At 36.8% G+C, this 144179-nt stretch overlaps 3 protein-coding genes, 1 long non-coding RNA gene and 1 pseudogene across 4 annotated transcripts; 2 read left to right on the top strand and 3 right to left on the bottom strand.

Moving 5' to 3' along the window:
- Positions 1–5266: 5266 nt before the first annotated feature.
- On the top strand, positions 5267–6589 carry LOC113598563 (mediator of RNA polymerase II transcription subunit 7-like; annotated as a pseudogene).
- Positions 6590–45125: 38536 nt separating this feature from the next.
- Positions 45126–65494, bottom strand: LOC106973987 (cysteine-rich secretory protein 2). The gene is made up of 10 exons (XM_015071151.3): positions 65342–65494; positions 64385–64485; positions 63268–63304; positions 61540–61610; positions 55665–55781; positions 54630–54717; positions 50758–50903; positions 50008–50105; positions 47574–47662; positions 45126–45643 (listed from the first exon to the last, which is right to left on the bottom strand). The coding sequence occupies exons 4-10, from the start codon at positions 61606–61608 to the stop codon at positions 45516–45518; spliced, it is 735 nt and encodes a 244-aa protein (XP_014926637.1). The 5' UTR covers positions 61609–61610; positions 63268–63304; positions 64385–64485; positions 65342–65494; the 3' UTR covers positions 45126–45515.
- Positions 65470–128011, top strand: LOC106981615 (uncharacterized). The gene is made up of 3 exons (XR_008298569.1): positions 65470–65692; positions 123970–124102; positions 127325–128011. It is a non-coding gene; the product is annotated as an uncharacterized LOC106981615 (long non-coding RNA).
- LOC106973988 (cysteine-rich secretory protein 2-like) lies at positions 72888–122495 on the bottom strand. The gene is made up of 9 exons (XM_015071152.3): positions 122302–122495; positions 99352–99388; positions 89957–90027; positions 84817–84933; positions 83943–84030; positions 78747–78892; positions 78224–78321; positions 76221–76309; positions 72888–74403 (listed from the first exon to the last, which is right to left on the bottom strand). Exons 2-9 carry the CDS (start codon positions 99377–99379, stop codon positions 74276–74278), a joined length of 765 nt encoding a protein of 254 aa, XP_014926638.1. The 5' UTR covers positions 99380–99388; positions 122302–122495; the 3' UTR covers positions 72888–74275.
- A 4325-nt stretch (positions 128012–132336) lies between the features above and the next one.
- PGK2 (phosphoglycerate kinase 2) lies at positions 132337–133996 on the bottom strand. Its single transcript, XM_015079755.3, has one exon. The coding sequence runs from the start codon at positions 133864–133866 to the stop codon at positions 132613–132615; it is 1254 nt and encodes a 417-aa protein (XP_014935241.3). The 5' UTR covers positions 133867–133996; the 3' UTR covers positions 132337–132612.
- Between the last annotated feature and the right edge of the window lie 10183 nt (positions 133997–144179).

Genomic DNA, 144179 nt, shown 5'->3' with positions numbered 1-144179 from the left:
TGCATTGTCATACTAGCATCCTTCCCCACCCGTACCTCCCCAGATCTACCAGAAAAAAATCAAATCCGGTGGGGTACGTTTTTAGTGAGCACACAACTTGTGAAGGTGTGTAAACCAGCACTTTGTTGGTATCTCTTATTTTAGACAAGCAGTGTTTTAATTGCTCATTCCAATTCTCTAACTACCACTCTGTGGAGGATAGCTCTCTGTCTATTGTTGGATTTCATGGACTGTAAAGTGTGGTCTTTGGTCTAAGGAAATGACAGTTGGCCATTACAACTGGTGTGATATCTTTTGTTTGGTTCTTTTATAGTACTCTGAGCATGTGTCTCCGTCCACTGGGTCAGCAAAGCCCAACGCTGAGCCAGTATCTATTCCTGTCAAAATCCATTTGTAGCCCTCAAGGCTACCAGTAGCAGTCTGATTCACCACAGCTATGATCAGGGCCTTCCCACAAGGGAATCTGCCACATAGCCATCTGCAGTCTCTGCCTCTCTTGTTAGCAGACAGAACAGTTCTTATTGCCATGTGGTGTCTCAGGGAAGCAAGAGGACTCTAATTAGATTTAGCCCATCTCTGTACTACTGCCATACCCTCATATCCACTTATTTCAAGGACCCACATTGCTGCCTCAGGGGAGCATGTTGGATATCTGCTGTCAATTCCAGTCACTTTCCAATCCTAGAAAGTAGTTCTTCTAATGGGCATCCACATGTCCTGCTTTAACACACTCCACTAATTTCCATAGAGCCATGCTCCGTAAGGTCATCCCTTTAATAGGCCAGGTTTCCATTGCCCCTCTGCCCAGCCATATGGCCATCTCACTGACCACTGTCCATGAGTCAGTAAAAACCAAAACATATGATCTTTTCCCAGTGTTCAGTTCTTCTATCACCACTAGGAAAACAGCACACCAAGCTGACCTTTCTTACCTTCTTCAATCAGAGTGGTGGATTTACAAACAAGATGTTCATTCACTTGGGAACTGCCAGCCACAAACAAAGAAGCTCTTTGTCACTCAGTCCAGAGCTCTTATAGATATTGCCTAAGCAACAAAAGAATCCAGAAGTTCCTCTCACACAATTCCAGAGTCCATCCTGGAGAAAAGAAGCTTCCTGCCCACGAGTATCTCTCTTGCATTCTCCTCACAGCAAGATTATGTATAAACGATTTCCATATTATTATGGAACTTTTCTGGGTACTGCCATCCCCATTAGAGCGTTTCTCCAACATCATCCTAGACATGGCTATTTCAGATTTCAAAATTGCTTTCGTTTTCAGTCATTGGGGTAGCTTCCATTAATGCCTGATAGCAAGGTAGTAAATGCCACTCAAGTGGAAATTCTCTAATTCAAAGCCCCAGTGGCCATCCCTGGAAGGTGCTCATGGGCATTTGTTCTAAATTAATGTCGAGGCTCCATATAAAGCTATCACACAGAGAATTTGTATCTACCCTTGTTCCAGGTATTATTCCACACTGTGTGGGGCTTGGGTAATCTTACTCATTTTCATTTAGCATGTCCAATAAACATCATTTGAAGGGCTAATTTACATGTCTTCTGTTTTATAATACTAGATGGTTGAAATATTCTCCAGTCAGATACAGTCTCCATCTCCATAATATAATAAGATAGAAGATATACAACCACTTCACATAAAGCCAGTTCAAACACGTCAATTCTTCTGCAAACATTTACCTTAATTCCATCAAACCTTACATTCCTAAATGTGTCTTCCTTTAGGACTTCAACAAGTTTTGGTTTTACAATACTAGGTCAGGGAATTGTTCCCCAGTATGACAGAATATCCATTCCCTTAATACATGCAAGCAAAGGAGACACAACTTGCTTATATAAAACTTGCTTAAACATTCTTATTTTCCTAATCTTATCAACCAATCAGTCTAATTATAGTTCTAGTCAGGGCTTCCCCAATGGGCTTTGAGACCACAGTTCCTGGGACTTCTGTGGTCAAGGAGTCCTGGAAACTTATTTTCTCCACCCCCCCCCCCCCCCCCCCCCGACCATTTTACCTATTCTTGTGCAAATAGTTTGAGTCCCCAGGGAGGGGTTGAGTCTGGTGACTCTGGCCTTTTTTATCAGTCCTTTCCTTAATTAGTCTGCCTAATCACTGCCCCAAGCGATTGATTACTCCTCAAATTTCTCATAGTAATTTCTACCTTCAAATTTTTAAGATTTCTTCAACCAAGGATATATACATCCAACTTATATTTGGCCCTATAATGTTGGGAGACCAGCAAGCAGTCCCTTTGGCAGCAAGTATTAAAAACTTTGTTTTAGGGGCGCCCGGGTACTCAGTCGGTTAAGGGTCCAACTTCAGCTCAGGTCACGATCTCACGGTCCCTGAGTTGGAGCCCTGAGTTGGAGCCCTGCGTCGGGCTCTGGGCTGACACCTCAGAGCCTGGAGCCTGCTTCCGATTCTGTGTCTCCCTCTCTCTCTGCCCCTCCCCTGTTCATGCTCTGTCTCTCTCTGTCTCAAAAATAAATAAACGTTAAAAAAAAATTAAAAAAAACTTTGTTTTAAACTCATCAAAGTCTGTTTTATTTATCCCTGATGGAAGGAAGAAATAAAATGCAAATAAATGTAAAATGTAGAGGAAACATAGTACCAAAACTGTTAGTGTAAGTGAATATTGTTGGCTTCTTTATAGAGGATATTAGGTTATATTGTAAAGTGGTTTCATGTTTTATCCCTTGTAATACAAAACCCCTAAATGTCAGATATTAGAGGGAAAGATTTATACACAGCTGAAATGATACAGAGAGTACTGGTTAAAAAACAAAACAAAACACTACATATAAATAGCTCCCTTTTTATAATGTTGTCCAGGGTTGACTGTTGCTTTTAAGGCTGATCTGGGCAATGCTGCGTGGAGTCAGTTTTCATCTTAGTAGATGATGAGAGCATCATGTATGTAGAGGCCACAGGCGAGCAGCCCCCAAGGGCACCACTTGGCATATTGATTATTCTGAATTAAAAGATACTGAAGAAACAGCCAGTACAAGAAGAAAGAACACTCTGACAGCCCCTTTGTCTCCAGAAAGCAGAAGATAAATCTCCATGTCAAAGGAACTATTCCAGTACCAGAGATAAAGAGACATCCTTATCACGTAGATAGAGAATTCAGAGTTGAGAAGCTTGTATTGATAAACCATGTACTTGTACTAATTTACTACTGCAGCTCAAATGCTATTTAGATTTTTTGTCAATCCAAGCTCCCAACATAAGTTACCTTTGCTCTGTCAATTTCTCACAGATTTATTGTTTCTTGGTCTAAAATATATCAAAACTGCATGCCTTGGCCATTTCTTTAGGTCTCAATTCCATTATTAGGCCTCTGTGTACATATAATCAAATTTTGTTCTTTATTGCTGTTAATCTGTCTCATGTCAATTCTCAGACTAGCTAGAAGAACGCTGAGGGAATAAGAATAATTTTCTTCCCCAACCTGTGACTATTATATTAATTATGAAGTCCAAACCCTATTTATTTAAGTATGAAAAAACTGAGGAGTTACGTGACATACCTATATTCCTTATTCTTTTTAAAAATGTTTATTTATTTATTTTGAGAGAGAGTGGGAGAGGGGCAGAGAGAGAAGGAGAGAGAGAGAAAATCCCAATCCCATGATCTGAGAGTCCCAGTCCCCATGACCTGAGCTGAAATCAAGAGTCAGATGCTTAACCTACTAAGCCACCCCGGCACCCCACTATGTTCCATATTGCTAAGATAATTTGGTTCTATACAAAGCTGGGAGACTCCTGACCTCCATTTTCTTTTGAGGTTCCTTCTAGAAAAGATTATAAACTCCTAACTCCCTAACATGAGATACAAAGAAGTTTAAAACATGACTGCTTCCCAGGGTTGAATTTACCTCAGTCTGGATGCCAAATTGTACATCTGGAGTTGAGACTTGCAATCTTTAAACAATTTGTTTATTTTTACACTTGTGTAATGCTTTGACAAGAATGTTGCAGGGAGAGAATTCACATTATAGAAAGGAAAGGGAAATCGAGTGCAAAAAGCCTAGAAGAAAATGAAAAAAAAATTGTGACAGTAGGAATTTGCCCTATTGTTTCTATAGTCTTTATATTTTTTTGTAAATTGTCCTTTGGTTAATTGCCTGAAGTTAAAAAGCAATAAAATAGGGGCACCTGGGTGGCTCAGTGGGTTAGGCGACTGCCTTCAGCTCAGGCCATGATCTCACAGTTTGTGAGTTTGAGCCCCGTGTCGGGCTCTGTGCTGACAGCTCAGAGCCTGGAGCCTACTTCAGATTCTGTGTCTTGCCCTCTCTCTACCCCTCCCCTGCTCATGCTCTGTGTCTCTCTGTCTTTCAATAATAAATAAAGGTTAAAAATTAAAAAAAAAAGCAATACAATAAATGTTAAACAAGAAGATATCTAGGTGAGTTGACAATAATTCCAAGCTTTGCCTTGGGCTGACAGAAGAGAAAAATGAGAGATATGGAATTGCATAGAGGTCGAGATAAAGATAGATAGTTGGAGGAATAAAGGAGAGGTGGAGGACTAGGATGAGTGAGAGCTGACACTTTTGCCTCTCCTATTGGCATTAACCCAACAATTGCATGCCATTCGTTTTTCTATGTATACCCATGGTGCCCCCTGACCCTAAGACTATAAACCTCCTACCTGGTGGTGCCCCATTCCCCGTGATCATAAATTGCTACTCCTTACTTTCATCTGAAACTTCCAGTTCTGCAGGTAAACTAAAAACCAATAAGAGATGATGCCTGGTCATAGCAACAAGATTTATTAAGCTACTTTCATGTAGACAGAAATCTCTTTAAAATAAAAAATAATAATAATTACTAATGCAGAATTAGCAATTATTGTTTTAAGTTTAAAGAGACTTCTTTAAAGAGACTTCTATAATCAGCAATTATTACTGATCAAATTAATTCATGAATGAATTGATGACTATGGTGGTCCGTATGTGCCTGACATCATTCAAAAGAGTGCTTATAAACCACGTGGGCCCTGCTCCCAGGCAGTGCTTGGCACAGAGTAAGGAAGCCATAACTATTGGAGGAGTGACTAAATTTAGTGACAAAAGCTTGAGACTCTATTGTCACAATCCTGTCATTAAGTAACAAAGAAAAGGAAAAATATATGAGGAAAAGAACTAAAGAGAAAAAGGGGAAAGGCCAAAAAGAAGGCAAATATACACTTACAGGATCCTCGAGGTTGGGATACTGTTAAGCTAAGATTCTCTTTTGCCCCTAGCAAAGTGTCCTCATTGAGGCAACTGGGCTTTTAGAGAGAGGTCCACTCTGCTGGTTTCAAGGACTTGTCAATGGGCTATCAGCAGTAAGGGAATTAATTTTTCATTTGCCTAAGTTTCCCACATCACCCTGGCAAGCAACTAAACCCCTTTTCTTTGTTCTTGGGTAGCCAGGAGTGTCCGAGGAATATCACACATATTCCATGGCAGGGTTGGGATGGGGGATACTCCCTCATCAACTGCCATATAAAGAATGAATCAGGAGGTGGAGGACAAGGATGAAAGCAGAGACCAGGTAGAGGTTTATTTCAGTAACAGGCTATGAGATGATAATGGCTTCTTGTAGGTTTATAGCAGTGGAAATGGAAGAAAATGGATTAAACTGAGAATGATTTTGCAGGGAAAGCCAACATGATTTACTGATAGACTAGAGGTGGAATGTGAGTAAAAGAAAGGAATTTTTAAAAAGCACCAGTGGAATGTGAGTAAAAGAAAGGAATTTTTAAAAAGCACCAGTCGCTTCTTTTTGGAGGAGGAGGCCAGGGTCAGATGTTGGCAGGGAGTCCAAGGCCCCTACCAGTGTAAACAGAGAGCTGGGGTTTAGGCTGTTCCACAATGGGTGAACCAGAGCCAGTGAGTGCCCCTCCACTCCCTCTGAGGCAGTACATCAAGGAGTGTACAGATGAAAATATTCAGGAAGGCCTAAGCGTCAGGCCTATACTTACAATAAAAAAATAGTTGGAAGATGTTAAGCAACCAGTTCCAATGTGATGATCTTATCATCTGCCCTGCAGAAAGTTAGGACAATAAACAGCTTCATCCTATACAGTTTGGTCACAAGAATAAGCTGAGAAAACTCAATATGTCTATCCTTATTAATTTCTTAGACTTCATAGACTTTATGTATGTATGTATGTATGTATGTATGTATGTATGTATGTAATTTATAAGTAGGCTTCATGCCCAGCACAGAGCCCAACATGAGGCTTGGAAATCAGGACCAATCCTGAGATCAAGACCTGAGCTGAGATCAAGAGAAGGACACTTAACTAAGTCATCCAGGTGCCCCAGACCTCTTAGATATTTTGATATGGAGTCCTGGGAATATAAAATGAGAAGAGAAAGCTAGAAGATCTTAAACTGCTTTTTGTACTAATGCATAGGACTCCATCAAGAGAGACCTTGAGAATTACAAGGAAGGTGAAGAAATGCTAATGCCTTGAAATAGTTAAGATGTTTCAAAAGCATCTACAATGAGTCATTGAGATGACACAGTTGGTTGGCTTCTTTGCCTGATGATTTGTCCCATTCAGAAGCAGATATGTGAGATATAGAGAGAAGCAAGAGATGTTGATGATAGCAACATTTGAAGTGGTCAGAATGAACTACAGAGAGAAAATGTATTTTGTCTGGAGAGACCAAATGATAAAGATGCTGCTTTGCGTACATAATTGATGCAATGAATGAAAGACAGTGAAGGATGTTTCTTTTTCTTCTTGCTTTTCTTTTTCTCTTTCAGTAAATAGCATCATATATCAGTTAATTTGCTTTTGGACAGCCTTAAAAGAGTTATCACCAGAAGTCATGTAAATGGCTTGAGTCTCCAACTTTTTGAATCACGAGATGTCACAGGCAGTAATTTCATTTTATGGCAAGCATAAGCAAATGAGTGCACCTGCATTAGTGCAATCACCTTAAAAACCACAGTATTTGCTGCTATTGTATGGAACATTTCTGTTTTTGGAGTTGAAGTATAACATTGAAGATATTCTCAGTAACAGCAAGATTCCATCCTTGAAAAGTAGATTTGTCATTTGCTTTAAGAATGAGAGATAAATAAAGGATATCACGCTATATAAATGTGAAATAATAATAATAATAATAAAGCAATATCTGTCTACTTTTCAGTCTGAGGCAGAGCACCCAAGGAAGGAACAGACTGGGATGAGGTAGAGTAGCACAATGGAGAGCAAAGGATGATGGACTTTATTTAGAGCTGAGAGGCAAGAAATTGATAACAGGCACACACCTTATTCGGGATGTCTACCCTGTTTACACCATGTTGGATAACAATCCATCCCTCTTCAAAAGTCAATGCTTTCTGTTTCTTATTGTCGCTTGGAATGCTACATAGGTTTTTGTTGGTCTGCTTAATGCCAGTTTCACAACAGTGGAATACTGACATAATGTTGTCATCACAGGTCTAGAACGTGCCGGTCTTCAACAAATATTAATTAAACCAATGATTATTACAGTTGAACTTTTCACATTTTATTGTCTTAAAATACTTCTTTTGTGAATTTTCTATTGCTATCTTTGAGTATTTGTCCAGCTTTTATTACTTGTTTGAATGATTTATATATGCAAGGTATCTAACCTTTTTAGTATTTGCAGAGAAAATATTTTTTCTTAGTTTCACATACTTTTTATTTTTTGTTTTTCCTTTTGTGTTCTTGTTTGTTTTGTTTTTTTTAGTAATTATACCGTGAGCTTTCACATGGTCAAATATAACATTCCTCTCTTTTGTGACTTCTTCCATTACCTTTATGCTTATAAACATCTTCCCGACTAAAAAAATTTTTTTTAAGTTTATTTGTTTATTTTGAGAGAGAAAGCAAGTAGGGTAGGGGCAGAGATAGAGGTAGAGATAGAGGTAGAGAGAGAATTCCAAGCATGCTCTGCACTGTCAGCACAGAGCCCGATGCAGGGTTCAAACTCATGAAATCATGACCTGAGCTGAAATCAAGAGTTAGATGCTTAACTGACTGAGCCATCCAAGCACCCTAACATCTTCCCCATTTTAATGGCACATATTCATCATGTGTACATTTATTGTTTTTTAATTATGACATTTAAATTCTTTCTCTAGAATGTATTTTAGTGTGTAATATGAAAAGTATGTGACAAGCCTTGTTAAAATTATATTTGTTTCTAATAAATTGAATCATAAATTCAATTAACATTTTGTTAGGTATTTATTCACCAGAAATACTATTGATTGGTTGATTGATTGATTGTGTAATTGACATCATTGTTTGTTTCAGGTGTACAATGTAGTGATTTGATAATTGTATGCTGCAAAATGATTACCACAATAAGTTTGTCACCGTACATAGTGACACATTTTTTTTTCTTGTGGTAAGAACTTTCAAGGTCCACTGTCTTAGCTGATTTCAAATAAGCAATACAGTATTATTAGCTATAGTAACTATGCTGTGCATTATATCCTCATGACTTATTCCTTTTACAACTAAAAAATTGCACCTTTCACCCCTTTCACCAGTTAGTTGTGTCCTCCCCTAGCCCTGCCTTAGGCAACCGCCAACCTGTGGTTCATTAAAAAAAAAAATATTTTAGATTCTACATATAAATAAGATAACATGGTATTTGTAATTTTTGTCTGACTTATTTCACTTGGTGTAATACCCTCAAAGTCCATTCATGTTGTTGCAAATGGTGAGATTTCCTTCTTATTAATGGCTAAATACTATTCCATTGTGTATATTTACCATATTTTCTTTATCCATTCATTCATCAATGGACATTTAGGTTGTTTAAATACCTTGGCTATTGCAAATAATGCTATAATAAACATAAGGATGCATATATCTTTTCATTAGTGTTTTCATTTTCTTTGGATAAACACCCAGAGGTGGTATATCTATTTTTAATTTTTGAGGAACCTCCATACTGTTTGCCATAATGGCTGCACCGATTTACATTCTCAACAACAGTGCATGAGGGTTGCCTTTTTTTTCACATCCTTGAAAACACTTGTTATTTGTTTTCTTTTTGGTGATAGATTCTAATAGATGTGAGGTTCTATCTCATTGTGATTTTGATTTGAATTCCCCTGATGATTAATGATGTTGGGTGTCTTCTCATGTACTTATTGGCTACCTCAGAAATATTAAGTGACAGCTATCTACTAGATAAACACAGAGATAATGAAAAATATATGCCTTTTTTAAGTTACAGGTTAGTAGGTGAAATAGTAATGAGATATATAGGTAACAGTAATATATTTGCTAATTTATTTGCTAATAAAGAATATTAAATCTTATCAAATGTCTTTTAGAATTACACCTGTATTTTTCTTTTGACCTATTATATGATTTTGTTTTTAAAATAATAAGCCATCTTTATTTTCCTCTTGGTATCAATGCCTCCTTTTTCACTGTTGTTACTGTTTAACACATTCCTTGCTTTAATTTGGTGGTATTTTATTTAAGATTTAATATTCATAAGTGAGTTCACTTTTGTGGAGGGAGTTTTGTGTGAGTAAAAGAGACAGAAAATAAACAATATAAATGGCATAGAGATTAAAATAATGTTCTTGGAAACTAAAATCATCACGTGGTTTAACAAACTGCATCATAATGTTGCATTTGCATGTGTACACATAACAGTGATTTGGCACAAACTGATGGGAGATATCATTCTAGGAAGACAGTCAGGGACCAGATCACAGATATTTATATCGTTTTAAGGAGTTTTTTGAGAGAGAGAGAGAGAGAGAGAGACAGAAAGAGACGGAGACACAGAATCCGAAGCAGGCTGCAGGCTCTGAGCTGTCAGCACAGAGCCCAATGCGGGGCTCGAACTCATGAATGAGAGCCAAACTCATGACCTGAGCCAAAGTCAGATACTTTACTGACTGAGCCTCCCAGGCATCCTTTAAGGAGGTTTTAATGGCTTTATCAGAGAAATAATATAATAAGTTGTATGTCTTGGAAAAATCACTTTAGCAAAATTATGGGGACAAATAAGAAAGGTTGTGGTTATTTAATATTTTCATAGTTTAGATTAGAAAATATGAATGCTTGAACTATTTGTCATTGGGGATGGAACTAAGGGCATGGAAAAAGACAATAAGGACATTCAACGGAACATAGGCATAACCGAATATGGAAGGTGAGTGGCAATGAGAGAGAGGTCACCAGGGTAAACATAAGATTTTCATTTGCTTACTGCTAACCACTGAGCTAAGCAATACAGATGAAGAGGAGTATTGATAAGGGGAGAAATTGGGCTTGAATCAGAGATGCTTATGCAACATCTAGATGGAACTGTCCAGTAAGCATTATAAACTTGCATTTCAGGGAGGGATACAAACTTGGAGTCGTAAAGCAATTAGTTGAGGTTATGCAGATGGTAAAGGCAGCCCTGGGACAATATATATTTTGAGAAGAGATGCAAAAATAGAATGGTAGGGAAATGTATATATAGGATAAAACTGAAGTAGAGAATTGAGATAAACAAGGAAAAGCAAGAGAGATTGGTGGCCTGAAGGGCAAAGGGTGTAACAAAGGTTTAAGAAGAAAGGAAGTGATCAGTAATCTTACAGATACCAGACCTTCATGAATATGAAGGCAATAAATGTCTTGAATTAAGGACATTGGATGTCAATTATAAATTATTTTGTACTGTAGACATTTCTTAATTTCATTCACTTACCAATATTTAATCAATAGAAAAATCACAATAAGCCTGATTCAAAGCTGTCATGTTGGTTTGGCAAAATGTAGCTTAATAACCTTTAATGATAAAATGCCACATTTCCTGTGGATTCTTTTTTGATCCTCACATTCATTCTATTACAAAAATTTCCTTTTGCTGGATAATAGATGTAAGATCAAGCATATTTTGGCTTTCTAGGAACCAAGAGCTACCTTCACTGGCTATAAGCAAATGAGTGGGAGTGTCATGGTCAAATCTGGGATGGAAAGGAGATTGAGGTTGAAGTCCTTTAGTGACTTCCAAGAAACGCACAAAAATCACCCCCACAGGAAAGGAAAGAGGTTACCTTTCTTGTGATTCTGCCTGATGACTTAAAGTCAAATGCTACATGCAGCCCTGTCATTCTAAATTTGATTTACTGAAGACTGCCACAGATTAAAAAAAAAAAAAAATCTGCATCTTATGATGGAAGTAAAGTGTCTTGAAAAATGACACCGCTTTCTTACTTGCACAAAGGTTTCATAGGGGACATCAGTCACTTTAGTCTTACTTCAATCTGTGACCTAGAAACACAAGGATTATGTATAGATCTCATTCAAATTTAGACATCTCAAGAAGGAATGTCAAAGCTGAAGAATGAAAGTTTGCTATGGTTTTCTTTGCCATTGCAGGCCCTTTATTTGTAAAGCTTGAATATCTTTCAGTTTTATGGCATCCAACCACAATCATTTTCACTATTGTAGTGAAGGCTGACACAAAGCTGGGTCCAATATTTTTCAGTATAATAAGAAAGAAGGCCATTAGATAAAGAAAAGATGTTTTGTTCTTTTTGGTTTCACCAAACAATATTTCACATGAATTTTCTGTTTTCACACATGAATAATTTTTAGTGGCTCTAATATTCCATTCTCTAGATTCGAAGTTTATGCAAATACTGTATTAAAGAAAAAAATATGTGACAGAGGTTGAATGTGGTCCACAAGCCTAAAATACTTACTATCTTGACCTTTACAAAAAGTTTTTCAGCTCCTGCTGTAGATGGACCATAATGGTCTTTAACCAGTTTATTCTGTTTTTTATTATTTAAATTTTTTAATGTTTATTCAGAGAGAGAGACAGACAGAGACAGAGACAGAGTGTGAGAGGAGGAGAGGCAGAGAGAGAGGGAGACACAGAATCCTAAGCAGGCTCTGAGCCATCTGCATAGAGCCCAATGTGGGGCTTGAACCCACGGGCTGTGAGATGATGACTTGAGCTGAAGTTGGAAGCTTAACCCACTGAGCCACCCAGGTGCCCTAACCAGTTCATTCTACATAGATTTAAGCATGTAGGTTGTTTTCAAAAAAATTTTAAGCCATTTTACACAATACTGCAATTATACCATTTTGTACAAACATTTCACACACATAAATGAATATATCTATTGAAAAATTTCTCCAAAGTGAAGTTGTATTTATGCAACTGTGTGCATTTAAAAAATCACCAAACTACTCTCCTCAAATTTGCATTAATTTATGTTCTGTTAAGAGGGATTTTTTTTTTCATTGACTTTGGATGCTATTAAACTTTAAATCCTCATGAATATAACACATGAAAAATGATAACTTTTCATTCTCTATATCTGCAAGTAAGTGTAAAGCTGGGCCTCTTTACATATTAGTGATTATATTTATTTTGTTATTACCCGATGAAGGCAATTTCTTTTTGAATTTTCTTGATTATGTTGTTCTGCATCAAGTCTAGGCATACTGTAGAAATTATCCCTTTGGTGGTCACATAATTTTATTAGGCATCCCTTGTCTTTTTTTCACATCATTTTTTCATTACTGAGTTATGTGATTAATGTTTGTGTTATTGAATGTATCATTCCATTCCTTTGTATTTCTGGGTTTTATTACATAATTGGAGGATTTTCTCTGTATCAATATTATTAAAATATTCTTTCATGTTTTCTTTCAATAAATTTATGATTTCAATTTAGTTTAATTCTTTTGACCATCTGGAATTTGATTACATTGGGGTGGGATGAGGTAGGAATTTATATATATTTTCTTTTCAAATGAGTAGTCAGTATTTGCATTGACTGAATAATCATGACATGTATATATGCATGCGTGTGCATATATATATGTTTGTATAAAGATTCTGATTAAAAGAAAAAAGGCTGAGGGAAAAGGATTTTACTATATAATAATTTTCAAAAGTTTATATTGAAGAAAAAAAAGATACATTTCTTTCCTGCCTAAAACTACTAGAGAAAGAGGGAGTTACTCCTTAATTGGATGCAGTTAGAAGTTCAATGAGGAGTATTATCTTTTCTTCATTTCTATGTGACCCTTGTGGGGGCCTGGGTAGGCTGCCCTAAAATATGCCACAATGGCATATTGATTATTTTTAATTAAAGTTACTTAAGAAACGGCCAGTGCAAGAAGCCCTCAAATTCCTCATTATCTTCCCAAAAGACAGAAAATACATCTCTCATGTGAAGGGTACGTTCTTTGTACCAGGAGATAAAGAGACATCTCCAGACATAGGGAATTCAGGACCAATAGTGTTGCATACACAAACCTCATTACTTTTGCTAACTTACTACTCCAGCCCAGATTCTGTTTAGAATTTCTTACCAATGGAAGCTCTCAGACATAAGTTTTCTTCTTTTCTGTTAATTCTTCACAGATGTATGTTTCTTTGTCTAAAATGTATAACAGCTGCATGACTTGGTCATTTCTGTAGGACTCAATTTTATCAGGCCTCTGTGTGGGTGTAATTAAATTTTTTTTCTCCTGTTAATGTGTCTTTCACATTAATTTAATTCTTAGACCAGCTAAAAGAATCTTGAAGGGTAAAGAAAAAATTTTCCTCTCCAACACTCTTGATTTAAATCTTTCTTCCCTCTATATACAAGTGATATTGCCAAGCTTACTTGTTGATATGCCAGCTTCTGAGATCTTCACAATACTAATATTGCTAATCTTGCTAATAGAGGCAGGTTTTTGTAGTATTTAAGATCATGGGCTCTGGAGTTAGTTAAACCTAGCTTGTGAAAATTACTGGCCTGTTTCCTCATGTTTAAAATGGATTCATAGTGGGGCGCCTGGGTGGCTCAGTCGGTTGAGCGTCTTTTGGCTCAGGTCATGATCTCACAGTTTGTGGGTTCGAGCCCTGCATTGGGCTCTGTGCTGACGGCTCAGAGCCTGGAGCCTGCTTCGGATTCTGTGTCTCCCTCTCTCTCTGCCCCTCCCCTGCTCACGCTTTGTCTCACTCTGTTTCTCAAAAATAAATAAATGTAAAAACAAATTCAAAAAAAATAAATAAAAATAAAATGGGTTCATAGCAATACCTGCTTATAGGGCTGTTTTTTTGTTTAAATTAGTAATTTGTAAAAAGACTTTGCCATAGTGCCTCCACATAATAAGTGCTTAATAAGTGTTAATAATTACTATTACTATAACTTTTGTTACTCTTATTATACTTATTATTGTTCTCCCTAATTCCATCCTTGGAAATTCTAATCTAATTGTCCTGAGATGAGGTCAATTATCAGTAGTTTCAAAAAGGTCCCAGGTGATTTCAATGTGCAGCCAAGATTGAAGAACAAAATAACTTTTTGATTCAAACCAGCAGCCATCTAGTTAGTCTGGATAACTCACTCATATCATTGTCCTAGGTTATAAGCAGCCAGGGGATTACAAATTGTCCTGCCTATACAAAACTTCTGGTCCATATTTTAGTGTCCTATTTTTACATGTGAATTCACAGAGTCACCGGGGATTGGATGAAATTTTCTAATACCATTTGAGGTCAAAGTGTACATTGGTTGATGAATGGATAAAGGAGATGTGATATGTATATACAATAGACTACTATTCAGCTGTAAAAAAAATGAAATCTTGCCATTTGCAATATGTATGGCACTAGAGAGTATAATGTTAAGTGAAATAAATGAAGTGGAGGGGTGCCTGGGGGGCTTAGTCAGTTGCGCATCTGACTCTTGCTATCAGCTCAAGACAAGATCTCATAGTTCATAAGGTCAAATTGACAGTGCGGAACCTACTTGGGATTCTCTCTCCCTCTCTCTGCTCCTCCCCTGTGCTCTCTCTCTCTCTTTCTATCTCAAAATAAATAAACTTTTTTTTTAAAACAACAGTAAGTCAGCCAAAGACAAATAACATGATTTCATTCATATGTGGGATTTAAGAAACAAAACAAACAAGCAAAGGGATAAAATAAGGGAGAGAGACAAAGCAAGAAACAGGCTCTTAATTATAGAGAACAATCTGATGGTTGCTAGAGGGGAGGGGATGGGGGATGGGTTAAATATGTGATGGGGATTAAGGAGTATACTTATCATAATCACAGAGTGAGGTATGGAAGTGTTGAATGACTATATTGTACACCTGCAATTAATATACCACTGTATGCTAATTAATTGGAATTAAAATAAAATTTAAATTTAAAAATTTGTATGGAAAAGAAACTCAGAGGTAATAAGGGCAAAATAAAGATCAGAAAAAAAATAAAACTCTTATTATTATCCTTTGAGAGATGAGAGAAGATATAATGAAACAAGAACAGGCTACTAAATCTCCATCCACAGATGAATGGATAAACACACACACACACACACACACACACACACACACACACACACAGGGGTGCCTGGATGGTTCAGTCGGCTAAGCGCCCGACTTCAGCTCAGGTGATGATCCCATAGTTAGTGAGTTTAAGCCCTGTGTTGGGCTCTGTGCTGACAGCTCAGAGCCTAGAGTCTGCTTTAGATTCTTTGTCTCCCTCTCTCACTGCCCTTCCCCCACTCATGGTCTCTCTCTCTCTCTCTCTCTCTCTCTCTCTGTGTCTGTCTGTCTCTCTCTCAAAAATAAATAAACATTAAAACACACACACACACACACACACACACACACACACACACACTCAATGGAATATTATTCAGTCTTAAAAAAGGAAATTCTGACAACATGGGCAAACTTCAAGGGTATTACTCACAGTGAAATAAGCCAGATACAGAAAGATAAATATCACATGATCTCCCTGATATGTGATTTGTAAAATAGTCAAACTCACAGAAGCACAGTAGAATGGTGGTTGTGAGAGGCTGAAGGGAAGGGAAAATGAGTAGATGTTGGCCAAGGGGTACAAAGTTTCAGTTATGCAAGATGAATAGCATAATATATCTAATATACAGCATTGTGAATACAGTTAACAATACTATATTGTATACCTGAAATTTACTAAGAGAGTAGCTCTTTTATTTTTTTAAGTTTATTTCTTTATTTTGAGAGAGATAAAGACAACATAAGCAAGGGAGGAGTAGAGAAAGAGGGTGAGAGAGATAATCCCAAGCAGGCTCTGCACTGTCAGTGGGGAGTCTGATGTGGGGGCTTGAACTCATGAAACCTAAGCAGAAACAAAGTCAGATGCTTAAGGAACTGAGTTACCCAGGCACCTCTAAGAGAGTAGATCTTAAGTGTTCTCACCGCCCCCCCCACCACATACAAATAGTAACTATGTGAGATGAATATGTTAATTAGAATGATTATTGCAATTATTTTACAGTGTATAGAATATCAAAACATCAATTTGTACAACTTTTATTTTTTTAATGTTATGTATTTTTGAGAGTTGGCGGGGGGAGGGGGAGGAGGGTGGGGGTTGAGGGGCAGAGAGAGAGGCACACACACAAAATCTCAAGGAGCCTCCAGGCTCTGACCTGTCAGCACAGATCCCAACACGGACTAGAACCCATGAACCATGACATCATGACCTGAGCTGAAGTCAGATGCTTAACCCAATTTGTACACCCTTTATATATATAATTTTCATGTCTCAATTTTACCTTAGTAAGGTTGGTGGGAAAAACAAGATATTAAGAATATTGAGAGAACAAAAAAGATTTTAGAAATTAAAAAAAAATAAATGAGAGTAGAATCTTCAAACACTCAATAGGCGCTTTAGAAGATAAAGTTGAAGAAAGCAGGAAGTGAAACAACATTGGCAACAAAGGAAATGCAAATAAAAGAAAAAGTAAAGCAAATAAGATAAACAATCAAGGGGCCCAATGTCTGAATATTTTTAAAAGCAAAGAACAGAAAATTGAGAGAAAATTTTCAAAAAATTAATTTTTAAAACTTCCCAGAATTAAAGGGTTGAATTTAAGATTAAGAAACTCCATCGAATGGCTGCTCAGTGATTGAAAACAAAACAAAACAAAACAAAACAAAACAACCAAAAAAACATACACCAGTGCCATCATCATGAAATGTGAAAAAAACTACTAATAACTACTTTTATGAAAAGTTAAACTTTTAACATTTTTGAAAGAAAATAGGTGAGTATCTTATAAAATCAGTGGAAAAAGCATTTATGTAACACAAAAGGAAAAAAGCAAAAAAAAAATCAACACATTGGAATGTATCAAAATTTAAATTATTTGTATCAAAATACATCATTTAAACATTGAAAAAGTAAGCCACAAACAAGGAGAAGGTATTTTCAAAGCACATAACTTACTATAGAGAATATATAAGGAACTCCTATAATAAGAAAAATCATGCCCTCCCCCCATTACCATAAATAGAAAATTACAGTAGGCAGTATACTAAGGAGAAATTGCCAAATGGCCAAGGAACATATGGAAATATTTGCAACCTTACTAATAATTAAAGGAATAAAAATTTAAACCATAACAGAGTATCATTTGTAAATTTTTAAAAATGCAATTAACCCCAGTGTTTTAAGGATATAGAGAAACTGGAAATCCTATTCTCTGTTGCTGGGAATGTGGTAAACTGGTTCTGCTAGTTGGAAGAGTAATTAGGCAATTTCCAGTAAAGTTGAAAATGCAAATTATCTTTCACCCAGCAATTATAGTCCCAGAGAATGCTGGTGCATGTTTACAAGGACATGTGTGAAAATATTTACTATAGCTATGCTTGAAATGGTGAAAAATTGGAGACAATCTAAGAGCCACAAATAACAAAGTGAATACATAGTGTTAGGGAATCAATTATCCACAGTTACTGAATTTACTATTTTTATTGCCTGATTTCCTTTATTCAGATTTATCAAAGTCAGTTGATGAAAGAGTGTGTACTCAATTGAAGAGTTTTTCAAAACTTGTGAGATCATCTAAAAGAAGACAACGAAATTTTTACAGTCACTTTGTTTTTCAGTGGAGTCATTTGTACCACTTTTAAAGGTGAAACATTACCATTAAAGGCTGTTTTATTTTATTTCTGAAGGGCATTTTCAAGAAGCCATGCAGCTTTCTCCATATCTTCTGTACCATGTCCATGTTTTCTGATGAAATGGGCACAATTTGCATACTTACCCGCATGCATGCAGGGATTGGCTAAAATGAAATAAAAGGCAAATAAAATGCTGCTCCTTGAATTAAAATATTAGTTATCCAAAACTATGTTGTCTTAGGGAAAGCCCATTTATTTTTTTACATATTCTGTTATTCAAAGCTCACTACCTACGTAAGAAGTAATAGTCTTTTTTGTTTTAGAATTTTTTAAATGTTTTATTTCTTTTGAGTGAGAGTGCACGTGCAAGCAGAGACAAAAGGCAGAGAGAGAGAGAGACAGAATCCCAAACAGGCTCCATATAGCACAGAGCCCAACACAGGGCTCATTCCCATGAACCATGACATCATGACCTGAGCTGAAACTAAGTCAGACATTTAATCAACTAAGCCACCCAGGAGCCCCAAGGTGATAGTCCTAAACCACTTAATAGGCATACTGACAGAGCAGATACAGAGTTCACACAACCCACACATCTTTATGAAATAAAATAAATCCCCCTATGCTGTTCCAGTAAGGTTCACAGTAACAGAAATAAGCTTGGTTCCCAATATATCTCAGGTGCTACTTATTTAGCCCAGTATGTATATGTGTGTGTGTGTGTGTGTGGTCAGAGGGGATTGTACACAGGGGGAAACATAGCAAACAGGGTACCCAAATCTAGCTCACACTCCATTCAACAAACCATACAAAGGAATAGTATCTTATGCTAGCAGACACTCTGGTGTGTATATTTATGTGTGAATGTAGTGTCTAAGGATTAATAGAAGGTAGCTGGAACTTACAACATATGTGCTTAAAATAGCCCAAAGTTTCTTTTCAAAGTTCTTTTCAGGTGCCTGCTTCCCATGAAATGCAGCTATGAGGGAAGAATCAAGTGATGTAGTTGGTAGAGTGTGTGTGTGTGTGTGTGTGTGTGTGTGTGTGTGTGTGTGTGTGTGTGATGGGAGAGGTGGCCACATTGGGGAGAACACCACCCAGTTTCTCTTTCATACATTCCTTGGCTTCCCTGACCCTATCTGAGACTGTATAGTCCGTATCTATACATTTGCCTTTCCCCTCCCTGAGAAAAAGGAGCTAATAGAAAAGTAGTACTTAAAGGAAAACTTCATCTCTACTTTGGCTTAACTTTGCTCCGCCCAACTACCTCAATGCCTACCTTATTTTAGTCACCACCAGTCTCAAATGACAACTGAACTTACCATTTCATTTTTAGTTCTGTTATCACTGCCAAGGTCAAAATGCCTGAAGTAGGAAAAAGGACTCAGAAGCAGAAGCGGGAAATACATATATCAGGGCAGATTCTGAGGCTGTCATCCTCTGTGAGGTAGACATAACCACATAAAGATGCAGGATGGATATTAATTATTGCAAAGCCCATTATCACAATGATGGGGGAAGTCTTCACATGGCTTGCCTCTTTTATGTGGAGTCTTCATGACTTTCCCAATGTTTCCACTGGCAATGGAATATTCCAGGGACAGAATCAGTGACAACACTAAGGAATACAGGTTGTGCCATGTGAATGGAATATACAAGAGTCACGGAAGCTCAGAAAAAGGAGAGAGAGATTTCTGAAGATTGGAACCACAAAGACAATTTCAAGGTAGATTGGTAGGATTTAAATATACATAGAAAAAGGAGATGGTGTTCCACTGTCTTTACAGTTCACCAAAGGTATGCAAGCAGAAGACAAGTTTGTAGTAAGGTTCCTAAGAATTTTGGGGACTGGCATCTCACAGAGTATTTCTTAATTTTTATTGAATAAATTTGCTTTCATTGAGAATCTATTATGTCCTATGAAGTAGGCTAGGTACTTAACATAGCCTATCATATTTACTCTTTACAAAATCCCTGCAAGAAATGTATTGCTACTGCCTCTTTATAGATAAGGAAAAAGGAGCTCTGGGTTAAGTCATTGGTGAACTGAAGGCCACAAAACTACTTAGTAACAGAGCCAATGTTTGCACTTGTTCCTCATGGACCACTGAGCCCATTCTCCATAGGAAAAGTAAAACTTTAACGTGTAATAATTCATATCACTGATGAGCAACTCTAACTGTAAAGAAGCTAGTTTAAAACATTGTTTTTCAGGGTGCCTGGGTAGCTCAGTTGGTTAAGCATCAGATTTTGGCTCAGGTCACGATATCGCAGTTCTTGGGCTCAAACCCTGTGTCAGCTCTGTGCTGACAGCTTGGAGCCTGGAGCCTGCTTCAGATTCTGTGTCTTCCTCTTTGTCTGCCCCTCCCCTGCTCGTTCTCTGTCTCTGTCTCTCAAAAATAAATAAACAGTAAAAAACTTAAAACGTTTTTCGCAAAAAGCAGAACCAGACATATAAATACAGGGAACAAACTGATAGTTGCCAGAGGGAAATGTGGTGGGGGAGGGGGGTGGGAGGGATGCGAAAACTGAGGGAAGAGGCGTGGGAGATACAAGCTTCCACTTATGGAATGAGTAAGTCATGGAAATAAAGGGCACGACATAGGGAGTATAGTCAATGATATTATAATAGCCTTGAACAGTGACAGATGCTGTTTGTGGTGAGCACAGCATAATGTACAGAGAAGTAGACTCACCATGTTGTACACCTGCAAATAATGCGACCCTGGGTATCAACAACATTCAAATCAAAAGAAATTATAGAATTTTATTCTACATGGATTAAAAACAATCACTTGTTTCTAAAAACTTCTTTTGGTCATAATAATCTTTAATGTAATCTTTAATGTTACTGAAAAAAGCAAGTAACGGGTCTGCAAGGCTATCCAGCAAGGTAGTAACAGCGAATACTTCTACAGAGTGATGGATTATCATCTCATTACACTTTTATTTCAGATAATTCTCTCCTGTTATTATTATGTTACTAAAGAGTTGCAAAGTGGCACTTTTATAATAATCTCTGTTTTATTTTGAAAACCAGTTCTTTTTTTAAAAATATAATTTACTGTCAAATTGGCTAACATAAAGTGTGCTCTTGGTTTTTGGGGGTAGATTCCCACGGTTCATTGCTTACAGACAACACCTGGTGCTCATCCCAACAAGTGCCCTTCTCAGTGTCCATCACTCATTTTCCCCTCTCCCTCACTCCCCCATCCACCCTCAGTTTGTTCTCTTGAACACCTTTTTTTTTCCCCATTAAATTTTTAAAAATTATTTTTCATGACCATTAACAATTAAAGTTGGCTATCATTGTCCTGTTAGGGTTCCTGTCTGAAAAGTTGGGTAGCCAACCACCTTCAATCAATTTACGTACAATGTAGTTTTGTAGTTTTTAATATTATTACCCTAGCAGCTTTGTTCTGAATGCATTCCAATTTATCTATAACTCCTATTAAAAAGTGTTATGCCAAATATAAACACACTATTCTTTTTTTAAAAAAACTTTTTATTCATTTATTTTGAGAGAGAGAGAGGGAAGGGGAGGAACAGAGAGAGAGGGAAAGAGAGAGACTCTCAAGCAGACTTCTTCTGCACCAGCAGTGTGGAGCCCAACACGGGTCTCAAACTCATGAACCGTGAGATCATGACCTGAGCTGAAACCAAGAGTGGGTTTCAACCAACTGACTGAGCCACCCAGGTGCCCCTAAACACACTATTCCATGCATGATCTATCTTTTGAGTTATTTGGCAGACAAATTGGACTAAAGCAATGCTGAGAAAATTTTAAAAATCCTAATAATTTATACTCCCATCTATTAGTAGTAAAGTTGAGAATAAAATTAAAGGTTACTAAAGGTTTTCCTTTTAGTAAAAGGAATAGCTCTTTTTATTAAATAATTCAGCAAATGTTTTACCTGAGATAAGCAGATGGGAAAAATAATATGTTTTATGTCCAAAAGGGAATGAACATATTTTGATCTTTGGCACAGCAGTATATATGTGTGTGTGTGTGTGTGTGTGTGTGTGTGTGTATACATATGTATACGTATACATATGTGTATATATATACATATATATACATGCATATATATATATATATATATATATATATGGAGAGAGAGAGAGAGAGAGAGAGAGAACACCAAGTGCTTCTTTTTCCTGTTTGGTTACTCTGAGTTGTGCAAGGTGGTAGTAATGTATTTGGAAAAAAAAAAAAAACAAACAACCTAAAAGATCTTATCATTGGCTTCAGTACTACAGTACCATTATTAAATTCTAAAGAGGAACTTTGTTAATAATTACTGTTTTCTTATAACTAGGTTTAACAGTGTTTGTAATAATGGGTTAGGAATGGTTATGCTTTACTGCAATGGTCTCGCTCGATAGCGTAACACTATTTAGCTAAGGGAGAGATTTATGTATTTTTTTTTTCTTAATAGCATTCCATGGAATCACAAACTGATCACTCAGCTTTTAGTAAATTGCCTTTATGTAGTCTAAGATTTATATAATACATGTTATAAAATCCCACATTATGTTCCATTATTAATTTGATCATACCTTCTAATATGAGATTTAATGAACATAGAAAATTAATTTTTACTTTATTTTTATTACCAGAATGCCACCATATTGAAACAAAATGTTCCAATAATTTTCTAGAAATGTATTATCATAACTTAGTGAAGGAAAAGATCTCCCATATAAATCAAAAGGGAAAAGATGAGCTTTATGTAAAAATTTATGTAATACATTTTTTTCTGAAAACTGTTAATTTCTCATGCTTTCATTAAAAAATAATTTGCCTCCAATATTGTATTGAGCTAGATTAGGAAGGCAGCCACATTTTAGGGGGTGGTCTCTGGAGGCAGTCACCCTTGTTCATACCCCTTTACCACTCACTAGCTGAGAAAACTTGAGCAAGTGATATATCCTCTTTGTGCCTCCATTTCCTCATCTGAAAAATGGAATAATATTAATAATCATGAGATGTTGAGGTTATTATTAAATAAGTTCATTATTAAGTAAGTTCATTCATTAAAAAAATCCAGTGCTTGCAATATTGTAGGCACCTAGTGATTATTATTCCATTTCACTAATTTTTAAACAATTTGTTAGCAACACTAGACTAAGCAAGATACTATGAAGAATATAGAGAAGAATATGTGGGAGTGATGGCAGTAGGGCAGTGTAAGACATTCTCTTTTTATCTCCTGTATTTTTCTAAATTTTAAAAATTTAATTAATTAATTATTTTTAAAAATGTTTACTTATTTTTGAGGGAGAGGGAGACAGAGAATCCAAAGCAGGCTCCACGCTGTTAGCACAAGCCGATCTCCATCCCACAAATCTTGAGATAATGACCTGAGCCACCCAGGCCCCCCTTTTTATCTTCCTTTTAAAAAAACGGAGAAGGGGCGCCTGGGTGGCCCAGTCGGTTAAGCATCCGACTTCGGCTCAGGTCATGATCTCGCGGTTGGTGAGTTTGAGACCCGCTTCCGGCTCTGTGCTGACCGCTCAGAGCCTGGAGCCTGTTTCAGATTCTGTGTCTCCCTCTCTCTGACCCTCCCCCGTTTATGCTCTGTCTCTCTCTGTCTCAAAAATAAATAAACGTTAAAAAATTAAAAAAAAAAAATAATAAATAAATAAATAAACAAACGGAGAAGGCATCCATACCTGAACACAAGCGACTTTGTGGTATTTTAGAACCTAGTAATGACTCCAAGAGTCCACTGAGGAATTTCACCAGCAAAACTGCCTGGATCCGTCCTGCTGCTGGGCTTTATGCCGGGACAGGTATTCAGGCCCAAGAGAGAACCTGCAGAAATCCAGCATTCCTCCTCTAGGAGACTCCAGCACACGACTGGAGGGTGGAGGGGGGGGGAATAGGAATTTGGCCCCTCAAGGAAACACTGTGTGGGGGACGATTTATCCAGCAAAGTCTATCTCTTCTGCAGGGGAAAAACAAAGTGGTGCCCGATAGTCCACTACCCCAGATAAACAGGATGTGGCTGGAGAAACCGATTTCTCCCCACCAACACTTGGAGTAGGGAGTTGGGAGCTCCAGCCCCGGTCGGGGGTGGGTTGTGGGGTTGGGGTGGAGGGCATAGGGAGGATAGTCAGGAAGACACTGATAAGAATTTCAAATGGTGTTAAAGGGATTGTGTTTAGCAGAACCATGAATGTCTTGGAGTGACACCCTGGAGATATCCCTAGCAGATCCACGTGCACCCTCAATGCTCTGAGTTCTACACCTATTATCTAGTCCCCATTCGTTGCTGAGTCCTTGTGCTTGCTCCTGAGTGAGCTTGGGAGAAGGAGCCCAGTAAAGTGAGCCCAAAGAGAAAACAGGCCATAGTTGGTGGACAAAGGTCAAACGGCCAACTTGAGCTATAGCGCCCCCTTCTGGGAACAAAAGAGAGGTTTCTAAAAGCCCCTGGGTGAATTCTAAGAACCAGGGTAGACTTATAAAAGATTAGGTTGGAAATTCTCACACAAGAAGAAATAAGAGTGAAGCAAACACATTTTCACAGAGGACAAACAAACACACAAACCTTTCAGATCAGAGCAACACCATGGAAATAACACTTCATCTGCTAAAGGCAAGGGTCAGATAAGGAGACGTCTGCTCTGAGCCCCCTGTCTTAGACCTCACTGGGACAAACCCAGACACATAAGAGAATGTTCCGCAGGACTTTAGAAGTGACCTTCATAAACAGCACCCTCTTGATCTACTACACTTACCATCGGTAGATTTTATTCAAACTTATTCCAAAGCTGAAACTAAAAGAAATAGGGAATCCTACTTTGAAAGCTGAGCAGCTCCAGGAAAACTAACAACCACCCACAGGAAACTCCAGCAGGCTACCTGTACAAAACATAGGGAGCCCATTCTTGCAAGGGCTTCCTTCAGTGAGAAAATATACCTAAGGATAACTTGAATCTCAGATGGCCCAAATGGGGTTCTTTTGACATGTCTGAATTAATTTTCTTGAACACACAATTAAAGAAAGTTGGCTGTTAAGGCTAAGCAACCAGAAACTAGGAATTCTTTTGGTTCAGTCAGTAGAGCCCCCAACTTTTGAGAATAATACAGGTAGGCACTCTGGGCTTCATCTGTTTTTTTTTTTTTTGGTATCTTTGGACAAAACTGACCACGTTTTAACTGGAAAATGGATAATAACTAATGGATCCCTAAATTAGAATGCTATCTTGCAATTAGTTTTGTTTAATAAAAGAAATATTTTGGAAATTGGGTCTTTAATATCTTTGTACAAATATCTTTGTAGTGAAACGAAGACTAGGTCTTGTTTATATCTTGTTCGTGTTTATGTGTCCATATGTGTTATAAATGTGTTATAAACCTCTTGCATAAATTATCTTCCCACTGGAATTAATGAACTGATTTGTTAGCACATAAATATTTCCAACATAGCATTTGTTGAAGGCCTTTTATAAAGTGCACACTTTATTACTCACTCATGTTACTTCAGTAGCATGCTAACCTTTCATTCTGCTTTCATTTCTTGTCTTCCTTTTTTCCATGTTGATGGAATTTTATAAGTATTTTTCTCTCAGTGTCTCTTAATTTCTTGTTGGCTCAGATCTTCAGGTATGATCAGACTAGGGTGAAATAATAATAGCTTCCTGAATTGGGGTGACTTAATTATCAGATTGAAATGATCTTTCAATTGTCAGATATTCTACTTGTCTTTCAAGTTACGGTTTCTATTCAATAACCTGGGGCATTTCTATCAAGGCATGTAAAAGAAGATACATGTAAGAAATTCCAGGAATATCATGTGTTAACCTGCATAAATGGCTCAGGTGAATTTGAGGATTTACCTGGTCTTTTACAAATGTTCTTGCAAATAATGCCATTTATAATTTTCCTTAGTTATAAGATAAATCATTGCAGTTTATCCTAATATTTATTATTTTCTTACCAAGTTAGAGAAATACTTTTGATAATCTATAGGTATGAAATTATTGATTATTAATTCCCTCTGAGGGATTTGCTACCCCAGAACAAGAGGAAGTGAGATTCCAGTTTGCTTTGTGCAGCTGTGAAGTATGAGCAGTGCCAATTTGAATGTTTTTGTGGCAAGTTTCCCTACCTCCTCTTTCCCCCAGGCAAAGATGGTCTTCCACCTGTGAACTGAGAATCCCATGTCATTCTACACTGGCTTCAGATAATCTATGTGTGCAATTCCTTGTGGTATGAATTGCCCCCATCTCATTAAAAACAAGCACTCAAAGAAATAATGAAAGTGTCATTGCTGCTGTGTCCTTAGTTACTATCACTAATAAAATGGGGCAGAAATAATGGGATATCCTTTATTTCCTTTTGTGCCAGTATCGGTTGAAAAGAGCCTCCTTTGTTAAGGCACCATTTAAGTCATGGACACTGATGGTGCCCAGAGTCTCTTCACCAGCTGGTGCACACGTCTCCCAGCTGTCCTGAATGTTGGTTTATGTCTGCATGGTTAATGGCTCAGCAGCCCTCTTTTCAACACAGCCCTTGCCCTTGCCCTAGGATGTTATGCACTTTCTAACATTTAGGGGAACTTAAGAGCCAGATACCTCTATAAAAAGGCCAGTTCCCTTGTTTCAAGATGGGATTAATTTTGACATGCAATGTATGCCTAGAGTGTGCTTGTAGTATGGTCAGAATGAAGTTAGTCTCCAGTAAAAGCCGATTTCTTGCTTATCTCTCCCCTATCCTGTTTTCCTTACTCTCCTCCTGAGAGCATTCCCCAACAAATCACCTGAATCAGAATTCCTCCCTTTGGCTTCCCTTCTAGGAAACCTGACTCATGATACTTGTTTTCTCCCTCTAGGTTAACATTACCCATTTGATGGATTTTTTAAAAAGCTATAGTCTCATTGAATGTTAGAACTCATTCTAAAATTTAAAAGAGAGAGAGAAAGAGAAATTTGACAATTAAAAAAATTCCCTTTGAGACCATGAAATTCAGATGTAAGCAATTTATGCAGTGAGTATCTGATTTATTAATATCACTATACATATGAATTTATCAGCTAAGAAAGTTAATACAAGCTGCTTTAGAGTTATCTCAGTTACCTCTTTGGGCAAAACAGTGTAAGGATTAGGAAACCAAATTAGATCAGATTGCATCAGTGTACAAAAGAAATTTGTAATAAGAAGAAAACTTTTGCTTTTAAAAATAAACACAAATCAGGTATTTTGCATTGTTTATTCTAGCTACGTCTTGTCATAATCAGACATGGAGTAGAGAAAAATATTGCCTGCCCTAATGGTTTCCTTCTCATTTGAGAAGCGTCTAATGGAAAAAAAAAATAACTAAAGGAGTTGAAACAAAGACACTGGAATCAAATTCCAATTCCAACTTAAAAGGTACACAAAGTCAGGCATGGTACTAAAAATGTCTAATTTCTACTTTTCTGATTACCAAAATTGCTTCCCAATTTGATTGTGAGGCTAAAATAAGAAAATACATAAGAAAGTGTCCAATACAGAGTAGTTTTCCAGTGGTTTTGCTCCCCTTTTGAGAAGTCTGGTCAAGCATTTAGAGACTATAATGCATTGCCTTATTTATTCAGGTATAAAAGGTAATAAATGCCCACTGTTTGTGTTTTTTAGCTAAGTTTAATAAAAATAGGTATTGCTGTGGTAGGATTTGCGGTGACAACATGGGAAAGGCATCTACTTATATAATGATTATACAAATTAATCTGGGCTGCTGCTTCTTGTCCTCTGCTTCCTCTTCTTCTTTTTCCTCCTCTTTTCTTTGCCTCTTCTGCTTCTATCTTTTTGTCTTCTTCCTTTTCATTCATAGTCCAGAATGTCCTAGATGACATGCATAGGAAAGATTAAGGCAAACAGATTTCATTTGTTCTGCAAAATAAACTAACAGCAATATTCATGTTTTCTTAGTGACTTGGGAATATTTTGTGTTTATGCAGTAAAGAGACAGAAGAAAATAAGTTCAGAAAGTAGTTTGTATTCATGACTTTTTAAATTTAAAAATTAATGAAAGAGAACAAACTGAGGGCTGATGGAGGAAGGTGGGTGGGAGATGAGCTAGATGGGTGATGGGAATTGAGGAGGGCACTTGTGATGAGCACTGGGTGTTGTATGTAAATGATGAATCACTGAATTCTACTCCTGAAACCAATATCGCTCTGTATGTTAACTAAAATTTAAATAAATATAAAAGGTAGAGGACTTGATATTCTAGAGACACATTACCAAGTGAAATCAATACACTTAATCAAATTACCTACTTACTAGGATTATAACTCAATCTATTCATCAGGCATTTTAAAGAAAAATAATTCATATAGAACATTTAATAAGATATGGGTAATGAAATAAAAGTATATTTTCATGTTCCAGGTTATGAATTTTTTAATGGGCAGTCTTTAGTTTTTAGTAGAAATGAGTGTTATAAGAGTTATTCTACAGGTGTAATATTTATATTCAGAAACAATTGAACAATTTTAGTTTGATAACCATCTATATATACTTATGTCCAAAATATTTCATGCTAAAAATTTAATTCTGTTCATATATTTTATTTGATTGAACTCAAGAAAATACATTTTCTTTTATGTGTGCTTAATGCAAGCATCAGCAAACACTTTGGTGTAGGTATCCCCATCCAGTTTTGTGTTGTATTGTTATGACTAAGATTTATGAAGGACATCAGTTTGGTGAACGATTTTTGATGACCTTCTAACATCATGTTTGCCTTCCTTCTTCCCATCAGTACTCATCTGGTTCCTGACAAGGGAGGGGGCTACATAGAGCTTCAACTAAACTCATTCAGAACACTACTCAAGCCACTTTATTCCACAGTGATTGAAAGAAGCATATGACCTAAGCTAGCTCAATTCATATGAACCTCAGGATAAATGTTTACATGCCAGTGTAAAGATATTACTTACTTTTCCCTCATTTGGATGTGTTATCTGGATATGTAGTTGGAATATCTATGATTATGGTTGCCACTGTTATAATCACACTCTTCAGTTCTTTGTTGAGCTGCCTCTAATCAAAATTTTTCCCCTAGGACTCCATGAAAACTGCCTTTTTAAAGGGCATCAATGACTCAATTGTTGGTCCTCTTCTCTTGTTTGATGTATTGGCAGTTTATCTCTCATCCTTCAACCATTCTATTTTTCATGTGGCTTCTAGTGAGGTGCAATTAATTCATACCTCAGAGGCCACTCTTCATTTTTTTTTCTCTCAGAACTGTTAATGTTTTAGTATCCTAGGGCTATCTTCAGACATTTTCTCTTTCCTATTTACACTCCCTCCATGATCTCATCAAATCTAATGTCTTTAAATATATATTTTTATATGCTGAGGATTCCCACTTTTATACCCCACTCTGGAGCTCTTCCCTGAACTCCTTATTCAAATTCCCAACTACCTACTCAACATCTCTACTTGGTTACCTAAAGGCATGCACAACTTATCCAAAATTGGACTCCTGATCTTTCCACTGAAATATGATCATCCTGAATCTTCTCCCTCCCGTGAAATAACAATTCCCTAATTCTTATTGTTCAGTTCCAAACCTCATACTCTTGATTTTTCTCTCTCTCTCTTACTCCCACATCAGATCCATCAGCAAATTTTGATAACCTTCCATTCAAAGTATATCCAGAATCATATACTTCCTCATCATTGCCCAGAACCCATCTTCATCTCTTGTCCTTAATATTTACTACAGCTTCCTAACTGTCCACATCTAGTCCAACCTCACGGCAGTAGAAAAATTTTGTTAAAACATTGATCGAACTATGCCATTCTTCTGTTGAAAAACCCTTTGGCAGCTTCTCCAGAATCTCTCTTCCAGCATCTCCCATCTCACTCTGAAAATAAGCAAGGAGGCTTACCAATAGGCCAGGAGGCCCTACATGATTTGCTTCCCACTATTTACTCCTCTGATCCCATTTTCCAGTAGTTTCCACCTTGCTCCCTCAACTCCGAGCCTATTACCATGAATCCTAATATATATTTTTCTAATTTATACTCATAATTACCTGTCTCCCTCTTCTAGAACGTAAGGGTAAGGAGTTTTGTATGTTTTTATAAATTTTGAGCACAGGTAACATTGCCTGGCATATAGTAAATACTAAATAAGTATTTGTTGAGTGAATGAAATGATGAGGAGTCCAAAGCAAAGTAAATAAAAAAAAACAGAAAATTTCTTATAATTCTTGGTTTGCTTATTATGTATAGCTTCAGTAGGAAACACCTTTCCTTTGATCAACCAATGCATCTCCCCCTGCCCCCCCATTATTTGAAATTTCTAGGTTTTAAATGGAATAGAGGCTGACATACTCATTATAATTTGGCAATTGTAACTGATAATCAGATGTTGTTTAAAATGTGATGTGATTCTTAAAAATAATTTAGAAGAATGGATGGGCCATATGTTCATGGACAGCCTACTTTGCTAATGCCAAGCCATTCTTTATAAGAGCTGTGACTATATGTAATTAGTAATTAGTTGATATTGCCCCATTGCTCCTTGGTCCCCATGGCCTCCTGACTATCATTCCTGGGAAGTTTGAGGTAGCAGAGAGAACACCCAGTCCCATGCCTGCCACATGCTGTTACATTCCACTAGTGAAATTTCTTTTTGTCCCTTGACTAGACAGAGAAGCCCCAGCTTCTCACTCACCAACCTACATGGTTGTCTGCCATCAGTCCTGTGCCCTGTCTGCAGTGGTAAGAAGCTGCATCTCATTACCCCTCCTTGAGTTACAGACGTTCTTATTCCTTGAAATTTGGCTTAAGGAAACTGGGAGGTGACAATTAAATCTCACTTCTTTATTCATTCCCTGTTGCTGTGTAAAAAGCCATTCACTGAGGAGACAAGTATCTTGCTTTTAGTTCCATGTTTAAAACTACAGATTGTGGGGCGCCTGGGTGGCGCAGTCGGTTAAGCGTCCGACTTCAGCCAGGTCACGATCTCGCGGTCCATGAGTTTGAGCCCCGCGTCAGGCTCTGGGCTGATGGCTCAGAGCCTGGAGCCTGTTTCCGATTCTGTGTCTCCCTCTCTCTCTGCCCCTCCCCCGTTCATGCTCTGTCTCTCTCTGTCCCAAAAATAAATAAACGTTGAAAAAAAATAAAAAAAAAACTACAGATTGATTTTTAATAGGATTGCAACATAACCTGCAGATAAAGCTAAAACAGGGAGGGGAACAGAATTGAGAGGACTGCAGAGAAATGAATCTGGTGACTTAAGGACATTGAAAACTTTGGCTCCAGCAGTGTGCCCACATTTGGTTTTTATTTTTAGTCATACAATTGAGAAAATGCCCTGTACAGTTTATGTCATTTTGGATTGAGTTTTCTTATTTTTCAATAAAAGAATACTAATACATCTATGCAGTTAATTAGGGATATGCATAAAAGTAAATATTTTGAAATCATACACTCTAATGAATAAGAATTGAAATTTATAGACTATCAGGTACATATATTGGATTTAGCAGGTATGCAGTAAATGCAAGTTATGTTCCATATATTGGTGATATTGATGCCTTAAAGAGGAAAATCAAACATCACATCCTTCCTATCATAGATGAGCTGGAATAGCCTTGGGATACTACAGCAAGAGGGAACTCTACTTATTCTTACCATGGAATCTTCTAGGGACTTGCAAATAGTTACATTATCCTACTATGGGAAATGAACATGGTTGGGAATAGAGTTTATAGCCAATTTAGAAGGTCATAACCTTTCAACCAAATGCTCTAATTTATAGGAAAGAGAATCTGTTGGAAGATTTTTAAGCAGAAGTTAAAACCATAAGTATGCTCTAGGAAGTATGGTTTGGTAGCAGTGTATATGGTGAATTGGATTTGATAAGTTAGCACACTAAAAATTAATAGCCCAGGGAATGGGGTTTAATGATATTTAAGGATAGTATCATATTCCCAGAACCTCAATTTTTTATCTTGTTGTTTCAAGAGTTTATAAGTCATCATTTTCAGGGACTTTTCCTCTAAGTCATCTTTTACTGAAGGCTCGTATTCAGAATTATACATTAGAAAATAATGCTCCTCATGTAGTCTGAGCAGAATGATAATGATACCCAATGTTTGTATAACGTTTTTTTTACTGTCATGAAATGTTCAGAAATGTTATGTTGTGATATCACAAGACTGAGGTAATTGGGCAAAAAATTATTGACACTTAGAAAAACTGCAGCTCAGAGAGTTAAGTAATTGTATGATGTGTGAGTTCAGACAATGGGAGCAGGTGCGGGTCATGATTCTCTAGAGATTCTTAGCTTCTCATTTCTCCACATGGCTTCATAGTAGGAAGAATGGGTTAATACCTTCAGTATTCCACCAAAGAAGATTTAAATTAATTTAGTTTCTCAGCTACCTCCTGCTTACCCTGATTCAGTGACCCAAGAGTATACCAGAATCAAAGTCTTTTTGCTTTCTATTATTTTCTTCTTTCCTTTCCCTTCCTTCCTTCTTTTTTCCCCTTCCTTTCCCTTCCTTCCTTCCTTTCTTTTTTCTCCATTCCCTTCTCTTCCTCTTTCTTTCTTTGTTGTAGAGTGAGTTGGCTTCACCTCATTGCTCACTTTCTTCTTGACTTTCAGCTTATTCTTTATCCTTGCAAGCTGTAGTTCAACCTGAATTTGGCAAGTCAGCACCTTGACTCATAACTCCAAGTTGCCAACAAAAAAGTTGAATCAAATGACCTACAGTAATGGAGTTCTTTATATTTAGAAAATAATATAAAATCTACCTGCATTATTTTAAGGTGATGAAGGAGATCTATACTTTCCATGATGTCAGGATTTCCCAATGCAACTAATCAGCACATGTGAAATGGTAAATCCTCAATATAAATATAAATATAATTTATCTATATCTATATCTATATCTATATTTGAATGAAAGACTAGCACTTGCTTGCCAGACATATAACAATGGTGCTGGATACCCAGTAGGTACTACATTATAACTTGATATATATCAATGCCTATGGTTGCTTTTTACTTTCAGTGTTCTTATTCCATCAAATATACTGTAGTATGTTTCTTTACACGAAACATTTAGATACTTTTACTTTTTCCTCCAATTGTACGTGCACCAAACAACCAATATATCAACTTACAATTTTAAATAATAAACATGGTATTAAAGAGAGTGGAAGAACTTCAGAATCAACTAAACTTTCATGATTCCTTTAAATAAGTTTCTTCCTTGTATTTATTATGTCTCAAAGGGAAGTTGGCTCTTATTCCTTCCTCTTCACAGAAATAGAAGTGATGTTCCATGTTTACCAAAGAGGTGGAGATGTCAACTACTCTTTCCTTTATTTTTGATAAAGGTAGTGTTCTTTTGCATAGAACAGGAAATGCATTAAGGATTTCTTTGGCAATACCTTCTTCTTGAAATATCTACATCAGTCTCACAAAATACAGTTCACAATTTCCGGGTGAAGTTGATGCTCCTGGTTGCGGGAATGACTAATTAAGGGCCACTGCCTTACAGTGACCTACCCTGTTTAATTATATAGTCTTTCCTTATTAAGTTGCAATTTAATAAATTATAATTACATTCCAATCTTATCTTAAGAGAGTAAATCTAGGTTACCCTCACTGGAGTTTTGGGACTTCCCAAACATTTCAACTGAAATTGTTTTAATTTGGTTTAACTAAGTTCACTTGGTTTAACTAAGAAATAAAATTATATTCATAAATTTCTCAGAGATTGGTCATTTCTGACCCAATGCACAGCCTAATTGCCTGATTGCACAGAAGTTACTGGAAACATTGATTAGTAGCACCCAGTCAAGGTCAGAATCTTGTGCTAAACAAGTAGAGAGAACTAGACTTTGATATTTTCCCTCTAATTAGCATTTTCAACCATTTCCAAATATCCATAATAGTATTTGCAAAGAGTCCCCATGCTTTAATAAGAATTTAATGAAATTCTACTGAACATTTAGATGAACAGTAAGCACACACACATAGTTTTATAAAATGAGATCAATCTTGATTTATATGAATAAACTATCAAAAAGAGAAACATTGAGTTTTGTAAAACATTTTTTAGAGGCAAGTTTGTTTATTACTCTACTTTATATGTGAAACCATGGTTCAAGATGCTAAAATATAAAAGAAAAAAAATTTAAATAATAAGAATTTCCAGCAGGTTAGTCTCAAGCTTTCAAGTTTTTTTTGTCTGTCCCTTGCACTTGTCATGTCAGTCACCTTATATTGTTCTTCTTCAGCGTTTTTCAAGGCTAACTTATAGTGATACTATGATTACTTGGAAAAACTTTTCAATATCCCCCAAGCATTAGATGATTTGTTACTCTCTCCTCACAGATTAAATTGTTCTTTTCTTTCCTTCAGATAATTGCATACTGAGCTATAGAGTTTAAAGATTCATCCCTTGATAGAAGAAATAAAAATAAAATAGGAATTAGTAATCTGTCTTTGTGGCATTCATTTACACTATACTCTGTATTACGTTCTTTAATCCTTTCTAATTCTTCTGTTTTTGACACTTTTGGTGGACCTTTACGTCTTATTTTCACAAGCTTCACCATATTCTGGGATTTCGCATATTACTTCACTCACTCCCTAGGAATCTAATGTTGCATCATGACTTTATTTTTTTAATTCTATTAGTTTTAATTTGAAATATAAATATTTTCTAGTTTTTGAAACACATATTTTCTTTTCTTAATTTAAATTCAACTTAGTTAAAGTGGTGTTGTCTTGGCTTCAGGAGTAGAACTCAGTGATTCATCTCTTCATACAACACCCAGTGCTCATTCCAACAAGTGTCCTCCTTAATGCCCATCACCCATTGAGCCCATCCCCCCACCCAGCTCCATCTGTCAAACCTGTTTGTTCTCTGTATTTAAGAGTCTGTTATGGTTTGCCTCCGTCTCTGTTTTTATTTTATTTTTCCTTCCCTCCCCCATGTTCATCTGTTGAGTTTCTCAAATTCCACATATGAAGTGAAATCATAGGGTATCTGTCTTCTCTGACTGACTTATTTTGCTTTGTATAATACCCTCTAGTTCCATCCATGGTGCTGCAAACAGCAATATTTCATTCTTTTTGATTGCTGAATGGTATTCCATTGTGTGTGTGTGTGTGTGTGTGTGTGTGTGTGTGTGTGTGTGTAACACATTTTCTTTATCCATTCATCAGTTGATGGACTTTGCATCATGACTTTAAGTATCATCTATGCTGTGATGATTCCCAAATTTTTATTTCCATTCTAGACTGAATCCCAGATTCATGTAATCGATTGTCACTTGATACCTCCACCTGTAATTTGCCTCAAACTCAACACCTGATTTTCTACCCAAACCTCCTGTGCCTCCTTGTCATATCACAACAGTCTCTCCTTTCCTTTCCTTTCCTTTCCTATCCTTTCCTTTCCTTTCCTTTCCTTTCCTTTCCTTTCCTTTCTTCTCCTCTCCTCCCCTCCCCTCCCCTCTCCTTCTTTTCTGAAACTGTTTATTTTTAAATTTTTTAAATATTTATTTATTTTTGAAAGAGAGAGAGAGAGTGGACACAAGCACATGTGAACTGGGGAGGGGCAGAGAGAGAGGGGGACAGAAGATCCTAAGCAGGCTCTGTGTTGACAGCAGAGCCTGATGGGGGCTCAAACTCACAAATGGTGAGATCAGGACCTAAGCCAAAGTCTGGCGCTTAACTGACTAAGCCACTCAGGCACCCCATCTGTGTCTGTTTAAATTAAGGCACAACTTATATACAATATGGTGCACAGAATATTAAGGATATATAACCAATTTAACTTTTTCATGTGTATTTAGCTATGTAAGCAGCACTCCAGGGTACTCCCTCATGCCCTCATCTATCAGTATGCTTCCAGGTCTAGTCTATCTCTTGTCACCTTTTTCATAATTACAGAATAGGTACTTAAATGAATAGAAATGCAAGTCAGTAGGATTGAGTCACTATGTAATTTTATGAAGTTATAGAAGGTATTCTGTGCCTGAATATTATGTAACTACAAGTCTTAAATGTCACATTGTCAAAAAAAAACCATGTTTATGCGTATAGAACAAGCAGTCTAAGAACTTTATATAAAGAAAAATTTTCTTTTCAAGTAAATACATTTTAACACCCAGTGTAAATTAATTTTAGTAGATCAGGAAACAGCATTGTGCAATACTTAAAAGCATTAGGCTTTCATCAGGCTATTATATTCAGGTGGAGTTCACCTTGGCTGGCTGTTTATATCTGGAAAAGGTACTTAACCATCCTATCCCTGTTTACTTTTCTGTGAAATGTAGACAAAGGACTTTTGTGAGGATAAAATGCAAAAATGCATATAAAAATTCAGCATAGCACTTGGAATGTAGTATATTTTCTAATTAACTTTGGTACTCTAAGGGGAAACAAAAGAAATATAGAACTTATTAAGCATTACTGCTATCTCTCTCTCTCTTTTTTTAAATGTTTATTTTTGGGTCGCCTGGGTGGCTCAGTCAGTTAAGCGTCCGACTTCGGCTCAGGTCATGATCTCACGGTCTATGAGTTCGAGCCCTGCGTCGGGCTCTGTGCTGACAGCTCAGAGCCTGGAGCCCGTTTCAGATTCTGTGTCTCCCTCTCTCTCTCTGCCCCTCCCCTGTTCATGCTCTGTCTCTCTCTGTCTCAAAAATAAACAAACATTAAAAAATTTTTTTTTAAATAAAAAAAATAAATGTTTATTTTTGAGAGAGAGAGAGAGAGAGAGAGAGAGAGAGAGAGAGAGAGAAAACTAGTGGGGGAGGGGCAGAGAGAGAGAGAGGGAGAGAGAGAATCTCAAGCTGACAGCACACAGCCTAACACAGGGCTCAGTCCCATGAACCGTGAGATTATGATCTGACCCAAAATCAAGAGCCAGGTACTTAACCGACTGAGCCACTTGTATCACCAGTATGCCCCCATCACCAGTATGTTTTACGTGTGTGTGTGTGTGTGTGTGTGTGTGTGTGTTTTATTTACATCCAAGTTAGTTAGCATATAGTGCAATAATGATTTCAGTGATTCATCCCCTATGTATAACACCCAGTGCTCATCCCAACAAGTATCTTCTTCAATGCCCCTTGCCCATTTTGCCCATCCTCCCGCCCACAACCCTTCCAGCAATCCTTAGTTTGTTCTCTATATTTAAGAGTCTCTTATATGTTGTCCTATTCTTGTCTTTATATTAATTTTGCTTCCCTTCCCTAATGTTCATTTGTTTTGTATCTTAAATTCCACAGAGTGAAGTCATATGATATTTGTCTTTCTCTAATTTTGCTTAGCATAATACTCTCTAGTTCCATCCACGTAGTTGCAAATGGCAAGATTTCCTTCTTTTTGATTGCCTAGTGATACTCCATTGTATATATATACCATATCTTCTTTATCCATTCATCAGTTGATGGACATTTGGGTTCTTTCCATACTTTGGTTATCGTCGACAGTACTGCTATAAACATTGGGGTGCATGTGTCCTTTTGAAACAACACACCTGCATCATTTGGGTAAATACCTAGTAGTGCAATTACTGGGTCATAGGTAGTTCTATTTTTAATTTTTTGAGGAACCTCCATACTGTTTTCCAGACTGGCTGCACCATTTTTCATTCCCACCAACAGTGCACAAGAGTTTCCCTTTCTTCACATCCTCACCAACATCTGTTGTTGCCTGAGTTGTTAATGTTAGCCATTCTGACAGGTGTGAGGTGGTATCTCATTGTAGTTTTGATTTGTGTTTCCCTGATGATGAGTGACATTGAACATCTTTTCATGTGTCGGTTGGCCATCCGGATGTATTCTTTGGAGAAGTGTCTATTCATGTCTTTTGCCCATTTCTTCACTGGATTATTTGTTTTTTGGGTGTTGAGTTTGGTAAGTTCTTTATAGATTTTGGATATTAACCCTTTATCTCATATGTCGTTTGCAAATATCTTCTCCCATTCTGTCAGTTGCCTTTTAGTTTTGCTGATTGTTTCCTTTGCTGTGCATAAACTTTTTTTTTTTTTTAATGAGGTCCAAGTAGTTCATTTTTGCTTTTGTTTCCCTTGCCTCCAGAGACGTGTTGAGTAAGAAGTTGCTGCAGCCAAGATCAGAGGCCTGCTTTCTCCTCGAGGATTTTGATGGCTTCCTGTCTTACATTTAGGTCTTTCATACATTTTGAGTTTATTTTTGTGTATGGTGTAAGAAAGTGCTCCACGTTCATTCTTCTGTACATCGCTGTCCAGTTTTCCCAACACCATTTGTTAAAGAGACTGTCTTTATTCCATTGGATATTCTTTCCTGCTTTGTCAAAGATTACTTGGCCATACATTTGTGGGTCCATTTCAGGGTTTTCTATTCTTGATGATTACAGCTTTATAATACATCTTGAAGTCTGAGATTGTGATGCCTCCAGCTTTGGTTTTCTTTTTCAGGTTTGCTTTGGCTATTTGGGGTCTTTCTAGTTCCATACAAATTTTAGGATTCTTTGTTCTAACTCTGTGAAGAATGCTGGTGTTATCTCTATAGGGATTGTATTAAATATGTGCATTGCTTTGATTAGTATCAACATTTTAACAATACATCTTCTTCCAATCCATAAACATGGAATCTTTTTCCATTTTTTTGTGTCTTCTTCAATTTCTTTCATAAGCAGTCTATAGTTTTCAGTGTATAGATTTCTCAATTCTGTTAGGTTTATTCCTAGGTATTTTATGGTTTTTGGTGCAATTGTAACTGGGATCGATTCCTTGATTTTTCTTTCTGTTGCTTCACTGTTGGTGTATAGAAATGCAATCAATTTCTGTGCATTGATTTTATATTCTGCTAAGTTGCTGAATTCCTGGGTCAGTTCTAGCAGTTTTTTTTTTTTTGGTGGAATATTTTGGGTTTTCCATATAGAGTATCATGTTGTATGCGAGGAGTGAAAGTTTGACTTCCTCCTTCCCAATTTGGATGTCTTTTATTCCTTTGTGTTGTCTGATTGCCAAGGCTAGGACTTCCAATATGATGTTGAATAACTTGGAGAGAGTGGACATCCCTGTCATGTTCCTGACCTTAGGGGGAAAGCTCTCAGTTTTTCCCTGTTGAGGATGATATTACCAGTGGGTCTTTCATATATGGCTTTTATGATCTTTTATGATCTTATGATTTTTATATCCCTACTTTCTTGAGTTTTTTTTTTTTTTCACCAAGAAAAAAAAAAGTATTTTGTCAAATGCTTTCTCTGCATCTGTTGAGAGGATCATGTGGTTCTGGTCCTTTTATTAATGTGATGTATCACATTGATTGATTTACAGATATTAAACCAGCCTTGCATCCCAGGTATAAATCCCATTTGATCGTGGTGAATAATTCTTTTAACGTATTGCTGGATCCGGTTGGGTATTATCTTGTTGAGAATTTTTGTATCCATGTTCATCAGGGAAATTGGTCTGTAGTTCTCCTTTTTAGTGGGGTCTTTGTAGAGTTTTGGAATCAAAGTAATGTTGGTCTCATAGAATGAGTTTGGAAGTTTTCCTTCCATTTCTATTTTTTTGGAACAGCTTCAAAAGAAGAGGTGTTAACTCCTCTTTAATGTTTGGTAGAATTCCCCTGGAAAGCCATCTGGCCCTAGACTCTTATATTTTTGGGAGGTTTTTGATTACTAGTTCAATTTCTTTACCGGTTATGGGTCTGTTCAAATTTTCTATTTCTTCCTGTTTTGGTTTTGGTAGTTTATATGTTTCTAAAAATCTGTCCATTTTTTCCAGATTGTCCTTTTTTTTTTTCCTATAATTGCTCATAATGTTGTCTTATTATTGCTTGTATTTCTGCAGTGTTGGTTGTGATCTCTCCTCTTTCATTCTTGATTTTATTTATTTGGGTCCTTTTCTTTTTCTTTTTGATCGGACTGGCTAGGGGGTTATCAATTTTGTTAATCTTTCAAAGAACCAGTTCCTGATTTCATTGATCTGTTCAAATGTTGCTTTTTTTTTTTTATAGCATTGATTTCTGCTTTAATATTGATTATTTCCTGCCTTCTTCTGTTTTTGGGTTTTATTTGCTGTTCTTTTTCCAGCTCTCTTAGGTGTAACATTAGGTTGTGTATCTGAGACCTTTCTTCCTTCTTTAGAAAGGGCTGGATTGCTATATACTTTCCTCTTATGACCACCTTTGCTGTATCCCAGAGGTTTTGGGTTGTGGTGTTATCACTTTCATTGGCTTCCATGTACTTTTTAATTTCCTCTTTAACTTCTTGGTTAACCCATTCGTTATTTTAGTAGGATGTTCTTTATTCTCCAAATATTTAATGTCTTTCCAAATTTTTTCTTGTGGTTGATTTCGAGTTTCATAGTGTTATGCTCTGAAAATATGCACGGTATGATCTTGATATTTTTCTCCTTGTTGAGAGCTGATTTGTGTCCCCATATGTGATCTATTCTGGATAATGTTCCAGGTACACTTGAGGAGAATGTGAATTCTGCTTTAGAATGAAATTTTCTGAATATATCTGTTAAGTCCATCCAGTCCAGTGTCATTTAAAGCCATTGGTTCCTTAAAACAGTTTAATTTTTTTTTATTATTTTTAAAAATTTTATGTTAATTCTAGTTAACATAGAGTGTTATATTAGTTTCAGGTATGCAGTAGCATGATTCAACACTACCATGTAACACCTAGTGCTAATCACAAGTGCACTCCTTAATCACCATCACCTATTTCACCCATCCCCCCAGCCCCATCCCCAAACCATCAGTGTAATATTTTTGTTTTGTTTTTTAATTATACTCAGTGAGTTCAGTTTTATGCCTTTGGGAAATTTTTCATTTAAATAACTGTACTAAATCAGATAAAATATTTTATATATTTATATATTTTGCATATTTAATCCATTTTCGTACTTCCAATATTCTCTTTATATGCCTACATAGTCCATTAATTTCCACAAAATTCATAAGTAAACTTAAAATTTAACACTCATCTTTCACCCTCATTCTCAATTATCTCAGTTTTAGTATCTGGTAGGATGACAATATAGGTAGCTAGAGTCTGCATGGAGTATACGCATCCTGCATAGGAAGTTATGAAGCCTAGTACTGCTTCTTAAGCGTCCAAAGACAAAATGATAATTTTTATTATTTATTTATTTATTTATTTATCTATTTATTTATTTTTAAGTTTATTTATTTTGAGAGAGAGAGAGAGAGAAGGAGAGAGACAGCAGGGGAAGGATGGAGAGAGAGATACAGAGAGAGAATCCCAAGAGAGAGAATCCCACACAAGGCTTAAACACACGAACCAAATCATGAGATCATGACTTGAGCTGAAGTCGATTCGGACACTTAACCAGCTGAGCCACCCAGGCTCCCCAGAATGATATTTAAATAGGTCTCCTCTTCTCTCTCTCTCTTTTTGTTACATGTTCCTGCTTGTATTCTTTATGACACTTGTAGTGTACAATATATGACTGACTTGTTGGCCTATTCACTGATATAATTTATTTATAATTCACTGATACAAACAGTTGTTGAGGGCCTATGTGTGAAACACTCTGGTGAGTACTGGAAATACAGCTGTGAAAAAAACAAGAGAGGCAAGGTCCCACTAGAATGTGAACTTCTTGAAGACAAGGCCTGGAGCCTGGGTTGGCCAGGCTGACAGGGAACCTGGTACCAAGGGTGGTGCTCCAACCTCAGGAGAAGCTGCTGCTTGGATAAGCTGGGAGGCTAAATTCATGGGATCACCCTGGAAGTTTGGTGACACGGGAGCTGCTTAAGGTTGAAGGAGCATGTCAGGATTCTGGGGCCACAGGAGCTGCCTGGAGCTGTGGAAGCCAACATAATCCAGGGTAGATCAGCAGACGAGGTTCATGAGGGCCCATTGGGATCTTGGACCCACGTAAGCTGCCTGAAGCATTAGAGATCTACCTGGGGCCTCTAGAGCCAGTAGCACTGGGGTGAGCTGGGGGCTGGATTTGCAAGTCTGCAGGGAGCCTCTGAGGGCTGCAGGAAGTTGTCTGGTGCTGAGGTAGGCCAGCTCTGAGGTCTGTGGTGAAGTCAGGTGCTCACTGCACTCTACTTCCCCATAGTCCACACTGGGTTGCTTAGGTCTGGGGTAGGTGAAGGATCAGGTGAGTGTGAATCTTTTCTTGTTTCTGTGCTTCACCCAATTGCTGTATCCCTCACCTAGAATCCCTGGCTCTTGTGAAGGTATTTTTGTGAATGATGTTTTTGGGTGGGGGATAAGTGCTAGAAATTCCTATGCTGCCATTTGCTGACATCACCCTGCAACCAATTCTATGACATTTTTTAAAAATTTTAATTAATTAATTAATTTTATTTATTTTGAGAGAGAGAGAGAGAGAGGGAAAACAGGGGAGTAGCAGAGAGAGAGAGAGAGAGAGAGAGAGAGAGAGAGAGAATCCTAAGCAAGCTTCATGCTCTCAGCCCAGAGCCCAACATGGGGCTTGATCTCACAAACTCATGAGATCATGATCTGAGCCGAGACCAAGAGTCAGATGCTTAACTGACTGAGCCACCCAGGCACCCCAACACTATGACATTTTATTTAAAAAATGTTTTTTAATGTTTATTTATGAGAGAGAGAGAAAAAGAGAGAATGAGTCGGGGAGGGGCAGAAAGAGAGGGAGACAGAATCTGAAAGCAAGTTCCAGGCTCTGAGCTGTCACCACAGAGCCTGATCAGGGCTTGAACTCATGAGCTCATGACCTGAACCTAAGTCAGACACTTAGCCAACCGAGCCACCCACGCTCCCCAACACTGTGACATTTTAAATGCTTACCTATATCATTTTAAATGCTTACCCATATCATTAAATTTTTACCAAATATCCTTATGAGAAACATAGAATTATTATAGTCATTTTATAAAAGAGGAACTTTAAGTCTGATCTGCTTTGTCACTATAGTTTGCATTTTCTAGTTTCATATAAATAGAATCACACAGTATGTACACTTCTATGTCTTCTTTCACTCAGACTACTTTGAGACTCATCCGAGTTGTTGGTTAATCCATTTACATGTTAGTGGGCATTTGGATTGTTTCTAACTTTTTGCTATTACAAGTAAACCTGCTATGGATGCTCAAGGACAGGTCTTGAAGAGATCTATGTTTTCTTTTCTCATGGGCACATAGAAATGGAAAGGCTAGAGTGTATGGTAGGTATATAGCATTTTAAGAACCTGAATACATGTTTTCTAAAGTAATTGCACCATTTTATATCCCCAGGAGGAGTATATGAAGGATCCAGGTCCCCTACAACTTCACCAGCACTTTGTATAGTGAGTGTTTTTCATTTTATTTGGTCTGATACTTGGGTAGTGGTCTCTCATAGTGGTTTTAATTTGCATTTTTTAACAAGTGGTGATGTTGACCATCTTTTCATATTCTTATTTGCCATCTGTACATGTTTTTTGATGAAGTGTTTGTTCACATCTTTGGCCCATTTTTATTGGGTTGCCTGTGTTCATCAGTACTGAGTTTTGAGAGTCATCATATATTCCTGATACAAGTCCTTTCTCAGATGGATGATTTGTAAACAATTTCTCATGGCCTATGACTGGTCCTTTCATTCTCTTATGAGTGTTTTTGAAGAAAATAATTTTTTCATTTTGATGAAGCCCAATTTATCAGTTTTTACTTTTATAGATGACTTTGTATATAAGGAATATTTGCCTAACCAGAAGTCACAAATATTTTCTTTTACATCTTCTAAACATTTTCTAATTTCTTTATTTGGGTCTATGATAAATTTTTGTATACAGTGCAAAGTATGGATCAAACTCATTTTTTTAAACATACGGATGTCAATTTTCCCACCACCACTTATTGATAAGACTCTTCTTTCTCCATTGAGTTTCCTCTCTACCACTGCCAAAAATCCACTGTCCCCACACAGCTGACCCTTGAACAACATAGGTTGGAACTGTATGAGTCCATTTATACATGGATTTTTTTGGATAAATACATTTAGGGTACTGCAGAGTAAAGTACTGTACAGAAATTATTTTAATAATATTTTTTCTAGCTTACTCTATTGTAAGAACACAGTGTACAATACATATAACATACCAAAAATGTGTTAATCAGCTATTCATGTTCTCATTAAGGCTTCTGTCCAACAGTAAGCTATTAGTAGTTAAGTTTTTGGAGAGTCAAGAGTTATACACAGATTTTCGACTGTGTAGAGTATCAATCCCTCAACCCCTGTGTTTCAAAAGTCAACTGTATATGTAGGTATATTTCCCAGTTGGTGATTATGTGTGTCATTGCTTCTATCCATAAGACAGTTTTACTCCTTCATTTCTAATTAGATGTTTTTTTTTGTCTTATCTGATTCACTGGCCAGAACTAGTATAATGCCTAGTGATGAGAGTGACATCTTTGCCTATTTTCTGAACTTAGGGGGAAAAATTCAGTCTTTCACCATTAAATACAGTGTTAGCTATACATTTGTTTATAGCTTTTCTTTATCAAGCTGAGAAACTTCCCTTGTTGTTTTGCTGAGAGTTTCATCAGGATTGGATACTAGGTTTCATAAAATGCTTATTCTTTCTTTTAAAGTTTACTTATTTATTTTGAGAGAGAGAGAGAGCAGGAGGGAGAGAGATAATCCTAAGAAGCTCCACTCTAGCAGTGCAGAGTCTGATATGGGGCTTGAACCACGAACTGTGAGATCATGACCTGAGCCAAAACCAAGAGTCAGAGCCTTAACCAACTGAGCCACCCAGGCACCTCAGCCTCCTTAACCGTTTTTAGATTTCTTGTGTATGTTTTCTCACCTATAAAATGGGTCTACTTCACCATGCTTTTGTCATCAATATTAAATGGGAATGTATGCAAACTTATAAATGATAAATCTCTCTGAAATATTTTTTTTTCTTGGAAGGCTATCTTTGTATATGCTCTCAGATAATGTTTTCTTTTAACTTATCAACTAAACCTGTAGGGAGATCAAAATATCAAAGAATAAGTAAGAACAGAGCTGATTTCCACTTTTGTTAAAATTTTATAGGCAAATATTTTGGAAATTTTGCATTGTATAATCATTTATCTGGGCTGAGTCTAGCTGGGGTGAACTATGAATACTCAAAAATATTGTGCAAGAATCATTTTTTTATTCTAAAACGTGATTACTTTTGTTTAAAGAGGAGGCCATAAGACAAAGGTACATGTCAATCTTTGAATTTAAACTTTATTCAAGAAAAAATTCATGTAGTAGGAATGACAGTGATGTTATAGTTTTTTTATTTCCTTTTTTGCATGATGTTTCAAGAAACGTACTTCTCCATTCTGATCCCTTTCAGTGACCAAAAGTCTATGATTATACAACTTTCAAAATTCTCAACTTGATTCAATTCATTAAGTTTAAAGTACCAAATTGCTATCAAAGTCTGAAGTTGTCATCATAGACTATGCTGCTTTTGTAAATCACTGTATGAAAGACATTTCTATAAAGATCCAGGAGAAAAAAATGCATTACTGTGTGGAACCATATTTGTAACTAACATGCCTAAAATCCCCTGCGATATGTATTAACTAAATGATGCAGCCCTCTTCACTTAGTTTTGCATTGCACACTGGGCATCTCAGTAAATTTTGTTTTCACACAGGCAAGTAGCCTTGCACTTTTCCTGAAGCAATTCATGTCCACAGCCGGCTGTTGTCTTCAAGGAATCACAGTTACTAAGGAGATCTTCATACTCGCAACTATTGGCTGTGACAAAAACAAATTATTTACCTCATTATCATATTCCTTAGTATCAGCAAAACAATCCACACATTCAAAGTGCATGAGATGGGTAGGAGACTGGACAAACATCACTTACACAATGATGGGCTTTTCCTTTCTTAAGGGACATATCAGGTGCCTTAGTCAAGCTCACTGATCAATCTAACACTTTTTTATTTTGAATTTGGTCATGTTTCTAAATGAATTGACCTACTTTTCTCCCTTAGCCAAAAGAGTAAAATGAATATAAATAAATCTCTCTACACCTGCAGTCTAATGTAGGGGCCACTAGTCACATGTAGCTATTGAAATTTAAATTATTCTAAACTAAAGTAAAAAAATTTAGTCCCTTAATCTTACTAGCCACATTTCAAGTGTTCAAAGGTCACATGTGACTAATGGCTACTTGTAAGACATATGCTGATAGAGAATATTTCCTTCATTTCATACTCTTCAATAGCACTGTTTCAGACTCCAAAGCTTTCTTTCTGGAGAAACAGATATCTATGGGAAGATAAAGATGCAAAACAATGATAATATGCACTCTTTCCTTCTGGTATTTCTTGGATCCTCCCCAAACTCAACAAATTTCAAGCTACTCATCATACTGCTCACAAGGTTGACAATTCTTGGGTATGGTCTCCTTGTACCCCTCCCACAATCTCAGAGAAATGGCTCTCTGACTACTCAGTAATTTAGGCCGAGACTGGATCAGTCAGAACTTCATCTTTCCTACTTCAGACCAGCATTCAACCAGGACAGGTAACAAACCCTGGCTATTCTATTCCTTGTTTTCCAACCCTGTCCAATTATCTCATTCATTTTGTCAGTAATGCAGTAAAGACATCTTTTTTTTTTTTTTTTTAACCCATAGTTTTCAACAATTTTCTAGCTGGCTTCCATTCAATTGTTTCTACATACTATTGTTAGGAAGCTCTTTATAAAACATGGTTCTGGCCCTGTCACTCTTCTGTTTAAAACCTTTCAGTTGAGTGCTTATTGATAACAGGATAAATTCCATGCTTCTTAGCAAATAGCATTCAGAAGAGTTGTTAATATGTAACCCTTTTTTCTTCATTAGTTGATTTATAGCTTTAATACAATCAATATTATGAATTATACCTATATAATTCAGTCAGTAAGAATGCTAACTAAAGGTGAATGTACTTGAAAGGTATAAATCTCAACAAATGATATTTATTCAACTCTTATTCATAATAATTTTAATCCAAGCATCCCAACTATAAAGAGCTAACAGCTATTTTTGCTTCATTACAACTTTAGAAATCATATATATGATATTTTTTTAACTTCTCTCCTGTTGCAACAATATTTTTGTGGGTCTATGAGTCAGTGCTACTTACAGATTTGATTTTGCCATTAAAAATATGCAGTGAACTACTATCAAAACACAGGGAGAGTAATTATTAAGTTAAACACTGTGATTTCAATTATACTACAGGAAAAAGAGGAAATCAGCATGATGAACTCATTAGCACACAAAAATATAATATTTCATTTGCCTGTCTAGATTGGGCTATAATGTGATATTACACCCATAGATTTACATTTCAAAATAAGACTTTTGGTATAAAGATACTAACTTTGAGGAAATGAACTATTTACCAGAAATATGTATAGTTAATATTAATGAGCTTTGCATAGTCACAAAAACACATTGATGGTAGATCTTTCATTATCTTACATGTGGTAATATTTTCACTGCAAGTAATGTGTAGGTTACTAAATAAACTGTGTAAAATATTTACATAAACACAGTCTGTTAAGTAACATATTTGTCTTTTGCATAAGGATACTATTTAAATTGGTTCCTTTAGGAGATTTCTTAACCCATAAAAATAAAATAAAACATCAACTGTTTCTTTTAATAGCAAAGTAATCACTTCAAACTTACTGCATAGTCCATCCTCACAGTTACCAGGGCAACTGGCACAAGGTGTTCCTTGCTGGTAAGGGGTATTCTTTTTACTCACATTGTTACCGCTGGAATTTAAAATACATAATGTCAAATAACTTCACTTTACAGTTTAGTTTATACTCCCCTAAAGCAGTATAAATTACCAAATATGCATGACTATTAAATGCTTTTAGGTATGTTAACAAAACTGAAAAAATATAATTCCCAGTGAGTAATTCAGGTAACATTCAAATTAAGAAAATACTTCACATATTGACCCATGTCCTTGACTATAATTTTTCAATCTGAGCAACTAAATCACATTAATGGGAGTGTAAAGTTTTTAGAGTATATTTCAATGTGGCAACACTTTTCATCTCCCACTAGACATGGTCAAATTTGTTAAGACAGTACACCCAATGTGAGTGCTAGGGAATAGAGCATATCCCCCAAGAGAGACAAAAGAGCCTCTGGGACATAGGGATTATAGTTTGGAAAAGAATATTTAATATTACAATATCAATTTTATTTGAAACATAATAAAATACCAAATTTCATACACACACACACACACACACACACACACACACACACACATATATACATTTTACTTTTAGAATGAGAGTAGTAATATTTAAGTAGTTAGTGGTGTGTGTGCTTGTCAGACAGGGAAGGAAAAGAAGGTTTGTGAATTTCTAGAGGCGGTATGTGAAAGATTTTTATGTTTACTAGAAAGGGAACGTTAATTAAAAAAAAGTTTTGAGAAGCATGAATATCCAAAGTGTAATCACATTATAGTGACTAACTTATAACTCACTTGTGATCATTACCTATTGGCCATTTAATTCATCTGAAATACAAGGGAGTCCAAATATCAATAGTGTCAAGTGGGACAAAGACACAAGGCCATGCATTTGAATCTCGGGCCCTACACAGGATATATCTGAATGTGTGTGAGCTCCTGGAAAAATGTGAACTAGACACAAACATGTTCCGAAAGTGCTCTCACCCCTGCTTTCCCTCATTATTCACTTCAACTCTCACTTCAGGTACCTGGCATCAGACCCTCCTCTCTTATAGCCAGACAGTGAATTTGGATGCATTCTCCTAAGAACTTTTCAATTCTTTCTACTAAACCCTCATAGGTGCTTGCAGGAAGATGGCATTGGAAGTCATACTTCTCAAACGGGAGATCCATATACTTGGGTTATCGACAGTCTCAAAATAAAACCTGAAGGAAGCTTGGTTTTAGGGGTCTCCTGTCCCTGGTGGCAAGGAATTTCAAACATTTAAAGAAATTAAGGCTAGGATATGCTGAGATTAGATCTTCAGTATATCCACAGAATTTATTCTGGGTAAGTTCAAACATAATCTTTGATGAAAGAACACATTTCCTGCTGCAAGTCAGGACCTTAAAGAATGGTTCATTATGGAGATTTTGTGCAAACTTCTGAAAAACAAGGATTAAGGATGTTCTCTCCTGGACTCTGAAATACATTAAAGATCTCTTGAAAACACCTTTGAGAGCCAATGAATGAGTCATCTGTGATGGTAATAACATAGGCAGCATTTTAGATAAGCAGGGGTGGGAACATTTTAGCAGAAAGAGCTGAAATCACAATCAGCCATTCCCAGTTTCCCAGTCCACTACCATCCCTTGCTTAACCATCAGGCTGCCACCTTCCTAGAGTATGAAGTTAGTGAGAACTAATGACATCAAATCTACAGAAATGCACACTACCCACGCTTTCCCTCATTATAGCTGTGAGCCTAAGGGAAAGGTCACTGAGAGAAAAGATGTCACATTAAGGAAAGAGAGTTTCAGATTTTACACTTGGAATTTAGAATATGGTCTCTTCTCTGATAATTGAATGTATCACGACTTAAAAGGCATTTCTAAAGATTTATCCCTTTTGGATAGGCCTAGAGGGTATTATGCTAAGTGAAATAAGTTAGACAGAGAAAGACAGATAGCACATGATTCACTTGTATGTGGATTCTAAAAAACAAATCAGGCAAATAAGCAAAAAGCAGAAAACAGACCATAGGTATGGGGGGGGGAATGGGTAAAATGGGTAAAAAGGAGTGGGAGGTATGAACTTCCAGTTATGGAATAAATAAGTGATGGGGATAGAAGGTACAGCATAGGGACTATAGTCAATTGTATTGTAATAGCATGTAATAGCATGGTGACTGATGGTAGCTACACTTGTGAGCACGGCATAAGGTATAGACTTGTCACTATGCTATATACCTAAAACTAATATGACATTGTGGATCAACTATGTATGAATTTTAAAAAATGAAAAAAAATTCCTTCCTTCCCTTTACTGATATGTGTTTTATATCCCAGTTTGTTTATTCCGTAAGAATTTCAAAATATTAAACTGCACATAGGATTATTGTGTTAAACTCTAAAGTATATACTTACGCAGGACAATATTGGCAAACATAGTAGTATTTTAAACTTTCTTGATTGGGACAATAGGCAATTCCACATCCAACGTGGAAAGAGGAGTACCAGACAAGCTACAAATCCAAAAAGGAATATGGGAGAGTACATTAAAGAAGATAGAAAATATTGAAAAAATAATAATAACAAATGTAAAACTGAAAACGTGGTACTATTATAGTTTGTAGCCAAGTACCTTATGGAAATATTTAGTTCAATTATTGAAACAAAGTCACAAATTTTAAAATATTAAATTTTAACATGCATTCACTATTTTATCCAATCCTAATTTAGAAAAAGTATGGAGTATGCTTTCTTACCAAGAGTTTTGCAAACTATGGGGAAAAAAGACAGCTCCAGATGAAGTACCAGCTAATGCTAGGACTATTCTATCTAGTCAGGCTCTTACCCAAATTAAATATTGGACTTGGTCATAATTTAAAATTTATTTAATTATTTTGAGAGAGAGAGAGAGAGAGAGAGAGAGAGAGAGAGAACACACACAAGTGGGGAAGGGGTATACAGAGGGAAGAGAGAGAATCCCAAGCAGTCTCCACGCTGTCAGCTCAGAGCCCTACATGGGGCTCGATCTCATGAACCTGAACCGAAATCAAGAGTCAGACACTTAACTGACTGAGCCACCTGGCGCCCCAGGGCTTGGTCATAATTTAAAGATGCTTTCTATATTAGAGCATTTGTGGCAAAAGTGTTTTCATTTGTTTCTCTTACCTGGGTGTAATGTCCAACAACTGAACTGGAACTCTTAGGTCCTACACCATAGACAAAATTATTGCGTTCCTCATACCAGTTTTGGATCGCATTTGACCAGGAAGCAGGGTCACTTGACATATAGAGATTCTCACCACATTTTGTACCTAAAGAGAAACATCATTCATGAGGAAGCAATAAAGTATGCAATGGCAAAAGCAACCAACTATATGAACACAAGGATGTTGCCTTTCAAACATAGTGCCTATACTTGCTAACTGTTAATACATAATAAAAGGACTTCTGTCCTTATCAGCTATGAAGTTGAATAGAAGACAGATCTGTCTAGCATGCTAAGGCTGGCCTCAACATGTACAACTGAGTAGGCTGAGAAGACTGTATGCTTTAAAAATCCTCTGGATTGCCAAAAATGCATTCTTTTTCATGCTAAATTTACATGTGTAATATCTTCTATGCTCTCAGCTTTGTATTGTAAATTTGCAAAAAGCAGTGACCAACTTTTATTCTTTTCCTCTTCTTGTTCACCCTCACCAGAGATTTTTCATATACTGGACTCTGAGTAAATGATTATGATTATGATCATGATTATGATTATGATTTTGTGTGAACTTGGATAGATCTAGAAGTGATTTTAAGAGCACCAGTTAAGAGGCAACTGACATCAGGGGGGGATGGAAGTTTTGAAAGTTTTTGGATCCTCCCTTAATCAATGAATCAGAATGTCATAAGGCCAAATCTTCTGAGGAAGATTTGGTAAGAAAAACCTTGCAGGGTGACATCAGCAAGATGGCAGGATAGGAAGCCCGGAGTCTCCTTCCCCTAACAAACACACTGATTCAGCAACAATTCCCAAACAAATTGCCCTTGTGAGAATTCCAAAACTAATGGAAAGGCTTCTATACTCTGGAAAAATATGAGCCCAGACTCACTGAAGCCTGAAGGGAAATTGGGGCACCCTCTTGCTAGAATACCTACCCTCAGCACAGTGCCTGCCATATGATCAGGAAGAAATCCCATGTCTCCCAGCTTCTCCCAGGGGAAGGAAAGAATTGATTTATGTGTCCAGCCACCCAACATTTCCCAAAGAAAACTTCCCAGATGGGTGGCTTCTGTCTTGTTAGTCTTGGAGCTCTGGTAGTCAGGTACAGGCTAGCCACCTGGAGGAGAATGGAGATAGTGTCTGGGGCTGGTAGATACCATATCTCCTCTCCCTGGCTCAGCACAGAGCAAACATATGAAAAATTATAGTTCTCAGTTTCCTCCTTGGGAAACAAAGTCTTGACTGGTGTGTCTAATGCCTGAATTTCTCCAAGGTTGCCCAAAGAACTAACATATGGCTTGGTATTCTTGGAGCTCTGACAGGCTTGGCACAGTCACAGTCTTGCCCCCTGGGGACAATAGAGATGGTGGTTTGGATTGGTAGATGCCATGGCTCCCTCCTCTCCCTTTCTCAGAAACAGAGCCTGTTTCTCCCAAAGGTGGGAAAGAGTTGGTCTGGGCATCCAGGGCCACAAATTTTCCAGATGCTGCTCAAAGGACTGACTTCTGACTTGCCTCTCTGAGAATGTTAACAGACCTCACATAACAAGATGTGGGGCTCATGAGAATAAAGATCTGCCATAGCTTCCCTTCTTGTTCAGCATAGAGTGAGGAGATAAAAATCGCAAGCTTCTAGCCTCTTCCTGGATAGGGAAAGAGTTGGCTGGAATGCCCAAAGATCCTTTGTTTTCAGGGGCCTGCCTGAGGAATTGACTATGGATCTTTTCTGACCACAATTTAAATAGACATTCTCCAAAGATATACAAATGACCAACAGGTATATGAAAAGGTGCTCAATGTTGCTAATCATCAGGGAAATGCAAATCAAAATAATGAGATATCACCTTATATCGGTAAGGATGTTTATGATAGGTGGAGAAAGGGCAATGAGTGAAGAATGTGGAGAAATTGGAATGGTGTACACTTTTGGTGGAAATAAAAATGGTATAGGTGCTAATGGAAAAAAGTACAGGGGTTCTTCAAAAAAATTAAAACTAGAATTACCAAATGATCCAGTAATACCACTTCTGAGTACTTATCCAAAATAACTGGAATCAGGTTCTTAAAGAGATATTAGCATTCTCATGTTCATTGCAGCACCATTCACAATAGCCACCATGTGGAAACAACCTAAAATCCATGGACAGATGAATGGATGAACAAAAAGACACATACACATACAATGGATGTCACTCATCCTTACAAAGGAAGGAAATTCTACATTTGGGTGAGACAGTATGGATGAATCTTGAAAATGTTAACTGAAATAAGCCAGTCATAGACAGACAACTACTACATGATTCCATTTACAAGAAGTACCTAAAATAGTCAAATTCATAGAATCAAAGAGTAGAATAGTGGTAGCCAGGGATGGGGGAAAGGAGAAATGAGAAGTCACCAATCAATGGGCATAAAGTTTCAAATAAATAAGATGAATAATTTCAGATGAATAAATTCTTCTATGCAACATCTTACCTAGACAACAATATTGTATAGTACATTTAACTATTTGCTAAAGGTGTAGGTCTCATGTTAAGTATTCTTACCATTATAAAATTAAGAGAGAAAGAAGTGTCTTGCTGCCCAGAAATTTTCTCTATCTTTTCTTTTTTTTACTTTTTTTTTTACATTTTTACTTATTTTTGAGAGACAGAGAGAGACAGAGCACAAGTGGGGGAGGGGCAGAGAGAGAATGAGACACAGAATCCAAAGCAGGCTCCAGGCTCTGAGGTGTCATCACAGAGCCTGACGCGGGGGACGAACTCACTAACAGTGAGATCATGACCTGAGCCAAGGTCGGATGCTTAACCGACTGAGCCACCCAGGTGCCCCTTCTCTATCTTTTCAAGATCTCAAATAATATTTACATTTTGGTAGCTTGAAATATAAGGTCTACATACTGCTTAAAGAGAGTATAAGATATTCTTGGCTATCACCTTCAATATGGAAAAAATAAACTAAGACTCTAACCATGTAGATTTGCATCATTAAGACCATTTGTTTTCATCTTCTACTGAAAACCATCATTCTCTTCATAATTTTTAACAGATTAGCATCAACAATATAAGCGATAATTATAATGAAAATACAGGTAAAAATTCATTACTTTCAAACTGAGTTGCCTAAATGTATTATGTTTGATAATGTAAATAATTATTTTATGTAAGATTTATGCATAAAAGTATTTTTCTTTCATAGTTTTTATAACCCTTGATAAGATATTGTATAGTTTTTGAGTATAATATATTATCTATGCAAATAAGCCCACAGTCCATACAAAGTAGTTAGCAAAACTTGAAAACTTAATCAATATATGCGAAGTATTCATCATGATTTTAAAAGCTTTAAGTATTTTCAGAGTAAAATTCAGGGAAAAAAATAACAATTTAGTATATTTTATAAATATAAAAGAAGAGATATCAAAATGCCAAACACACAATATCACAAAAAGGGCAGTGGATTAGAAATCAATAAGCCTGGCTATACAACTTCAGAATGTGCTCTTAGGTCATTTCTCCCATGTCCCTAATCTTTAAAGTTAGAGAAATGACGACTGTTGACTGTTGACTCATGAGCTGGTTGAGAGGAACAAATGAAGTGTTCCTTCAGAAATTATTTGCATAATGTAAAAAATCAAAAGCACAAAATGGTACTTATAAGGATGTCTCCCTATACAGATACTTTGATTTTAAGAAGAGCAGTATAAGCAACATTTATTTACTAGATCTTCTTACAAGGTCCCAGAATGTTCCATTCTATTTGATGTTCCATAATATTTTGCAGTATTATTTTATTTGTTCACTTATTTAACAGATATTTGGTCATTTACGTACTGGTTTTTCGGTCTTCTGCATTGCTGTGTTCTAAAGTGCACTTGTTTGCCCATTTTTGGGCATTTGCTGCTGTTTCTCTGTTCCATTCCTAAATGTCACAAGAAAAAAATACACTTAGAGATTCAACTCCAAAGAAGCATATGCTTTATAACATACTTGGTCAGTTGATTTGCACTACTTTAAACTTCTCTAGGTATATTATCTAATTGTCAGTGGTATCAGAAGACCTGTTTGTTAGGGGTGTGTGTGTGTGTGTGTGTGTGTGTGTGTGTGTGTGTGTGTATGTGTGTGTGTATCTGCTCCAGTGCCAATTTCTACATGAAAAGAAGTTCATAAATGAAGTGTCTACTGAGAGAAATATCTAATAAAATAATATCTGGCAATTTATGATTGTACAGGAACCACACATAGGATTTTTAGTAATGGGGCTACTCTAAATACCCAACATGTGAAGTCTTGAATTATATTTCGTTAGTAATGAATAGGCCTAGATTGTTTCCAATTTCAGTCATAGCCCATTACATTCAAATGGGAGATATCTAGCTTTTTTGGACTATTCCCTGGAAAGCGGTTGTTATCTACCCTAAATGGCACTGATTTTGAAGGAAAGGGGACTCCTAGGGGGTGCCTGGCTGGCTCAGTTGGTAGAGCATATGACTCTTGATCTTGGAGTCCTGAGTTTGAGCCCCACATGGGCATAGAGATTACTTACAAAAAATAAAATATATGAGGGAAAGGGGACTCCATTATGTTAGACTAAAGTGGATAGTGAACAAAATGGCTTCACATTTGAGGTCTGAAGATTTGGCTTCTAATTTTTGCCCTTCCCAACTTAATAAGCCCTATAACGTTGACAAATCATTTAACCATTACAAAGGAAAATTAATTTCTATTTTGCTCATAGTGCAGTTCAAATTAAATAGCAAAACAGACATAAAACTTTGTAAGTCACAAGGTTCTTAAGAAATGCCAGTACCAGCTCCCTGCTCTTACCACCACTGATTCATACCACTAGGCTTTATCACTGCTTCTTACCATCTTCAGCATGTTGCTGGCAGGTGGAGAAACTGATTTCCTTAATTCATTATGTTTATTTACAATCTCTTTTTGGATTTGAGTTTGAGTGGTTAACAAAGCAGTAAAGGATGGATCCTAAAGAGAAATAAAATTAAGGTTATCTTTTTAACATTTGTTAAAATTGCATATGGTGGGGGCTAAGTTAATTTGAAGGAACAAAGATCACTTTAAAGAGCATTCAGTTCAGGCTCATAGTAGTTGTTAAGAATTGCCAATGGACCTGAGCCAAAGCTATGACAAATAGAAAAGAAGTAACTTGAAGCTTCAAGAATGAGAATAAAATTCATGGCATGATAACTTAAAATCTCCTCTGAGGCCACAGACGCCAATTTCTAGTTTCAAGGAACTCTTAATGTGCTTTTTCTCCTTTAATGGTCCTTCCCAATCCTTTGTTATATCTCTGGTCATTTCCTGGTCTTCATTTACAAAATTATTTAAAAGAGAGATATATTTTGCACTTTTGAATCACTAAATGTTTGCTAATAAGATTCTTTACATACCTTCTGCCCCACATGGTTTTCTTCACCTTCTCTATAGACATATAGACATGCTTTTTATAGACATATAAGTGATAATATTTTATAACCACAAAGGCACACAATAGGAACATTAAGATACATTCATTCATATTCGATCAGGCTGCAGCAGATAGGATAAGGGTGGAGCTCAAGGTTCATCTTGGAGTTTAAAGGAATCTTAAAATCTGTATTACGGAATGCCAAATGAGTTTTGACCCAGTGTCAGGATTCTCTGGTCTGATGAGTTCTAGTCCTAGCATTCTGTGGTCCTTGGATGTCCTCTTATAAGAGAAGGGTTAAAGAAAGGTGGGGAAACAGCAATGACCAGAGCTTCTCACATTCAGAAATTTTCTGATCAAGAGATAGACACTTTATATGGACACATACCCTCTAATCATTGAAAAGGATGATGGATTTTGTTCTTGGGATTATTTAAGCAAAGTAGCTTATTATATCTTATTTTTTTAATTTACATCCAAGTTAGCATATAGTGCAACAATAATTTCAGGGGTAGATTCCTTAATTCCCCTTACCCATTTAGCCTATCCGCCCTCCCATAACCCCTCCAGTAACCCTCTGTTTGTTCTCCATATTTAAGTCTCTTATGTTTTGTCTCCCTCCCTGTTTTTATATTATTTTTGCTTCCCTTCCCTTGTGTTCATCTGTTCTGTGTCTTAAAGTCCTCATATGAGTGAAGTCATATGATATTTGTCTTTCTATGACTAATTTTGTTTAGCATAATACCCTCTAGTTCTATCCACGTAGTTGCAAATGGCAAGATTTCATTCTTTTTTGACTGCTGAGTAATACTCTATTGTATATATATACCACATCTTCAAAGTAGCTTATTCTAATTGTAAGAGTTGAGTTCAAGAGTAGGGCTCTCACATACCAAGTGTATGAGCATGAATAACAAAGCAAAACAAACACTAAGACCTTTAGAGGTTGTACATTAAAAAAAATTTTTTTTAACGTTTATTCATTTTTTGATAGAGAGAGACAGAGCGCGAGTGGGGAGGGGCAGAGAAAGAGGGAGACACAGAATCTAAAGCAGGTTCCAGGCTCTGAACTAACAGCACAGAGCCCAATGTGGGGCTTGAACTCACGGACCGTGAGATCATGACCTGAGCCGAAGTTGGACGCTCAACCGACTGAGCCACCCAGGTGCCCCAAGAGGTTGTACATTTTTTTAATGTAAAAAATTGGTATATTTTTACCATACAGTAATGATGAAAATTAAACATGGTTATACATAAAGTTGTGTTAATTTAGGGTTATGGTATTGTTAATTTCTTTTTGAGATCACACTGATATGAATTTTAAAAAGTAAATAAGAAAAGATCTTGTGGGGAGAAGACTATCATTTACTTTTTAAATCATAGACCATAGGTCCATTAGAAAAACAATTCAAGCATAATATGTAATTTTAACTTTTTGGTGGTCACATTTAAAAAAGTAAAATAAGAAGCAGGTAATATTAATTTCTTTTATATATATTTTTATATCTTATTCACCATGATAAATGTACTCTTTAAATATTTGTTTATTTATTTATTTAGAACATGCAAACAGAGGGAGGGGAGAGAGAGAATTCGAAGCAAGTTTTGCATTGTCAGCATTGAGCCCAAAGGGGAGCTTTATCTCACAAACTGGGATCATGACCTGAGCTGAAATCAAGCGTCAGATGCTTAACTGACTAAACCACCCAACTGCCCCAATAAGTGTACTCTTTAATCCCCATCACCTATTTTCCTCATTTCCTCACCCACCTCCCCTCTGGTAACCATCTGTTCTGTATAATTAAGAGTCTGTTTCTTGGTTTCTCTCTCTCTCTCTCTCTTGCTTGCTCACTCTTTTTTCCTTTGTTCATTTGTTTTGTTTCTTAAATTCCACGTGAGTGCAATCATATGGTATTTGTCTTTCTCTGACTGACTTATTTCACTTAGCATTATACTCCCTAGATCTATCCCTGTTACTGCAAATGGTAAAATTTAATTCTTTTTTTATGGCTGAATATATATATATATATATATATATATATATATATATATATATATATGCGCCACATCTTCTTTATCCATTCATTTATCCATGGACACTTGGGCTGCTTTCATAGTTTGACTATTGTAAATAATGATATATTCAGGGGTGCATATATATTTTCTAATTAGTGTTTTCATATTCTATGGGTAAATTTTTTGGAAACCTCCATACTGTTTTCTACAGTGTCTGCACCAGTTTGCATTCACACCAACAGTACACAAGGGTTCCTTTTTCTCAAAAACCTCTCCAACACTTGTTTCTTGTGTTTTTTTATTTTAGCCATTCTGACTGGTGTCAGGTGGTATCTCATTGCAGCCTTGATTTGCATTTCTCTGATGATGAGTGATGTTGAACATCTTCTCATGTGTCTGTTGACCATTGTATGTCTTTTTTATAGACATGTCTGTTCATGTCTTCTGTCCATTTAAAAAAATTTTTTTAATGTTTATTTATTTTTTGAGACAGAGAGAAACTGTGTATGAATGAGGGAGGGGCAGAGAGAGAAGGAGATGCAGGATCAGAAGCAGGCTCCAGGCTTTGAGCTGTCAGCACAGAGCCTGATGCAAGGCTTGAACCCACGAACTGAGAGATCATGCCCTGAGCCGAAGTTGGACACTTAACTGACTGCACCACCCAAGCACTCCTCTTCTGTCCATTTTCAATTGGATTACTATTAAAAATTTTTTTTAAAACATTTATTCATTTTTGAGTGTGAGAGACACAGAGTGTGAGTTGGGGAGGGGCAGTGAGGGAGACACAGAATCTGAAGAAGACTCCAGGCTCTGAGCTGTCAGCACAGAACCGGAGGCGAGACTCAAACTCAGACAGTGAGATCAGGACCTGAGCTGAAGTCAGATGCTTAACCAACTGAGTCACCCAGGCGCCCCTGGATTATTTGTTTTTGGCATGCTGAGTTGTATCAGTTCTTTATATATTTTGGATACTAAGCCTTTATCAGATATGTTATTTGCAAATGTCTTCTCCCATTCTCTAGGCTGCCTTTTAGTTGTGTTGATTCCTTCACTGTTCAGAAGCTTTTTGTTTTGATGTAGTCCCAATAGTTTATTTTTGCTTTTACTTTCTTTGCCTCAGGAGAAAGATCTAGAAAAGTGTCCCTACAGCTGATGTCAGAGGCATTACCTCCTGTGCTCTCTTGTAGTATTTTTATGGTTTCAGGTGTCACATTTGAGTCCTTAATCCATTTTGAGTATATAATTTTGTGTATGGTGAAAGAAAGTGGCCCAGTTTCATACTTTTTCATGTGACTGTCCAGTTTTCCCAACAACAGTTGTTGAAGAGACTGTCTTTTTCCCATTGTATATTCATTCCTCCTTTGTTGAAAATTAATTGACCATCAGTTGTAGGTTTATTGCTGGGTTTTCTGTTCTATTCTGTTGATCAATGTGTCTATTGTTATGCCAGTACCATACTGTTTTAATTACTACAGCTTTGTAATGTAACTTGAAGTCTGAAATTGTGATACCTCCAATTTTACTTTTCTTTTTCAAGATTGCTTGGCTATTTGAGGTCTTTTGTGGTTCCATACAAATTTTAGGGGCCTTGTTCTAGCTCTGTGAAAAATGCTGTTGGTATTTTGATAGGGCTTGCGTGAAATCTGTGGATTGCTTTGGGTAATATAGACATTTTAATAATATTTGTTCTTCCAACCCATGAGCATGGAATGTCTTTCCATTTGTTAGTGTCCTCTTGAATTTCTTTCATCAGCATTTTATAGTTTTCAGAGTATGGGTCTTTCATGTCTTTGGCTAAGTTTATTCCTAAATATTTTATTGTTTTTGGTGCAACTGTAAATGAGATTGTTTTTTCAATTTCACGTTCCGATGCTTCATTATTAATGTATAGGAATGCAACAGATTTCTGTATATTGATTTTGTATCTTGTGACTTTCCTGAATTGACCTATCAGTTCTAGCAGTTTTTTGGTGGAGTCTTTCAGGTTTTCTATATATAGTATTCTGTCATGTGCAAATAGTGAGAGTTTTACTTCTTCCTTACCAATTTGGATGCCTTTCATTTCTTTATGTTGTCTAATTTCTGTGGTGAGGACTTGCACTACTATGTGGAATAAAAAGTGGTGATAGAGGGCATTCTTATCTTATTACTGACCTAAGGGGAAAAGCTCTCATTTTTTTCACCATTGAGTATGATGTTGCTGTGAGTTTTCACATAAGGCCTTTATTATCTTGTGTTCTCTCCAGACCTACTTTCCAAAGGTTTTTTATCATGAAAGGATGTTGTACTTCGTCAAATATTTTTTTAGAATTATTGAAATTATTGTATATTTTTATCCTTTCTCTTAATCACATGATGATTCACATTGATTGTTTTGCAAATATTGAACCACACTTGCATCCTGGAAATAAATGCTACCCTATTGTGGTGTATGGTTTTTTACTGTGTTCACATTATTTTAAATAATAAATTTTATTTGTAATGAGTTGACTAGAAGTCTACAAAAATTGTATGTCTACGTCCTAATCCCCAGATTCTGTCCATGTGACCTTATCTAGATAAGAGTCTTTGTAGATATAATTAAGTTTAGGATCTCAATATTAAATCATCCTGGATTATTCAAGATTATTATTATTCAAGTAGGGTCTAAATCGAATGACAAGTACCCTTATAAGAGACACAGAAAGGAGAAGGGAAGGTAGAGAGTAAGTGATATAGCCACAAGCCTAGTAATCCCAGTGACTGGTGGAAGCCACCTGAAGCTAAAAGAAAAACAGACAACAGATTTCCCTCTCGATCCTCCAGAGGGAGTGTGGCCCTGCCGACATCTAAATTTTAAGCTTCTGGTCTCCAGAACTGTGACAGAATAAATTTCTGTTGTTCTAAGCCACATAGCTTGCATTTATTTCTTACAACAGCCCTTAGACCTAATACATTATTTAATTATCTAAAATATAATTCCATCGAGTATTGAATATCTAAGTTAGTTATTGAATATATTTTCTCCGCCTCCTCCTCCTTCTTTTTCAGTAGTACATCTTTAAAATCTAGTGTGTATTTTATACTTACAGTATATCTTGTTTTGGACAAGCCACATTGTGTTCATTAGCCACATATGACTAGTGGCTGCTGTATTGGAGAGCTCAGCCTTAGAATATCATCTAGATAATAGTGTTAAGGGATCTGAGCTACCAATCAGTACTTTGTGATGTCCACTCTTGCCCCTTCTATTCTCAAAGGACCTAGCCATCCCGAAAGATACCTGGATAGCTTTAAAAAGATTTTACAATTTAACTTTACCTTTGCTTCTGTGGGTAAAGATGGAAGCAGCACAGCAGCCAGAAACAACACTATCGGGAATACAGCCATTGCTGGAAAGTAAATCAAAGAGAGCAAAGTTCTGCATTAAAATATGTAGTACATAGACCTCTGACTATGAGGAAAAAAACAATGTAATGATCTTGGCTATTTTAATGGAACTGTAATTCCCAAATTCATAAGAAATGTAACAAGATTTCATCTGGTGCAAGCAGAATCATAGTGGAATCAACTTTGTCACTGATAGGGACAATAAAAAATAAATTGAAACACTTGTCTGACGCTCTTGAAGTATACCTATAAAGGTTAGGAATATATCACCATGTTTCTGCTCAGCTCTATTGCTCCATTAAAATCCATTAAAAATATGGAAAACCAGATTTCTTCAGAGTTAATTGATACTGTATTGATTAATAATCCCAATCTTTGGGGAAAGTTTATTTTCAATGTGCACCATCTCTTGGTGTTCTATAAAAACCAGAACTGTTTGTTCTTTTATTGACATATGACTTTAATCAAGATTCCAAGATTACTATTATACAGAAATAAATGTACACTTTATTAGTGGTTATTTCCCCAGCAGAGGGATTAGAAATTATTTTATTCCTTATACTTGTCTATATCTCAAATTTCCCTGTATAAAAAAATAAAATACAAATAATATATTGAAAATCTAGCCTGTCCAAATTTGCTGAACTCATGATTTGGTATAAAAGTTGTTTAATATATTCACTAACTTTTTAAAAGGCATTCAACATTGGGTGGCCCATGTTGTCCTTTCTCAGTATGTCAAAAAAAATTCTTGGTCCTCTAGGCAAAGCAACAAACCCACTAAGCTTAAATAAGCACTGATCATCTGGCAGTTAGTCATATAAATTACTAACTTTGTAAACTGAGGGAATGTTACATTGATTGGTGTTCTTCATGTGAGATTGGTACTCCCAAATTCTTGAAGAGAAAGAAAACTCTGAACAATTTATCTGTGGTACTTCTCAGGACTTATTGATGGGTAAATAGTAGACAACTGATACCTGTTCCCTGCATTCCCTTTATCCTCAATAATGTGCTCACAAAAAGGAGAGGAGTGAACATTTATTGACAGTGCAATGCAAAACTTGATGTCTAATTTCACTATCATACCTTGGTGAGTATGACTATATTTTACAGATGAAGAAATTGAAGATTAGGCTAATTTATCTATGCCAATGGTAAGTTCTTAAGTAATTTCAGAAATTAGCCTTCAACCAAGTAAAGTCAAAGCCAATGCACATTGACAGGAACATTGTTTTCACCTGAGAAAAGCAATCATTTTGTAGCACACTGGAGGCACTCATCCCTATTTTAACAATACCTGTATTAATACATGACAATACATGTTCATAGCAAAAATTATCAATATGGAAATATATAATATATGCAATTTGCCATATTTACATTTCTTCTAGTTAAGATGGTTCCAGAATAATTGTTTTGAAGTCAAACACGAGAATTCTATTATCTATTTTAAGCTGAAGTGTAAAGAATTAATTTGAGTTTCAACTTGATAAAATGAGTAAAGAGTAAAATTAACTTGATTCTCTTAATAAAAATTTATCCATAACGTTTTGAAAATCATAGATAAACGTATTAAATATATTATTTTTACCACTGGAAAAACAAAGATGACTGACACATAAATGTTCACATTAAAATAAATGAGTTATCACTTACTGTTGGTTCTCAGAGCAGGATGAAGTATTTGCTTTATCTGTAGAAAGAAGGGAGGTGGAGAGGACCTTAGAGCACAATACATGTTACGTCTATTTATATTTTAGCAAATTCTGGTTGTGCAAGTAAACATAAATGAATAGATTTCTGAAACAGAATTTTTCACACCCATATATTCAAATTTCATTGCTAGTTGTCTGGCATTGCTTTTGATATTATTTAGTTTCCATACAGCTTTTAACACAAGTTAATACAGCATGCCTTCCCTCCCTAACCAGCCCCGCCCCCTCTTCTAGATGCTGCTTTTTGACCTAGTATTTTTATAATAACCACTGATGACTGGTTAATCATTGTGAAGATAACCAGCGTCCTACCTTACAGTTGAACTTCTGTGGCTCAACTTTCTTTTAATTCCCAATTAGCAACTTTCTATGGCTTATTAAACATAGTCTTTAGAAACCATCAGTTCTCAGAAATCCTGAGCGTCAAGGTTCTCTGCTATAAAATGGGGACTATCACATCAACAGCTTTGGTTTGCAAAGGGTGTGGCACAACATACATAAAGCACCTAACATTGTGTCTGCAATATAATACTCAGTAAATGGAAATTATTAATATTTTTATTATGATCCTTTACAATGTGTGATAGTTTGCTGAGATTGTAAGATCTTCCCATAAATGCATGTTGTTTGACTCAATTTCTAATTTTAGAAGTGTCATAAGATCTGTTTTTACATCTGGGTATCATAGGAAAAAAAATCAGCATAATCTCATCGGAGATTCATATGTTCAAGGCCCAGGTCTACTAGGAATCTTGTAATTAAAAAAAAAAAATGTTCTAACATCTGGACTGTTGCAGCCTCATCAGCTCATTGATAGATATACACATTAGCTGGGTAATTTTATATAGCTCAATCATCCAATGGGATTATATTAGATGATCCACAATTCCATAATTCAACAGACTATGATGCCACATATTCCTCCCTACCACTCTCCTGTTCCCTCCCCGTCACTTACCCAACCTATAATCATCTTTGTTGCATCAATGAAAGCAATGGCAAAATCCACATTCATACAGAGCTGAAAAGTTGGCTGCCATTTCCCCCTTGGTACTTACTAATGGAAAAGTACTGTCCCCTTTCTTGCAGGTGTTTTAAGACTGGGATGACATCATTCTACGGTGTCTGTAGGAAGAGCATGATGTTCAGTTTCATAATCCTAGAATAGGGGAAAAAAGACAATATTTAAAATAAAGATGGAAAGCATAAATAAGTAGTATTAATCATCTCTGTCACAAACCTAAAGCTTAACTGTGTTTAGTATTACTAATATTAGTAATTTTAATTTATTTGATCTTACCCATCAAGAATCCTTCTGAGATCAGATTATATTTTGATATCTTGGTATTTCCTTCAAACAGTAGCAAAGAAGTGGGCTTCTTAAACAAGTTCAATTAACTATTGACTGACTGACTTCCTTGGAATATCACGGTATATTTTCCAGATTCCCAAATCCTTATACACTCTTTGGAAGATAATTTCTATAAGTAGTCACCCGCAGAGTAACCTTTTACTACATGGGTTTGGGGTCACACCTACATGTCTTCATGTCTTTCCCTGGAAGCCAGTAGATGACATGTAGTCCAGAAGAGTCAACAGCCATCATTCTAATTGCCTGCAATATGTAGTTCCTAATAACAGTGCATTCAAAACAGAAATAAAAAACTGAAGTTCTTAATTTGACCTCATGAAAGGCCTGATTTACAAATGACTTCAGGCTTCAGCTATGAATCAGAGCATTTCATGTAAATGGAATGATTCATCTTTTAAGACAGGTAAAGAGTTCCAACTGGATAAACATCAAGAGGCATGTTGAAAGTCTTCGGTGGATCAGAGATATGCAACAAAACCGAAACTCTGCGTGCATCTGCACTGATCAGCCGATGTGCCCACCAGAGTCCCAGAAGAGGCGCGGAGGACCGGAAGACTCCTCACCCCACAGATCTTTCTCTCTCGTCTTCACCCCACCTCCCGGGCCCTGATCATTGCCTTTCCCAGACTGCTGCAAGTCTTACCCTGGCTCCAGAGCCCAGATCTTCCTGCAGGGTGGACGGAGCCAGAGAGAGGCTGCTGCTCGCTGCTTGGACAGCGAGAGTAAGATACTCATCCAAGCAGGTGTGAGCGAGGAGCTACGTCACAGGCTTTGTGCCCTCAGCGCAGTCGTCAGCTTACTGAATTCCTACAACCGCCTCCCCTCCAATGGTGCGCAGAAAAAATCTTGCACACCTTCCCTTGAGGAAGGGAAATGTCTGCTCACACAATTGAACCCTAGGAAGAAGATGGAAATAATACCAGGATTCAAAATGCAAGGGGTGACTGAAAAAGGAGGCGCTCCTTTTCATACAAGAGTTCCTGAATTAACACAGGTCAGCATTTAAAGAGCAGATTGGTAAAGGCCATAGATACCTTAAGTTTTCAGTGCAGTACCCGTCTGGTACAATAGTGTATTCAGGGTTACATAAAGAGGACCTTTTGCAGGTTTGCTTATAAACAAACCTAGTGTTCAAACTTAGTTCAGTTAGTGTTCCTTCCCTTCTTCCCTTCCAAAATGGTTTGTAGTGAAGAAATTCAACAAGAGTAACAGGAACAGGTCTTAGGAAAATGCCCAGAATTCCTGATCCAAGACCGGTGGCTTCAAGTGCAGCAGGCTTATCTGGCCTTGGTTGAAGATGTATTTATTGTCTGTCTTCACAGATGGCAGATGAGTAATAGATGCATTTTCTTCAATGCTTAGTTGTTTTCAAGATTTAAAGGAATGAATGAATTCATCACACCAAGAATACATTTGGTCAAAAGATGATAAACCAAAGATCAATGTGCATCACACGTTAGTTCTCTGTACCCCCTGAGAAGAGGCTTGAAATTTCTCATTCCAACCTTTGAGACTATAGCAAACTGCCATGTCTCATAGTGCTGAGTGTCATTTTCCCCTGGCAGTGTTAAAATTCCAAGTGCCCAATGCACAGATGTTATTTTAACTCTCTTGTTCTGCTCTTTTAGTTCAAGTACCACTAACTAAAAACTTCAGAATTTAGAAGTCATCCTAGCCTGATTTACTCTTATGGTTACGTTCAATCAAAGTTAACTCCTGACAGTTTGCCCTTCTGAATGTTTACAAAATCCAGCCCCGGATCTATCTTTCTCACTGTTATATTCATGTTTTCATTGTGTCTTGCTTAGCTTATTAATTTAACATTTCAATTACTTATATCCACATAGTTGCTACTCATTTATTTATAAATAGAATTGCTTAGTCCATTTGTTTTTTTATTAGGACAACACAATTCATTGTTATCCTATAACAGTCTATAATTTACTGTGAATATCCTATTTTTCATTCTGGGAGACAGCATACCTATAATTATTACCTGTTCCCATTGATGATGTCAAAATGAGAGCAACTTGAGTGTGGTAGTGATAGATATTGTGAGTAAATATGTATTTGAAAAATGGACTGTATCTCTATAGATTATTGCTATATGTCAAGACTAGCATGATACCAGTTACCTGAGTAATAATTTATAAATATTTGTTGAGAAAATAAATATATTGACTTGGCCTAGATTCTTAGGGAATTCAGAGAAGAAGGCACGTCATGTCTTTCCTCTAAGACATATAGTACTGTAGGAAAAATACATACACATGAACATTACCAGGCAGTCCAGTTTAGTTCTAAGTAGCTGGAATAGGAAATATCTACAATAATTAGGAATTCTGAGCTGATACAATCTGGATAAAAATTAGGTGGTGGAGTGACACTTGAACTTCTTTGAAAAATGTGCATGGCTGGATTAGAAAAAAAAGTTTAGAACACTTGTTTGGAAGGGCAGAAACAGACAAATCAATGTATCATAAGGTGTATATAAGTCAGAATGATAGGCTGGTGAAAATGTTGGCATAACTTTGTGTAGAAGTCTAACAAGATTCGCTTCTTTATATAACATGGGATGTACTTTCATTGAGTGTTGGGAAATTTTATGATCAAATATTATTTTATAAAAGCCTCAGAATGGAATATTACTCAACCACAAAAAACGAAAGAAATGTTGCCATTTGCAATGACATGAATGGAGCTAGAGAGTATTATGCTAAGCGAAATAAATCAGAGGAAAAAATACTATATGATTTCACTCATATGTTGAATTTAAGAAAAAAACACAAATGAGCACCGGGGGAAAAAAAAGAGAGGCAAACAAAGAAATGGACTCTCAACTACAGGGAATAGACTGATGGTTACCAGAGAGGAGGTAGGTGGGGGCTGGGTTAAAGAGGTGATGGGGATGAAGGAGTGCACTTCTTGTGATGAGCACTGTATAATGAATGTATGGGAGTGTTGAATCATTATATTATACACATGAAGCTAATATTACACTGTGTGTCAACTAAATAAATTTAGGAATTTAGGAATTTAGTACATTTAGTAAATTAGGAATTTAAATAAAAACTTTTTTAAAAAGGTACCTAATAACGTTTTGCGGGGTGATTCACAGAGTGGAGAAATTGGTGACAGAAAAAATAAGAAGATGGTGACATTTTCCCATATTAATTTTAGAGCAGTAGAAATAGAACAAATGGTTGGGATGTGAAGAGATTAAAAGAGCAGTGTTGATGATGAATTTGGTATGGAGGGCAAATTCAGAACAGAAGAAACCTTGTAGGTTTTGAGGCACTTGAAAGTACAACTCCACTATTGAAAAGAATAGTACAAGTGCTTCTAAATATTCAAGTAAAATAAAAAGTTAACAGTGTGCTGAGCTCAAAGGAGCAGTGTTGAAAGTGCCTGAGAGCTGGGGGTAGCATCTTGCATGAACTTTGCAGAGAAATCCACTGTAATTCTTACCTTATTCCTTTACATGTAATATACTCTCCTCCCCCTCCACCCTGTAAACAAGTGACCTTGCTAAACTTGCTTATTAGTTCTTACAGCTATTTTATAGATTCCTTTGGTTTTCTACAAAAATCATTTTAATTTGCAAATAAGGACAGTTTCTACCTTTCCTTTCTCTTCGTTTTTTTTAAATTATTATTCACTTAATTTATTTTTTCATCTTGGTCAGTGAACTCTTTAATCCCCATCACCTATTTCACCCATTCTTCACACCCACCTTTCCTCAGCTAACCATCAGTTTGTTCTCCGTACTTAAGAGTCTATTTCTTGGTTTGTCTCTCTTTTTTTCCCCTTTGCTCATTTGTTTCATTAAATTCCACATATGAATGAAACCGTATGTTATGTCTCTCTCTGACTGACTTATTTTGCTTAGCATTAAGCTCTCTAGCTCTATCCCTGTTGCTGCAAATGGCAAGATTTCATTCTAGTTATCGCTGAATAATATTCTGGGGTGTGTGTGTGTGTGTGTGTGTGTGTGTGTGTGTGTGTGTGTTTATCACTTCTTTATCCATTCATCTATTAGTGGAAACTTGGGCTGCTTCCATAGTTTGGCTATTGTAAATAATGGTGCAAAAATATAGGGGTGCGTATATATTTTCTAATTAGTGTTTTCATATGCTATGGGTAAACACCCAGTAATGAAATTACTGGGTCATATGGTAATTCTAATTTTAATTTTTTGGAAACCTCCATACTGTCTTCCACAATGGCTGCACGGGTTTGCATTCCCACAAACAGTGCACAAGGGTTCCTTTTTTTTTTTTTTCCAAAAAACCTCTTCAACAGTTGTTGTTTCTTTTGTTTTCTATTTTAGCCATTCTGACAGTTGTGAAGTGACATCTCACTGTAGTTTTGATTTGCATTTCCTTGATGATGAGTGATGTTGAACATCTTTTCACGTGTCTGTTGACCGTTGGTATGTCTTCTTTGGAGAAATGTCTGTTCATGTCTTCTGTCCATTTTTAATTGGATTATTTGTTTTTGGCGTGTTGAGCTATAATCAGTTCTCTATACATTTTGCATACTAGCCCTTTATCAGATGTGTCATTTGCAAATGTCTTCTCCCATTCTGTATGCTGCCTTTTAGTTGTCGTTTCCTTCATTGTTCAGAAGCTTTTTGTTTTGATGTAGTCCCAATAGTTTATTTTTGCTTTTACTTCCTTTGCCTCAGGAGACAGATCTAGAAAAGTGTCCCTATAGCTGATGTCAGAGCTCCTGTGCTCTCTTGTAGTATTTTTACGGTTTCAGGTGTCACATTTGGGTCTTTAATCTGTTCTGACTTTATAATTTTGTGTATGGTGAAAGAAAGTGGTCCAGTTTCATTCTTTTCATGTGGCTGTCCAGTTTTCCCAATAACTGTTGTTGAAGAGATTGTCTTTTTCCCATTGTGTATTCATTCCTCCTTTGTTGAAGATTAATTGACCATCAGTTGTGGGTTTATTGCTGGGTTTTCTGTTCTATTCTGCTGATCAATGTGTCTATTTTTATGCCAGTACCATACTGTTTTAATTACTACAGTTTTGTAATGTAACTTGAAGTCTGAAATTGTGATAACCTCCAGTTTTGCTTTTCTTTTTCAAGATTGCTTCATTATTTGAGGTCTTTTGTGGTTCCATACAAATTTTAGGGGCCTTGTTCTAGCTCTGTGAAAAATGCTGTTGGTATTTTGATAGGGCTTGCGTGAAATCTGTGGATTGCTTTGGGTAATATAGACATTTTAATAATATTTGTTCTTCGAACCCATGAGCATGGAATGTCTTTCCATTTATTGGTGTCTTCTTGAATTTCTTTCATCAGTGTTTTATGGTTTTCAGAGTACAGCTCTTTCATGTTTTTAGTTTAGGTTATTCCTAAATATTTTATTGTTTTTGGTGCAACTGTAAATGAGGTTGTTTTCTTAATTTCATTTTCTGGTGCTTCATTATTAGTGTATAGGAATGCAACAGATTTTTGTATATTGGTTTTGTATCCAGCGAATTTCTTGAATTGACCTATCAGTTCTAGTAGTTTTCTGGTGGAGTCTTTTTTTTTTTTAAATATATTGTATTCTGTCATCTGCAAATAGTGAGAGTTTTACTTCTTCCTTACCAATTTGGATGCCTTTCATTTCTTTATGTTGTCTAATTTCTTTGGCTAGGACTTGCATTACTATGTTGAATAAAAGGATTGAGAATGGACATCCTTGTCTTGTTCCTGACCTAAGGGGAAAAGCTCTGAGTTTTTCCCAAAGGCCTTTATTATGTTGAGGTATATTCCCTCTAGACCTACTTAGGAGAGGCTTTTTATAATGAATCGATGTTGTAGTTTGTCAAATGCCTTTTCTGCATCCATGGAAATGATACTTGTCCTCACTGCTGCAGGAACTGAGGTCCAACAAAACACAAGGGTTGGGAGATGTGGTGTTGACAGAGTTTGTGGTGGTCTTCTGGGAGGGGAAGGGGGCACACAATGCTAGGAATGAGACAAGCATGACTGGGAAGGGTGGATCCACTGATACAGGGGGTGGGCAAGCTTGGTGCAAGCAAGTTAGGTAAGAGTGTTGGTGCTTATTTCCCACAGGTGGGCATTGTTTATGCTGGGGGGCAGGAGAAGGAAATGGCACTTGCCAGGTCCTTTGTTCCTAAAGGGGTCTTCCCATGATTTATCTCTCTCCAGGCGGCACTCTGAGATGAACAAATCAGTCTCCCTCCCATCTGCCACCAGCTTTTTTTAAACTGCTGGTTCTGTGCTGTATCTGAATGGGCTGTTTGTTGTGCTCTTTCAGGGCAAGTATTCACCTTCCTCTTGCCCTCTGGGCTCTCCTAGAGACAGAGCCCACTGATTTTTAAAACTGTATGCTTTAAGTCTTGATTCTGGCTGTAAGAATTCACAAAATTCAGCCCCCTTTCAAAGGCAAATGTTACAGGAATTTGTCTTCACTGTTTGTGGGCTCCCCAGTATGAAAGTCTGTTTTTTGCCTTTCTTCATGCCACTGGTTTTCTCCCCACTGTGGATGGCCATGGTCCATTTCACTCCCAAACCGTGTCTTCACCCTTCTTAACTTTTTTTGATGTGGCATCCCCCCTACTTTTAGTTGTGAGGTTTGTTCTGCAGTCTCTGGATCATTTTCTGGGTTATTTACACTGATGTGAATGTTATCTAGTTGTATCTGTGGGACAAGGTGAGCTTAGGGTCCTTCTACTCTGCCATCTTCCCCCAAGGTTACATGTAGGTAGTCCAGGGAGAGCAAGATTGGAACCTAGGTCTCTGGACACCTACCCAGTGCCCTTTTCCACTTTGTATGCTTTTATTTTCTTCTTCTTAATTTTACTGCATTGGCAGTTCACTTACAATGTGAACAAAGTGGTGCAAACTGATAGCTTTGCTTTATTACTGTTAGGGGATTCCAGATTAAAAATACTTTAATATTGTTTTCACCTATAATATAAAGAAAGAATTCAGTCGTTCACTACTACATATAAGGCTAGCTGGAGGATTTTGTAAAATATTTCTTATTAAGATGAGGAAGATACCTTCTATTCCCAGTTTTCTGAAAATTGTTTTCATTAAAGGTGTTGAATTTTGTCAAGTATATTTTTTGCATCTTTTTATGCATTTTTGCATATCTAAATATATGATACCTTTATTTTAAAATGGTATATGACATTAATTGATTTATAAATGTTGAAATAACACTTTATTCCTTCAATAACTTCACTTTCTCATGGTGTATAATCCTTTTTAAATGTTGTATCTATGTTCATGAGAAATAATAGTATGTAGTTTTCTATTCTTTTGTGGTATCTTTGTCTGCCTTTGGCATAAGGTAATGCTAGCCTGAGTTGGGAAATAGTTCTCCTGTTTTCTGTCATGACATAAACAAAAATAATCCTGAAATTGCACAATATGCACTGTATACATGGTATATCTATAATCTAGTGCAGTTTAACTTAATCTCTCTTCTAGTCAATAGTATCTTAACTGGGTTTTTGCTCCCACTCTTATTCTCTTACAGTCTGTACCTCATCATCTCACTCTCTTCTTCAGTACACTCTCATGGCTTGCTATCTCGCTTACAACAATATCCTAATTCTTTATGTGCCCCAGGGCATACCATGGGACTAAGTTTCTGCCCAATTCTCTGACCTGCTTTCAAAATGATCTTTATCTTGCTCATTCCACTTCAGTCATTCTAGTCTTCTTGCCTTTCCTCAAATATGCTAACTGTATTCCTACCTTAACAACTTTATACTCACTATTCTGTTTTTGTTTCGATCAAATTATCTTATCCATTGTTCTCTCACTTCTGTTATGATTCTAATCCATCCTTAGAAAGGATGTACCTGACTCTCCTATTAACATTTTTCTAGTCTGTCCTCTTTATTCTCTATTGTGTTGCCCATTTTAGTTCATAGCACTTACCACCTCCAATATCTTAAGTATTTATTTGCAAATAATTTCCTTCCTCTTTCCTGTATGAAAGTCTGAACTCCATGAAGTTTGGAACTTGGTCTCTCTTGTTAATCACCCTATTTCAAAGTACCTAAGTAAATACCAGAGACATTTTTCAATAAATATTTATTGAATACAGGAATGAATTATTATACATTGCAATGATTATTGCAAAAGAAATACAAGGAGCTATGAGAGAAAATGGGGGGAGTTCTTCACATTAAATACTCAAAGGAATCTCTTGGGTAAGGTGGCATTTAATGTGAAGGAGTTATTCTAGCAAATACTAGAAGGATGACTCTTTCAGACAGAGCTATAGCAAATAAAAATGCCCTTAGGTATGGAAAATCTTGTGGAGCTTGAAAGAATTTGATAAGATCATTGTACTTAGAGCATAAGAAATAAAGGAGAGAGGAATGAAGTGAGGTTAAAAGGGAAACTATAAAAAAAACATTCAACTTCTTGCAGATCAGTTTAAGAGTGTTATCCTAAGTACTTAAGAAGTCAATGGAAAGATTTTGAAAGTAGACTAAGAAGACTTTCACTTTAGAGGTTAAGGAATGTGCTGCAAATATAGCATTCAAGGGGCGCCTGAGTGGCTCAGTCAGTTGAGCATCAGACTTTGGCTCAGGTCATGATCTCATTGTTCTTGAGTTCGATCCCTGAGTTGGGCTTTGTGCTAACAGCTCAGAGCCTGCAGCCTGCTTTGGATTCTGTGTCTTCCTCTCTCCCTACCTCTTTCCTGCTCATTCTCTATTTCTCTCTCAAAAATAAGTAAGTGTTAAAAAAATTTAAATAACATTCAGGAACTGCATTGATGATCTTGAACCTCTCCTTATTTTCTGTTTACCCCATGACTATTCCTGTCCTTGAAATAGTGAATCTTGACACTGGATAAGGATATGAGTCTAATTTGACAGTCCAATCATTGGTATTACCTGGAAGGTCCATGAAAAAAAATAAAATCAAACATTTAGCAATGGAGTAGAGACACTGGGGGAGGGTTGTCTGAGAAAGAATAACCGGATAATCAAGAGGAGACTCTTCCAAGCATTATGGAGCCAAGAAAAGTGTTTTTTTTTTAATGCACTTTTTATTTTGGAGTATTTTTAGATTTATAGACATTTTGCTAAGATAGTGCAGAGAATTCCTATATACTCTTCACCCAGTTTCAGTTTCCCCTCATGTTATCATCTTGTATAACGCTAGTACATTTGTCAAGAATAAGAAAGAGACATTACTATCAAAAACAATTCAGACCCTATTCAGATTTCACCACTTTTTCCACTAATGACCTTTTTGTGTTCCAGAATCTGATCTGAGAGACCATGTTCCATTTAGTTCTCATGTTTTCCTAGTCTCCTCTTGTCTGTAATGGTTTCTCAGAATTTCCTTATCGCTCATAATTTTTACATGAGCAACAGATAATATAATCATAGATTATGTAACTTTTTAATCCTTTGATGAAAGAAATTTCTGTAAAATAAAAAGTAGATCCAAGAGAAAAAGACTCCTTATTACTTGGAATCAAGTTTGTAGCCAACATGCTGACAATATCTTTGCTAATGTCACATCTAAGTAGATAGTGTGGCCCTTCTCTACTTAGCCCCCCTCAGTCTGTATTGGGTGTTTAATAAATTTTATCTTTACAATAGCAGGAAGCCTTGCAACTGTCCTTGGGAAGACTATGGGCACAGGATAGTGTTTTCTTCAAATCATTACAGTTTTGATATTTATCTTCATACTTGCAAACATTGGCTGAAATAAAAACAAAGAAATTAGTTCATTATAATTTTCCTCTATAGCAGCAACACAAACAATACATTCAATGCAAGTGGGGAGAACACAATTGAAAAAACAAGTTGGCATCATTACACTATGATGTCAAGGGACACATTAATCCACCACTTCTTTTAAAATTTGAGCTTTTTGAAATGTTTCTAAGATGAATTGACCTACTTTTCTTCCTCAGAAAACAAAATAAAATAAATGTAAATGAGTCTCTAAAATTGCACTGTCCAGAATTGTAGCCTTTAGTCATGAGGTTGTTTAAATTTAAACTTAAATTAATTAAAATTAAATAAAATTAAGAAAATACATTTTCAGGTTATCAGTGACACATGTTACATTCCCAGTGCTCCATGACCAATCTGACTAGTGGCTACTTTACAGGACAGTGCAAAGATTGAACATTTCCATCATTGCAAAAAGTTATATTAGACACTGTTGCTCCATCTAGATGCTAGAGCCACTAGTTTTTCTTTCAAGAATAATAAACCATTATGAGAAGATGTGGATATAAAAATGGGAGGGAATTTTACTACAATTATCTGACATTTCCACTTTGAAGTCCCTCAGTGACCACAAACTCAATTAACTCTCAAACTAAATTCATCACTTTACCTGCAAACTTGGCATTCCTTTGGAGTCCCTCCCCAACTCCCAACTCAACTCCCCCAGTATCAGAGAAATGAAACTTAACTACTAAATAATTCAAACCAGATACTGGGAATCAATATGAACTCATGGCTCTCTACTTTTTATCAGCACTCAACAAATGCAAGTAACAAACAGTAGCCATTCTACTTCTTTCCTGTCATTCATTACTGTCCATTTCTCTTCATTCATTTTGTCCTAATGCAGTAAAAACATCCATTTGGCTTTTGAACCCATGTTTTCAACAGTCTCCAAGCTGGCTTGAATCCACTTGTTTCTCCATACTACTGCCAGATCTTGATAAAACACAATTCTGACTTCATCCCTCTACTTCTGTGAGTTAATATTGCTATACAAGGATTTGATTGACATTTTAAAAGTATATAAAAATTACTAACAACACAAGTGCAAATGGTTATTAAATTAAACTTGATTATTCTAACTATACTATGGGAAAAATGAATTTAGTATAATGAACTCATTGGTGTATAAGAAATGTTTGGTGTCTGGACTGAACCATATCTGTGATCTCATACCTTTATGTTTGTACATATTTTCTCTTTTTAAAATGCAATAATGAAATTTTGCTACAATTACATTAATTTTGACAGGAAAAATATTCAATTACAATGAATATTTTCACAGAAACATTTTTAGATATGCCAATAGGTAATGAGTCCAACATAAGCACAAATATACATTGATGGTAGATATTTCTTTAGGTTATATATGGTTACAGGGTTTTAGTTACAAATAAATATAGATACTGGCTTGTGTACATTTTTTGATTAAACACCCTCTGTTGAATATTTTTTGTCTTTTGCATGAGGGAATTGCTTAAGTTAGTTTACAATCAGAAGATTTTCTAATTCTTTTTTTCATGTTTATTTATTTATTTTGATGGAGAGACAGAGAGAGAAAGAGAAAGAGAGAGAGAGAGAGAGAGAGAGAAACCTGAGCAGGATCCACGCTGTCAGCCTGGCATGGGGCTTGACCTGAAATCATGACCTGAGCCAAAATCAAGAGTCAGATGCTTAACTGACAGAGCCATTCAGATGCCTGAAATTTCCTAATTATTAAAAAAAAAAGGTCAGTCCATTTTATTAGATGTACTAGCAAGTTAATGACTTCAAACTTACTGCATAGTCCATTGTCACAGTCATGAGGGCAGCTGGCACAAGGCTTTCCTTCTAGGTAGGGTGTATTTATCTTGTTAAGATGATTACCACTGAAATTTGAAATACAAAGTGTCAAACATTTTTCATTTTTCAGTTTAGTTTATGCTACTAGGGTGGCACCTATCACCACAAATACCTGAGTATTTATTCAGTGTTTTTAATCATGTCAAATAACTGAAAAACTAAAATTCCGAAAATGTACTCAGATACCAATGTAAAGTAAGAAAATAACTCACACATTCACTTACTTCCTTGACCATAATCTCCCAGCCTGAGATACTGAAATGGGATAAATGGGGTCTAAAATTTTTGGAGTATATTTCAACATGGCAACATTCTTTCTCACCCAGAAGATGTGGTCAATTGCTAAAGCAATGTACCCCAAGGTGCTGGCTGGTGATAAAACATATTTCTTAGAGAGACAGCAAGTTCCTGGGAAAGAAAGGGTTGCCATAGGGAAAATACTTAAAGTTACATGTAATTTTACATTTAAAAAAGAAAATATGATAATTTTTAAATATGAACTAGAGAAGGTAAAGCCCAGGATGCTTTTGGCCTCTAGATGGGGGTGATGATTTTCAAGTGATTTTTGGTGTGTTGTATTTGGGAGTAGGGGTGACAGGAAGATTTTTGAATGTCTAGAGGTTTTGTGTGTAAGATTTTAATACTTAAAAAAGAGGGAATGTTAGAAAAATGGTTTTATTAACACTAATCGCTAAGGTATATTGGTCTTACAGTAACTAGTCTACCCCTCGTTGGTGAATATTATTCGATTGGCCGTTATTATCTGAAAATATAAGACAGTCAAAATCTCGATTGCTCCAAGTAGGCCGACAACACAAGGCCATGCATCTAAATCTCAGCCCCTGCACAGAATATACCCGAATGTGTGTAAGCCCCTGGAAAAATGTGAAATAGACACAAATATGTTCTGGAAGTTCTCTCACCCCTGCTTTCCCTCATTATTCACTCCAACTCTCATTTCAGATACCTGGCATCAGATCCTCCTTTCTTAGAGCCAGACAGTGACTTTAGATGCATTCTCCTAGGAACTTTTCAATCCTTTCTACTAAACCCTCATAGGTCCTTGCAGGAAAATGACATTGGGAGTCATACTTCTCAAACAGGAGATCCATATACTTGGGTTATCGACAGTCTCAAAATAAAGCCTGAAGATAGCTTGGTTTTAGGGGTCTCCTGTCCCCGATGGCAAGGAATTTCAAACATTTAAAGAAATTAAGGTTAACAGATATGTTGAGATTAGATCTTCAGTATATCCACAGAATTTATTCTGGGTAAGTTCAAACATAATCTTTGATGAAAGAACACATTTCCTGCTGCAAGTCAGGACCTTAAAGAATGGTTCATTATGGAGATTTTGTGCAAACTTCTGAAAAACAAGGGTTAAGGATGTTCTTCTCTCCTGGACTCTGAAATACATTAAAGATCTCTTGAAAAAACCTTTGAGAGCCAATGAATGAATCATCTGTGATGGTAATAGCATAGGTAGCATTTTAGATAAGCACGGGTGGGAACATTTTAGCCGAAAGAGCTGAAATCACAATCAGCCATTCCCAGTTTCCCAGTCCATCCCTTGCTTAACCATCAAGCTGCCACCTTCCTAGAGTATGAAGTTAGTGAGAACCAATGACATCAAATCCACAGAAATGCACACTACCCATGCTCATTGATTAGCTGTGAGCCCAAGGGAAAGGTCACTGAGAGAAAAGATGTCACTCTGTAATTGGGGGAAATAGAGTTTCAGATTTTACACTTGGAACTGAAAACCTGGTGTCTTCTCTGATAAATTGAATGTATCTCAACTTAAAAGGCATTTCCAAAGACACAATTCCTTCTTTTTATTGAAATATTCTTTGTATTGTAGTTTGTTCAATATACGAAAATTTCAAAATATTAAATTGCAGATGGGATTATTGGCATTCAGCTCTAAAGCGTATACTTACGCAGGACAATATTGGCAAACATAGTAATATTTCAGAATATCTTGATTGGGACAATAGGCAACTCCACATCCAACGTGGTAAGAGGAGTACCAGACAACCTACAAATCCGGAAGGGAACATAGGAGAGTACATGAAAGAGGGAAAATATTGAAAAACAAATAGTACCAATTGTAAAACTGAAAAAAAAAAGTTACCATTATGGTATTGCCTTGTGGAAATATTTAGTTCAATTATTGAAGCAAATCACACATTTTAAAATACTGAATTTTCATATACAATCCTCACTTTATGCATCTATAATGTTGGGAAAATACAGGGTGTGCTTCCCTATGAAGAGTTCTGCCAGCCAAGGAATAAATGACAGTTTATATGTCATGACAGAATAAATGAAGTACTGTTCAACACCAAGGCTACTAAGTCTACTCACATTCTCACGCAAATTGAACATGGGTTGGTCATAATTTGGAGAAGCTTTCTATATTAGAACATTTGTGGCAGAAGTATTTTAATTTGTTTTCCTTACCTGGGTATAATGTCCAACAACTGCACCAGCAGTCTTTGCTCCCTTACCATAGATAAAATTGTCCTTCTCATCATACCAGTTTTGGATTGGGGCTGACCATGACTTAGGGTGAGATGACATATAGAGATTCTCACCACAGTTTGTACCTAAGGAGAACCAGATCACAATGAAGCAATAAAGCATGCCATGGCAAAAGAAATTAACTAAATGAACACAAAGATGTTGCCTTTCAAACAGTGCCTATGCTTGCCAACTCTTAACACGTAATAAAACAGCTTCTGTCCTTACCAACTATTAAGCTGAATAGAAGACAAATCTGTCTACCACATTGATGCTGACCCGAACATGCAAAATTTTGAATAGGTTGAGAAGATCTTATGCTTTAAAAACCCTTCTCCTTTTGGGGTGTCAGAGATGCATTCTTTTCCATGCAAAATTCTTCACATGTGTAATGTTTCCTGTAGTCTCAGCTTGGTATTGTAAGCATGCAAAGGGTAATGACCAACTTTTATTCTTTTTTTTCTTCTTCATGCCTACTTTCGCCAGATACTTTTCATATATTGGACCCTGAGTAAATGTTTATGGTATGATTTTTGTGTGAACTTGGAAAAAATGTTCTACAGGTAGTCTTTAAGAGTCCCAATTAAGAGGGAACTGACATCAGGGGAGATGGCGTTTTCAAAGTTTTTGGATCCTCCCTTAATCAATAAATTAGAATGTCATCAGACCAAATCTTCCTCAGAGAAGTAGGTAAGAAGAGCCTTGCAGAGGGTCACATCAGCAACATGGTGGCGTAGGAAGCCCTGGATTCTCCTTCCCCCGACAAACACACTGATTCAGCAACAATTCCCAAACAAATTGCCCTTGTGAGAAATCCAAAACTAATTGCAAGGCTTCTATACCCTGGGAGAATATGAACCAGACAAACTGAAGCCTGTAGGGAAATTAGGACACCTTCTTGCTAGAATGCCTACCCTCAGCACAGTTTCTGCCATATGATCAGGAAGAGATCCCGTATCTCCCAGCTTCTCCCAGGGGAAGGAAGGAGTTGGTTCATTTGTCCAGCCCCCCAACCTTTCCTTAAGGAAAACTCCCAGACGGTTGGCTTCTGTCTTGCTAGTCTTGGAGCTCTGATTGTCAGACACAGGCTAGCCATCTGGAGGAAAATGGAGATGGTGGTTGGGACTGGTAGATATCACATCTCCTCCCCATGGCTTAGCACAGAGCAAGCAAATGAAAAATCTTAGCTCTCAGCTTCTTTTTCCTGAGGAAGCAAAGCGTTGATTGGTGTGTCCAATGCTATTTCCCCAGGGCTTCCCAAAAATCTGACATCTCTCTTGCCAGTCTTGGAGCTTTGATGGCTTTGGCACAGTGTTGCCCCCCTGGAGGGAGAACACAGATGGTGTTTTGTATTGGTAGATGCCATGGCTCCTCTCTTCAGCTCAGAAAAGAGCAAGCGAACAAATACCACAGCTACCTGGTTCTCCCTGGGGGGTAGGGGCGGGGGAAGAGTTGGTCTGGGTATCCAATGCCACAAACTTTCCAGAGGCTGCCCCAAAGCCTGGCTTCTGACTTGTGTCTCTGAGAATGCGAACTAGACCTAGCATAATCTAGTTCCCTGGGGCAAATGAGAACAGATAGAGGTTTGGGCTGGCAGTAGCCATAGACTCTCTTGGTTCAGCACAGAGTGAGCAGATAAAAAACCCTAGCTCCTAGCCTTTCCATGAGAAAGCAAGAATTGGATGGGATGACTAAATCTCCATCTTTTATGGGGGCTGCCTGAGGAACTGACTAAAGATCTTTTGTGAACACAGTCAACTTGAGCAGACACTTCTCCAAGGAATATGTACAACCAGCCAACAGGTATATAAATGACTTTGGGTAACATAGATATTTTAACAATATTAATTCTTCTCAATGGGCAAAAAAACTTCTCTTCAAGAAGTGATGATGAGAAAATTGGACAGCCACATGGAGAAGAGTAACTTTGGACACCTAAATTACACCACACACAAAAATTACCTCAAAATAGATTAAAGACTTAAACATATGACCTGAAATAGTAAAACTCCTAGAAGAAAATATAGGGAAAAAGCTCTTTGACATTGATCTTAGCAATGAATTCCTGAATGTGACACTAAAAATATAAGCAACAAAAGCTAAAATAAATAAGTAGAACTGCACAAAACGAAAAAGGTCTGCAAAATAAAAGAAACAATCAACAAAGTGAAAAAGCAACCTGTGGAAACAGTGAAAACATTTGCATAGCATATAACTGATAAGGAGTTAACTTTCAAAGTATATAAAGAACTCATATAACCCAATAGCAAAAATTAACCCAATTTAAAAATGGGCAGAAGATTTGTTTTTGTTTTGTTTTGTTTTCTGTATATTTTTTATCATTTTTCATTTAGCATTTTATTTTATTTTATTTTATTTTAATTAATTAATTTATTTTTCCAATATAGTTAACATATAGTGTTATATTAGTTTCAGGTGTACAATATACTGATTCAACAAGTCCATACATAACCCTGTGCTCATCAAGACAAGTGCCCTCCTTAATCCCTATCCCCTGTTTCACCCATTCCCCATCTCCACCCCACGGTAACCATTAGTTTTTTTCTCTATAGTTAAGAATCGTTTTCTTAGTTTCTCTCTCTCTCTCTCTCTCTCTTTCTCTCTCTCTCTCTCTCTCTCTTTTTCCTTTTCTCTTTTTACTTGTTTGTTTGTTTCTTAAATTCCACATATGAGTGAAATCATATAGTATTTGTCTCTTTGGGACTGATTTTGCTTAGCATTATACTCTTTAGCCCCATCCATGTTGTTGCAAATGGCAAAACTTTTTTATGGCTGAGTTATATATATATATATTTCTTTTCTTTGCACATTCATCTATCAATGGACACTTGGGCTGCTTCCATAATTTGACTATTGTAAATAATGCTGCTAGAAACATAGGGATGTATGTATCCCTTTGAATTAGCGTTTTTGTAGTTTTTAGGTAAACAGCCAGTAGTGCAATTACTAGATTACAAAGTAGTTTTATTTTTAACTTTCAAGGAACTTTCATACTGTTTTCCACAGTGGCTGCACTACTTTGCATTCCCAACAGTGCACAGGGTTTACTTTTTCCCACATCCTCTCCAACACTTGTTGTTTCTTGTGTGTTTTATTTTAGCTATTCTGACGGGTGTGAGGTGATGTCTTGCATTTCTCTGATGATGAGTGATGTTGAGCATCTTTTCATGTGTCTGTTGGCCATCTGTATGTCTTCTTTGGAAAAGTGTCTCTTCATGTTTTCTGCCCATTTTTTGAGCAGAAGACATGAACAGACTTTTCTCCAAAGAAGGCATACAGATGACTAACATGTATGTGAAAAGGTGTTCAACATTACTAATCATCACAAAAATGTAAATCAAAATCATGAGATATCACCTTACATCTCTGTCAGGATGTCTATTATCAAAAAAACAAAAGACAGCAAGTAATGGTAGGGATGTAGAGAAAGTGGAATCATAAACACTGCTGGTGAGAATGAAAAATAGTGTGGTTGCTGTGGAAAACAATATGAAGGTTCCTCAAAAAATTGAATGTAGAACTACAAAATGATCCAGCAACACCACTTCTTGAGTATTAAAGAATTGAAATCAGGATCTTGAAGAGATATTAGCACACTCATGTTCATTGCAACACTATTTACAATAGCCAATATTTGGAAACAATCTAAATGTCCATGGACAAAGGAATGGATGACAAGATGAGATATATACATACAATGGAATATCATTCATCTTTAAAAAAGGAAGACGTTTTGCAACATGTGATAACATGGGTGAACCTTGAGGACATTATGCTAAGTGAAATATGCAGTCACAGATAGACAACTATAAGCACGAATACATTTATATGAAGTATCTAAAAGAGTCAAATTCATAGAATCAAAGAGTGCAATGGTAGTGGCTGGGGATGAGGGAAAAGAGAAATGGGAACTTACTAATCAATAAATTTCAGGTAAGCAAAGTGAATAAATTCTAGGTATCTGCTGTACAACATTGTACCTGACGTCAACAGCATTGTATAGTACACTTAAAAATTTGTCAAGAATGTAGGTCTCATGTTAAGTGTTCTTAAGCACTGTTGCTGTAATAAAATTAATTTAGAAAAAGAATGAAATGCCTTGAAGCCCAGAAACATTTTCCTATCATTTCAGGCCTCACTTAATATTTACATTTTGGTGGATTAAAATATAATGTTTACATGCTGCTAAAGAGAGTATAAAATATTCTTGGGAATTTTCTTTAATATGGAAGGAAAGAAACTAAGAATCTAACAGAACTTGATGTTAAGACCATTTGTTTTAAGCTTCTACTGAATGTAGTTACCTAATTTCATTATAATTTTGGCATCAGCAATATAAATAACAGTAGTTCTACTGAAGTTACAAGTAATTATTCACTACTTTCCAATTGGGTTTGCCTGTCATGCTTAATAATGTAAATAAATATTTTATGAACAGTTTATGCACAGAAGTTTTCTCCAATAGTTTTTCTAATTCTTGAAAGTTATATATATTTTTGCATATAACATTATTCTATGCATTACAGGTACACAGTCTATATAAAGTACTTGACTATCAAAAACTAAAAACTGAATCAACATACACAAAATATTAATCATGATTTAAAAAGTTTAGGTATGTTTACAGCAAAATTCAGGAAAAATTCAACATAATCCAGTATATTTTATCAATACAAAATGAGGAGATATCAAAACACCAAACAGCTACACAATATCACAGAAAAGGGCAGTGGATCAGAGATCAATAAGCCTGCCCAAAGCATGAAACTCTCCAGTAAGGACACTTCAGATTGTGTCTTGGGGAAGTCATTCCTCCCCTGTCCTTATCTTATAATTTCTAAAATTGGAGAAATGATGATTCATGACCTGTTTATTCATGAGCTGGTTCAGAGTGATAAATGAAGTATTGCTTCAGAAATTCTTGGCATAATGCAATCAACAAGCCCAAAATGGTATCTATAATGATCCTTCCCTATACAGATACTTTGATTTTAAAAAGAGCAACATTTATTCACTAAGTCTTCTTTCAGCATCCCTGAATGTCCCATTCTATTTGATTTTTCTAATATTATTTTATTATTCATTTATTCCACAGATATTTGCTCATTTACATACTGGTTTTTCGGTCCTTTGCATTGCTGTGTTCTAAAGTGCACTTGTTTGCCCATTTTTGGGCATTTGCTGCTGCTTCTCTGCTCCATTCCTAAATGTCACAAGAAAAAAAAATGCACTTAAAGATTCAGCTCCAATAGAGCATATGCTTTATAGTCTGATTGGTAGACTGATTTGCACTATTTTAAAAGCTTCTATAGATATATTCTATAATTGTCTTTGGTATGAAGGATCTTTTTGTTAGTTGTGTGTGTGTGTGTTTATGGGCCCCAGTGCCAATTTCCACGTGAAAAGAAGTTCATAAATGATGTGTCTAGTGAGAGAAATACCTAATACAATAACACTGACAATTTATGATAGGAGAGGAAACACACCTAGGATTTTTAGTAATAGTGCTACTCTAAATACTCATCAAATATATTGAAGTATTTAAATTATACTTCAATAGTAATAAACTGGCCTAGATTATTCCCAATTCCACTTACAGCCCATTGCATTCAAATGGGAGAGATCTAGCTTTTATGGATTATGCCTTGGAAAGTAGACTGTTATTTACTCTTAATGGCACTGATTTTGAAGGAAAGGGGACTCCTTTATTTTAGACTAGGGAAGACAGTGAACAAAAAGTGTAATGGCTTCACATTTGATGTCTGAAGATTTGGCTTCTAATTTTGCCTTCCCAACCTAATAGCCCTTGACAAATTATTCAACCATATACAAGAAAATTAATTTCTGTCCTGTCCATAACACAGCTCAAATGAAATAGCAAAATAGAAGCAAAATTATGTAAGCACAAGGTACTTAAGAGATGTCAGTTACCAGCTCCCTGCTCTTATCGTGACTTTTCACATCACTAGCCTTTATCACTGCCTCTTACCATCTTTAGCATGTTGCTGGCAGGTGGAGAGACTGATCTCCTTAGTTCATTGTGTTTATCTACAATCTCTTTTTGGACCTGTGTTCGAGTAGTTGACAAAGCAGTAAAGGATGGATCCTAAAGAGAAATAAAATTATGGTTACCATTTTAACATTTGTTAAAATTGGTCCCTCAGCCCTTGGACAGCTTTGAGGTGCCCAGCTGCGGAAGGCTTTTCCTGGAGTTCACCTCCCTGTTTGACTGCCAGAAAGCCATGCAGGGCCTGAAGGGTCGCAAGTTTGCCAACAGAGTGGTTGTCACAAAATACTGTGACCCCGACTCCTACCACCTCCCCCCCTCCCCAGGACTTCTGGTAGAAGTGGAGGGGGAGGGTGGGGGCAGGGCTGTCTGGGGGCTGCTCCCCCCCCCACACTCCTCCCCTTTCCCCCTCTGAAGAAGTTGGGCAGAGGAGTGAAGCTGAATGACAGCTAGCAGCAACTTAAGTGGCAGCAATTAGGGTGGGGGTGAGGTGTGGGTGGGGAGGGGAATAGGGAAGTCTGCACACAGGCCCACACAGACACATGCATTCACAGACATAGAGGGAAGGGGTTAGGATGGGGAGGGGGTTCACAGCAGGGCGGTAGGACCCCCATAGCCCCTCCTTATAACAGCCTCTCCTCCCTTTTACTCTCTTTCTCCCTTTCCCCACTGTAGAAACATAATGTGTTTATGATTTATGGCCAAACTATTTTAATAAACTTTTTTTTTAATGTTTATTTATTTTTGAGAGAGAGAGAGAGAGAGAGAGAGAGAGTGCATGAGCAGGGGAGGGGCAGAGAGAGAGGGAGACACAGCATCTGAAGCAGGATCCAGGCTCCAAGCTGTCAGCACAGAACCCTACACTGGGCTTGAACCCACCAACTGTGAGATCATAACTTGAACCAAAGTTGGACACTCTAGGCACCCCACATAGCCAAACTATTTTGATTTTTTTTGTCCAACCCCCAGTGCCATGCCTTCTCCCTAACTAGGTCCACAGCCCCCATTCTCTTGGCCTCTGGTTCTCTCCTCGGTGCCTACCCTCCTCTGTTTCTTATGTAGTTGATTCTGTCCTTAGTCTCCCTGACCGGCACCCCAGCCCAGTGGCCTCCTCCCTTTCCTCTATGTGGCGATTTCATATTTCCTAAGATGAATTTGCTTGTTAAACATTTGTTGTATTTTACTTTTAAAAAATTGCATTTAAGAGTAAATATTAATTCCAGGGAACAATGATCACTTTAGAAGCATTCAGTTCAAGCCAATAGTAGTTACTAAGCATTGCCAATGAACCTGAGCCAAAACTGTGACAAATAAGAAAAAGCAGTTTAAAGCTTTGAGAATAGTAATGGAGTTCGGAGCATGACAAATTAGAATATTCTCTGAGGCCACAGATGTCAATTTCTAGTTTCAAGGGAACTCTTAATGTGCTGCTTCTATCCATATGAGTGATAATATTTTATAACCATATAAACCATAAATATTTTATAACCATAACACAATGGAAATATTAAGACACCTTGATTCACATTTGATCAGGCTGCAGCAGGTGGGATGAGAATGGAGCTCAAGGTTCATCCTAGACTTTAAGGAAATTTTGACCTGACATGTCCTGTATTTAGAGAAATAATGTTTTTAGAATGTATTTAGAATGTATTTTATAATGTTTTTAGAATGTATTTAGAATGTATTTTAGAATGTATTTGGAGAATTCAGATTCAAAGTTTATTCAATATTCTAGTAAGGGGCGACTGGGTGGCTCAGTTGGTTAAGCCACTAACTGTTGATTTCAGCTCAGCTCATGATCTCATGGTTTGTGGTTTCAAGCCCTACATCTTTGGGCTCAGCAATGACAATGCAGAGCCTTCTTAAGATTTTCTTTCTCTCTCCCTTTCCACCCCTCCCCCTTCTTAAGCTCTTGCACCTGGCTCTCTCTCTCTCTCTCTCTCTCTCTCTCAAAATAAATGAACTTAAAAATTTTTTAAAGTTTAAAATTTTAAAGTTAAAAAAATTTTAAAGTACTTAAAAATACTCTAGTAAAATCATTCTTTCTGTTATGATATGTATTATGATCTACTTTATTATGATCTGATTTCATGGGGTCACTCAAAAGATAATTTTGCAACATCAAAAAATTTCCAAGGCCATTTAGAGGGAGCAAAGTCATCTAATTAATGGGCCATTGCTGATTCTGTTCCTTTTTAGTAACAGAATAAAGTATTATATCAGCTGCTGAAATTTTTGGTATATTTTATCATTGTACGTGTGTATGTGTGTGTGGGGTTGTGTCTAGCCTAGGGTAGGTGAGTTGTTCCCACAGGTTAAGATAATTGATGACTTAAATTAATACATGAGTGTTTTGTTGTATGAATATGAGCAAGAGTTTGAAGTCAAAGTCTAAACAGACAGGGACCTTTGTTGATTTTACCTGACACACTGGGGTAAGTTATTCTCTCCTACCCCAATAATGAGTTCCCTCAAAGCCCTCCAAATAATGTTAAGTTTAGGTTTAGCCATGTTTATCACCACTATTTATTTATGCATCCATTTCCCCTGCTTGCTTGTATGTTCCTAAGGCAGGAACCAATAGTGAATGCCATTGTACCCACAGATGTGGCACATTCGCAGCTACTAACTCCTAAGCTAGAAAGGATGCGCATGTGAAATATTAACAGTGACCAACCTCTGCTTTACACTAAAGCATAAAATGACATCCTTGGATATTTCCTATTGACCCTCAAAAACCTGCTTAAGAGAATTTCATTTCAAAATACCTTGGATATTTCCTATTGACCCTCAAAAACCTGCTTAAGAGAATTTCATTTCAAAATACATAAAAATTTGGCCCCTGCGAAAGAAGTCATTATTTCCTCCTTCATATCCTATATTGCTTTGTATAGATATAAATCCTACTGAAGACGTGTCTTTGTCGTTGTTGTTTTTAAATGAATTTCAAGAGAGCTTTTATTAGGTAACAGGAAATATGAAGAGTGTTGAACATAAAATAGATCTAACATGGTATCTATCTATTGATCCTTAAAAAGTTTATTTTGATAGACTATATGACATAACTAATAAAATAATTACATATGTTTCAGTTACATTGTAACTAAAATGATAGGTGGATTCTGCTAGATATACAAAAAAACAAAGGGTGAATTCGTGATTGAGGCTAGGAAAACTGTAAAAGATGGTCTGGATTGGGATTATAAAGGATGATTAGTGTTTTCTAGCATTCTTGAGAAGGGGCAGAAAGTATGTAGAGAATCTGATTAGCTAACGGTTGGTGGTGCAAAAGAGCAAAATATCTCTCCTTTAAATAATTTCAAAAATGAAGACCAGGAGATGGACCAGAGAGATAACAGAGGAGCAGTAAGGACCATGAAAAAATCTTTAAGAAAGAGACTGGGGAGAAAGCAAACTTTTTGACTGAAGACCAAGGTGATGAGCAAATTATCTTCAGACTGAAAATTAATTGTGGTAATATAATGACTGTATTTCTGAATGCCATGTGAGTTTTGACCTAGTGTCTGAACTCTTTGATCTGAGGATCCCTAGCTGTTCTCGTATGCTCACAGTTAACAAAGAATGCACAAACAGACAGCAGTGACAGACTTTTTCTGAGCAGAAGATAGACACATTGTATAAGCACCTACACACTAAGTACTTAAGAGAAAGATTCATCCTGTTCCTAGGATTCTTAAAGGGCAGCAGTGTACTAGAAATAATTAGAGCAGCTTAGGGGTGCCCGGGTGGCTCAGTCAGTTGAGCATCTGACTTTGGCTCAGGTCATGGTCTCGCGTTTTGTAGGCTCGAGCCTGCATTGGGCTCTGTGCTGACAGCTCAGAGCCTGGAGCCTTCTTCAGATTCTGTGTCTCCCTCTCTGCCTCTCGGCTGCTCATACTCTGTCTTTCTCTCTCTTAAATAAATAAACATTTGACAATAAATTATATTTAAAAAAAGGAAGATGAAAAAAAATTTTAAAGGAATAATTAGAGCATCTTATTCCTTACGTACTAATTGTAAGACCATGAAAAAAAAACCCAAATACTTAATATCACTAGTAAAGTTTCTTTTTTTAAATTTAAAAATAGGTATAATTATTATCATATAGTAACTATGAAAATAAATGTGGCGAAGTATGTGAAGAAGTTTTGCTAATCTGAGATTATATAATATATAAATATACTGTTAATTTTCTGTGAAAATAACATTGTAATGAATTAAATAAAAGGAAACCAAAAGAGATATTTGGACAGCTTTTAAACCTGTGGATCATTGCTGTCAATAGAAATATAATTACAGTATCAAACTTATACAAAAAATTTTTTTGTTTGTTTATGTTGAGAGAGAGAGCGAGCAGAGGAGGGGCAGAGAGAGGGAGAGAAAAAATCCCAAGCAGGCTCTGCTCTGTCAGCTCAGAGACCAACGCAGGGCTTGAACTCATGAACTGTGGTGAGATCATGACCTGAGCTGAAACCAAGAGTTGGATGCTTAACTGGTTGAGCCACCCAGGCACACCCAAAAAAATTTTTTAAGAGAAAGAGAGAGGGAGAGGGCCAGAGGGAGAGAGAAAGAGAGAAAGTCTTAAGTGGCTTCACGCCCATGATGGAGCCCGATGCAGGGCTTGATTTCATGACTATGAGATCATGACCTGAGCTGAAACGCAGTCAACCACTTAACTGACTGACCCACCCAGGTGTCCTGTATCAAACGTAATTTTAATTTCTGGGTGGCCACTTTGAAAAGGAAAAAAATAAACAGATTAAATAATATATTTATTTAACAGATTCAAAATATGCTTTCATCATGCAATCAATTTTAAAATTATTAATGAAATACTTTGACTTTTTTTTTTTACTAAGTATTGAATTCTCCAAGTGTTTATGCAGATCTCAGTCCCGATCATCTGTATTTCTAGTGTTCAATACCCTCACGTGGCTAGAGGCTACAGCTCGTCATCACAGCCTTAAAATTAACTGTGTTAAGTACTCGAGCAACGGATGAATACTTTGTGATGTACCAGACACTGTAGTACTTTTCAGTTTTGCAAACTGATCTAATAGCTTGCTATTCCTCAGAGTTGCTTCAATCGTTCTGAAAATATTTTTAACCTTGACCGTACCTGTCCATTTGCAGGAAAGAATGGAAGCAACACAAGAGCCAGGAACAGCAACTCCAGGAATAAGGCCATGGCTGGGGGAGGAAAAAAAGAAAAAAAAAAACAAAAACACAAAGGGAACAAAGACCTGCATTAGAATGTTTAGTGCATGAACTTCTGAGGAATATAGGAAAACAAAACAAAACAAAACAATGTAATGATCTCAGTTATTCCACGTTCATTAATAATATAACAAGAGAAGATTTGTTACAAGATGCCAATAGAATGATAATGGATTCACCCAGAAGCAACCCTTCTTAGGATGTAAAGAACAAAAGGAGGTACTCGGTTGAAGCCTTTGAAGTACACCTATAAATGTGAAGTGCATCTACATACTACCCTATTTTACCCTAGTTCCACAGTCTTGTCTATGTAGCTCTTCCCTTCGGATTCTAGGAATGGCTTTTTCACATTGCCTACTGAGGAGAAGTATTAGCTCCCAACTGTTAGCAATACTGGGATGCCACTGGAATAGTCCTTGCTGGTTTCCTTAAATCCTTCTTAATCCTTCATAAATATACCCTCATTAAGATCTCTTCAAATTACTAGTTATCATGTGCCATTTCTTTCCTGCCATGAATCTGGCTCATGTATTTGACATTACTAGAACCCTAGGTAAATCCACTGAGAAGGAAGTGCTTTTCTTTAATACTTTCAACTACACCAACGTAGCCAGTGTCCTCATTCATTCCCATTCAAACCTTTCAGTATTACAATGCCTCAAATTCTAAAAAAGGCAACATTCTCCTTCCGTATCTAAAAACAGAAGGTAGATTTCTCACTTTTAAGATTAAATTACAATCTGTACTGATGCCCTTAATAGGTTCACATCCTTTGCCTCACTAATTTAACTTCTTGGAATCCTGAAGAAATAATAATGTATACTGGAAAAACTTTAGGCATACATTTTTATTACATTAATATTTATAAGGATAAAAAGCTTACAATTTACTAGATGCTCAATAGCAGGGAGATAAAATGTCCAAATAAATTAGAATACATTCTCTTGTTGGAGTATATTAGACATAACAGTTATGTCTCTGATCGTGTTAAAACAAAAACAATGCTTATGCTTCAAAGTTAAAAAATGGTATATGGGAAATTCTTAGCTTCTGTTAGGATGAATGTTTGTGCCCTCCCAAAATTCATATGTGGAAGCCATTGTGGCTATATTTGTATTTGAGTTTCTAAGAAAGTAGTTAAGATTAAATGAGGTGATAAGAATGAACCCTGATCCAATGAGGTTAGCGTACATATAGGGAGAGATACCAGAGTCCTCTCCCCACCCCCCCTTCCTCTCTCTCATCTTCACACATACAAGAAGATTCTATGTGAGAACACAGTGAGAAGGTGGCTGTCTGCCAGTCAAGAAGAGAAGTCTCACCAGAAATTGACTATACTGTCACCTTGGTCTCAGACTTTGAACCTCCATAACTGTGAGAAAACAAATTTCTGAAGCCACCCAGTCTGTGTTATTTTGTTATGGCAGCCCAAGAAGTCTCACACACATTCCCATATTTGGTATTTGAGGGTTAGGTTATTTCTGAGTGAGTTTGAAGGTCCATAAAATATGGTAATTTGAAATCTTCTGGAGCTACAGATTTGCATTCAGGTGCCCATGTGTGAGCAAGACACTGAGAGATCTGGTTACCTCTGACTCCCATCCAGCATCCATATCTCAATGAGCCTTGCTTTGCTCATGGATCTATGACAAAAAGCATGTCACAGGTATTTTGGAGTAGTTTTAAGGTAAGAGAAGAAATTTTATTGCATGGTCATATTGACAATCTTGATATTAGGGAGATTTGGGAATGTTTACATTATTACTCTCCTGAAGTAACAGAAATAGGATCTCATCCCCTTCTCCCACAAAATAATTATCAGACAAAGAACAAATGACAAACAGAAATACAAGAGAATTAGTTTATCTTCACGTGGTGAGACATTCTTTTTTGCATTTTCTATAATAAGTCTGTGTTACTGTAATTACTGTAAGTAGAAAAAGAAGAAGATTATTAACTCTTTGGAAAGTGTGTCTGACTTTGTCAAGCCTATTAGTTGTTTTTCTTTTGCAACCTGGTGTAGCTAACAGTTTAGGCATTATGACAATCATGTAAGAGAACAGAGGCACAGAAGTGTAAGTGACCTCCCAACAGCACCATTGCCATTTGGAGTGTAGCTGGGACAGAACCCAAGATTTCTTTTAGCCTCAATATCTATTTCCCACTAAACTGTATTATACTTTTTGGAGGCCTGGGGTTCCTGGTAAGAATGAAAGCATTTAATGAATCTTCTGCCTTGACAAAAAATATTCGTGCATTACTACAAAGCTTTTCCTGGCTGTTAAATAGCTGGTAGATTACTAAACACATTTGAAAAGATTAGAAAAAAAATACACAATATTAACAAGTTAATCCTCTACTATTGTCCCTCAAATGTGAAATAAAACTCCTAAAACTTAAAGAGCTCAAGTAATTTTCTTAGGATATGCATCTCGTGTTGAAAATATGCCTCATTATGATAAGCTTTAGATATGTAACTTTGTTAAAATAATGGAGAAGTTTGTTGGCATTTTAATGAAGTATTTTTTATTTAATGAAGTATTTATTTAATAATATTTTTTAAATAATTAGAACAGGAAGGGAGAGAATTAGAATGAAAATCACAAAATTAGCAGCATATTCCTGCAAGAGAGTTCTATGAGGGATACAAATTATGCAGGTGTTCCTACAGATTTTTGGAAATGTAAACTCTTTTATCCCATTAAAATATCACTTACAGAAGTAAGAAAAAGTTGATTTTGCTTATACTGTAATTATTAGGTGGAACAGAGGAAGAGGTAGGAGAATAAAATGAAAATTTGAAGATAGAAAAGAAAGATTATGGAAGAAAAATTAACTTAAATTCTGTATAAAGCAAATACATAAACTTAGTGTCCAAAAAAACATTGTTCATTTCTCGGAGATACCTGGTCCCTATTGAACAAACCTGAACACCTAAAGTTGGCACCTGGTATTGTGATAATGGAAAGGGTGCACTATAGATGTTAAGAAGTCTGGGGTTTATTGTCATTAATCCTGTTGTAACTAGTTATATGAAATTGAAAATCTTTTTCAAGTTGGACTATGGTGACATAGCATCACTTCATATGGTTCTTGTTAATAGGGAGATAAGTAATGTTAGAGTAAAGGATGCCTGTGCCCTCAGGTGGAGGTGTACCCAGCAGAAATCTCTCAGCTTGTTGGCACTTCAATTGATTGGCTGAAGCCTCCGATTAGACTACACCACAGTTTGACCTCTATCTTGGAGCAATCTTGCTTCCCTTCCCTCCCTTCATAGGGAATTGATCCCAAATGTATTTTTTGACCTCCTGTGTCTCAGATTTTGTTACCATTACCTGGGGAACCCAACCTGGTAGGTACATTATTCATTAGATAATCTTTTTCTCATAACTCTCCTTATGAGGGGTTCCTTGTTTATACCTCATTATCCTTTGATCATATGCCCGTTATGTCTTTGGTCATGTTAATTCTTAACCTGAATTTTAACCATATCCTTCAAGAATGTGAACATTTCTAAGTTCTTTCCAAAGAAACTCACAGGCTAACTCCAAAAACACCGATCTTGTCTCTGGATGGGAACATTTAAAGCCCACCCAGTCAATTTGTATTTTATTCAGTTTTTCTGATTTATATTAATATTCTATTTTCTCTCAATTTCTTTACATTTGACTTCCCCCCCCCCCCCCCCATATCTACATTGTGAGTAGCTATGGCAAAAGATGGTTCACTCTGTATTTGGTCAGAGAGGGAGCTGCAGAAGCTTACAAAGTCTCCAGGGGACTCACTCTTACACTAGTGTCCTTGGGCCATGCACATCCCTTTGTCATGGCCTCAGGTGGGCCTCCTAGAAAATTTGAAAGCAAAAGAGGAAAATAGACCCTCCCTTTTTTTTCCAAGTCAATGGCAATCAGTTATTCCAATTCTATCCATGATAGCATGCTAGATATTGTTGAGCACGGTCAAGGAAAAAGGACAGGATTCTTGCCAGCCCTGTCTTAGCATATTGTTAGGGGAGCCCATAATTCTAATGCCCGCAGTGTGAGCTGGTTGGACTTTCCCATGTGTGCAAAAGTGAAAGGTAAAGTTTTATTGTCTTTTGCCTAGACCCATTTTGGGACTTTTGGAGAAGGAAAGGGAAGAATCTAGCATAGAGCAAGGCTCTGGAAATAAATATTTCAGATGTTTTGTATTCAGATATTCAGATATATTGTAAGACCAATGCATTTAGCTCCACCTCACCTCTTGCCCCCAGGGGCCTCCCTAAATAGCAGGTGCAGATAGGATACGTTTTATTTGCATTTCCATTTGGTAGAGTCATACAGAAAACATTAGAAAGAATTAGGAGGGGTGCCTAGGTGGCTCAGTCAGTTAAGCCTCTGACTTTGGCTCAGGTCATGATTTCACTATCTGTGAGTTTCAGCCATGCTTTGGGCTCTATGCTATCAGTTTAAAGCCTGGAACCTGCTTCAAGAATCTGTGTCTCCCTCTCTCCCTGCCCCTCCCCTGCTCACACTCTGTCTCTCTCTTTCTCTCAAAAGTAAGCAAAGATTTTTAAAAAAATTAGGAAAGTAATAGAGTCTTCTTGTTATTCACTTGCATATAGACAATTTTTAAATGTGCGTCATGATATATCTCCTCGACTATTTCCTTGGGAACAAACTTTAGATTCTTTCTAAATCGTTGCCCTCAAAAGAGTTATTTTGCTACATGCAAGTCACCAAGTCTCTCTTCTTATACAGTTTTCTGCTCTGCCATTCATAATTTTCCTTTTCAAGAGATTAGTAATTTCTCAAGAGTGTGACTAGGGAAAAGTCAAAGGGATTCAAAGATTTACAAATCCAAGTGTTGATGATTTACTGCTAACTATATGCAGTGGAGCAAATTGTGTCTTTCTAAAGCATAAATTTATATACATAATTAAATTATAGCATATAGCTTCTTCTTTACATTGGTGTTAGGAGCACCCCTAAGTTTGAAATACTCACTTGAAAAAAATAAGTTGTTTTCTCTAATGACATGATATCACTGCTTACTAATTAATGAAAACATAAACTTACAAAAATTATATAGCCATACCTTGCCTTAAAAGTCCATTTTATGGAAATAAGGATTTTCAAATTAGACACTAGGGAGAATTTGTTTAGTTCCTAAGAGAAGAATTCATAAAAGGGTTGATTTAACAAGCAAGCTTTCAGGGTGCCTGCGTGGCTCAGTAGATTGAGCGTCTGACTCTTGATTTTGGCTCAGGTCATGTGGGATTGAGCCCTGTATCAGGCTTCTTGCTGAGCATGGAGCCTGGAGCCTGCTTAGGATTCTCTCTCTCTCTCTCTCTCTCTCTCTCTCTCTCTCTCTCTCTCTAGCTCTCTCTTTCTATGCACCTCTCCCCCACTGGCATTCTATTTCTCCCTAAAATTATGTATAGGGTCAATTGGGTGGCTCAGTAGATTAAGTGTCTGACTTCAACTCAGGTCACAGTCTCACGGTTTGTGAGTTGGAGCCCTGCATTGGGCTCTGAGCTGACAGTGCAGAGCCTGCTTGGGATTCGGTCTCCTTCTTTCTCTGTCCCTCCCCCATTCACACATGCACTCTCTCTCTCTCAAGACAATTACAAAAATTTTTTAAAATAAAATAAAATTATGTATGTATGTATGAATGAATGAATGAATGAATAAATAAAGTAAGCATTTAGGCTTCTATTCTAGTTAGGCTGTAAAAATAGGCAGGCTTCGTATTATCACCCTGACATGAACTCTGGAGGAATGATGGAAGAAACGATATAGTGAGAAAATCTGGTGCCATTTGAGACAACATGGATGCATCTAGACAGTACTATACTAAGTGAAATAAGTCAGACTGAGGGAGACAGTCTACTCATAAATGGAATTTAAAAGAAGAAGACGAAGAAGAAGAAACAAACAGCAAAATCAGAACTATAAATATAGAGAACAAACTGATGGTTGCCAAAGGGAAGGGATGCAGAGGGGGCAAAATGGGTGAAGGGGAGAGGGAAATACAGGTCTCTTGTTACAGAATGAGTAAGTCACGGGAATAAAAAGCAAAGCATAAGGAAAATAGTCAGTGATACTGTAAGAGTGATGTAATGGGACACATGGTAGCTTATACTTGAGGTAAACATAATATAATATATAATCTTGTCAAATCATTAAGCTGTACATCTGAGACTAATATAACATTGTGTATCAACTATACTCAAATAAAAACAAATTTCAAAAAAATCCATGATCAAGTAAGTTTTATACCAGGACTGTAAGAATAATTCAAAATTAGAAAATATATTGGTCAAATTCATCACATTAATGGACTAAAGAAAAATCATGTGGCAAAATATGTTATTAAATTCAACCCCTAGTTATAGTTAAAAATAAGAACAAAGAAGACGAGAGATTATTAATTTGGTAATGGAAATATTGCTAAATATCTCTAGCAAATATTGTAGTTATTGGAGAAACTCTAGGTGCATTCATTTAATATTGAGAACAACAACAACAAAAAAGGAATGACTAATGTCATTGGTATTGTTCAACATCATATTAGAGAGGTCCTTATCAAAGTCATAAGAAAAAAAGTACATATTTGTAAGTCTTGAAAGGAAGAGGTAATATTAGTATTATTTTTAAATGATATGGCCAATTATCTGGAGAAGGCACCATAATGAAAAGTTTGTAAGATGTAATAGTCAATCTATAAAAAATACCATTGCCATAAACTAGCAACACTCAACTAGAAAATAAGATTAAAAAGAAACATACAACTCATAGCATGAAAAATAGGGGCTCCTGGGTGGCTCAGTCCATTAAGTGTCCAGCTTTGGTTTAGGCCATGGTCTCACAGTTCATGAGACCAAGTCCCACATGGGGCTCTTCACTGACAGTGTGGAGCTGGCTTGGAATTCTCTATCTCACTCTCTACCTGCCCCTCCCCTGCTCGTGTTCTCTCTCACCTCAAAATAAATAAATAAATTTAAAAAAAATAGTACAAAAAATATAAAGCTTATTTACGATATAACCAAGAATTAGAAAAAAAATGTTTGGAGACTACTTTTAAACTCTAGTAAAGGACACAAAAGAAGATATGCATAAGTTAAGAGATTTTCATTCTATTATGGGATGTGTTAATATAATAAAGTTATCAATCCTAATTAAATTAATATGAAAATTCTTTGTAATCCTAGTAAAAATTCATTAGAATTGGCCTATGAATAACTGAATATACTTTTTAATAAGAAGAATTAATTTGGTAATCTTTTCATATTAGTTATTAAAATAGGCTCCAAACTTGTTTTGACAAAATTTGGATGTTGTATTAGGAAGAGAAAAATGGGCCAATGAAAGTGAATAGAAAATTTAAGAGACAGACAAAACAAGGTAGCATAGGAAAGCATTAGAGGAAGAACAGATTATCTAGCATGTGACTTTGGGGAAATTACCTTGCTATATGGGGAAAATTTTAAAGAAGCAAAAAAACCGGATCCTTATTAATCATTACCTATGAAAGGAAATACAGAAGGATTAAATTTATAAATAGATGAAATGTTTTACATGCATGTTTTCAGGACCATATCCCTTTGCCTTAAGTGAACTATATGATCATGCCATTATATGGTGACCTGTGTTTTGTGTGAAGCACTGTGCCACTCTTTATGGGCCCGTTAAAACTCCTAACAGTCTAGATAGTAGATTACATGACTCAATACCCTAGTTTACAGATCTTCAGTCCCAGGATCAGAGATTTAATAATGAAATGCCATATGCTTGCATGCAAAAGAACCGGAGGGTAAGTGCAGACAGTTTGGCCTCAAAGCCCTAGCTCCTGAAAGGAGGGGATGAAAACGTTTCAAACATTTAGACCAGAAAAAATGTCATTAAAAGCATCAACACACGTATGTATAATGTGTGCTTTGTGGGTACAGACACATCTGCATACCATTCACAGCACAGGAAAGTATATTATGCAATCTTTTTGAACTTTAGATGTCACATTTAATCTTCATTCTGGTCACTTTCTTTATCTCAGCCACTTGTCTGCACTACAGAAAGCAGCCTATGACACCGTACAAAGTTTGCCAAACTTCTAGACATCATCATCTAGGAAATCTGCAAAGATACCTAAATAATAGTAGCTGCCTTGACAGTTCCCAAAAGCAAGTTTTTTTTTTCTTTTCCACATTTTTTCCTTTCCCTTACTTGAATTTACTAAACAGCATCACTGGAATTATTAGCACTATCTGATTTAGACATTACTTTAGAGGTCTGACACCCTTCCTCCTAATTTGCCTCTTCCTCTTACAAGCCTGAGCTCTATTCAGGAGTTCCAAATGACCTCACGACACATCATTATAGAGTAGTTCCTGCATTTGCAACTTGTCATCGGTTTAATTTCCTTTGATGCTCCTCCAGAAGGTGAGTCACACAGAAGCAGGTGTAGATTTTGGTTTTAATTGATAAAAGATGCAACACCGGATCTTCTCTGGCAACAGTATAAATCCTTCCTAAACTCCCTGGATGGCAGTTTAGCCATAGAGGAGAACATTAATAAAATATTTTTGCAAATAAAATCTTAGCTCTGCAGGGTAAATAACTCCTTGAATGTTGTGATTAGGTACCATTTCTTATTTGCCAGAAAAAGTTCTTTGTTGAAACTGCTTTCTTATATAAAATATACAGAGCAGATACTATATTTGCTTATGTAGATTAACTTTTGATCAGAAAACTTATAAGTCTTTTGTTTTCTTTTTGATTTGAGGGAATTTCACGAGGGAAATTGTATGTTATGCTAATAATCATTCAGGATATTTTTTTTTATCTCTATGTCAGTGCTATAATTTTGTTTTGATAGATTTAAAATTATTAGCAATAGCTTCTGATCCTTACTTTAATATAGTCTGTATCAATGACATAGCTATATATGTGGATATGAGTGAAATTATTAATATGGAAGTATGTGACACATATCTCTTTATTCATTTTTCCTTGAAAGGAAGTTCTGGTATAATTGTTTCCAAAAGTCATAAACGTGGAAATTATATTACCTATTTTAGAATGAAAAGTAAAATTTAATTTAAATATTAAATTCACTAAAAGTGCTTTTGGAATAATAGAGCTACATAGTATTTTCTCAGCTTAAGAAAGAGTATAAAAATTAAGCCCATTACTCTCAATAAAAGTGATTAAGTTTTGAAAAATCATAGATTCTTTTACAATATATGATTTGCCACTGAAAAAGCATCAATGTATTTGCATCATAAAATGTTCACCTTAAAATAAATACATTACTTACTGCTGATTCTCAGAGCTGGCTGAAACATCTGCTTTATCTGTAGGAAGAAGGAAGGTGGAGAAAAAGAGGTTAGAGCAGTATATATACATTACACTTATTTCCTGTTTTGGGCCAATTACGGTTGCGCAAGTGAATCTAAGTCAACAGGTCTGAAACAGGATTTGTCATACCAATAGTTTCAAATTTCACTGCTGATTGTTTAACTGAAGTTTTGGCAATATCTTGTCATTCTCCACATGGCTTTTTTTTTTTTTTTTTTTTTTGAATGGCTTTCCTTCAGCTCAGGTGATGTCCTTAGATGTCTCCTTTGGTGTGCATTTATTCTCAGTGCCTGTTTAGTTCCTAGAAGTGAATTCTCTGTAGACCTTGGGTGGAGGTTATTTAATGTTTCCATATGTCCAGAGGTAGGCAGGTTGAAGAGCTTATGCACAGCTTTTTCTTCTATGGAGCTGGGAAATGCAAAAACATTTGCAAAAGCAAATGCCTTTCTTCCAGATATTTCCCAGGATGCTGGATGAGTCTATAAGCTGACACATTTGCTTACTGGGAGCTGTGATGTGTCCAGTACTGTGGGAAATGCTTACATAAACTGAATGTAGATACATGTTCTTATGCATGCATTTCTGCAAGTAAACCTAACATTGTTCAGTGGGAGGGCTAGGAGGTCATTCTTTAGTTTATTGGCAGGACTTGATTTGTACAGGATATCTAAAGTTAATATTGGATTTACTGTAATTATTTTTAGAGTGTTTAATTTTTTTATTGGATATATATCAGAACTTGGTCTATTCTCTAATGGAAAGAATGACCTAGAAAACTTGATTTAGGGAATGCAGGAAGGGATGAAGGGGGTGCCTCACACAGCTTCATTTTACTGTCTTCTAAAGCGAATTTATGCCCGTCAGGCCTGGCCCTGGAACATGAAGCTAGGTCAACATTAAACCAATTTGTCACATGTAGTTTGTAGTTTTCTGACTTGAAAAATTTTAAGGCAGAAAGATTTTATCTCCTTTGTCTGAAAAGTTTTAGTCCTTTAAAATGGATAATGAAATGCATTCTAATTCTAATTGGATAAACTTGCTGCTTTTAAAAAATGAGTTTAGTTGTAACTGTGTGTTGTATGTAGATGTTGTGCGGGTGTCCCCATTTCTCTGCATGCCCTCAGGAGGGTTTGGCTCTTCTCGATTTCCTGATTTTCCAGTTCTGGATTTCTTCTTAGCAAATAATATTAGAAGTCCTGACAAAGTACGTGGTGATGTGAGGGGCCCACCCAGAAGGAATATCAGCCAGTGTATCTTTTTTATTTTAATTTTTTTAAGCTTATTTATTTTGAGCGAGCCGGGGATAGGGAGACAGAGAATCCCAAGCAGGCTCCAGGCTGTCAGCACTGAGCCCGACGTGGGGCTTGAACTTACAAATCGTGAGATCATGACCTGAGCTGAAAACCAAGAGTCAGATGCTTAGCTGACTGAGCCACCCACGCACCCCAGCCAATGTATCTCAAGCAATGGCTCAGATCCTGTACTCTGGCTCAGATGGCCAAAGCTAAGGCAGGGCTTCGGGACCAGGTGTGTATACCAGGGTTCCTCAGTGTCCAGGCCATACCTGCCCTGTGGTGCAGCCCCATCCAGGCATATGGTTTTGAGAAAATTCTCCTTTTCTGCTACATTCCTGATGGGGAGGTGGTGGTTTCAGGTATTATGTGAAGCTCACTGGACAAATGGAGACGTTTGCTATTTGGGTCCAGTCTTGTTCACTGTCAAGACTGACAAAGTAATTTGAGATAAACTGTCAGCTCTGATGTTTGCTACACTTTGTTGCTTGTTATAACCTCAATACTAGAGTAAGTTGTAGGCCTTTAAATTCAGGGAAAACAAGGTCAAGAGTTACTGGAATGTTAAAACAAGAGATTGGTTCAGGGTGACACATGGTAAAAGCATGTCATTGACCATGTTTCCTTCTCTTCCAGGCTTGGTACATTGTGACCTGTGCCTTGGGAATCTATCATCTAAATCTTTTCACAATCTCCCTTTCTCCAAAAGTGGATCCTTTCTTAATGGAAGATTCAACTAGAGAATCTGTCCAGTTGGCTCTGTTAGTTGGGGGAGGGTTATACTTTCGTATAATTCACAGGATTGCCCTTTTCTTCTCTAGAAACATTTAAAATCCAAACTTTTGAAACTGTCCTCTTCATGTTTAAAATGTAGCTAGAATTTTGGTGATAGTCATAAATTTGTGTGTGGAATGACTCATTAAGCCCTCTTCACAACCACATAAGGTGAGCGCTCCTGTTACCCCATTTTGCAAATGAGAAACAAGGCACACAGAGTTATGGGACCTTATCCAAGGTCACATGGCAGGGCATGTGGGCCCAGGGATGGCTTTCTTTTGTAACAGCCACCTGTCTCTGAGTTCTGTCTACACTTCTCTGTTAGGTCCCCTTCCCACAGTGGTTTCAATGGGCAACTCCCTGTGACTAATGGACTCCACTGGGATCCTGACTGCTGACAGGAGGGCCCTGTAGAGGGTGGCATTCTCTCATTTCCCTGGATGATGGATTGAAAAATTCTTTGCTCACATTGCTCCTGGCCATAGTTGGGCCAGGTAAGAGGGCCCAGGTTCACACCTGACTGACCAGCCTGGAGGGGGAAGGGGAAAGGCACACAAAAAATGGGGAGTCAATCATCCCAGCCAGCACATCTGTTCCCACTGTTAAACCCAGAGTAGCCTCCTGCCCGTGGAATCCTCCTGGTGACAGAAAAGACACACTTCCTGTGTATAAGATGTCTTCTCAAAATTGTTCAAATTGTGCATGTGGATATCAAAATAAAATTGCTATTTCAGATTTAGCGCTTGTATATTTATTCTTTGGAGCTATTTTGCTGTTATAATTTATCCACATGTTTGACAGTCAATACTTTCACAATTCATTTTTTTAAATGGTTATTTATTTTTGGGAGAGAGAGTGGGCAGCAAGAGAGGGAGAGAGAGAATCCCAGGCAGGATCCTTGCTGTCAGCACAGAGTCTGACACGGGGCTCGATCCATCCCATGAAACAAGAGATCATGACCTGAGCCAAAACAAGAGTCAGACGCTTAACTGACTGAGCCACCCAGGTGCCCAATACTTGGATAAATCTTAACCAAATTATTCTGTTTGCAACTTGAGGCTTTTCAAGATTACTTATGTAATAGTAAAGCTAAGCTTAGTTTTGTGAACTATAGAGAGTTAAAATATTCAATAGTGATATTTATAAATGGAAGTACATAGCATATAACATAATGACAAAAGACCCCATAACTCATTAGTATTTTTAAGTTCCAAGTTCTTATGGTATTAACTTTTATTTTCTGGTTGTATAAAATTCATTATAACAGTGATCTACATTACATACTAAATTATCATCATTTGATTCTGTTCATCTGTGGAAGGCTTTATTTAATTGTCCCAGGCTTATTTCCATATCTCAAAAATGAAGAGAGTTAGACTAATAATTTCAGGTTCTCTCTACCTCCAAAATGTAATGATTCCAAATGCTGAATTTTTATAAATGAGGGAGTATAAACTAATAAATCACATACATAGCACTGGCAGGAATTTCTGGGTGCTCATGTTAGCATGTAGATTGCACAATGTGGTAATTCAGTATTTTCTGTTCACTTTCATGTCTGTACTGGCTTTATGAGTTATGTGGTAAACATATACTAGAACTGAATAGTGCCTGCTCAACAGATATAATATTTAATTGCAATTAATTAATAAGTCAAATAATTAGATATTACTCTAAAATTTTTTTTTATAAAAAAGAGCTTAGAAATCAAGGTAGATTGTACTGTAAATTTAAAAGAAAAACCCTGTTAAACACTCAGCTGCCATGTGTCCAGTTAATCCCTTAAATGTATTTTACTTTATGTGTATGTGAGGTGAGAGTTCTCAATAAGCTGAATCAGCCACTTGGACAAAGTCACCTTGGTATCGTCCTCTGTGCAACCATTTTCTATGGGAGAATGTGTTTCATGGGCAAGACCATATCCAGAAGCACCCAGAGCCCATTCTCCTCTCTACTTAATGGTATAGAATATTGTTAAGAGCTTGAGATTTATGATCTGATGGACAGAGGTTACATTTCTATGCCAATGTATATTGAGACATTGTTTTTCTGCCTGTAAGTTTTCACTGTCAGTAAGTTTTCCCATTGCAAAATGGGAATAGTATTATTATTTTATTTGGTTGTGATAAAATGAGATTACATGTGTAAGAATTTCTAAAGTGTTAGTTTCCTCCCATTTTATGTGTTTTTTTTTCCCTCTGTGTCTGGAGAAACCTGTCCCTAATACTTTAAGCTGTGGGATTGTATTTGAATTTTTTGAAAGGTGGTTTGATTTACCAAGGTATAGGTAGTTATGTGAGAAATTACCATAGTAATTGTATAGAAAATGGCATAAAAAGGAAAAATATTTTTGACTCATAATTAACACTTAATAAATAGATGTCCTCCAACTTTATATTCATTGTTATGACTACATAATCATAAATGCCCCATGATATATAAGGTTTTTTCTTGTCAAATATTAGCATCCCTATTATTAAGTTAAACAAATGTAAAAACATATTGTGACTTTGGGTCACAAAATACCATAAACATATTGGATTGACAAATTGACCGTAATCTAAAATTGTTGTTTGCAACCACGCTTGTTCCCTCACCTGCCATGATTAGTTTGTCTTTTTCTGTATTTACATCCACCATTGTCATTGTTGGCCCTTTAGGATGCATCCCTCCCAACTTTATCAGTATCTTTCATCTTTTTCTCATTTGCATATCCAAACTTTATGTTAAAAGGGCAAGTCATTTGCTCCTATGTCTATATTTTAACTCCATTCCAACTGTTTTTTTTTCTTTGAGTTTTTAAATAAAATAACTCATGTGGCAAGAAAAGGAGAGGGTCAGGGGTTGGGACCACCATATTTTTGGTTTGTGCATTCCAACACTTTTAGTGGAACTTGTAATTGAGTATCTCAGTGACCATTGCTATTAAACACTGCATCTTGTTTAGAGAATGTTGCATTTCTTACTTCTCTTTTTTATTAAAATTTTTTAAGATTTATGTATTTATTTTGAGAAAGAGAGCCCAAGCAAGGGAGGGGCAGAGAGAGAGAGCGAGAATCCCAAGCAGGCTCCACATAGTACAGAACCAGACATGGGCCTTGATCTCACAGACCATGAGATTATCACCTGAGCCAAAATCAGGAGTCAGATGCTCAACCCACTGAGTAACTGGGTACCCCACATTTATTCTTAAAATTAGTGTTCTCTTCTTGGGTTTACCTAGTATACTCTAACCAGATTGGCTATAACATAAAATAAATAAAACAGCAATGTCAAATAAGTCCCTCCTTCCCTGACCAGCTCTCCTCTTATCTTAGACATAGTAACAACTGTATGCTTGCTGCCTGTTGTCATTTCTGTGCTGATCACTCAAAACTAACTAGTTACTGCAAAGATGAATAGGATCTCTGCCTTGAAGCTGATCTCTCATGGCCCAGCTTTCTATGACTTTCACTTCCCAGTTACCAACTGCCTATAGCTTACTGGCTGAAAGCATAATCTTTGCAAACTGTCAGGTTTAGGAAATCCTCTCCAAGCCTCAGCTTTTCTCTTCTGTAAAATGTATATCTTCATCTAATAGGTTTGCTTTGATGACTAAAAATTGTATAGTAAACATAAAACTTTTAAGATGATACCTGATATGTGATAACAAATAAAATAAAGTTTTTTTTAATTTTATTTTTTATTTTTTAAAATTTACATCCAAATTAGTTGGCATATAGTGAAACAATGATTTCAAGAGTATATTCCTTAATTCCCCTTACCCATTTAGTCCATCCCCCCCTCCCACAAACCCTCCAGTAACCCTCAGTTTGTTCTCCATATTTATGAGTCTCTTCTGTTTTGTCCCCCTCCCTGTTTTTATATTATTTTTGTTTCCCTTCCCTTATGTTCATCTGTTTTATCTCTTAAATTCTTCATATGAGTGAAGTCATATGATTTTTGTCTTTCTGACTGATTAATTTCACTTAGCATCTTACCCTCCAGTTCCATCCACGTAGTTGCAAATGGCAAGATTTCATTCTTTTTGATTGCCAAGTAATACTCCATTGTATATATATACTACATCTTCTTTATCCATTCATCCATCGATGGACATTTGGGTTCTTTCCATACTTTGGCTATTGTTGATAGTGCTGCTATAAACATGGGGGTGCATGTGTCCCTTCAAAACAGCACACCTGTATCCCTTGGATAAATACCTAGTAGTGCAATTTGTGGGTTGTAGGGTAATTCTATTTTTAGTCTTTTGAGTAACCTCCATACTGTTTTCCAGAGTGGCTGCACCAGCTTGCATCCCAAAAATACTATAAACTTTTTTATTGTCTTTTCCCAAGCCTGCTATTTGTTGAACACATAAAATATTTCCATAAGTGCATTTTTGTTTGGTTGAATGCAGTGTTTTTCATAAGATCAGTTTCTTGTTTTAGATGTCATGGGAAAGGATCAGTATAATTTAAACAGAAGTTCAAGTGTTAAAGGCCCAATTCTATTAAAGAATATCAGGGTGACCTTAGGAAAATGAATGACCATCTCTGTGTCCTTGCCAAGAAATTGAGGGCCATAGACTTAGGTGCATTTTAAAATTAGCATTATCTCATAAATAAAGACACGTTGCAAATAGCAGCTAATTGTCTATAGTGACTCTTTCCTTTGTCTTAGAAGATGTTGAGGAAGAGAAATAAACAAACTGAACACCAAAAAAGGTCTTACTGGTGTACAGGAGGAGTAAGAGAGTGAGAAAGGAAAGGAAAACAGCTTGTTCATCTTCTACCCTCTTCACTAGCATATATGGGCTTCCCATTGCTGAGGCATACTTCTTTTAATAAATATTCATAGGTCATAGTAATCAAATAATTTATAAAGACTTTTGTGATTGTCCTAATTTCATAGTAAACTTTTTGGATAGTGAGATTTCAGAAGTGCTCAGAAAAACTAAATGGGCCTCTGTGTATCTAATATATTAACTTATTGATGCTTGACATTCCTTTTGTTTGAAATTCCCTTAAGAAAGAGCACAACTGTCCGTCATCCTATTGGGGACAAACTAGTGGAGCATGGATGTCAAAGATGTATTGAGGGATGACTGAATCAAATTTTTGGATTTAAATCCATGCTTATTTCTTGATTTTGACTGGTTAAGTCACTTCCCCATGAATAGTTTTCCTCATTTCACAGGTTATCACACTAAGAAAAAAGATGTGTGAAAGTTGGTATTTGATAAAATTATGATTTCAAATCAGAAAAGATAGGTGCCACTGAGCAGTGTTACCTAGTAAGAAACGATTCCATAGGAATAAAAATTACAGATAATTAATTTTTTCTCTAAAAGTAGAATGGCAAACCCTATGGGGAGAGTGATCTTTTGTCTGCAGGTGAGTCTTTTTATTTATATTAAAATGGGTGGGATCCTAACATGACAGTGTTTGGCCTTTCAGCTACTCCTGCCTGAAAGGCTCCACATTTATCCTCTACTTAGCCTTATCAGATGCAGTTAAATCCAAGTCATTCTAAGTGGAATGCTAAGTTAGGATAGAGAGCTTTAGACTGCAATAAGTAATAGCTCTCAGGAGCCTCTCGAACTTTATTTAAAACTCTGAGACTGCCTCACTGCCAATAGAGGCTCTTCTGTGATTTCAGTCGCTGACAGTCTATGTTCTGCTTTTCCCCTGTCTGGCTCCTTTGACTCTGATGCATATCACTTCATTACATCTCCTGGGGAAGAGTGGTCATATTCAGAATGCTCTCAGGTGACCAGACACCTTGTGTTATTTCCACTGGTCCCAGTCCATTTAGTCAGCACAGGTAGTGCTTATTCATGCAGAATAATGAACAATCATAGCCATGTGGATTTCTATAACAATTACATGAAAATAACTTCAAATACTTCCCCAAGGAGAATTTTGTTTTCTAGCCAATTTCTGCAAGTCAAAAAAAAAAAATGCATGTAGAATTTCCTACAGTTCCCAAGTTCTCCATTAAATCTCTTCATCTCTTAGAGCTTCCCCCACCCCATCTTGTCATTCTTTCTATTGTCCTTATTTATCTTCTCAAGCTATAAGAAGAGAATGATTACAATGTTCTTGAGGTTTTCTATGTGGCATTATAAGGTTGGTAAGGTCGTAGTAGTTTTCACTAGGGACACTCAGGGCTATTTATTCAATTCTAGGTTATTTTGCTCAATATACACACATATACTTGAGCAATAAAAGCAATATATGAGGGACACCTGGGTGGCTTAGTTGGGAAAGTGTCCGACTCTTGATTTGGACCAAGGTCATGATCTCACAGTTTGTGAGGTGGACCTCTGGTTCATGGGGTCAAGCCCCATGTTGGCTCCGGGCTGACAGCCTGGAACCTGCTTGGGATTCTCTCTCTCTCACTCTCTCTTTCTACCCCTACCCCACGTGTGCATGCTCTCTCTCTCTTTCAAAGTAAATAAATAAACTTTAAGAAAGAAGCAATATATGATTTAGTGAGCACCTATTGTATGTATAATTTGTTCTGTCTTCTGTGGAGAGAAAGGGAAGAGATAGTAGACAATTCATTTGGACATATTCATATAGTATTCCTAATGATATAATCAAAATTAACAAAGGTACTTGATTAAAAAGAAAGCTTATAGATTTCTGTATTGTTTTATGTTTTGTCTTGCTTTATTTCATCCTGAACATACAGAATCAGAATTACTGAAAGTGGAGCTCAGATTTCAGCATTTTGATAGGCTTCCTAGGTGATTCTTACATTTGGGAAACTCTTCTAATAGCCATACATGTGTGGGGTCACTTGAAAAGTTTTCTAAAGCTGGCTAAAATGACCACCTAATGTATGATCGTCTGAAGTTGAAAGAGGACACTATTTAAAATTATTGTTAAGGCTAGTCTATGTATATCAGGGACATCCTAGACCAAGAAGTATTATTGTTCTAGGAAGAGCTGAATACTAAGGCACATGTTTTGAATATAAAATCCAGGACAGACTAAAAGTCTTGAAATGTATCCTAGACTGTCGTCTCCATATTATCCCTACTCATATCCAATTAGAACAGCAGAGTATCAGTTCAAGTTATTGCTTCTACCAGCTCATCTGTTACATTTGCAGCACCATTGTTCTAGATGGAGCCCTCATCATTTATTGTCTAGATTTTAACTGCTCTTGTTCTCCATGTTTTTGTTATTCCATTATTTCTCCCCAGCTGATGCCAGAGTAATGATGCATAAATTATCATTGTATTATCATGCTTGAAGTTTGTTAATGTTTCTATATGATTTAAACTATAATAATAAACAGAATAAGCAATAAAATACATGCCATAATAATATTGATTTGAACAAGGAAATACACAGTGGTAAAAAGAATAGTTATTTAGCCAGAGCAAACCAGTGCCTAAAAATACCAGGTAGAAGCAGCACCTGGGTGCCTCAGCCAGTTGAGCATCCAACTTTGGCTCAGGTGGTAATCTCACCTATCCCCAGTTCGAGCCCCACTTTGGGCTCTGTGCTGAGAGCTCAGAGCCTGGAGCCTGCTTCGGATTCTGTGTCTCCCTCGCTCTCTCTGCTCCTTTCTCACTCATGCTCTTTCTCTCTCAAAAATAAATATTTAAAAAATTAAAAAAAACACCAGGTATCAAACTGCCACTGCTCTTACCCTCTCAAGTGCTTCTTGCCTTGCTGCAGAACCACCTCAGCCTCTGCCTTCACAGCCCACAGGGACATTCCCGCAATCTGGTGACAAACAAGGCTAGGGCTAGCATGGCAGTGTCCTCCAGGACCCAGCTCCCCTGCTATGTCTTGAAAGAGCTCCAATAGGTAAGCATTTGTGTGTTCCACGTAGAATAATTTCCTTTCCATGGTGTGCAGTTCTTCATGATTTGGCTCCTCCATACCATGTGCTCCATGGTCTCTCCTTCTGCTTTACTGATCTGAAAAACCACATCTCCTCCCTTGTCTTCACACTTGTGCACCTGCTTTCCTTACTTTCCTTCATCCTGAAATCTCACTTATTGTTTGTATTTCAACTTAATATATATTATTAGGGTGCCTGGGTGGCTCAGACTGTTATGCATCTGACTTTGGCTCAGGTCATGGTCTCATGGTTCATGAGTTTGAGCCCCACATTGGGTGAGCTCATGGATCCCTGTTTGGGATTCTCTCTCTCTCTCTCTCTCTCTCTCTCTCTCTCTCTCTCTTTGTCCCTCATGGGATTCTCTCTCTCCCTTTCTCTCTGACCCTCACTCACTCATGTGCTCCTTCTAAAAAAATAATAAATAAAATAAAATAAGATTAATATACATATACACATATATATTTAAATATAATTTATTGTCAAGTTAGCTAACACACAGTGTAAACAGTGTGCTCTTGGTTTTGGGGGTAGATTCCCATGATTCATCATATTTTTTTCATGATGGTTTTCCTTAGGTCCTGAAGGTATATTTGAATATGTTTCTTATGCTCATATTTTATTTTGTACATATCTCTTGTACAATAACTCAGTAATTTTTAAATGTGGCCTTTTATGTACATGTTCATTTCCCTTCTAAACAGTAATATTCTTGACCCTTGGAGTTTTGTATATATTTATCCCCAGTTCTTAGCACTTTTCCTGCATGGAGTATATGTCAACATATATTGACATGTAACAAAGAATAAGGATAAAGTGCTCATTTGAAGGGATACATACATTTTTTAAAGTTAAGATTAGTTGGTCAGGTGTTCATGAACGCGATACATCTGGAGCTCAACTTTGAAGGAGTAAGGGACACGGTGGCTTGGAGATAGATGAGGGTGATTCACATTCCCAATAAGGCAAAAAAAAAAAAAGCAAAGGCACAGGCAGAGAAATGAGGGCATAGGTGAGTGGAGAATGGTAACACTTGGTTAGTAAATGAATAATAGAGAAGGAAGAGAATTCTCCCAACACATTGCAAGACAGTTTGAGGAGTTAAGAGCCACACTACTGGAACCAGTAAATCTAAAGCTTTCTCTTCTTACAATAGACTTGCGTTTGTAACAATTGGAAGTTTGTTCTTCTCTGGGGCTTGTTTCCAACTGCATACAATGTCATCATCTGTGTTCCAGAAGGATGCAAATCCGTGTTAGGCATTAACTAATCTTTCTGTGCATGTACTTTCCCTGAGCTCATTATATTCCCTCAAAGGTCAACTAGTGGCTGCTTGGGCCTGCTGGTTCATTGTTCCCTAAGCAAGTGGCTCTTTGTCCAATGTTAATCACCCCCTAAATTAAGGTCCAAGGAATAAAGAAATCCATTTAGTGATTTATGTGGGTTTGCTACACCTGGCACCAGTTCCTTGCTCTTTGGCATGTGACCTTTTTATGTTACTTTCAATAATGCAATGGTGTTCAAAGATCATCTATGACTCCATAGACTCCAATTCTTATGACTGTATGTGAAACTGTATTTCTTGCCTCTCATTCAGGAAAACACCTTATCTGCCTTTTTTTTAACTTTTTAAAATTTTATTTTGTTTTATTTTTTGAGAGAGAGCGACTGCAAGGGGGAAAGAACAGAGGAAGAGGGAGAGAGAGAATCTCAAGCAGGCTCCACCCCTAGTGTGGAGCCCTATCTGGGGTGGGAGGAGGAGCTCCATCTCATAACTGTAAGATCATGACCAGAGTCAGACACTTTACCGACGGAGCCACCCAGGTGCCCCCGCCTCATCTGCCTTTAATATGAGGCTTATAGATTAATTGCAGCTGCCTATATTATTATTTCTACCTTTTTCAGGTTGTTGGTTATCTCCTGAATACTCACAGAGTGAAAGCAATCCAGCCTTGATTAGGCTAAATTCTAGCTAAAATTTTATTATTTCTATCAAGTTACACACGATTGTAATGACCTAGGTTCATTTCATTTTAATCCTAAGCACAAACAAAAGTTTTTATGACCTTGGGATCCCTGTCTTGGAATAGGAAACAATTTATAATTACAGGTTTATTCATATGAATAATTAGTGCTACTCCCTTTGTGTGGTGTCAGATTACACTATTTACTCAGGTGATACTGTCCTAGGCAAATTTCCATCTTACAAGGGGTAGGGGAAATTCTCTTCTGCCTGCTGGACAAGATTTTAGATATAATTACCACATGCTGTTCTCCAGTTTTCTAAATTTCCCTTTGTCTTGAGTTGGGTTTCCATCACTTCGTGATTCTTTATCCATGTGATTTTACTGCTTCAGGGATAACTGCCTCCATCTCCACCCTCAGCCTAGGAAAACATTTGAGTAGGACGCTACTTTCATATGCATGGTTCTCAAGATTAGTTCTGAGCCAACTTTTAATTCACCCAGTGCTCCTTTTCATTTCATTGCCTAATCTGTTTTGCTTTGTTTTGCTTTTAGACTTTTCCTCCATTAACCCCAAACTCAGAAGGGTTCTCTTCTACTAATACATTGTGCTTCCCATGGAAATCACATTCCCTCTCCCTGATGATGCTCCAGCCACATGGCCCTGCCAACACTTCTGGATGAAAGCTCATTTCCACTCTAGAAACCTTACGCCTTCTGGGATCTTTGCCTGGGTGGTTCTAGCCTGAACCTATACCCTCATAGATTCATGACTAGCTTTCTCATCTTTCAGATGTTAGCCCAAATATTAGTTTTTAAAAAGGCTTTCCTGATTCCCCTAGAGTGTTCTGCACATACAGGATCAATACAAATTAGTTAGATAAGTGACTGGACAAATCTGATATTATAAATGACATATCTGAGAAAATGAAAAGACGCTGAAAGTACCAGAAATGTATGAATGAGATGAGAAGGCCAGAAATAGATATTGATTTTCCACATTTGTGTAGCACTTTGAAGCTCACAAAGCACCTCACATACATCATTTGAATTTCTGAACAGCTGTGATGGAGAAGTGTTGTTCTCTCCCTTTCGAAAGAATGGTACTTGGAAAAGTTAAATAAAATCTCAAGATCATAGAGTAATCAATAGGAAAAGCTGGAAATGAAACTATATTCTCATCTCCAAATTTAATGATCTGTCTTCCATGACATGTTGGAGTCCCCTGACTTAAACTGTGAGATTTGTAGGTGAAATATCAGCAACATTAGGTGAATGGCAATTATCACAAGTTGAACACTTCCACAGATATTCAAATACCTTTCCTACAGCAGAAAACCCTGTGTTCAGCCCTTTGTGCAGCTCTGGTATTGCCTCTACTTGGTTGAATCACCAAGTGCTAAATCTATGCTTTAGTTTTCTTTGTAAAACCAGGGTTAATTATGTATACATTTCATGAATGGTTGTGAGAATTCAATTAGTTTATATATGTAAAGCTTTTTCAGAACATTGCTTAAGGCATGAAAGCTGCCAATGTGGTTACTGTCATCTTTCTTATTAGCATAATTTTACATGTTTAGTAAACACTTTTTTTCCTCTGGAGAAAACACTAAAAGCACAAAATATGTGACTATTTTATCTGTAGTTAATTTTTCAGGACTTCCATCATTGATTGCATGAAAGGAGGGTTCTTCTTTAATTATGTATATATATTATATATATATATATATATATATATATATATATATATATATATATATTTCTGAGACAGAGAGAGACAGACCATGAGTGGGTGAGGGGCAGAGAGAGAGGGGGGACATAGAATCCGAAGCAGGCTCCAGGCTCTGAGCTGTCAGCACAGAGCCCCACACGGGGCTCGAACCCACAGACTGTGAGATCATGACCTGAGCCGAAGCCGGACGCTCAACCGACTGACCCACCCAGGCACCCCATAATTATTTTAATATTCAATTATTTTTCATCTTTAGACCTTTGGGTGAATGTGACTTGATCTTTGGCACTTTTTTTTTAAGTTTATTTATTTATTTTGAGAGAGAGAGAGACTGAGCTGGGGCAGAGAGAGAGGGAGAGAGAGAATCCCACACAGACTCCACATCTTCAGTGCAGAGCCCAACGTGGGGCTCAAACTCACGAACGGCGAGATCATGACCTGAGCCAAAATCAAGAGTCAGACACTTAAGTGATCAAGCCCCTCAGATGCCTCTATCTTTGGCACCTTTCTTCTGAGTTTCCAGTCAGTCCTAAACAGGAATTACTGGAATGGATTTATCTAACTGATTCTGGGTTTGTTTTGCAACTATAAGTTACAAAAGAATAAGGTTCTTACTGAAATATATCAGAACTTAAGTAAAACCATAATATTTCAGTGAAAGGACATTAACCATCATGTGAGTTATAACCCAGTCCCCTTAGCATGAGTAAACACACAGTTCTTCCTGTCCTTTTACAGTGAACACAGTCAAGAAGTTTTCTGCACTTGGAACTATTTGATGCAGTATGGGTTTTGTAACTCTTCCTAATTTGTTTTACTACAATTATGTTTGATTTTCTCTCTTCACATTGCTTCAAAGTATATCTCGCTCATGGATTTCACTAATTTGCAGTTACATTTGGAATAAAAAGGTTCCCAACCAGGAGAATAGAGTGTACTGGAAGACATCAGTGCTGTACCCAGTAGAGAGAACTCTTGGCCCATTTCTATGACTTGGCTCTATTTGCAAGGTAATTGCTAGAATTCCCAGTATGAAGCAAAAAGCAGTGATTATATTCTCCTTAGAGACTTTACACTCAGAAACCTCTTCTTCATGCTCTGGCCTTCCCTGTTTCAGAAATAAGAAGGAAAGCCTTCCTATAGAAATTTCAGTGACGTATAGTATGATACATTGGTTCTTAGCCCTATTGGACTCAATGCTCCCTTTTTGTTTGTTTCTTTGTTGTACATTACATCTCCATTACTTATTTATAACTAGAAATGTATACCCTGTGTTCCCAGAGCTTCCCTTTTATCACAATGTTTTTTAACATCTATTTTACTGTTCTAAAAAAACTTAGGGTATAATATACCCAGAGCTTCCTCTAGTGTATGTGAAGCCCTGAGAAAATTCTTTTTGTGGGACCCTTTTCTTCATTAACCATTTATCATACCTAAAGTTAGCATGTAAATACCATTCTATTGGCCCAATACCATTTGATCCTGTAAAAAAAAATACTCCACTAACCAAAGAGAGCAATCTACTTACCAGACAGCCCACCTGGAACTAAGGACTTGCCAGGGAGCCTGAGGCACCCTATAGGTTCAATTGTGTTGCTTTTGGGGGCATCTAGATCCCATGTATGGGGATTAGGGTTGGGGAGCAGTGTACATGGAGTAACAGGGACTGGGGCCCATACTTCTGGGATACTTAGATATTTTCAAGGATGTTACTCCAAAGTACATGAGCACCTTTGAGGCCCAATTTGACATATCCATGGGGCAGGAACCCTGCCAGCCCATGTCTAAGAATAGGATCAAACATAAATTATGTCTACACACAATTTTTTGAAAGGTTGTTATTAATAATGCCCATGCATAATGTAATAAGAAAATAAAATTAAAGTCATTCATAATAAATTACATATATTTCAATACAAAAATTTTGGTGCCAGACTATGCCAGAAGAGTTCATGAAATTGTCAGATGATCTCAGCCTCTTTTAATGAATACATTTGTAGTTAAAAGAATAAGAACGTCATAAGCCATTCTGTACAAGAAGCACAGGAAATGAAAGAACAGATGTATAGATGGAAACTGGAAAAAAATAGGGTTAGGATAATTAGGAACCAGATATATCTGTACTGATCAAAGAAAGAGGTAAATAACCTTGATGAATTTGGAATTACATGGCAAGACAAATTAAAAGCTGGGAAACTGAAGAAATTAAAAAAGTAAGAATTTCTTTTATAAGTGAATTCAGCATTATTTATTAATATGCTGTTAAAATAACTCTGTGCTATGATATGAATGTCAGGGGGCCACTGGGCTTTGAAGCAAAAGTTCTAAGGCTCCTTCCAGGGTCTATAATGGAATAGAGTCTGCAGTGTCATTTAGGAAGAGTACTCAAGACAGACTAGTACCTGTGTGGGCCCCAGTACCCATTCTCTGCTTTGGGGTGCAGTCCAACCCAAGTCCAATGGAATTGATAAAGAATCACAATAATTTTTTCTCTTATCTTGAAATCCCAGCACATACCCAGGCACACTCTGTCTCTAGTGTTTATGTGGTGCTTGAGTGGCTCATTTGGTTAAGTATCCAACTCTTGATATTGGCTCAGGTGGTGATCTCAGGGTCCTGAGATTGAGCCCTGCCTGAGCTCTGCACTAAACGTGGAGCCTACTTGGGATACACTCTCTCCCTCTCTCTCTTTCTCTCAAAATAAATAAATAAAATAAATAAACTTTAAAAAATAATCTTGGACACCGTATTCTTGAAGAGATGTTGGGGACTACAGGACACTTTAAAAAATAGTAATTCAGGAGGCTACAGAGAATTTGTGCAATACATTGCTCGAGATGGTATCCAAATAAGATGGAATATGACCTCTGACTCTAGCAAGACTGCCTGTGTTGTATTAAAAAGTTGACAGGAGTAATCATTTTATTTTTTTTTAAATTTTTTTTTCAACGTTTATTTATTTTTGGGACAGAGAGAGACAGAGCATGAACGGGGCGTGGTATCCAAATAAGATGGAGTATGACCTCTGACTCTAGCAAGACTGCCTGTGTTGTATTAAAAAGTTGACAGGAGTAATCATTTTATTTTTTTTTAAATTTTTTTTTCAACGTTTATTTATTTTTGGGACAGAGAGAGACAGAGCATGAACGGGGCGGGGGCAGAGAGACAGGGAGACACAGAATCGGAAACAGGCTCCAGGCTCTGAGCCATCAGTCCAGAGCCCGACGCGGGGCTCGAACTCACGGACCGCGAGATCGTGACCTGGCTGAAGTCGGACGCTTAACCGACTGCGCCACCCAGGCGCCCCATGGAGCTAATCATTTTAAAATAGAAGTAGTGTGGGGCAAAGATAGAAATATCTCCCAGTTTTCTTGTTCAGTTTGGCCCTGTGTTGGTAGTAGAATCAGACATTTAGTCAAGGAATGCCTAATTCACAGTTAGTCTACTAAATCATTTCATATTTTGCTTGTAAACCCTGAGCTTTCCTTAAAACTGTTTAATTAGTGGGGCACCTGGGTGGCTCAGTCGGTTAAATGTCTGACTTCAGCTCAGGTCATGATCTCATGGCTCATGAGTTCGAGCCTTGTGTCGAGCTTTGTGCTGACAGCTCAGAGCCTAGAACCTGCTTTGGATTCTACGTCTCCCTCTCTCTGCCCCTCCCCGCCCTCAGTCTCTCTCTTTCTCAAAAATAAATAAACATTAAAAAAGTTAAAAAAACTGTTTAATTAGTAGCATGTCATTAGTATACAGTACTCATTGCACATTTAAAAAAATATTCATTATTTTTGAAATCAGAAAAAAGGTGTTATTTGCATGATTTACTTTTATCCAAATGAAAATATCTTAAGAACCAGTGGTAGAACACAAAAGAAAAATTAAGATATTTTTGCCTTCAGGATGTGATTTTCTTCATGATATTAATTATTCTGCTTTTAGGTAAGTGTAATTTCTAATTATTGAAAATTCTGTGAGGAAATAAATGAAATAAAAGGCTCTTTATAAAGATCTAGACAAATTGACTGATTTGATTCTCTATATAAGGAAAATATTTCCTAGTCTCATTTTTTTTTTGAGAATGTCCTTCAGCCTGGAAGCATTGTGAGTCTTTGAATCATAATCATTAATTATTGACAACATATGATAGTTTGTCATATTCTTGCAAAAAATACACTTTTATATATTCTTCTGGCATTTCTCATGTGGTTAGTGACTCTGGATGAATTTTTCAGGTATTTTGGGACTTTCCAAGTTTGATATGTCCTGTAAATAACTACTGGCATTTCTTTTCTAGATTATCTTGTTTCTGTCTCGATAGAAACAAGAAAGGTACAAATACCTATAACTTTAAGTAAGCTACATTTCTACAGACAGAAATATTGGTTCAAACTATGGAATTAACATTAAACTATCTAGTGCATTGCAGCATTGGTTATATAATGCAAATAATACAGAAAGAAGGAAAGGAGGTATAAACGGTATTTTCAGTTTCACATAAACCTTGTTTTCAGATGCAATACTGTGGTCCTATAAAAGAATCATTCATTGTACCAGTACTTACACACTGTGGTTGATGCAGAAAGGAACACAGTGTTTTCTTCAGTTCCACTAAGATCATGCTGCTGAAAAACAGGCTATCTCTATACCTAAGAGATGAAATGAAATAAAACCAACATTAATGACTTTAAACATATGTCATTATACATACCGTCATTATAGCATAATGAATACTGACTTGATACATACTGTCAATGTACTATAATGAATATGCATGTATCAAGAGTTTAGAATATAAACTAGGAAGCAATTGCTTATATTATTATAAGCTACTGCAAGAATAGCTTCAGAACACCACCTGGTGCCTCCAGGATGTTCACAACTCAAATATTGACACAATAGAAGTAAATGCTCTATTTTCCTTGTTAGTCATATCATTCAGGTTTCCCAGGTATTTGTTATGTTGTTCCCACTGACATCTTTGTTCTGTCTGTAGTATCTCATTATATTTAATGAAGTTTGATTCACCTTCTCAGTTTGACCTCTCTCCCTGAGTGGGATAATGTGTAAGCATAGATTTTTGTTCGTAATACCTTCTGCAAAATAAAACCTCTAGATCACATCCTTTCATTTTTTTTTCTGTCTTGTTGGCAAGATTTTCTGCTAAGTCTCACCTTCAGCTTTGAAATTCTTAGTCCTCTTAACCCTGTAATCAAGCCTGTATTAGTTCTAGTGCTCTAGTGAGTCCCAGTGAGATTTCTAGGAAATCTCAATCATCATAAAGTTCTCAAAACCACAGGACACATTCCTAGGGAACAGCTAGTTATTTACTTTGGGTATTTTAGCACTCCAAAAAAATTAAGAAGCAACAGTTTATGTCAGTTTTTAGGGAATAATTCTAATTTGTCAGGAGACCTTTGCCTTTTCCTATAAGAAGGCTTATGCTTTTTCTCTGATTTAGGCTTTTAGGCTAGTTCTACTCACAGTAGTTCTACTCACAGTACTTTCTCCCATCCTTTGCTTTATTATAAGCATAATTTAAGGAGCACAATGTTCTCTTTAGTTAGTTCCACTTGGAGCTGTTCTACGGATTGTCAGTCTCCTCACTAAACACTAAGGCTACTCTGTTTGCTAAATAGTTTTTTTTCTGCTGTTCCATAATCATTTATGCATCTAAATCCTTAAAGCTCAGCAAGTGGTTTGTTAACATTCATTGATACCTATGTGGATATAATCACATGTGGGAAATAAACATAGATCAGTTTGGACCATTTACAATGGTGTTTTCCCAACTGCAGTAAATGTAACAGGGCTACAAGAACAGTTTAGAGAGAAATGTAGGCCCAGGTAGTTTTATGGGAATCCTTCAAAGTCATGTGTGGACTCTTTCATAAAAACAATTTTACTGAGAAATGTGTCTATAGTTTCTTGCTAATTTTGTGCTGACTGAACCTTTGTGCTGATTTTCTATTTACCATTGTGTGCTTCCCCTTACAAAAGCAAAGCATCCCTTGCACATCTTGAATGGTGAGTTGCCTCAAGATGTAGAACCTCTAAGGGCTCAGTAAAAGGGCAATCTGAATTCTAGGTATCAGGGAAATCCTTCTTTAATTAAGGCATCAAAACCCTGGGTTACTGTTTACATCTGTCCTTGCAATATGCATATTCAGTTAACAGTGTGCCATGGGGTTAGAAGCAGATATTTAGGCTGAGTTGCAGTGTCCTGAATTCTGAGATATTGTGGAATGGAGGTAATGGGAAAGATAGCAATTTTGAAACCAACTTTGGTGACTTCTATCCTTCTTCTATCCTCTTTGCTATTGCCAATGCTGTTTCAGGTGAGTCCTCTAAGAACGATGAACATTTTGCTAAAAAATATTGAAGTCTAGGTGAAAACAATACAGCAAGCCTCCTACTTTTATCTACTCATCTACATAGTAATCTTAGAATTAAATACAGAACACTTATTTTAAAAAGTCTGCTGTGAATTATTGATTTGCAATGAATTTGTCCCTTGTCCATTTTTACCACTTTTCGGTGGAAGAGCTTTGTGGGCTCTCATTCATTGGTGCCTCGATTGAATGTTTGACATGATTTCAACACAGAGAAAGTGGAAAGTTCTATATTTATATCTTTGATTAAAAGAACAATGTGGAGATAAAGTTTTATAATTTCTTGAATATTTACACTCAAGTGTTAATACTATCAAATTGTAAAATATATATATATATATATATATATATATATATATATATATATATACACTTTTCTGAAGTATAATTGATACTCAATGTTACATTAGTTTCAGGTAATTCTATATTAAAAACCCTGCACACAGGTTCCTTGCTCACACTTATGTTAGGCCATGTTAAAAAAATTGTTAACCTAAAGGAGCCTGGTCTGTGAACATTTTTTTGCAGATCTGGTTTAGTGGTCACAAACTCCTCTAGTTTTTGTTTGTCTGGGAAACTGTTTATCTGTCCTTCTATGACAGCCTTGCTGGATAAAGAACTCTTGGCTGCATATTTTTCTGATTCAGCACACTGAATATATCCTGCCACTCCTTTCTGGCCTGCCAAGTTTCTGTGGAGAGGTCTGCTGCAAACCTGATCTGTCTTCCCTGGTAGGTTAGGGACTGTTTTTCCCTTGCGGCTTTCATGATTCTCTCCCTGTCTGAGTATTTTGTGAATTTGACTATGATATGCTTTGTTGATGGTTGGTTTTTGTTGAATCTAATGGGAGTCCTCTGTGCTTCCTGGATTTTGATGTTTGTGTCTTTCCCCAGGTTAGGAAAGCTTTCTCCTGTGATTTGCTCACATAACCCTTCTACCCCTATTTCTCTCTCTTCCTCTTCTGGGACCCCTAAGATTCTGATGTTCCTTTTTAATGAGTCACTGATTTCTCTAATTCGTAAATTGTGCTCTTTTGCCTTAATCTCCCTCTTTTTTTCTGCTTCATTATTCTCCAGAAATTTGTCCTATATATCGTTGATTCTGTATTCTGCCTCATTCATCCTTGCTGCTATGGCAGCCATTCAAAGTTGCAGCTCAGTTACAGCACTTTTTATTTCATCCTGACTAGCTTTTATTTCTTTTATCTTTGCAGAAAGGGATTTTAATCTATTTTTGACTCCAGCTAATATTCTTATTATAGTGATTCTAAATTCTGGTTCAGACATCTTGTTTGTATCTCTGTTTTTTTAAGTCCCTGGCTGTCATTTCTTCCTGCTCTTTCTTTTGGGGTGAATTACTTCGTTTCATCATTTTTAAGGGAGAAAAGGAATTAATGAGGTAAAAAAATTAAACTTAAAATATATTAAAATTAAAAAATTAAAAACAAACACATACACACACACAAAATTGAATAAATGATGCTAGATCCTACATGTGTTTTGGTCTGGGTGTTGAAAGGGGCTTGATACATTATATAAAAAAGGGGCAAGGAAAAAAAAAGGAAATCATTTGAAAATTTGAAAAAAATAAATACACTGAAGTTGACTAAAATGAAATGATGGAAGTAAAATAGATTTTGAAAAAATTTACACAAAAGTAAAAAAATACAGTAGAAAAAATTAAATAAAAATATTTTTAATAAAAATGAATTTTTTCTCTTTTTGTATTCAAGAAAAAGAACAGAAATGAAAAAGAGAAAAAAGAAGAAAGAAAGAAAATTGAATAGTACTGGCAAACAGACTGAAATATGACTGAAATTACTTCATTTTCCCCTATAGGTCAAACTATGAAGCATTTTATAGTTCATAAACTAAGCAGGCAGAGAGACTTCTGTTCCTGAAGAGCAAGGTTGGCCCAGTTGGGTGGGGCTTAGTGTAATGGCTCCGTTCTCCACTAGATGGCGCTGCTTAGCTTTCTGGAGTGGATTGTTGTGGCACTTGCAGGTGTGTATGCGCATGCACGGGAATGGTGATAATGGCGTTACCCAGCTATCCAGTCTCTAGTATCAGAACTCTGTTCTCCCTGATCAGCAATCGTGCACCCGTCCTGTGTCTTCAGCTTCTGTCCACTTCCCGCTTTTGCACAGTCTGTGACCAAGCCCCAGGCAGCACCTCCTTCCTGAGTTTTGTCTCAGATGTGGCTGTTTTTCCTGACCCCTTACTTCTGAGGGACTGCGGCTTTGACCCATTCTGCCCCTCTGTAGGAGGGTCTCACGGAACAATGGCCGGGTGCCGGCGGCACTCAGGAATGTTTGCAAGACCGTGCTGCTACCGGTGCCCAGAAACTGTAACCGGGTGCCAGCCAGTTCTAGAAAAAGTTTGTGAGATAGTGCAGCAGCAGAGTTTCAGGGATTATGAAAAAATCACAACACACGTCTGGCACCAGGCTTCACCCTTAACAACATTGTTCCAGCACCAGCAAATGTGGTTGTTGTCCGGGTCTACTGGGGCCTTGCCTTTAGGAGACCCACACAGCCTCTACCAGGTGTCCTCCCAGCAGGGGAACCGCCTCTCCCCATTTGGCCTGAAGACCCCCAGACTGCACTCTGCTGCTGGGATTCACCCTTCTCACCAGAGCACTGCCAGGATTGTGCTGCACAGTTTCAGACTCTGCAGTCCCCCTGTTTACAGTCTTAATGGAATCTAAACCCTCTCCTTTGTCCTTTCTCCCTTTTTAGTTCAGTCCCTCAGGCTGTTTCCACTTTTCCACTTTCTCTCCAGCTGCTTTGGGGGGTGTTTTTCCCATACTCTCCCCTCCACCCCATCTCTGTCCTCTCTCCGCATGCAAAAGTGGCTTCCTGCCCCCCCCACCCCACGGTTTCTCTCTCCCCCCAGTTCACCTCTCCATGCTGCGTACCTGCTGAGTTCTGTGGTTCAGGTTGTGCAGATTGTTGTGTTAATCCTCAGATCAGTTTTCTAGGCAGGACGATTCAGTGTTGGTCTGGCTGTATTTCATGGACACGAGACACACAAAAAACTTCCATGCTGTTCCTCCACCTTGGCTCCTCCCCTGACAGAAATATTCTAAATCAACCACCTGTTCTGCTGACCTCTGGACAGATCTGTAAAATACATGAAAAATAAAGAATTGTCATGAGATTTTATAGTAACCCATCTTGGGAACATTGAAGGGCATCATGTTCTTTTTAATTGCTTTTTTCTTCTTTTATTGGTAAAGTTAGCTGAGAACAACATGAGCACATTTTAGAGCAGGGGTGGAGCCAATATGGAAGCCAAAACTGATCTCTTTTTTTTCTTCAGCATTTAAACACACACATATTCAGAGGTCATATTTGGGTAGAGATTTGTTTTGAAATAAGATTTGTTTTGGCGGAGTGGGAGATTGTGTCTTCTGAAGCATTCTGTGAGGTTTGAATCTACAATCCATCTTCAGGAAGGCCTCTGTATGATTCTGAAGAATTAGAGAAAACCTGCAAGCATCCAGAGAGAGACATTGAAGACTCAGCTTCTTAGTCTCCTTAACTCTGGGCTCAGAGCCATCTTCAGCACGCTTGGATGCTCCATGTCCAAAAGTATTAGGAATTACAGATGGTCAGGGTCCCTGGGTGGCTCAGTAGGTTAAGTGTCCAGTGCTTGATTTTGGCTCAGGTTTGTGACTTTGAGCCCGAAGTCATTCTCTGTGCTGCCAGTGCAGAGCCTGATGGGATTCTCTCTCTCTCTCTCTCTCTCTCTCTCTCTCTCTCTCAACATAAGTAAATAAGGTTTAAAAAAATTACAAAATGGTAGAACATTAAAGCAAAAATGGAGTTCTTCTGAGACTGGAGCCCTATGTGGCTGACTGCACAGGTCATACATCTGTGACATTGAGCCCGGCTTCAGGTTTCCTTCTGGGTTGAAAGCTCAGTTTATCTCCATTGAAAAAAAATCTGGAGATTCAGAGCAGAAACTGCAAGAGTAAAGGGTTTGTGTGGAGCATGCACCTATAACTTTTGGCAAACCAAATATGTTAAATGATGTGTATGGTGTATATAGTATGAAAGGTATGAGAAGTACCTCAGTGATAGAAGTTTTTCTTTATTAGAAAATTCACATGGAGGACAATGAAGTAGCAAAGTGTGATTCTATTAAAATTGAATAAGGTATTTTGGAAACCTATTGCCCACATTATCCCATAAAGAATAGGGTCACAAGTCATCAGCACATTATTTGTCAACTCAAATAATACACTTCATCTATGTTACGTAGTACTTATCATAATGAAATAAAAGCATTTGCTTATTTTTTTCTTTCACTCATAGGTCTGTGAAATATTAGAGGAATTGACTATCTTATTATAAAATTAAGAACTGGTACTGAATACTTGAATGTGTGAGTAAATTAACCTACCTTCAGAACAAGATTATTATTTATAAGACACATTTAATGTGCACAGTTTCAATCTTTAGGAGAAAAACTGTCTTTCTTTTAATTTGTCATCCCACATGTAATGTATTCATATAAATAATGAGACCAGTGACGTCTACTCCTAATAGATAATGTGTTTGTTTTTGTCCCTTGAATTCAGGCTTGATTTCCTCTTACATGACAGACGGCTTCCATACTGTGGCTCAGCCTCTCATTCCATCTGAGTCACATGTGCGATTATCTAAGCACTCCTGAAGCTGCCCATGGCCCCACACAACTCATCAGAACTTCATGTATGACCCTTGAAGGAAACAGTGGAAATTAAAATTAAAAAAATTTTTTTTTCTAAGTGTATCCATGTAGGGGTGCCTGGGTGGCTCAGTCAGTAGAGTGTCGGACTTTAGCTCAAGTCATGATCTCAGGGTTCCTGGGTTCAAACCCCATGTCAGGCTCTGTGCCTGGAGCCTGCTTTGGATTCTGTATCTGACTCTCTCTCTGCTCCTTCTCCACTCAGGCTCTCTCTGTCTCTCAAAAATAAACATTAAAAAAAAAGTGTGTCCATGTAGTGATTTAAATTTTTTAAATGTTTATTTACATTTGAGAGACAGGGACAGAGCATGAGTGGGGGAGGGGCAGAGAAAGAGGGAGACACAGGATCTGAAGCAGGCTGCAGGCTCTGAGCTGTCAGCACTGAGCCAGACCTGGGGGGGGAGGAGGGGCAGGGAGGGGAGCGTGTGTGTGTGTGTGGGGGGGGTCTTCGATCTCATGAAGCACGAGATCATGACCTGAGCCAAAGTTGGACATTTAACTGACTGAGCCACTCAGGCACCCCTCCATGTAGTGATTTAAAATTACACTATAGCCTTTGGGAAATCTTATTGCCTATAATATAAGAGGCCAATGAAAGGGTTTAGATTACTCTTCTATTTGGCTTTACAAACATAACTGTGACGCTAGGCTTTTATGTAATTGATTTTGTAAGCAATGGCTAAATCCACTGTTTCTCGCGCTATGCCCAAATCTGCTTTTGTAAAAACCCAGAAGAACACTTGAAAACTATTTTCATAAATTCAAACTTCTTGCGAAAAATTGGTGAAAGTCTATCACAGTTGTTTGCCAATACTCTGTTTTAACCCTGGTGTACCCATACCTTTTACATGCTTTCCTTTTGTTCTCTTTTTCAGTTTCATTTTAAGCATACTTTTGTTATTCTAAGACAAAATAATGAATTAATTTATCAAAACTAAAAACAAACAAAACAAACAAACCAAGAACAACAGCAACCAAGAAGCAAAACGAAAATGAAAACAAACTGAGTGGTTTAGATTCCTACTAAAAAAAAAATGGCCTATGGTTTTAATTACAGATTCAGTATGAACATTTGGACATATAGTGATTTATTTCCACATGAGAAAACTCATATAGCCCTTGCCATTAAGGAAAATACCTGTGATATATCAAATTTAACATGCAAAGCCAGCCTTGCATTGTAGAAATAAAAAAGGTTCCAAAGCTAAGTTATATGTTGGACTGAGGGATAGCTATCTGCTGACTAAAACAATCCCATACAAGAAATTTTTAGTGGATGAGTTTTGCTTGAAGAATGGATAATTTCAGCCAACTTAAAACCTATTATTTCATGGCCTAATTATAATGGATTCCATAACATAATATCTATAAAATATGTTAAGAAATCAAGAACATGTTTGAGTCTGAAACAAAAATAAAAACAAAACCAAATCTTCAGTTTGCTGTCCAACACGGAAGAACCTTACAAAGTCGTCAGTGTGTGCTAATATAAGTAAGGCTGAATGATCTGAAAAATAAGCTCTTCTTAGATCTGTCAGAGCTGTTAAGCCACAGGACCAACTGCTGACTCCAAAACTGCAGAGAAGACAGACACATAGATACAGATAATCACAATTTACCAGAGAGGAAATCCATTAGCAAAGAACTCCACAGAAACCAGCACCATGATAGGAAAATTAGGACTGTAACTGAGGAATTGACAGAGGCTCAGTGTAGATAAGCCTGAGAGATGAAGACTTCATCTCAGCCCCTAGCTTCTTGGTCCCCCACACTCACTTTTGTGTTTTAACTGCAGAAAGTCTGTCAAGTCCTCGCAGTAAAGATCAGAGAAAAATCCCCTCAGGCTTCTGAGGTGGGAAGAAACTAGCCATTTCAAAATATGACAGAGCATTCTGATCTACTTAACAAAACCTGCCTTCAAGAGAAACTGTTTTACCAGAGTGTAATTTGCTGGGGATTTTTCAGAGCCTAGCAGACTTGGGGAAAGGAAAATACCCAACTTATCTTGTTCTGGCCTTCCACATAGGGTAAGTTGCATACCAACTCCAGCCCCCTCTAGCTTCCCTGTACCACCAAAGGGGGTGAAAACAAAACAACAGTTGGTAAAAGACTGACACTGAATCATAGGACTATAAAATAATTCCTCTATGCCCACACCTTACCAGTGTATTACTGAAGGTCTATTTACCACAGTTCCTTTTACTTAGTACATCCTGTCTGTCTTTCCACACAAAAATCTGCACATAGATGCTTATAACAGTTTTGTTCATAATTACCGAAACTGAGATGCAATTAGGATGTGCTTCAGCAGGTAATGGAGAAATAAACTGTGATACATCCTAAAGAGAAAGGAGCTATCAAGCCATTAAAAGATATGGAGGAAACTTAAATGCATACCATAAGTGAAAGAAGCCAACACATCATGATTCTACCTGTATGACCTTCTGGAAAAGGCAAAACTATGGAGATAGAGGGGGCATCTGGGTGGCTCATTAGGTTGAGTATTGGACTCTTGATTTCAGCTCAGGTCATGATCCCCAGGTCGTGGGATTGAACCCTGTGTTGGGCTCCACACTGAGTGTGGAGACTTCTTGGGATTCTCTCTCTCTCTCCCTCTACCCCTCTCCCCTGCTTGTGCCCATGCTCTCTCTCAAATAAAAAAAAATTAAAAATTTAAAAAAAAACCCTACGGAGATAGTAAAAAGGTCAACTGTTCCAGAAGTTAAGGTCACAGAGGGATGAATAGTCAGAGCACAGAGAATTTTTAGGGCAGTGAAACTATTCAGTATGATATACTATAATGATGGATACATATCATAACACATTTTTCAAAAACCTTGGAATGTACAACACCAACAATGAACCCTAATGTAAAATATAAAGTTTGGAAATGATAATGTGCCAATATAGGTTCATTGATTGCAACAAATGTACCAGGCAGTTGCTAAACATTGATAATGGGGGTTGTATATGTGTATGGTGACAGGGGAACATGGACACTCTGTACTTCCTGTTCCAATTTCCTATGAACCTAAAACTGCTCTAAAAATTATGCCCTCCCAAGAAAGCAAGTGACTCTGACCAAGAAAAAAAAAATCTTACCAAAATTAGAAAAGAAAGGATGACAAATTTAAAAGCTGGATCTTTAAAAGATGATTAGTGTAAAACTCTGAAAATAAATGATTCAGCTTTCACTTCTGATTAAGGTGGAATAGCAAGGAGTAGATACACCATCTCATCTGAACGAATGAAAAACAGGCAAAATCTATGAAACAACGCTCAAGGGAGAAGAAACAAAGAAGGTAAGCCCACAGTTGCACTGTTTACTGTCAGGCCACGAAGTAAGGAAAGGAATCTTGGAGTCTCTAAGGGAAGGATAAACCAACTAAACTATTTTCTTTTATATATAAACTCAAATGCTTTTCTAATTTGTCATTTTCCAAATATTTCACTCTTAATTTTTATCAGACATCCCCACCTTTCTTGGTTTATTATTAACATGCATTGAATTAGGAAACCCAGGCTTTGCTATGATCACTAGGAGATGTCTAATAACTAACTAAAATATGAAATACTTAAAAGCAAAGTTAATGGAAGCATAAAGCCATGAAATATAGCACCTAATTTTTAAAACAAAGTTTCTTCACAGCTTTATTAACTAACATTGCTTGAAATAAGCTATTTAAATACAGTATTTTTAAATAAAAAATGCACAGAAAATGGGCCACGTGGGTGGCTCAGTCAGTTGAGTGTCTGACTCTTGATTTTGGCTCAGGTCCTGATGTCACAGTTGTGGGATCAAGCCCCGCATTGGGCTCCTGACTGAGTGTGGAGCCTGCTTCAGATTTTTTTTCTCTCTCTCTCTGCCTCTCTCTCTCTCTCTGTCTCTCTCTCTCTCCCCCTTTCTCTTTTCTGCTTGCACTTTTTTCTCTCAAAAAAAATGCACAGAAAATAAGTAAATGGTAACTTCCAAGTGCATGTGTTAAATAATTCAAATTGCAACCTTGGAGGAAACAAGTAAGTCCCACACTTTTGGTTTGAACCCAAAACCCAGGGCAGTCCCACCATCCTGTGGTTAATACCTTAATTTTCAGTTTCTTTTTAAAATTGGTTTTGGGCACCTGGGTGGCTCAGTCGGTTGAGCATCTGGCTTCAGCTCAGGTCATGATCTCCCGGTTCCTGAGTTTGAGCCCTGCATTGGGATCTGTGCTGACAGCTCAGAGCCTGGAGCCTGTTTCAGATTCTGTGTCTCCCTCTCTCTCTCTGCCTCTCCTGACTCACACTCTGTCTCTAAAAAATAAACATTAAAAATAATTTTAAAAAATTGGTTTTAAAAAGTAAAAAACTATTTTTAATGTATATAATTATTAAATGTAAGTATAAAATTGGGTTAAAGAAGTGATGGGGATTAAGGAGTGCACTTTTTGTGATGAGCAACAGTGATGTACAGAAATGTTGAATCACTATATTGTACGCCTGAAACTAATATTACGCTGTATGTTAACTATCTGGAATTTGAATAAAAGCTTAAAAAAAATTTAAAAAGATAAAAATAAAATGAAATAAATAAAATTTCAATTACAACTATATACTATATATTATTCATAAATATACATGTCATACATGTATGTATGTGATATGTAAGTATGTGTACATATATTCACACACACACAAATATTTCTTACTTTCTAGGTCTGCTTGAATTCTGTTTTTTCCCCCCAATCTTCTAATTCAAGACACTGATTCTTTCCCTTACAGTTTTAATTCTTTTATGTAATGGTTCTAACACCATTTAATATTTTGTATTAGCAATACTTAAATTTGTCACCTCCTTTACCTTTTGCCAGCTTATTTTCAGTCTCATAGTGCCTTCTTAACTCATTTTACTTCCCTCATAATTTTTTTCCATGAAGTATGCTTATTCTCTAAATGTACAGAAGCATGATCTTTAAGATCTTTCAGTGTCTTCTAAAGTTTTAATAAGTTTTTCCATTTGATGTTGTTTTAAATTCACCTTTAATTCTTTTTTTTAGTAATAGTTTCAACTGAGCCCATGATCACTCAGTCAAAGAATGCACTGCCCTTATTCCCTGTGAGCTAGATATGATCACATTGCTAAGTTCAGGCCAAAAGAACTTCTTGTTCTCTTTCTCAAAGACATGGTGCTTATTCTGGATTCCTCTTTCTCTATCCTGTTGGCTGGAAAATGTCAACAATTGAATTGATCTTTCTGCTCCTAGAGATGAAAGCCAGGTGCAGGTGTTAACAGAGCCATTTTCCTAGCCTGAATCTTTGGATCAGCTCAAGAAGTGCCTACTTACCCATAATCACCCTGGGGAATGTCACATGAGAAAGAAAGAAATCTCTGTGTTGACATTTTGGGCTAGATTGTTCTTTTTTGTGAAGGCTATGTTTGTATTGTAGGTTGTTTAGTAGCATCCTTGGCCACAGCAACAAGATGCCTATAGTTCCTCTTCTCATCCCAGTTGTGACTAACAAAAATGTTTCCACTCTTTGGCTAATATCCTCTACAAGGAAAAATTGTCTCTGGGTGAGAATCACTAGTGCAGAGACTAATGTAGAAATTGTTACCTGTAGGTGGGGTGCTGCCTTAAAAAAAAACTCATACAACATAGTATTCACGTAGAGGTCAGGTGGAAGGAAGAGAGTAAAATGGCATGGAAAGCTGGGAGGTGCTGATCATGTTTCTGCTGTGGCATTTGGTAAAACTGTAGTAGGCACAACACGTTCCTGTAGAGCTTAAAGCTACAGAGAAAGTGTTTAGAAAGAGGCAGAATATCAGTACATTTGGTTATTACATGCTGTCTTAAGCAAAATGCTGCAACCCCCAAAATGAGCATATCCAGGAAATATTGGACAATTTCTTTGTTGCCTGCAACCCAAATTGGCTAATACGCCAGGAAAGTAAGTTCTCTCAGAGTTGGAAAAGCTAACAGTCTCACTCCCACAAACAACACAAGAAAGACTGTCAGTTTTACTCAAAGGTCTCCCATTTGGAGTTTTCAGCCAAAAATAATGAGGAGGCCACAGGCAAATATCAGGTGATAGGTGTTGCCTTCCCACTGCCTACTTTTTTGGAGGGCCACAAGGTAACTAATCTTAAAATGACGAAAAAGGAAGTGAGCCCAGCAAAGCAACCCATTAATTAAAAGCAAGAGTCAGGAGAATAAGAAACATAACTAGAAGATATTTTTGGGTGAGCTTCTTTCACACAGAGATCTTGATTCTTAAGTTGAAAAGTCACTAACCTGGTCTTGAAAGGTTTTCAACTGTGTGATATGAAGAAATCCTTGATTTCTTAAAACCACAGCATCAAAGAGGAAGCTATGAGAACCATGTGGTGGCCTAATGTGGCCCAACTCTCCAACATCAGCTTTAGAAGATGGCATGGAAGATTAGGAAACAAGGAAAATTTCCCAGGTGATCAAACTCGGGGCCAAAAAAGGGACAATGGATAAGAAGCTTCCTCCCAGAGAAGAAAACCAGTCTGACCACGAAGTTCTTTTACTGCCAGGCTGTGGGAGCTTTTGAAATTCTGAGCCAGCACTATTTATTTCCCAATCGTAATGAACCAATGAGTTTTTTAGGTGAGGGTTTTTAATTGCACTTTCTTATTTCTTCGCCACCATTGTATATTGAGTGTGTATGAGGGCTGGAGGTGAGAGAGAAATTAATGACTGCACTTTTCTGTTCATCAGACTGTTGGGCTCCCCACAGGATATCGAAAAGATTGTGTATCACCCAGAGATACTCAGTTTTGAGTGGGATGCAGTAACTGGACATTTTATTATTTCTTGGAGAAAGGATATTTTATTTATGTAAGAAGAAGGATACATGGATACTCATACATGGATACTGGGGTGGCCAGAGTGAAAGTCTACCAGGAGACTTTACTTTTCCCTTGGTATTTATTGCCTCTCCACTTCCTTTTAGTAATAGAATCTGTTGATCTTTAGTTGAGTACAAGGTATCCAGCTACAGAGAATACATTCCCAGGCCGCTCTTGCAAAATAGACCCCATCATGCAACTAATAACCAGCAGAACACAAAATGGCCAATAAAAGAAAAATTCCTGAATTTTTGGGGACATGTGTGTAAAAGAAACACATTGCCTTTCACTAACTTCTCCTTTGGACTGGATATCAAGCAGTAAAAATGCAGACTGACACCTCACACACAGAAATGTAACTTACTTATTGAGAATAAGAGATTTGTTTCACTAGGTTGGTTCCCTAGATGACCTCATGGAGAAGAGTCCACCTTTTGCCCTGGACTTTTATGAAAGAAAATAATATGGTATAACCTTATTTCAACTGCTATAATTTTGGGTTTTTGTTTTACTTGTTTTTAAATCTGTATCTTAACTCCTATATTTTCTCTGGGATTATCATGGCATTATGAATATTGTCCTCAGGAATATGCTGAAGTTTTGGGCATATTAACATTAAAAGTTTAATTATTTAATTAATTTTAGTTTATTTTAATTAAGTTAATTTATAGAATTGACCTGGTGCTATGGGCCGTAGGCTATTACAACTGGGATAAGTTACTCTGCATTTTTACTCTAAACTTAACAATATTGCCTTGTGACAGCTCTTTGTATATAGAGTTAGGCAAAATATTTTCCAATAAGTATTTTAATTTCTTCTACATTTCTGAGTATTTTCTTATTCTATTTTCTAACAGGGAAGACTTTTTATGTCCTTATTTTTCTCATGACTATAAATATATTTATCTCAAAAATCTAGTTTTAAGATTTAGCAATTATATATATTATGTATTTATTAAAACAATTCTGCTTTACATATTAAGCAATTATTTAAAATGTGGATTGAATTTGTAGATCCCATATGAGAGTACACAGACATATATATGTACTATAGTGCATCCACACATACAGACATAATTCCTTTCTTGGGTTTCATTTCTTTCCCTTTTTTAACTTCTTGAATTCAATAAATATCTTTTATTTCTCTTCTTTCTTATTTAATAAAAAATTTCCTTTTAGCTGAGCTTTGTTGCCCATGAATTCTTAAACACAATTATTTTTCTTGATTTATTTTTCTTTTATTGTTTAAAAGTTTGTTAGCTTCTACCCCATCCTTCAACAGTTTGGGTTTTTTCTTGTTTTCCATGTTTCAAGTAGTGAAACAGTAACAAAGCTGTAGTAAAATTAAAAAAGAGAGAGAGAGAGAGATTAAGTTTATTCAACTCACTTTAATATGCATTGCAAGATTATGTCCTTCCTGTGTATCACAATGGTAAAGTTCAAATGAGATCTTGAAGAGAGCAGGCAAATGCATGGCCAAACTGGGTTGCATTGCTGTACTAATGTTGAGTTCCTGATAGCCAATCTCTTAGTCATTGCATAGGTCTTGATCTGGGGCTAACCAACAAAAGTCAAGGTGAAATGTAAAGCACTAAGTTGAATTAAAGCCTATGGACAGGAAATAGTAGACAGGAATATTGTCAACTATAGGTTGCTGAGGGCTTCCACGCCAGGAAGGACTTTACCTTCCAGAAGTTCCAGACTAGCACCTCCTCCAGTGCTCACGTGGCTCATTTTATCTTCAGTGTTCCATTTGGCACAGCAAGTAGCAGTGTCTCCACCTCCTATAATGGTGATACAGCCCCTGGAAGTGGCCTTCACAATTTCATCCATGAGGGCTTTTGTTCCATTAGCAAAGGCATCCCATTCAAATACCCCTACAGGTCCATTCCACACAATTACCTTAGCGTGGGCCACAACTTGAGCATACTTCTTGTTGGTCTCAGGACCACAGTCCAAACCCATCCAGCCAACAGGTATGCCTGATTTTACAGTGGCTTGGCCAACCTTAGCATTCTCCTCAAACTTGTCAGCAGTGACAAAGTCAGTAGGAAAGGTAATGTTCACACCATTCTTACTAGCTTTAGCCATGATATCTTTAACAATCTTGGCCCCCTCTTCATCAAAGAGGGACGCACCAATCTCCATGTTGTTGAGTACCTTAAGGAAGGTATAAGCCATTCCACCACCAATTATCATCTCATTGACCTTCTCCAGCATATTTTTGATCAGTTGGATTTTGTCTGCCACTTTGGCTCCACCAAGTATAGCCAGAAAGGGTCTCTCTGGGTTTTCTAAGGCTCTGGCAAAGTACTCTAGCTCCTTTTTCATCAGGAATCCAGATGCCTTCTGGGGAAGATTCACTCCCACCATCGAACTGTGGGCCCGGTGAGCAGTGCCAAAAGCATCATTGACATATACATCCCCTAGTTTGGAGAGTGATGCTCGAAAGGCTTCTATTTTACCTGGTTCAGCTATAAGCTTATTTCCAGAAGGATCTTGGCCTTTTCCTTCTTCCTCCACATGAAAGCGCAGGTTCTCTAGTAGGATGACTGAACCAGCAGCCGGGTTGGCACAGGCTTTCTCCACTTCTGGGCCCACACAGTCCTTTAGAAACAGAACATCCTTGCCCAGCAAGTATTTGAGCTCAGCAGCAACTGGCTCTAAGGAGTATTTATCAGGCATGGGAACACCATTAGGTCGACCTAAATGACTCATAAGAACTACTGACCTGGCTCCATTATCTAGGCAGTACTTGATGCTTGGGATGGAAGCTTTGATTCTCTGGTTGTTTGTAATCTGGTTCTTCTTCATGGGAACATTGAAGTCTACTCTCATGATGACTCGCTTCCCTTTAACATCCAGTTTGTCCAAAGTTAACTTCTTAGAAAGAGACATCTTGATAATACAAAGACAGAAGCTGACACCTGGATCCCAATGCTGAAAAGCCACTTTACTGCTCTCGGGAGGCTGGATGGGTGATGCTTTCCAACGGCTTTCCTCTTCGCCCGCCCCTTCCTTTTCATCACTAAGTTCCCCACAGGGCAGGCGTGATTGAACTAGGGAAAGGGAAACTTGGCTCTGCAATTGGTTAACGGTCCTGTCAATCTTGATTTGGAATGTGTTGCCGTAAAGCGTCAAACTGCCAGTGCTGAACCCGAACCCCGAGTAGTGACTGGTACCCGGCTTGCAGTGAGAGCTGGGGAAGTGAGGAAATCTTGGAATAAGAATAGTCCTGCTAAGGCTCTTGCAGGTTCTTTTTCCATATCTCTTTTGACTCTTGCTCTTACTTTTAAAAACAAAACAAAACAACAACGAAAAAACCCTTGACCATGTCAAATCTTAATTATATTGAGATATAAAAACTGCAGTACCAAATAAAGAGATGGGTTGAAATGATGGGTCTATAAATCCTTATTTATTTAAGACAACATATTATGCTTCTGTTTTTCCTTGATACATATTTCCGTTAACAGTCTAGCTTGTTGTTAGCCATTGGCTTTAGGTATATTCTAGGGTAAGCGGGAATGATTTGTTTTTATTACCTTGCTTATTCCGTTCTCAAACAACTGTGAGAGAATGCTTGGTGGCTTTAGGATAATCCCATGAGACAAAGAGGGTAACAGTTAAACACTGCAGGTGATAGTGACTTTTCTTTCAGACGACAAAGTTATGATAAGGCCTCCCTTTTTTTTGGCTCTTTGATTCATTACCTGTATGAATCAGAAATTGAGCTGAAAAGAGGAATGATTTTCATGAGGATGAAAATGTCCATATGAATTGAAAATGAGTAAGAGATTTAATTTGGGGGGAAAGAATATATGGCTGATTGGCCTAATAATAAAAACTGGCTTTGTAATTAGTTGATATGGCAGTTTCCATAAGTTGAATGTAGCATGTATTATTGACAAAAATATGTTTGAGGCATAATCCAGTAGGATGGCTATAATTTAAAACAAGGTAGACAATAACAAGTGTTGACAGGGATGTGGAGATATTGGAATCCTCACATATTGCTGGTAAGAATGCAAAATGCTGCAGCCACTTTAGGAAAAAGGTTTGACACTTCCTCAAAATGTTAAACATGGAGTTACCATAAAACCCAGCAATTACACTCCTAGGTATATACTACAATGATAAAATTATACTCTTACAATGGCTAAAATTCCAAACTATGACAATAATACATGCTGTCAAAGATACATAGCAATAGGAACTCATTTATTGCCAAGAAGAATGAGGTATGCTACAGCATTGTTTTGGAAAACAATTTGGCAGTTTCTTATAAACATAGACTACAATATAAGCCATCAATTCTACTCCTAGGTATTTGTTCAAGTACACAGAAAACCTATACTGTTTCAAACTTGTGTATGCAAATGTTTAGATCAACTTCATTCATAATTGCCAAAAACGGAGTGCTTTTCAATTGGTGACATCTATAAAACTGTAGATATATCCATGCAATGAAATATTCTCAAATAAAAGGAATATGCTATTTACTTACACAAAATCCTGAATACAAGTTGAATGTATTTTACTAACTAAAGAAGCCAGACATAAAAGTATGTAGACCTCGTAAAATTCCATTCACATGACATTTGAAAAAAGATGAAACAAAGGGATAGAAAGCATATCAGTAGTTGTCAGGCCTTAAAGGAAGATGGAGGAGGTCAACTATTATTAGTTGAGATTTTTAGTATGATAAAACTTTTCTATATAGCACTACAGTATTGAGTACAAGTCAAAATCCATAGAATTATATATTATAGAGACTGAACTTTAGTGAATGTAAATAAAATAAAATGGACCAGGATGTTGAGAAATCTCAGGTTGGAATGCAGACTGACAAATAAGCCAAACTATTACAATATATGACAAATACCATTAAAAATGTTGGGGATAAAAAAGATCACTTAAGTAACTCTGGAAGAAAGGTTTCTAACTGATAAAGCTGAAGACAAAAAGAACCATACACAAATGTAATCTTCCATTGATAAATTTGTTTACCTTTTTTACTCTTGGAATCTCTGATTTTCACTTCTGTTGCATGTCTCTTCTACTTTTAGCCAGAAAAAAAATTCAGTGGGCTAGAACTCATTGATTAAGTTGGGCTTGCATGGATAATCCAAGACAAATGCCTTGTATTATATTCCATAACTAAACTCATAGCTACTGTTACTGTAACTATGGTTTATAACTCTATACACTTTGTTTTCTATATCATATAAGATACTAGTGCACTTTAAAAAGTTAATAGTTTGGGGCGCCTGGGTGGCTCAGTCGGTTAAGCTCCGACTTCAGCTCAGGTCACGATCTCGCGGTCCGTGAGTTCGAGCCCCGCGTGGGGCTCTGGGCTGATGGCTCAGAGCCTGGAGCCTGCTTCCGATTCTGTGTCTCCCTCTCTCTCTGACCCTCCCCCGTTCATGCTCTGTCTCTCTCTGTCCCAAAAATAAATGTTAAAAAAAAATTTAAAAAGTTAATAGTTTATGTCTTGTGATAACTGAAAGTAGTAGAGACAGAGCTATAAAATGGCAGTGTTTTTGTATGTTATTGATGTTACACTGGTATAAATTTAAATTAGACTGTTGTAACTTCAGTTGCTAACTACCAACAAAAATAGTTATAGAATATACACAAAAGTAAATGAAAACCAAATTTCGTTACAAAAGTTAAATAAAGACAAAAGAAAAAAAAACAATCAGTAATGCAGGAAATAAGGGGCAAACAAGTTATAAGGCATATAGAAAACAGCCAAATGACAGAAGTAGTCCCTCCTTATCAGTACTTACTTAACTGTAAATGGGTTTAACTCTCTAATTAAAAGACAGAGATTGGCAGAATGAATTTAAAAATACGATCCAGGGGCACCTGGGTAGCTCAGTTGATTAAGTGACTGACCAACTTTGGCTCAGATCATGATCCCGCAGTTTATGAGTTTGAGCCCCACTTCGGTCCCTGTGCTGACAGCTTGGAACCTGGAGCCTACTTTGGTTTCTGTGTCTCCCTCTCTCTCTGTCCCTCATTACTCACACTTTTGTCTATCTTCTTTCAAAAATGGATAAACATTAAAAAAATTTTAAATATGATCCAACTGTATGCAGTCTACAAAAGACTCAGCTTAGATCCAAAGGCAAAATTGATCGAAAGTGGAAGGATGGAAAAAGATATTCCGTGCAAATAGTAACCAAAAAAGAACAGGAGTACCTATACTAAAATCAGGAAAAAAAATGACTTTAAATGCAAAAGGATTAAAACAACAAAGAAAGACAATATATATTAATAAAAGGGTCTTAATACAGGGGCACCTGGGTGGCTCAGTCAGTTAAGCTCCAACTCTTAGTTTTGGCTCAGGTCATGATCTCATGGTTCATGAGTTCAAGCCCTGCATGCATTGGGCTCCAAGCTGACAGCACAGAGCCTGCTTGGGATTCTCACTCTCTCTCTTTGCCCCTCTCCCATTCACATGCATGTGCATACATGTGCCCTCTCTTTCTCTGTCAAAATAAATAAAAAAACTTTTTAAAAAGGCTTAATACAGCAAGAAAATCTAAAAATTATCAGCATTTGCACATTGAACAGACCATCAAAATATATGAAGCTAAAACTGGTTTCATTAAAGGGAGACATAGACAGTTCCCCAGCAACAGCTAGAGATTTCAATAACCCATTCTCAATAATGAATAGAACAACCAGATAGAAGATAAGTAAGGAAAGAGAAGACAATCCAATAAACCAATTATATCTAAAAGACATACATAGAACATCTTACTCAACAAGAATGTACACATTCTTCTCAAGTGCAGTAGGACATTTTCCAGGATAGACCGCATATTAAGCCACAAATTAAGTCTGAATAGATTTAAAAAGTGTATATAAAGTTCTTCTGTGGTCATAACTAGATGAAGTTAGAAATCAATAACAAAAGAAAAACTGGGAAACTCATAAATTTGTGGACATTAACACACTTTTAAACAACCAATTAAAAAAAGAAGAAATCACAGAGAAATTAGAAATTGCTTAGAGAAGAATGAAAATAAAAACAATATAATTAAATGTATGGAACACACAAAAAATGCAATGCTAAAGTGGAACTTTCTTGCTATAATGCTTAAGTTAAATAATAAGATTTCAAATTAACAACCTAAGATTACAACTTAAGAAACTAGAAAAAAAAACAAACTCATATGTTGCAGAAGAAAAGAAATAATAAAGATTAGGACAGAGGTAAATGAAGTTGAGAATAGAAAAACAATAGAAAAAAATCGATAAAATAAAAACTGGGGGAGCATTTGGGTGGCTAGTCAGTTAAGTGTCTGACTTGATTTCGGCTCAGGTCATGATCTCACAGTTCATGGGCTCAAGCCCTATGTCAGGCATTGTGCTGACAGTGTGCAGCCTGCTTGGGACTCTCTCTCTCCCTCTCTCTCTTCCCTTTCCCCCCAAAATAAATGAATAAACTTAAAAAAATGGACTAAGAAAAAAATCCAAATTACTAAAATCAGAAATGAAAGTAGAGACATTACTATTGATTTTACAGAAAGAACAATGATTATAAGGAAGTACTATAAATAATTTCCTATCAACAAATCAGATATGCTATGTTAAATGGACAAATTCCTAGAAACACATATGCTGCCAAGACAGAATCATGAAGAAATAAAAGATCTGAACAGATTTATAACTAGTAAGTTGCTAGAATCAATAATCAAAAATTCTTTACAAAGAAAAGCCCTAGACCTGATGGCTTCACAGATGAATTCTATCAAACATTTACAAGCAACTAAACACCAATTCTTCTTTAAGTTTTTAAGAAAAATGAAGAGGAGGAAGAACATCCTAGCTCATTCTGTGGTATCAGAATTACTCTGATATCAAAACCAGACATAGGCAACTTAAGAAAAAAACAACAAAAAAACCCTGATGATCAACATCTCTTATGAACATTGAAGCAAGACTCCTCAACCAACTACTAGCAAACAGAATTAAGCAGCATATTAAAAGAACTATACAGCATGGCCAAGTGGGATTTATTCCTGGAATGCAAGAGTGGTTCAATATATGAATATTAATCAATGTAATACACCACATTAGCAGAATCAAGGAAAAGAAAACACATCATCTCAGTTGATGCAGAAAAAACATTTGACAAAATCCATCACCTTTCATGATAAAAGCAGTCAACAAACTAGGAATGGAAGGAAAACTACCTGACATAATAAAAGCAATATGTGAAAAATCCATGGCAAACATCATACTCCATAATGAAAGACTGATTGCTTTTTCTCTATTATCAGGAACATCTCTCTATTATCAAGAACATCTCTTTATTATCAGGAATATTTTCTCTTTTCTCAGGAACATCTCTCTATTATCAGTAATAAGGCAAAGATTATTATAGCACTGGAAGTTCCAGCTAGAGAATTTAGGCAATAAAAAGAAATAAAAGTTATCTAAATAGGAAAGGACAAAGAATAATGCTCTCTGTTTACAGATGGTGTCATTTTTTTTAAATGTTTATATTTTGATGGGGGGGGGGAGTTGGGGGAGGGCAGAGAGAGAGAGAGTGAGACACAGAATCTGAAGCAGGTTCCAGGCTCTGAGCTGTCAGCACAGAGCCCGACGTGGGGCTTGAACTCATGAGCCATGAGATCATGATCTGAGTCAAAGCCAGATGCTCAACTGACTGAGCCACCCAGGTGCCCCCAGATGGTGTCATTTTGTATGTAGAAAACACTACTCCACCAAAAACTCTATTAGAACGAACAAATGAATTCAGAAAAAGTAGCAGGATACAGAATCAACACTTAAAAATCTGTTGTACTTTTATACATTAATAATAAACAATCTGAAAAAGAAATTGCAAAACAACTGCATTTATAATAGCAAGAATAAAATACTTGAGAATTAACCAAGGAGGTAAAAGACTTGTACAATAAAAACTATCAGGGGCACCTAGGTGGCTCAGTCAGTTGAGCGTCTGACTTTGGCTCAGGTCATGGTCTCATGGTTCTTGAGTTCAAGTCCTGAATCAGGCTAGCTGCTGTCAGCACAGAGCCCACTTCAGATCTTCTGTTCCCCTCTCTCTCTGCCCTTCCCCACTTTCACCCTCTCTCTCTCTCAAAAATAGATAAACCTTTAAAAAACATCGCTGAAAGAAATTTAAAAAGACATAAATAGGGGCACCGGGGTGGCTTAGTCAGTTGGGCATCTGACTTCGGCTCAGGTCATGATCTCCGGTTCATGGGTTTGAGCCCCGCGTTGGGCTCTGAGCTGACAGCTTGGAGCCTGAAGCCTGCTTTGGATTCTGTGTCTCCCTCTCTCTCTCTGTCCCTCCCTTGCTAACTCTCTCTTTCTCCCTCAAAAATGAAAAACATTAAAAAAAATTTTAAGAAACATAAATAATGCAAATGGAAACATATCATGTGTTCTTAGATTACAAATCTTAGTATCATTAAAATGTCAATGCTACCCAAAGTTATCTACATATTCAAAGCAATCCCATTCATGTTCTCAATGATGTTTTTGTAAAAATAGAAAAAACTATCCTTAAATTCATATGGGATTGAAAGAGACCCCAGACAACCAGAACAATTTTGGAAAAGAATGATGCTGCAGGAATTGGACTTCCTTTCAAATTTACCACAAAGCTATCGTTGCCTAAACACTGTGGAATTGGCATAAAAACACACATACTGGTCAATGGACTAGAATAAAGAGCCCAGAAATAAATTCTCACATATATGGTCAAATCATTTTTAACAAGAGTATCAAGACCATTAAATGTGGAAAATACAGTCTTTTCAACAAATGGTACTGGGAAAATTGAATATTCACCTGTAGGAGAATCAAGTTATACACTTATCTAATACCATATACAAAAAATACCTCAAAACAAGTCAAAGATCTAAATGTAAAATTTTAAACCATAAAACAGGAAAAAAAATAGGGCAAAAGCATCATGATATTACATTGGCAATAATTCCTTGGATAGGACACTGAAGTCATAGGCAACAAAAGAAAAAAAATAAAGTAGACTTCATGAAAATTAAAGGAGTTTTGCAGCAAAAAACACTATCACACAGTAACATAGTAAAGAGGCAACCCACAAAATAGACAGTATTCGCAAATTGTGTATCCAATAAGAGGTAAGTATCCAGAATATACATAGAACTCCTAAAACTCAACAACAGAAAAACAACTTTATAAAAATAGTCAAATGACTTAAATAGCCACTTTGTTAATAAGCACCTAAAAAGGTGCTCAATATCATTAATCATTAGGAAAATGTAAGTCAAAATTAAAGTGAGATAGCACCTGAGCCCATGAAGAGGGCTACTCCTCATGGAGAAAAGAAAAAAGAAAAGAAAAGAGAAAAGAAAGAAAGAAAGGAAGGAAGGGAGGGAGGAAGGGAAGAAGGAAGGAAGAAGGAAGGAAGGAAGGAAGGAAGGAAGGAAGGAAGGAAGGAAGAAAAGAAGAGAAGGGGAGGGAGGGAGAAAGGAAGGGACGGAGGGAGGAAAGAAAGAGAGGCTGGGAAGGGGAAGTGTTGGCAACAATGTAGAGTCAGTGGAAGTTTTACACACTGTTGGTGAGAATATAAAAGACACACCTGCTGTGGAAAACAATATGATGGTTCCTCTAAAAATTAAACATATAATTACTATATGATCTAGTAATTCCTCTTCTGGGTACTTATCCAAGATAATTGAAAACAGCATCTCAAAGAGATATTTGTACATCTATTTTCATAGTAGCATTATTCACAATAGCTAAAATATAGGGGCGCCTGGGTGGCTCAGTCGGTTAAGTGTCTGACTTCGACTCAGGTCACAATCTTGTGGTCCGTGAGTTCAAGCCCCGCGTCTGGGCTCTGGGCTGATGGCTCAGAGCCTGGAGCCTGCTTCTGATTCTGTGTCTCCCTCTCTCTCTGCCCCTCCCCCGTTCATGCTCTGTCTCTCTCTGTCTCAAAAATGAATAAAAGTTAAAAAAAATTTTAAAAAATAAAATATAGAAGCAACCTAAATGACCATTGACAGATAAGTGGATTAATAAAATGTGTCATATACATATAATGGAATAAAAGTGAAGGAAATTCTTGCACAAGCTACAACATGGATGAAACTTGAGGACTTTCTGCCAAGTGAGAAAGTGAGTCATAAAAAGACAAATATTTTATAGTTTCACTCATATGAGGTGCTTAGTGTAGTCAGAATCAGAAAGACAGAGGGTAGAATGGTGGTTGCCAAAGACTGAAAGAAGGGAGGCATGGAGAGTTATTGTTTACTGAGTACAGAGTTTCAGTTTAACAAGACAAAAGAGTTCTGGAGATGGATGGTGGTGGAGGTCATACAACAATGATGGATGTATTTTAATATCATTTGAACTGTACACTTAAAAATTATTCAGATGGTAAATTTTACATTATATGTATTTTGCCATAAAAAATTTGGAAAAAATGGAAACATTCTAAATCAAACTCACCATCAAGAAAATGAATAGGCAAGCATACACTGGAAGAAACACACTCATAAAACATGAATCTAATGACAGTGTTATCCAAGATACATAAAATACATTTAAAATTTAAAAATAAAAGACAAACATCCCAACTTTAAAAACAGGCAAAAATTTGAACAGACATTTCCCAAATAAGACGTGTGTGTGTGTGTGTGTGTGTGTGTGTGTGCACACGTATGTGTGTGTGTGTAATATATGTATCTGGTCAGGACATGAGAAAGTACTTAATTTCATTAACCATCAAGAAAATGAAAATTAAAACCACAATAAGAAACTATTACATACAATAATGGTAAAATCAAAAAAAATATTAGCATCAAACATTGGTGAGATTGTGGAGAAACTGATTCTCACATTCTTAGTGGAATACAACCATTTTGAAAGAAGATCTGGCAGTTATTTATAAAAAGCCTACATCAATCCTGTGACCCATCAGTTATAATTTTAGATATTTATCCAAGATAACTGAAAATATATGATGACAAAAAGGGGTGTATGGGAATGTTCATAGCAGCTTTGTTCATAGTAGCCAAAAAATGTGAAATATTCCAGGTATAGTCATAAGTTGGAATGCTACTTAGAGAAATAATATTTATAAACTCCGTTAATACAATAATATGACTTTAACTCAAAAAGCATTGTGGTGTTAAAAGAATTCTTCTGTAAATGAGTGCATATTGCATGATTTCATTTATATGAAATAAAAGAGAAAAATTATAATGAACAAAAAATTAGAAGAGTGACTACTTCTGGGGTAGAAGTAGGGGGACTTAGTGGAGACATGAGGAAATTTCTGGAATGATAATACATTTCTATATGTTAATAATTGTTTGAGTTACACATATATATTTGTAAAAATCCTCAAAAATCTGCAAAATACTTTGAAATTCATCAAAAGTAACTTGGAGTAATGCATGGGTAGAAGGATGGCTAAGTGGATGGATACATGATAAAACATGTAGTAAAATGTCAATGATAAAATCTAGGTGGTGTGTATACAGGCATTTTCTGTGAAATTCTTCAATTTTATTGTTTATTTGAAAAATTACAAAATTCAAAAAACAAAACAACTTCTTAATGTTGTTTATTTTGGTTACTAGTAATTCTCCTGAAGTCATTAAATATTTATATTTGCATGGTGAAGAACAAGACCATAAAAAGAGTATTGTCAAAAAAAATTTAAGTTGAAATTGCTTGGAATACATTTTAGAATTTACAGTAGTACTTGTATGTGCAGCTATGTAATTTTCTAGAACTACACTTAAATCCCAAGGGCAAATATGGAAGACTTGCATAGTTGAATATAGTTGTTTGTCTTTTTATGAGAAAGACATATAGTTGGTGCTCTTTAAATGTAAGTTTCAGAAGCAAGAAGTGGATCCAGTCTATTTACTTAGGCCTAATGAATTTACAACTGGAACTCAAAGAAAAATTGCACTGGAAAAGTATGGAACAGAAAGCTTGACTCCTATTTCTGGAGTGGTTGAAAGAGAGGGAAGCAGTGCAGGGTGAAGACTGAACTATCATTGTCTTAGGTTGATTTGCTTTTAAGGAAAATAAAATATTGTAAATATAAATAGCTGCTATAAATAAATGGAAATTTTGAGTCAGAAAGCACAGAGTTCATTGTATTTAATATTTGGACACATTTTATTTTTTTAGCATTTAACTATTTCTAAACCAGTATGGTTCTG

Source organism: Acinonyx jubatus, chromosome B2 (assembly GCF_027475565.1).
Source record: "Acinonyx jubatus isolate Ajub_Pintada_27869175 chromosome B2, VMU_Ajub_asm_v1.0, whole genome shotgun sequence".
NCBI classification, from domain to species: domain Eukaryota; kingdom Metazoa; phylum Chordata; class Mammalia; order Carnivora; family Felidae; genus Acinonyx; species Acinonyx jubatus.
The sequence above is the reverse complement of the archived record's forward strand: the minus strand, read 5'-3'. Positions and strand labels throughout refer to the sequence as shown.

Excerpts from the sequence above, each read along its gene's own strand:
- LOC106973987 (XM_015071151.3), bottom strand. The coding sequence starts at position 61,608 with ATGGCTGTATTCCCGATAGTGTTGTTTCTGGCTGCTGTGCTGCTTCCA. Across the intron at positions 55,782-61,539 it reads CTTTACCCACAGAAGCAAAG|GATCCATCCTTTACTGCTTT; the intron begins GTAAAGTTAAAT and ends ATTTCTCTTTAG. Across the intron at positions 45,644-47,573 it reads CTGTGAGGATGGACTATGCA|CCAATAGTTGCGAGTATGAA; the intron begins GTAAGTTTGAAG and ends TTTTTGTCACAG.
- LOC106973988 (XM_015071152.3), bottom strand. The coding sequence starts at position 99,379 with ATGTTTCAGCCAGCTCTGAGAATCAGCA. Across the intron at positions 90,028-99,351 it reads GCCAGCTCTGAGAATCAGCA|CCATGGCCTTATTCCTGGAG; the intron begins GTAAGTAATGTA and ends TTCCTCCCCCAG. Across the intron at positions 78,322-78,746 it reads TTGTTGGACATTATACCCAG|GTTGTCTGGTACTCCTCTTA; the intron begins GTAAGGAAAACA and ends CCGGATTTGTAG.
- PGK2 (XM_015079755.3), bottom strand. The coding sequence starts at position 133,866 with ATGTCTCTTTCTAAGAAGTTAACTTTGGACAAACTGGATGTTAAAGGG.